Source organism: Raphanus sativus, chromosome 4, assembly GCF_000801105.2.
Source record: "Raphanus sativus cultivar WK10039 chromosome 4, ASM80110v3, whole genome shotgun sequence".
Lineage (NCBI taxonomy): Eukaryota > Viridiplantae > Streptophyta > Magnoliopsida > Brassicales > Brassicaceae > Raphanus > Raphanus sativus.
In genome coordinates this window covers 33031515-33139335 of record NC_079514.1, presented here as the reverse complement: position 1 = coordinate 33139335, position 107821 = coordinate 33031515, and the positions used below count along the sequence as shown (strand labels likewise).

The following is a 107821-nucleotide window of genomic DNA, read 5'->3' as shown; positions in this document are numbered from 1 at the left end:
GAACGTCCCTTTCAGCCATTTTGTTCTGAAATTTTTTCAATACTGCAGTTTAATAAAGGGCTGCTTACAGTGGCGGATCTAAAAAAATTATTAGATGGAGGCACAAATTTAAATTTTAAATACATAAATAATAAATAAATAATATATTAGGAGCGCAATTATTATAATCCCTAAATATAGAACAATAAATTTTATTCGAATAATATTATATTTATCATATATATATAATTTATTAATTTTAACTAATATTACTAGTCATAATAATACACTGTTAATAAAGTTAATTTTTAAATATGTAGAAAAGTAGTATATATAATACTGCATAATTCTTTTGTTATCATATCACATAGAACTAAATACTAAAATGTTAATTATAAATTGAATAGATTTTTTAGTTTTTTTTATTATTAATCAATGTTTATTTACTAGCAATTGAGAATGTGGACTTAATTAAAGACATTTGATCTAAACTTTGTTGGAAATAAAATCTGAAGATGAAAATATAATAGAAAAAAGTAATGAAAGATAGAAAAAAGGAAATAAGTATGTTAATAGAAAAAGAATAGGTAAAATGTTATAAACTAAAGAGAATGTGGAGAGTGATTTGTGAGAAAGTTGTGTGTATTTCTTATTAGCCAACACCACATTATATAGTGGTTTGTACAAGGGTTTATAAATGCTTTACAAGGAAGTAAATCTACACATTAATACTCTTGACTACATTGATGTCATACATGAAGACTTGGTCAAGGTGATGATAACGAGGTTGACTGAGTCTTCTAATCTCGGACCGGTTTGTAGATGAACCGATGTAGACCGGATGTAAACCTCCTTGCACTTCCTCTTGTACTTGTTGGACTTGTCTAGTACTTGGTTAAGTACTTGGTTATGGTCCATCCACACAATGGTTTATAACACTCCCCCTTGGATGCCATAACCATATGAGTTCATAATATGCTTAATGTTGCCTCATTAAAACCTTACTAGGAAAACCCATTGGGATAAAACCATAGTTAAGGAAAAAGAGTACAACACATATTACTCCCCCTGATTTGAACATCACTTGTTGAATAGATGTTCATGGATTCTTACTTGAACAATCTTGTATTGTTCGGACATATCATGTCTCTTAGAATCCTGATGGTACTTTAGAAAATGTACCACTTTGATATCGACCACTTTAGTATTTTAGATAAAATGTACTATTTTATACTCTGGTCGTTTGATTATGGTCCTTGACCAAATCACTCTTATATGCCTATCCATAATATTGGTCGGCTAGTACTTTAGATCCTTTATATAATATGGATCATCATTATATCAAGTATGAGCTACTTAGCTCTTTAGGACTTATGGACATGCCTTAGCTTTATGAGTATAATATTATTTGCCATAGGCAACTTTATACATAGGTCATGTCTGTTAGATCAATGATCCTTATATCCATAGTTTATCTATGATCGATCTAAGACATTTTGCAGTCTTAGTGTGCCGGCAATTCGTACACATATATATATATATATATATATATATATATGGACGATTGAACTGATCTAGACCGGACACGGTCATGACATAGAATTGATCTAATTGATCCTCAAATTTATGTCTAATGACATCCTTGATCTACAGCTTTATCATGGACCAAATCTTATAATATGGTCGGACCCGTTTGGTCGCATATGGACACATAATGCGGTCCTACACCTTTTGTTCAAAGATGAACTTTAATCTTATAGCTTATCTTTATGATAGCTTATTCATTCATACCACAACTTGGTTGGTTCATGCTGAGAATTTTGACCAACCATAAGTATTACCAAAATTTGGCTAATTTGTGGTGATGGTCTATAACCTTTCCAAGGTTTGATGAATAACCATTTAACCTTATCTTAGGCTGGTTAGTATAACACAAGGAATTTAAAATTCCTCTATGGACTGATTTGAATTGTTCTTATAGAACCTTTTTCATTTGCTTACATATAGCAATTTAATTCAGTCCATGGACAGCTTTAGGAAAATGCTGTTCATGAGAACTTCTTTTCTCATCTTATGATTCTGAGCTCAGTATATTTTGGTAAACCCTTTTAGGTACCAATAATATTATTATCATCCAGTGAGTCATATATAACATACTACATCTTTTGAATTTCTTCCAGACATTATATGTAGTGACATATGTAGTATTATCCACCACTTTGGATTATATAGACCTTCCTTGGTCTGTCTCACGATTTTATCCTTCTTTCAGGATTTATCTATTCACTGGGCATCATATGGCGTTTACATATTCATGGCCAATTCAATACGCCTTTAATTTGTCACTTTAGAAACCCCACGTTTCTTTCTTTATTCATTATTATGAGTACTCTTACGTGGGTTCATGATCCTCGATTCATTATTCATGTGCTACATATTCGCGCTTTTTTCTTATGAATGTATTGTGTCGACACATTTATATATATATGGTTTCCTTCCAGACATTAAATAATTCATTGAGATCTCATCATTATCAATGCCTTCAGTACCATGAGGCCCGGCATCCCGAACCCCAAGTGTTAATACTGACGGCATAGCCATTTCGGCCTTGTCTGGAAAGTCTATGACCTCGGTTTCTTTTTGCACCTTTCTTTAATTTCCGAGGTTCCTTTTGGAACATATATTCGGTCTTATATTAGACTCTGTAGCAACTTGGTTGTGTCTTTAAGACATCAAAACCGTGTGGTGCTAAGCTGGGATGACATAGTCATTCTTTCTCGGGTCAATGTGTCTGGCATTTTATTTTGCTATCATTGTAGCATATGGACGTCTATAAATCTTTTCTAGTCCAAGGATCTTTGCCAAGACAATGATGGTTGATACCATTCTTTACCAGCTTACTACTTCTCCTTTCAAATGTTGGATATTGGGATTCATAAACCCTATGTAATCCTTGTTCCTTGGCCTATGATTAAATCACCCATTTTGGCTCAAGGTTTCTTTTAAACTTATGGAGAAAGTATATTCATAATATATATCCAACATATATTCCCAATCCTCCTTATGAGATTCTAAGATCATATGATCTTTAGATGGCACATATATTTGTGGTGGATTCATTCATAATATCTTAATTCATAATATCTTAATATGATATATGTCTGGACTCATGACCCGTATTAGTCTGAGGTGGGAATATTTATTATCACTTATATGGCCTGATATAATATCAATGGCCTGATGCAAGTTAATCTTTTATAACTCATGATGTCCCCAAGCATATGGACTTTTAGATTTTGAACCTTATAGGTAATGGTCATATCCTCATAAATTCAACCAATATGTAATATGGTTGTGGACCATGTTTCACGGATTTCAGTATGGTCATGTATCATGGGATTTGTCCTCACTCCCCCTCATGAACATACTCTAATTCGTGGTGCTTGGGACAATAAATTCCCTTGTGCATAGATATAAATTGCATCTTATGGGATAGCTTTTGTGCCTTTTTTAAATCTTTGCATCATAATTCAGATGGCTAAGTATGGTAATGCCATCTAAGTGATAATTTTCGTGGGTCAATCAAACATGATTATGATTGCCCTGGCTATTTGCCTAATATCATATTGATCTCTAGATCAATAGAGAATGTAGTCTCGACCACTTAGTCGATTTTAATTTAGGTAATCTTATTCGTTTTTGCCCATTGTTGGAAACCATATTTTCTTCTTAATTCAATGGGTCTTATAGGGTGAATATAATGCCTTTTAGGCAATGCCTTGGTCGGACCATTTTTCTTTTCTTTCAAGGAATGTCCAGTTGAGTTCAAGAGTATATTATGCATCATAATAGAGCCTAGATGGCCGAGCATGTCGTGCCATATGTTAAAGGCTTCTCTGAACTCTTTGGAAAGTGATTTGGGGTATTAACCCACAATCATATTTATCTTGGCTCAAAGAAGGCCTATAGATATAGTAGGCATAGTCTCTAGGACTTTCCTTTGGCCTTGGGCATTTTCATAAATCATAAGGAATTCTTTATTTTCTTTGCCCATAGTTTCAATATATAGACCATTCATATGAATGTCTTTGAAACTTTGATAAATTCCACTTTGATTTATGGGGAATGTAATGCATCAGAGATTTTTCAGATGTGTGCCTTTAGGCATTATAAGGTTGGACTAGCCATGACCTTGAAAAATATCTTTTGTCTCTTAAATTAATGTGGCTTGGTCCACTATAGAGAACAAAGACAAAATAAAATGATGTCGAAATCTAATTGGCCTTTTTAAGGTAATATGAAGTCTCGTATTCAAGTTGATCATCATTCTTATGGTCGAAATTATTCGCACCATCTAGATGGACCCAATGGGCCATAGGGTTCTATCCCTTTATGCTCTCCTGGTAGAGTTCAATAAGGTGTTTGGGAGTTCTACATTGGTTGGCCCAATGGTTGTTCAGCCTACACCGATGGCAAGCAAATTTTGTCGAGGCATGGGTTTTTAAAATCAGACTTATACCCACGGCTAGGTTGATAACCTTGGCCTCGGCCTCGACTATGGAGTGACTGTGGGTGATATCCACGCACACCCTTGCCAACTTCCATGGCCTTTTACATGGCCATGGTTTGACTCTTTCATATGGCTCTTTGGCCGTATATGCCTTAGGAAATGCCTTAAAATCCAGGAGGCCTCATCTCACTATTCCTCATGAGTAACTTATTGTTTTACTTAGCAAGCAACAAACAAGAGATTAAATTTGCATATGTGGAGGAACCCTTTTCTCGGTATTATTGCTGAAGCAAAACATTGCTTGTGGAATGTAGAGAATTTCTTCTCTAACATGTCAGCATATGTGATAGTCTCTCCACACAGTTTCAACTTTGAGACTATCATGAATAGAGCCGAGTTATACTCATCCACAGACTTATAGTCTTGAGTCTTTAGGTCCCTCAAATCATATAGGGCCTTTGGTAATAGCACCGTATTATGGTGATCATTTCTGAATTTAAGTTTTATCCAAAGGTCGAGAGGATTCTCAATAGTGAGATATTGATCATTGAGACTTTCAGTAAGGTGATGGCTTATGATTAAGAAAATCGCCTTGTATCTATCTCAAAAGTGAGAAATTTAGATATAGTCACCAAGATTTAGATTTCAAGATGATTTTCAACATCTGAATTAACATTGCTTTCAAGCATCAAGAATTTATGCAAGCAATAGAAGCCTTAATTTATATGATATAATTTATATGATTTAATAAGGCTTCCCCCAAATCATATAATATATTTGCTTTAAGCATTTCTAGTATGACAATGATCAATTGATCACTGCATCTAGTGATCCTTTTAATTATAATTCATATTTGGATTGATTATATATATGTATATAATTTCATATAGGGTTTCCAAGCCCTTTAGAATTTTGAATAAGGATCAATCATAATTTTAAATGAGATCAAGCAATATGGATGAAAATCAATCACAATGGTCGAATGATAAATGCATGGCTCAAGAACTAATCGGATGTTCTGTCCTAAGCATTGGACCAAAAATAATATAAATGTGATTCTTAATGCATGAGGATATTTGGTTTTCAAAAATCATAAAATAATAACCGATTCCTTCCCCCCTTTACCGGGTAAACCAAGACAAGAAAATTTATAATTTTCAGCAAATGTCTAAACCAAATTCAATTAGATTTTCTATCAATTGGTTTCAAAGCTGGTTATATTTTAATAAAGACAAGCATGCTTAGTTCTTAATAAAACTATATGACAGGAAGATGCATGGAAATGATCAGTTCATGATATGTGAATGATCTAACAATTTACTTATCCATGTTTGATCGGTTTAAACAGGTTTATAATTTCAATCAAAGCAAACATGCTAAGTTTAAATAAAAACCGATTTGGTCTAATTATATGCAAGCAGTGTGAATCATTTAGATGCAAGTAATATGAACCAATTTTAATTTATATGAACTATTATCAGGATTGTCAATGATATGCAAACAAAAATTCAGTCTTAGCAATATGACAATTATGTATGGTCAGATTTTAAACAATATGAAAATTGCATTCAAAGTTGGTTCAAGATGATTCAAGATGATTCAAATTTTTTACTAAACTGATGCTATCAAGTATGCAACAAGATTACTATAATTTGATCATCAATTTCAAGCATGGTAAAAGATCAAGGTTAACTATCAACTTATGTGATCAATATTCAATATGATATGAAATCTATTCAAGGTTGGTTCAATTATTTAGCTATCAACCTATATGATCAAATGATTTCATGCATATTTATTCTATCTTATGACATATCAATTTAAAATCAAGACTATATGTTATAAAACTTTTATAAACATTTTCAGTCAAAGATATGCAATTAATAAAATCAAGCAAGCATTTATAAAATCGATTTTCAGTTTATAAAATCTGATTTTGCATTTAGAAAAGTTTTAAAACTCTTGACAGATACAAAAAATTATTGGTCAAGGATATGCAATGAATGATTTTAATTTCGATTTTATAGATGTGTTGACTGAATTTGGGAGATCTGGCCGAAAGTGGCACATAAAAGGATTCATGGATTTTTGTTTTGGCCAGATTATACATTCATGTTTATCACATCTGGTAAATTGGCCAAAGCATCCATAGGTTTAAGCTATCTCAAATAGTTTATGGTTCATAAGTTTTTATAAACAAGATTCATATAGATCTTTAGGTATTTTAATCTATTTTTGAGATACTTAAAACCTTTAGAGAATTATAACTTTTATGGATTCAACGTAATTCAGAATCAAGTTTCTTATGGATCAATGGATCATAGAAACAAGATTAATATTATGGATTCATATAGATCCTTAGATTTCTTTTCAAATATAATGGTGCTCTTAGATTTTATGGATAGATTAGTTTACCCTTTTACACCACAAGAATCTGAATGGACCACCATGAGAGAGAGCTAATCCACAGATGAGCTGGTTGAGAGAGAGGTGGAGGAGCTGGCCGGAAAAACCATGAGTCGGCGACGTGGATAGTGTATGCGATTGACGACGCGTCAGAGATCGGATCGACAAGCCGTCTTCGGCAACGGATTCCTCTCGTCTTGGGCTTCAGTTGGATAGGTGGATCGTCGTCTGACTCCACAGGGTTTGAGAGATACGGCGGTTTAAAGTTACGCCTGAATTTAAGATTTTCTGGCCGGAAAAGATGGCCGGAAAAGAGAGCTCAGGTGGAGAGCACTATCGTGCTGATAACGTGTTATAAACTAAAGAGAATGTGGAGAGTGATTTGTGAGAAAGTTGTGTGTATTTCTCATTAGCCAACACCACATTATATAGTGGTTTGTACAAGGGTTTACAAATGCTTTACAAGGAAGTAAATCTACACATTAATACTCTTGACTACATTGATGTCATACATGAAGACTTGGTCAAGGTGATGATAACGAGGTTGACTGAGTCTTCTAATCTCGGACCGGTTTGTAGATGAACCGATGTAGACCGGATGTAAACCTCCTTGCACTTCCTCTTGTACTTGTTGGACTTGTCTAGTACTTGGTTAAGTACTTGGTTATGGTCCATCCACACAATGGTTTATAACATAAAAGGATAAAAACAAAACGTGTTATTGCCAAATAGAACATTAAGGGTGCATAAAAAATATCATGTTGTGAGTGCTCGAACTCTTAACGTCGGAAAGAAATGGGGCACTTATACCAACTGAGCTACAAAAGTTTAGCTTCAATACTTGTACTCAATAACTTTTAAAAAGTAGTTGGGGGCACGTGCTCCCGTAGTCAGTACTGTAGATCCGTCCCTGGCTGCTTAGTAAGTTCTGTGGCTTTTATTTTTTATCTTTATAGAATAATACATGTAGATTTGTTGCTGTAACTTTAGTTGGTATCTATCCTATTAATTCTTCAACATGTCAAATTGATAAATGTTGTATCCAATTATTTTTATAATTGTATTAAAATCATATTCACAACTCTAACTATGTCAATATATATTGTATAACTGTTTTTTAGTTCCAAAACAATCGGATCTTTTTGTGTAACTGCATTTAAACCACGGCCAATATTTTTATTTGAAACCTAACATATCTTTCCCACACGTCAATATTGTGTATGTGAATCTTCTGTATAACTTAAATTCCTATTCTAAAGGGATACATATTTTTTTAATTTGAATAAACAGAAACATCAATTGGTTACCTTCTTCTAGCATGGATGTAAAGGATATACTGTCAGAATACTTTTTATGCCAAATCCATATACATGTATATAAATTATTATTATTTATTTATACATAATCTTATAAACCAACATTATACCTACAGGCCAAGATCTACAAAAGACAAATATAATTAAAAAATGGTATACAAATATATGATTACAAAGAACTTATGCATAATCAAATTTTAAATAGATTAGATTATTTTATAAAATAAATTTTGATTAAGATTTATACACAAATATGATTACAACGAAAAAACAAATATAAAAAATATATTTGAAAAAGTTAGAAAAAGAATATGCCACCCTTTGAAAATTTATAGTTATAATTTTTACTAAGCACAAGTGTATAATTATGTAATTTGACATATTTAATATAAAATAAATTAATATCAAACAGAAATATGATTACAAAAAATACAAATATAAAAATTAAAATTTTCAAATCTATTCTATTAATTCTTCAACATGTCCAATTGATAAATGTTGTGTCCAATTATTTTTATAATTGTATTAAAATCATATTCACAACTCTAACTATGTCAATATATATTGTATAACTGTTCTTTAGTTCCAAAACAATCGGACCTTTTTGTGTAACTGCATTTAAACCACGGCCAATATTTTTATTTGAAACCTAACATATCTTTCCCACACGTCAATATTGTGTACGTGAATCTTCTGTATAACTTAAATTCCTATTCTAAAGGGATACATATTTTTTTAATTTGAATAAACAGAAACATCAATTGGTTACCTTCTTCTAGCATGGATGTAAAGGATATACTATCAGAATACTTTTTATGCCAAATCCATATACATGTATATAAATTATTATTATTTATTTATACATAATCTTATAAACCAACATTATACCTACAGGTCAAGATCTACAAAAGACAAATATAATTAAAAAATGGTATACAAATATATGATTACAAAGAACTTATGCATAATCAACTTTTAAATAGATTAGATTATTTTATAAAATAAATTTTGATTAAGATTTATACACAAATATGATTACAACGAAAAAACAAATATAAAAAATATATTTGAAAAAAAGTTAGAAAAAGAATATGCCACCCTTTGAAAATTTATAGTTATAATTTTTACTAAGCACAAGTGTATAATTATGTAATTTGACATATTTAATATAAAAAAATTAATATCAAACAGAAATATGATTACAAAAAATACAAATACAAAAATTAAAATTTTCAAAATAATTAAAACAAAAAATATACCAATCCTTTAAAAAGCTTAGTGATATTCATTTGATTCAATATACAGCATATGTATATATATGCTTTATGTATATGATATAATGTGTACATAGCTTAAGTATTTTGAAATAGTTTTATTATAAAATAATTTTACAATGAAGCAGTTTTTATCTATTCTTTAAAACAACACCATAATCTATTGATATAGGTGTGATCCAGCTATTTTAATACAATTATAAAAATCTCTTATTAATTATTTAAGAAAAAATATTATACAAAGAAAAACAAAGATATAACTAAACACATATAAGTATAAAAATTAATTTTTTAAGAAAATATAGAACAAAAAATGTACCCGCCCTTTTGAGGGCGGGTCAGTATCTAGTGACTTCTTAAAACACTATCTTTTACTGTAGAAATAAAACTCTCTAGAATTTTTTTAAATTTTTTCAGAAATAATTTTTTCAGAAATATTTTTTCAGTAATCTTAAAAAAAAAGTATGATTGGTTAATATATATGATTCTAAATTAAATTTTGATTTTCTAAAACATTTACGGCCCCAACCAATCATCTACTTAATAGTATTGTCAATTTTCATCTAATATAAAAAATGACCAAGTTTAAGTTTAAGTACAAAGTTTGACGCGTGTCTTTTGCTTTTTCCGGCTTTTGGTCTCCGATTCGGTGGAAAGGAGACACGTGTCTCGAACGGTGACCGGTTTGAACACGTGGGCTGGTATGCGAAGGGATCAGACACGTGGCTGGGTGTGCACCGTTTGGTCTGTGGGTTTGGACGTGGTCCATTTCGTTTGCCCTATTGTTGGGTTTTGTTTTGTCGTTTGGGCCTTCGGACTGGTTTGTATCGTTTGGGTTTGTCCCAGTTTTGGGTCTGTCCTTTTTTTTAATAAAACTTTTAGATGAAAAAAAAATACAAAGTTTGACAAAAAAAGAAAAAAAAAAGAAAGTAATGTGTAAAACTTGAATACCCGTTGAAGGAAACAGCTTACACGGCTTCACATCAGCTTAAAAGATTGTCCTCTCTCGAAAGGTATGCACGTGTCAGTTCTTGCAAGTGGTCCTAAGGAATAGTTCGAGTAAAGCAGTTGGTGGAGCCTACCTCTTTTTTTTGGGTAGATATTCAAAGTCAAAGAAATCGGCCTTTTAATTGAAAAAACATTTGCACTAAAAGAAACTTTATTGCTGGCTGAAAAAAACCTTTTGGTCTAAATGCTCACAAGAGAGAAATAAAATGTGATTGAACTAAATATTTTTCTAAAGTTTTGCTATTTAAGTTAAGTTGAATAAAAGTTAATGAAATTAAATATTCTCATATGCTTTGACTATATAACTTGAAAAGGGTGAAAAATGAATTTAGCTAATTTCATTAAAAATACAACTATGAACAAGTTTTAAAGGAAAATATTTCTCTATTTTTCTGTAGAAGAATTTGAGATATAAATTAGAATTAAAAAAAATTGTCCACTAAGTATATCATGTGTGTCTTCACATATGCACACTACTTAGAGGACATTTCTAATAATATATTATATTTTTCATTTATACGTTAAATATAAGACAAAAATCATTTTAATAATGTATTATATGTTGCACCAAATATAAAGGAATAAACAATATTATCCAAATATATAATAATACTTTTTTATTCTATTTTTAGAATGAGATTTTCTATTTATAAAATGATTCTCACTTTATATATTTTTATATGTCTTCGCTTATTATCAAAATAAAATTATATAGTATAACTTTACACATTTAAATAGTATACTTAGTATATATTTGTTTAAATTATATACTGTAATAAATTTTTAATTTTAAAACAATTATTTATTTTATAATTAGTGTAATTGTGGTATAAGATAAATTGATAAACTTCTAGTATTTTTAAAGTTAAATATTGTATAATAAACTAATAAAAAAATAGTGAAGAAATATATTTGAAATATTCTCTTTTTAAAGTGAAAAACTACTAGAGTTGGTTTTAGACTTCATCCATTTAGAAAATAAAATAGGTTAAATAATATATAATATCACGACATTTCTGTAATAGAAATTTCAAAATGCTATATTATATTTGACGGTGGTTTAACAAAAAAAAAAGAAGGTGGTCTATATCAAGAGAAAAATGTGACTCTTTTTATATTACTATCAAACTCTTATAAATTTAGAAACAATGTTAAATTTTAAAATAATAGAATAGTAGTTCTAAGATTTATATTATAACCAACCATTATTCTACTAAACAAATTAGGAGCCTGAAGCTAATTTTATCATCGTTTTTATTCTTTATCAAACACATATCAGCAGGATGACCAACACAAAACAAACGATACATGTTAAAGTTATTTATAAAAGGAACGATACAAAATTACAAATGAAGATAGTGTAGTTATAAATACAGAAACCCAGACATGTAAATTGTGATATTTTCTGAAGTTAGAGGTAATTAGTTCTTTAGAACTTGTTTTTTTTTAAAACTAACTTGTTTTAATCCTACTTTGAGTTTATTGAGATAAGTTTATACTGCAGTTACAATTCTAGCATATATGCTATGGAACGATACACATATTAAGATATGGAGTAATACAAATATTTTTTTTTGGAAAAAAAAAGATTGTTGAACTTTTTTTTTTTTGCCATCTAAATATTATTAAAGAAAACCATAATACAAAAGGCCCATAAACCGGCCCAAACAAAGAATCCCAACCGGGTAAACCAAGCCCACTAAACCAATAATCTCCAAAACCCAAAAGTAAAAACCGAGACCCATCTTCTCCACCGATCACTGCACCAGCACATCTTCCACGTGTGGGGACTGCAGGAGCATAGAGACGCGTGGCAGAGAAAGAAGCTTCGTCATCTCGAAGGTCGGAGATCATCGCCAGAGCCGTTAACGGACACTTCGCCGGAATCGCGATTCACCAACTCCTTGCCAGGATGAAAGTCGACGCTGTTAAAATCGAAACAGAACCACCGGAACTTCCGGTTCAAATCACCACGACCACCGAAATCCACCCCTAACGACAAATATTAGGGGTATAGGATTCGGAGTCAAACATCATCGGCCCGAGCCTAAGATTAGCTTCAATCGAAGAGATCAAAACCTACTCCTATCCCAGCTGCCACCACAGTAAGGGCACCCCCTTTTCACACAGCTCGAAACACTTTCCCGAGAAGCAGAAGCCGGCGACCACCACCGAATAAGGTACGGCACGGCCCCAGAGTCAAAACGCCGGCCATCCATCAAGTGGGAGATGCGATGCCGGAGACGAAAAAAGAGCCGACGAGGAGAGACCGATAAACGCCCCGTCCTCCCGGAGCCGAAGAGGAACGAAAGAGAAAGGGATCCGAGAGACCCTCTCCCGCCGATAACCACATGCATTAAAAGAAATAAAAACGGAGAACCGGATCGACGGTGGCTAAGAGAGCCAATCCGCCGGCCGAAAGCACACGCAAGACGGTGGTTTTGTCTAGTGATGGAACATAGCGATTTTTAGAGAGAGAAATAGATTTTTCCGACTCCAACCTTAAAAAAAAAAGATTGTTGAACTTATCAAAAGAAGAAAGAATTGTTGGCAAACTAAATAGAAAACAAAAGAAAAGGATGAAAGCAGAGTGGACGCTTTAGTTCCGGTGAGGTTTGTCTTTAAACAGCAACGTCTCGTGCTTGCTAATGCTAGTTGCTGTCACAGTTAACAGTGTCCGCTTCCCACACGCCACGCCAAGATCGTTCTTTTCTAGCCGTCGATTAGTTTTGAGTTTTGACTTGTAGAGAAGAAATTAATAAAATGACTACTATGCATCGGAAACTATGAAAAATTGGTATACTGGATCATTCTCTCTTTTAAGCGCATGCATATATTTTATCTTCAACTATATACTATTTCCATGTGCATATACAGAGATCTAAGCACAAAGAGAGACAGAGAGTTGTAAAATTATTTCATACTATTCTATATTTTTAAAATAGAATGTACAAAAAGAATATTGTCTAATATTTTTAAAGTAGAATGTACAAAAAGAATATTGTCTAATTTGAAAGTTATTTTTTTTTTTAATTTGAAAGTTATATTGATCTATATTTTATATAAAAATGTGATATAGTATGGATCTATTAATATTTAAAGTATACACTTGAATTGTGAAGAGAGTCGGCTCCGAGAGACGGCTGTTTTCCTTTATTTATTTTTAGGATCTTATCTTAAATCAATTTAATTTCAGACTTATTTTGAGTTTTAAATACATTCAATTTTCCCGTTAAAAACAAATTACTATATTCTAAAGAAAGTTTTTAGAATTAATAAAATACTGTATAGACCTGTATCCAAGGTATTAAGTATCAGATCAAATTACTTTCTTATACTTTTAACATGATTTTGAAATTATTTTTACTCCGGGCGAACTATAAAACATGACTAAATATATTTTGTAAATTTGTATTGTGAAGAGAGTCATAACTTAAAATTTTGATAAATTTATACTATTTCAAAAAGTTTATGGTGAAAATTTTTCTTTTAAACTGATCAGTCACCAATAGTCACACATAATTTACAAATTCTGACGATAGTGAATTTCACTTCTTAAAAATGTGTAAGTGCTAGATGATGCAAAAAATTGCATGAAAATTGCTAAAACATAGAAAAATAATACCTAAAAATAAAAAACAGTTATATCTTTCTGAATTCTACAACATATACGACGATTTAAGAGATGAAATAGAGAAACAAGACAACCAATAGAATTTCAGAATGTGAAAATATTTAAAATATTTATTTATTTGTTCAATGAAAATAGAGAGAATTGGTTTAAAAATCAAAAATAATGATGAAATTAAAAAAAACACCTATAATATGACAAGTTTGTGTCTATGGAAAAATGCATCGTGGTATGAGATTTAGGACAAAAGTTTAGTGTATGTGGGGTGCAATTTCTCATGAAAATATATATAACTTAATTTGTTATATCAATAATATTTTTTTATTAAAAAAACTCATGTGATGCAGTTTAGTAGAATATGAAATTAAGAAAAATAGAATGGAAACTATAAAATGAAAATTCACCCATATAATTTCAGCTCATGTGAATATGGGCCTTGTTAGTTGAGCGGTTGAGCCCAATAAAGAAACCATACCGATAAACCTCACCGTCCCTCTATAAATACATCTCAAGGCAAGAGCTGATTTATTATTCATCGCTTTGGCTCCCCGCGTCAAAATTTAAATTTTTTTTTTTGTTTCCTCGCCCACGCCGGAATCGAAGGTCTCGATCGTTCTCTCAGGTTTGCTTCTTCTTCGACTACGGATCTCGACGCTTACGATGACTTCTTCGTGCTTTCAATTCCTGTGTTTTCCGCTGCTTCTCGTCGTCCTATCCGCATTGATTACCCACGAAGCTAGGGTTTCGCTGATGTGTAGCTCTCTTCGTGTGTATAGTTAGGGTTTTGCTTGGATCGATAATCTACGGCGTTTCAGGAATTAGATTAGGGTTAGGGCTTAGGAATGACGATTAGATTTATTAGGTTTTGTTTATGATATCTGTGGACTTGGTGCACTACGATACTTGGAATGTGAGCATCATGAATGAACCTGGGAGTATCAGAGGGGATTGGAGTTTTTTTTTATTCTCAGTCTTGGTACTCCTTGGGAAGCGTGTTACTCTTCTGAGTGGATCATCATGGATGAAGCAAGATCGTCTCTATGTGGGTACAGTCTGCTAAAGTCAGTGTTTTTCTCAATGTGTTTTTTATAGTATGAGTTACTACAAGGCTCCAAGGAGATACTCTAAGGAAAGGAACTTTGGAGTGGAAAGACAACAAGGGTTTGCTTCTGATATAGTTCCGAGAAGACCTTATGACAATAGGATGAACATTAAGGGTCCAAATAAGTGGTCCAGGAATCTAGTTTGGACGGCATCAGATGGCAACATGCCAAGGAAGAATGATTGCACCTATGCCTTGTCGTCATACCAGCAGAGGAAGGATGCTGCTTATGGGCAAAGAAGCTCATATGCTTCATACGTTAAAGGTTGGGGGTCTAGTGATAAAGGCAGTCCCAAGTCTAAGGACTGTGTGTGTAAGTTTTGGAAAGCTGGAAACTGCAAGAAGGGTGATCATTGCTCTTTCTTGCACTCTTGGACTAGCCTCCCCGGGATGGTCATGGTAGCTGCTCTTGAAGGACACAAGAAGGTTTGTTTCCTTTTTTAAAATATCTCTTTGTTACTCTTCACTATTGGCTATAACCGATTGTTTGTCTATAGGGTCTGAAAGGGATTGCACTTCCTCAGGGTTCAGATAAACTCTTTTCAGCCAGTAGCGATGGTACATTGCGAATATGGGACTGTCACACTGGCCAGTGTGTTCATACAATCCACCTCCAGGCGGAAGCTGGGTCGTTAATGAGTGAAGGCCCATGGGTTTTCCTTGGCTTGCCGAATGCTGTGAAGGTTAGTTTAAGGAATCTCTTAACTCGTATACGTTTTTGTAATTGTGCTCTTGAGTGTTGTCTTTGGCACTGGTCTCATAGGTTTTGTTTATATACAATTATGCAGGCTTTTAACGTTCAAACCAGCAAAGATTTGCATCTTAACGGAGTGGTTGGTCAGGTCCGTGCTATGACTGTTGGCAATGGAATGCTTTTTGCTGGGACAAGCGTAAGTACTTTAGTTTTCTCTTTTGCTTTCCACTTGTGTTAGTTATCTGCTTCATTTGTTGGTTCTAAAGTAAGTTGCTTTTGTGCAGTCTGGTAGTATATCCGTCTGGAAAGCTACTGACACCGAGTCTGATCCTTTCACATATCTCACATCTCTGGAGGGACACCATAGCGGTGAAGTCACTTGCTTTATTGTTGGAGGTCAGCGGCTATACTCTGGTTCTGTAGATAAAACAATAAAGGTGTGGGATCTCAATACACTGGAATGTACAATGACACTGAGGCAACATACCGACACGGTCACCTCCCTCCTATGTTGGGATCAATATCTCATATCGTCTTGTTTGGATGGGACCATCAACGTCTGGGCTTGTTCTGAAAATGGAAGCTTGAAAGTTACTAATACACGGAGACAAGGACAAGTAAGTTTTGTATACCACACATTATCTCCACTCTCCTCATAACAAACTAACCACATTAAGTTTTAACAACAAAAAAAGTGTTTCTTATTGTTTTCTATCTTTGTGGTTTGAAACAGAGTGTGCATACTCTTTGTGGGATGAGTGATGCAGAGGGCAAACCGATCATGTTCTGCTCTTACCAAAACGGAACTGTCAGCATATGTGATCTACCATCGTAAGTGGAGCTTAGTCTTGTGTCTCTCTAGCAATATTGTTACTAAAACTTGCTTTGACCTTAATCATTGTTATTCATTCGTTCTGTTTTTTGGGGGCTATGCAAAAGTTTTGAAGAGAGAGGAAAGATGTTCTCTACAAACACGGTCGGCACAATCACAATTGGTCCTGAAGGTTTGTTATTCACTGGAGACAAGAGTGGAAAGCTCTGTGTTTGGAGTTTAGCTGGCACCAAAATTTAGCCATTTTACAATTATTGGTTGATTTAATATGTACATACTTTGATATGATTTGAGAGATTGTCCTTATGTAATGACTCGGATACTAAATATCCATGCATTAAAGTAAATATCATGTGCTTTCAGGCTTTGTTTCTGTGTCACACACGTTACGGTATTACTTACAACTTCGTCTTCACAACACCACAAAAATTCTAAAACTCACTCAACTTAATCTGTGGTGTCTTAACAATTTTTAAAGAATTTAACATTTCAATAACTCAGGATTAAATGTTGTTTACGGGTATATGAAGTATTCTCTAAGTAACAATTAATTGATATTGGTTTTTCCAATACAAAGAAGAAATGTTATATTATGTATGGCGGTGCAATGACAAAAAGGTTGTTAGAAACTACTAGATTGGTGTGATTTTGTAATACATACAAAACAATTCTGTTTAGCTTCGCCCTTAAGATTTTTCTTTTCAAGGCTATTTTATCCTATAGAACACTGAACACATATATGTATTTATAGAACGCATAATAATGTTACGAGTGTATAATTCCAGTTATTCATTTGATTGATTTTAGTAAAGCCATCTTTGTTACAATGCTTGTTCTAAAATTTTCGTGGTCTAATACGAAATTAAAAAAAAAAACCTTTAAATAAGACATAAAAATTTAATCAGTAAAAACCTTAAGGTAAAAACAAAAATTACAATATCATTGACACTAGTAAAATTTTATGAGTTCTTAAAAATATTTTTTTCTTGCATTTTTTCTTTGCGAAATCATCCATCAAACTTTCATAACCAAGATTTTTGATCATATTTTTCTCAATCGACAACATAACCAAACTATTTAGAGACTAGTCCTTTAGCCGAGTGATAGCAGCATCAATATCAATATCTTCAACCTGCAAAGTCTTGTTTACAATATTAATGGCAGCCAAAATCTCATATTTCTTTTGTATTTTGTTTTTGTAACAGCTAGGAGGCGTGAAAGAATTGTTTTGGGATAGAATAATTTAATCTAGGAGATAATTAATGTTTTCTTAATTATTTTCTCTTAAAATTATTCTCATATTAACTTATCTAAAAAGGTATATATGGTTACAAACTGTGTTACTCTGTAGAAATAGATTTTACAAAGTCCCACCACCTCATTAAACTTTACAACAAATGACAATGTAAAATGGATTAGGCCTAAATTTTATTAATAAATCAGAGGCCCCATTCATTTGTTTCATACGGATGTGTTCAAAGCAGGCACTGCTTTGTTGTGAGGAGAGGAAAAACGATGCTGCAACATTAAGTAACTGAAGCAATCGAACCTTCATTTAAGAAAATATTACCAAAAATAATCGTTAGGCTTCAAAGTAGTCATGATTCTTTTTCATTCCTCAGCAATCTATCTTATTAAAACAGAAATATTATGTTGGACCTAACATTTATTTTGTAAGTTTTTAAATTAAATACACCTTTATACTTTATAGTTAAACATACATTAAGTCACTAATGTTCCTTTCTTTATACTACTATCCATGTTTCCAAACAATATACTTATTTCTTTATACTACTATCAATGTTTCCAAACAATATATTTTTATACTACTATCAATGTTTCCAAATAATACAATAATTAATCTTAGTTATTTTATATCTATCATTTTCTCTTTAAAATTTTGTAGAAACGTCATAATTTCATAAATTGCAAAATAGTGAACTTTAAAATTTCGATTATAAGATTACAAATTATGAAACTATTACAATTTAAATCCAATTAGATTACATATCGGTCATCCATCAGTTCAATCGGTTAGTCTCGGGTTTTAGTGATTTTTTAATATGAATATTTTAAAAATATAAATTGAATTGTCAGATCTCCGGATTAACCGGTATAATCACAATCAGGTTGAATTTAAAAATACTGATTTAAATGCAAAAATATTTTAAATACACACTCTTTAAAAATAACCAAAATATTTGTTAAATTATTAGTGAAATTTTTCATCGTAAAATATCCCGCGCTTATCAAAATCTAGTTACATATTATTATTTTATGTGATGTTTACCAACGAGTGTTATTTAAATATAGAAACTACATTTTCTTAGAGAAGATTATACACATATGATTTTGATGATTATTTAAGGATAAAAGTTTCCTTGCACCTCAAGGCTCTGTAAATTTGTATTCTATTGGCGCCACACGCCACTAAACGTATTCAGAAATCCATCTTAGTAAACTCAATATACTTGACAAGTTGACATCAAAAGAATATTAGGCTAATTATATATTTCAACTCAAAATAATTCGAAATTACCCAAAACATCAAACATGACTGAGATTTACATATGCATATAAGAAAACATGCCATCTTTATTCAATTATATATATATATATATATATATATATATACATATATACAAACCACTATGACCAATTATATATACTCAAAATTTGAGACATTTTGCAATTCCTTATATAATTTTGCCAACACTAGATCAAAAAGTTGTAAGAGATTTAAGACAGATATTTGCATCTTATATGTTACCATATAAAAAGTATTGCATTTCCTCTTTTCTATACTTCAATTTGAACTATTTATAAATCATATAAAACTTTAATTCATGTTATTACAGAAAGGTGATTAAATATAATAATGGTTTACATTTTTGATCATTTAAATACGACCGTGCTTATATTCACATAATCATGCATTAAATGATAATATACATATTTTACCAAAAAAAAAAATATAGATTATACAAGTGTAACCATACTTCTATGCACTGTTCACCTAGTAAATTTGATTTTCCAGAATTAATACAAATTACTTGATGTCTAATTTATATACTTTATATTTAACTTCATGACACACAATCTGAAAATTAGCCTTCTCAATATTTTTACAAGACTTGCAGATGCAAATCAAATAAAATAATTAATATAATACGGATAATATATCAGTAATATTTCCTTTTATTTTTTAAGAATATGCTGACAGTTAAATGATGATAACATCATTAGTATTTGTTAAGTGTCTGAATTATATGTTGATCACAAATCATAAATAAATTTGATGTGCTTTCTGTTAGTGTTAGGTTTAGCTTATTGATCTATCCTGACTCCATACGGTGGCTATAGCTATCGTTTGTCCCCCCTTTTTCTAATTCATTTTGTTAGGTTTTTCCTTGATGATAAACTCAGTTTATGAAAGCTCAGAATGGTACATTCTTAATTCAAGTAATTAAGATAAATCTTTATGCGAAATCAATATGCAGCATATCATGCATTCGAGTTTAACAGTAGTCACCATCTGACTGGAGGATTTTGTCATTGGTGGATTATATGACGGCCAAAGAACCGTATCAGGTATTGTTGTGGTTGATTGCGTAACATACATGTATAAATTGTAAATTTTAATTTGTTGTTGCTGTTGTCAAATAAAGGATGTAGATTATTCTGTCGTGAGTATAGATTTAATCTTAATAGAATTTTGAAGATTGGATAGAAAAATTTAGTAGTTGGCATAATCTTATAAACTTAAAATATAAGTGCTGCATAAATTTTGCTTTTTACAGTACAACAGAAAAAAATAAGTCTTTAGCAATCTGTATAGAGAAAAAACTTGGAACTGCAAAAAAATAAATAATAATAAACTCATTACAATTCCTTCCATACCAGTTTCTTATATTTTTTGGACATAATTTGTAATACAGTATCATATTTCATCTTAAGTTTTACTGATCCAAAGTTACAACTGCAGGTTAAACAAAGAGCACTTTGGAGGACCAAACAATCATGGCATGTAAGTATTTAAAAGTCTTATAAGCCTTGCATCTATTTAGAAAGTAATAGCATCTCTCTTTCTGTCTCTCTGCTAATTTCAAGAGACAAGCAATACATCATTATGGATTCTATTAACAACTCTACAATTAAACCTAACCTCACCAGGTCTACCAGATTGCAAATCACCCAGTTTCACCATCCCTTCTGCAAAAGCCCTGAAGAACTCCCCTTGATCCTCACTAAACCTTTTCACATACTCTCTTGTCTCTCTACTCGTGTACAGAGTCTGATCAGAATTAAGGAACCCTCTCCCTGAGACCAAGTCTTTGAAGTACTGGTTATCAAAAACATGTGGTGTTGCGTCTAGATCTCCGGTCACGTTCTCGTCTCCACCCAAAGGACAAAGCTTGTTAAGCTTCTTCTTGTAAACCGGTTCGAGAACTGGATCCGGTTTACCAGAACCGGATTGGTTATAAAGCCTAAACATGATAGAAAAACACCGACCTTGACCAATCGAGTGTGACCCAGATAAAGCAACCATGTCTTTGACGGAAAGATCGAATCTTTTGAAGAGATCAATCAAGAACGTTGCGTTTGCTCTTGGACTCGGCATTATATCGTCAGAATCTTTTTGACTCGCGGTTAAACTGTCTTTCCTCCCTAGCTTCACTTCCCAGTCCGGTCCTCCTGTCTGGTTTTCCCACAAGCACCAAAATTACAAAACCGAAAAAAATCACTAAAGCGGGAGATTATTGAGTGAGAGAGTTTTACAAGAGCAACGGCGTCACGAGAAGCCATGATAACGATGTCGGCACAAGAAACAGTAGCTGGACAAGCTTTCTCCAGAGCTTCTTTAATGTCGTCCACAACTTCGAAAGATCTCAGTGAATTGATGTTGGAAAGTGATAGTTTCTCACCAAGCATGTTCGGTGTGTCGTCGAGCAACACAGATGCGTCACATCCCTTAGAGAGTCTCACATACACAAAAAGTAATCAGAAAAAATAAAAAATTAAGAAGAGAGAAATAATTAATGGTTCATTGTAGTTTACATTAACGAAACAGTCGTGAAACTGGAGACGCATAACGGAAGCGACGCTTCTTGCTTCTCTGAACATGGCTTTCTTCATTTCTCTTCTTACTATGGATTCAGCTTCAGGGCATGTTTCGCTGTAGAATCTTGGTCGGAGAATTTCTCCGGTGACCACCGTCAAGAGAAGCAGGTAGAGGATGAGATGGAGGTTACGAAGAGACATATCTTTTTTTAAAAAAAATTTAAAATGTTTTTCTTTGTGTTTGGTTTTTAGTGATGGAAGATAGAAGAGACTCTGTTGGTTTATATAAAGGCTGCAAAGGATTATTGATTTTTGGAATGAAATGATTTAGAATGATTTTTTTTTTGCATTAATCTCAAAATATTTTTACCATTTGACATGTAAGGGTATATTAATTCCACCAATTCTGAAAAGAATAGATAAAATGAAAAGAAAATTATTTTATAACAAATTTGGTTATGAATGAAATGAAAGAAATCTATTTCGTTTTTGATGTATTTCATTTCTATCGTTTTATTTATTTTAATTCTACCAATTCCTTATTGTTTTACTAGTTTTCGAGAATAATTTCTAATTTTAGAATGCTTTTCTACAATTTTTTTTTTTGCAAATGTGGTGGTGAGCTTCAAAAATATCATTTTTCTATCTGATTTTAATGAAATAATTCATAACTAATAGTATTTGGTCACAAAGGTTAGCTGGTAACTAACAGTATTTGGTCACAATGTATGGTAGTTAGAATTAGTGTAGTATATTATTTTCATATATTTAAGAAATTGATGTTTTAGGTCTTTTGTATTTTTCAAATTGATGATTTTACGTTAGTTAATGTATTCTATATTAACATTAAAATATAAGTAACATAATTTATTTAAAATAAATAAAAATAAAATTTAATTGAAAAACTTTTTATTGAGTAGTGTAAAACTTAAAACAACAACCTTTTAATATTGGAAAGTATGTGGTAGTAAAATCTAAAAAAAAAGTTAAATGGCTAAAAAATAATTTGTTGTCCTCCTGAATTAGTTTTAAAATAGTTAAGAAACATAGGAAAACATTTTCTATTTTAGATTACAAAATTAAAAATAATACGAAGTAAATAGAATCTAAAAAGAGTAATTTTCCATTTGTAATTTAAATAGAGAAAATTTCAATTGTTTGTCCATTTCTAGAGGAATTGAGACAAAATAACTATCTTATATATTTCTACTCATTTGTTTGTTTTCTACAAATACTAGGACTAAGTTTTTTTCTATCCCCTTTTTGCTAAAAAAGCAAAACTATTGAGGTGCAGAATTGTTTTTACAGGTTTTCTAACGTATAATCTTTGATTTTGAACAAATACACCTCTTTTTTACAACAAAAACTAAATTACTTAAAACGGTTTAGCCATCTAAATCAGGAGAATATATCAAATATCTATCAAAACTGATGGAAAACTGTATGTGCATTGCACGTCAAAATTTCCGTCTTTGAAGAACAATGAACTCCATATATTAATTTTCTGAATGCATTACTATTTGAATTGATTAATCAATAAACTTCTTATGTAACGTTGGCCAGTTTTCAAAAAAAAAAAAAACTTCTTATGTAACGTATAGATGAAATAAAATGCTATAGTTAATACTATTCAGACCGACATTAAGCAAAAAAATTATAATTATATATGTAAGCTATAGCATCCAACAGTAATCCTGGTCAGTGTTCATTGATACAAATAGTGTAAATACATTTTATTGATAAGCTTTTACAGGTCATGAGGAAGTAAAGTTGTTTCAACTTTAAACGCCACTTTTGACTTTGTAGATGGGAATATATGCGTTGAAGACTCACAGTTACGTACTTATATGCGTTGAAGACTCACAGTTACGTACTCACAGTTGGGTTGGTAAAATTACTCAATCATAAAGTACATATATGCGTTGAAGACTTGAAGCACATCTAACATGCTAAAGGCAACATCCATTATAGTCAGTGGCGGACCTAGGATTGGTTTTTAGGGGTGTTATTATTGGGTTTGGCCCAACTTAAAACTAAAATAAAGAGATAAAAACAGCAAATATAGGAGTTGAACCTGAATTACTTGATTAAAAGGGTGTCAGGAGAGGAATAATCAGACCAACTGAACTATGTATCTTTCGGTTACTTGGTGCAAACATGGTAGAATATATTTTTAACCTGTGTCATGTGACACCCCTTTGACCAATGTAGGTCCGCTTCTGATTATAGTCATGATATATATGTTAAAAACCCTCCTATATTACGATAATACACTTCCACAACTATCAAATCAAACTATAAATCTTGGTCATGAATAGACTACACAAAAGACGATAATATTGCAGCCACAACAAAAAAAAAACAAGAGAAAATTTTCGAGAAGAGAAAAACACAAATCAAAGTAAGAAAATATAAGTTAAAAAATCAATTCTAATAATGTTTTTGTCACAATAAATAAAATAATAACAATTGGAGAGGTAAGAGGTGAGTGATTGGGTGTCCTAAGATAAGATGATTGTTGTGACAAAAGGAGGCAAAAATTTGAGCCATTGGTTCGTATTTGCTGCAACCGAACAAATTGCCGTTTTTTTCTTCTTAAACTATTTTATTTACCAGAAACCTTCAAAAGTGACTTAGACCATCTGCAACGGGAGTCCATCAAAAATCCTTAGCGTCAGAATCTAGGCAAATAAAATTAAAATAATATTATTTAAACTAAATAACCTAAGGATCAATCCATAAATAAGGAATTTAAGGATTTGATCCTTAGGACAGCTGGCAGCTTGAGAGCCCTTCTCTCTTCTTTCTCTTTTGCCCTCTCGTCACTCTTACAGGATCGTGTTCTTGTTCATGTAAAGCTTCAGACTTTTGTTTTTGTTGTTGTGTGTTCCCTCCGATCGAAGCTAGGTGGAGATAGAGATGGCCGGAGCTAATGATGATGATGATCGTAACAACCAATCGACGGATTCCGCCGCACATGTCGCTGGAAAACGCGGGAACAAGGAGGAGGATTATTCTACTCTTGTTGAAATCTCGTGCTCGATTTGCCTCGAGTTGGTGATCGACGATGATTCCAGATCCATGGCTAAGCTCCAATGTGGTCACCAATTCCATTTGGGTACTTCCGACCAATCAAACTTTCCTTTTTGTTTGATCCTGTTTCTGGTTTATATTTGGATTCCCCGGATCCAATTCAATTTTGATCTTAGTAGACCATTTATTCAAAGCGTAATTTTTTTTGATGAATCAATAATATGACTTAAAAGGCTTGTCCCCCCTTTTTTGTATTTTCTAATGGTAGATTTGAAGTACAATGGACGTAAGATTCCTTATGAACACTACTACTAGCATATGACTTATATTTAGCTAAAGCTTAAATCGCACTTGTATGAGGATGAAGTTACAATCTCTAACAAATGTGGCTACAATCTTTGTGGTGTATTCTGTTGCTAACATATATATATACGTATGGCTTTTACACCTTCAGCTGCCTTTTGTTTTCAGATTCCTTATTCTGTTTTGCTACTGACAGAGAATGCTCATCCTTTTTGCTCCTATTCTTTGTTGTATGTTGCAGGGAACTGGAACCTTCAGCCACTACATGTAAGTTAGTTTCTCATCCACACCCATTTCTTTTTAGTTACCGGTTAGCTCCGTGTTGCTCTCAGTAATATCTTCCCCAACTTTTGCAGGCAGTTTAAAAATGTTTTTCTTTTGGATTTGGGCAATGTAGGTCTAGTCCAAGAACCTCACCAGCAGCTAACACTCAACAAGGAAGCAGCAGCAGCGCCCAAATGCGTGAACACCTTTAGCAGCAGCAGCATCATGTTTATAGTAACCAGAGGCAACATCATCATTTTAATGGTCCCAATCTCGCATCACCTCTGGTCTCTGTGGTTGATCTTACGTTAATTGGCATTTGTGAAGGTAACGCTAGGGATAAAAGATGTTGTTTTTAAGGCAGAGATGTTGTTCTTAGCAGATGCTCTTGAGCTCGAAATTCTCCAAGTTATGTTTTTCTAAGGATTTGTAATTAGAGTCCACCATTGGATGGACTTTTATCCTATGAGTTATTAACTATTCAAAAAAAAAGTATAATACTTTAATAATAGCTAAGGATTCCCACATGAGGTCCACCAATGTGGATGCTCTTAGAGCACTAATATCGCACGTATTTAGACAGGTTCTTATTCTAATTCTGATTTAAAAGAAAATCAAAAAGAGAAAAAAATAGAAGAGGCGTCACTAATTTGAGGCAAGGAAGAGACGGTAATTAGTGACACGTGTAGGCAAAGTGAGAGGAGAGAAGAGGAAGAGCGTGGTTTGGTTTCGGGGTCTGGTTCTCTTCTCTCGCTTTCTCCGAAACCTCTTCCTCTTCTATTTTCTTTCAAAGGTGATTCTCTCTCTCTCTCTCTCTCTCTCTCTCTCTCCGTGGTTCCTCGACGAAACGGCGGTACTCCCTGTCTCCATGGCTCGTCGACGACACAGAATCATGTCTCTCCGTGGCTCGTCGATGAAGCGAAGAGTCTCTCTCTTTGTGGCTCCTCGATGGACCGACGATGAACCTCTCTATCTTCGTGCCTCCTCGACTTCATCGCTGATTGGATTATCTCCCTCTCTGTGGGTCTCCTCGACGGCGAAGGACCGTTCTCTCTCTGTCGAGATACTTGAATCGGAAGGTAAATCTATTGTTGTTTCTTCAATCATGCATGTTTTAGATTAGACTTGTTCTTGTTCTGATTTGAAGTTTTATTTGTTTGTAGGTTCGATTCGGTCTGGCGGTGGCTCTCGTCAACGGCGTCGGAGCTCTCTGTCAATGGCTCTCCGCGCTCAGGTAAAGCTTCTGTTGCATCTTCTTCAATCATACATTTGGCTTTGATCAGTTGTGATATCTGTGTTGCAAGCTTATCAATTTTGATAATATTTTCTGTCTGTTCATTCTGTTGGCTTTAGGTGTAAAATATATTGATTCATTTTCGTTTTGTTTATTGCAAATTTATCAATTTAGATTTGGCTTCTTTCTGGTGATTAATATTTTTTTGTGTTTCTGTCTTTGTGTTGTGAGATGAAGGGATCAACTCGCGTTTGATATGTTCAGTGGAAAGAGAGAGCTGAGGAAGATTCATCAATACAGGTTCTTTATTAATCCTGTTCTGTCTCTGTGTGCAAATTTAAATGTCACAGTAGAGTAATTATAAATGAAGTCAATTGAATTGAATTAGAACTGATGTGGTTAGCTTTTGTGATGAATTGAAAGTAGAGTAATTAAAGATGTAGTTGTGGAAGGTAGGGTAATTAAACGATTATGGTTGTCAATGGTAATAAATAGAACTGATGGTTAGATAGTAGATCAAACGTGAAATTTGTCTAAAAGCATTGTTTGTTGTTAGATATATGTCAAGTCTTAATGCATTCAAGTGTGTTAAAGCATTGTTTGTTGTTTGTTTGGTTGAGTGTGTTGAATGCTGCTTGTCTTTCTTTTTGGCTTATTTATGGATACTGTCTTTCACTTCAATCTCCAACATGTGAATGCCTCTGTCTCCTCCTTCTCCTCTGTCGCCTCCTTCTCCTCTGTCTCCTCCTTCTCCTCTGTCTCCCCCTTCTCCTCCTTCTCCTCCTTCTCCTCTGTCTCCCCCTTCTCCTCCTTCTCCTCCTTCTCCTCTGTCTCCTCTGTCTCCTATCTCTCTTCTATCTCCTATCTCTTTCACTTCGGTAATGGATTTCAATCCATTTCATGACTCTGCCAACTTTGTTGAACTACTTAATAGTCAACAAAATGTTGTCTTTGGCAGTCAAAGTGAAGGAAGTGTTTCACTCTCTGCATCGCAAGCTCCTCTCGTAGCCAGTCAAGAAGCACCAGCAGAGCGTAAGGGACGAAGGACGTGGACGACAACAGATGATATAGTGTTGATCAGCTCGTGGTTGAACACGAGCAAAGATCCACTTGTTGGGAATGAGCAAAAATGCACGGCTTTCTGGCAGAGAATTGCAGATTACTTCTCGGCGTCTCCTAAGGTTGCTGGTGGGAAAAAAATCACAAAAACTCAGTGCAAGCAACGTTGGCACAAGATGAATGATAAGGTTAACAAGTTTTGTGGGGCTTATGAAGCAGCAACAAGAAACAGAACCAGTGGTATGAACGAGGATGATGTGCTCAAAATGGCCCACGATATCTTCTTGAACAACCATCAAAAGAAGTTCACCTTTGAGCATGCGTGGAAGGAGCTTCGCGATGACCAGAAGTGGTGTCTACTCTCAGTAAATGGAAGCAGCTCGAAAAGGAGGAAATTCGACAATGGTTCACATTCAGAAAGCTCTCACGCAGCTACAAATGAAACAAATGCTTCTGTAGATGCTGAAGGAACACCTCGTCCTCCTGGTGTTAAGGCAGCAAAAGCACAGAAGTGGAAGAAGGTGGGTGAGGAAAAAGAGGTCGCTGGCTTCAACAATATGTGGAGCATCAAGAAGGAGGATTTGGCAATGAAGACAGAGATCACGAAGATGAGGCTACTTGAGAGTCTTGTTAATAAACAAGTACCACTTGATGAATACGAAGAAGTTCTCAAGAAAAAACTCATAAAAGAGTTGATGTAATTCTCGGTCATGTTGTTTCTGTTTATGGTTTATGTTTCTGTTTCTGTTTCATGTGATTTCTGTTATTTCTGTTTCTGTTTCATGTTGTTTCTGTTTATGGTTTCTGTTTCTGTTTCATTTGTGTTGTTCTTTCTAATGAAATGATTTCTGTTCATGTTAATGGTTCTTGTTCATGACTTGTTGGTTGCTGTGATTTATGTTAAATTTGTGAATCATTTGATCTCTGTGTCTTGTTCTTTTCAGTGTCGACAGGAGCTAAGAAGTGGAGTGCAAGAAGTGGAGTGCAAGAAGCACAGAAGTGAAGTGTCGTGAAGTGTAGTCTTGTAGTGAGTCTTGTAGTGTAGTGAGATGTCTTGTAGTGAGTCTTGTTGTTTAGTGTCACATGAGATGTTAGCTTGTGAGTCTTGTTTTGTTGTTTAGTGTCACATGAGATGTTAGCTTGTGAGTCTTGTTTTGTAGTTTAGTGTCATGCACAAACTCATCTTCTGTACTTATAAATGAATCTTTTCTATTTATAAGATCAACAACAACAACAAACTCATCTTCTCTCTATATCCAACGCAACATTACAAACTCATCTTCTGTTTTTCAAAAACCACAACCATCTTTATCTTCTCTTCTAAAAATTCTTTAATCACCATATATGGCTTCTTCTTCTCAAAATAATTTAGATAATGCATTTGATGATGCATTTGATGATGCATTTGATGCTGCATTTGATAAACGTTTTGATCAAGTCATGGAGAATCTAACCATTCGTAATGATCAAGAAGCAAGAAGAAATGCAAGAAAAAAACGAGCTTACATCGAAAGACATCGTGAAGAAGGGCATATTCTTTTATGGAATGATTATTTCAGTGAAACTCCAACGTTTCCCGAAAATATGTTCCGCCGACGTTTTAGAATGAACAGGCCATTGTTCATGCGCATTGTTGATCGACTCTCCACCGAGGTTGAATATTTTCGGGAAAAGCGCGATGCCCTCGGAAGGATTAGTCTCTCTCCCCTTCAAAAATGTACTGCAGCCATTCGTGTCTTGGCATATGGTTCTGCGGCTGATACGGTCGACGAATACCTCCGGCTCGCTGAATCAACAACTCGGTTATGTGTGGAAAAATTTGCGGAAGGAATTATATCTTTGTTCGGCGATCAATACCTAAGAAGACCAACACCGGCTGATCTTCAACGTCTACTCGATGCTGGAGAGTATCGTGGATTTCCCGAGATGATAGGAAGCATCGACTGTATGCATTGGCGGTGGAAGAATTGTCCCTTTGCTTGGAAAGGGCAATACTCTCGTGGTTCGGCTAAACCAACAATCGTTTTAGAGGCGGTTGCTTCATTTGATCTCTGGATATGGCATGCGTTTTTTGGAGCTCCAGGTACTTTAAATGATATCAATGTTCTTGAACGTTCGCCTGTTTTTTATGACATAATACATGGTCAAACTCCGAATGTCACTTTCTTTGTCAATGGAAGCGAGTATCATATGCCTTACTATCTTACCGATGGTATTTATCCGAAATGGGCAACTTTTATCCAATCTATTCCTTTACCACAAGGACCGAAAGCAGTTTTATTTGCTCAACGTCAAGAAGGCACTCGGAAAGATATCGAGCGTGCTTTTGGAGTCTTGCAAGCTCGGTTTGCTATTGTTAAAAATCCAGTGCTGTTTTGGGATAAAGACAAAATTTGGAATATTATGATGGCATGTATCATACTCCATAATATGATAGTAGAAGATGAACGAAGTGGATACACTCTAGAAAATAATGCAGAGTTCACGCAAGGCGAAGACAACAGAACTTCACATGTCGATCACACATTTTATACAGGTGCCCCTAAAAGTTTCGCAAACCAGATGGATGTTGAGACAAGTATTCGTGATACACAAATGCATCAACATCTGAAAAACAATTTGGTTGAACATATATGGAGTAAATTTGGATGAGATGAAGACGACAACTGATCCCGGATGTTTTTTTCAAATTATTCTCCTATATTTTACTAATCTTTGTTTTCATGTTTTAATTTAATAATGTATGTTTAAAATGTTGTCTTGTCTTTTATTATGTTTTATGTAACAAAAATAAATTTTATTTTAAAAATAATTATTTTCAAATTTTTTTAAGAACCTTAAAATAAGAGACTTGCAATGGAGGTGGAAAAAATCTTAAGGTTCTTAATCAACTCTTTTACCACAATTAACTCATTAAATACAATAAAAGACAAATTAAAAGACCCATTAGGGTATTTGGGATAATGGTGGTCTTAGACCAAGAAGAAAAAAACCATTCAAAAGTGACTGACACTAAAGGCAAGTCTTCGTCATCATGACTTTGCGTTCGTGGGTTCTGAACTTCGAATACGCTGCCGTTTTGAGATATAATGCTGTCCCTATCTTTAGTTGTGACTTAGGGACAAACAGGCATAATTAATACATATGACTCGGAGGTATCTAGTTTCCTGAAAAAAACTATAGAATTCGAAATCAGAAAGTGGAACGCACATGAAGGCCATTAAATTTGAAACTATTACCTATCCAATATATACGGACCATATCAATTAGTAAACAATTACTAACTATTGAGTATTATCACCACAAGAAAATATATTTTTTATTTCCCTTTTTTATATGAATGTTAAGATTTATATTCTGAGTTTACAAAGTTGTGAAAACAACTTATTACAAGAAAGCATAAAAATACAACTAATGCCTCGATTAATACAACTACAACTGATGATAAAACAATAGTAGTATGCAGTTGAAGCAAATATGCTATAAAAGATGTATGTTTGTTCTCATTAAAGTTTTTAATAAAGTGATTGCTAAAACAGTAACAATATACAATTTTAAAATTATCATAAAATTAGTATGTAATATATTTATTTTAAATAAGTTATCTTAATTTACAATATATATTAATTATATATTTTTGCTGTTAAAAGTAATGAATCTTATTTAATTATATAAATTAAAATTTAAATGTGAAATGTTAGTGTTTAAAAAATGTAAACTTTATTTAAAAATATAAAATTAGTTTTGGATATAAAAACAATTTTGATGTTATTAAATAAAATAAATTAATTATATATAATTTATATATAAATTATCATTGTTTATTTATTGGTAGAGTAGTAAATGATTCATATATAGTATTATTATAAAAATTAATATATGTTATATAATTTATTTATTTTTAAATAATATAGATATGGTTATTTTATAATATATCATATGAATATAAATATATATTATTTTATGTTTTATTATTAAATATAATGAATGAATATGTATAATAATTATATTATATTTTAAATGTGAAATATTGTTCTTTTAAAAAACTTAAAAATATCTAATCACAACTTATTTTTTAAAATATATTTTTTTATTATAAACATAATTTTATATTATTAAAAATTGATTATATATAATTATTTTTAAATTTTTATATATTTTAACTACAAATGTTCTACCAAAAGCTCCATATGAGAGCATTGAGCAAAAAAACATTAATATCTTGTCAATATTTTTCTAAATGATTCTGTATTAAATATTGATTGGATAATATTGGACATAATACTTATACTAATGCTATGCCAATCAAACCCTAAGAAAAAGGAAATGGAATTATACAAGTAGAGCTGTAGCGATGAACATAAGCCTTCAGAGAGCGGTGGAAAGGAAAGAAGCGATCTCTCATAAAGCGGTCCACTGTTGCAATGATCACAGCTTTCGAAGATTCAGAAGATGGTATTAGTCTGAAGATACGATTGTTTCTCTCTCGCCAAATGTTGTAGACTAAAGTTTTTAACAGCAGTTTAATTACTGAGGAAACACTAGAACAAGAAACATCAGTTTAATTACTGAAGGATATTTATGTCTGACGGCTCACTACATAGATGGAGATTGGAGGCTGAAGTCAAGGATTCTCGACTTCTGTGCGTTTCTTCCTCCTCATACGGGTGGTGCCATAGCGATGAAGATAATGGAGTTGCTGAGAGAGTGGGGGCTGGAGAAGAGAGTCTTCATAATCACTGTAGATAATGCTTCATCAAATGATAACATGCAGTCCATTCTTAAGAGACAGCTACGAAGAGAACTGGTTTGTAATGGAGAGTTCTTCCACGTGAGGTGTGTCGCTCACATCTTGAACTTGATAGTTCAAGGTGGACGGAGTGTGATTGATGGAGTGTTGGAGAAGGTAAGAGATAGTGTAAAGTTTGTCAAAGTGACAGAATCTGGGGAGAAACTCTTTCAAAGTTGTGTGGATATGGTGGTTATTGATCCTAAAGATAAAGATAAATGATTGGTTATGGATGTAACAACAAGATGGAACTCCACTCATCTTATGCTAGAGAGTGCCATCATAACAGGGAAGCTTTCCGTTATCTTGCTGAAGTTGAGGCAGCGTATCAGTTTTATCCAAGTGAATTGGAGTGGGATAGGGCATAGTTTATTTGTGAATTCTTGGCTCCATTCGCAGAAATGACCAATCTGATATCTGGTTCTTCTTATCCAACATCGAACCTCTACTTTATGCAAATTTGGAAGATTGAATGTTCGCTGAGAGCAAATGAGTTCAGTGGAGATGAAGTAATTTGTGAGATGGTGGCTTCAATGAAGCTCAAGTTCGATAAGTATCGGGAGGAGTATTCTGATATCTTGGCCATTCCTGATGTGCTTGATCCAATACTGAAGTTTGCATGTCTGGAATATTGCTTCATAACTTTAGATACAGCCACAAGTAAGACAAAAATGGATCATATTAGGAAGAAGATGAAGAAGTTGTTTGAATGTTTACAAGAAGAACACAAAGAAAAACGTGGCTGGAACTTCAAGATCAAACTCTTCAGAATATACCACTTTACCAGGATATGATGTAAGCTCTTTACTTATTTTTCTTGTTTCATTGCATTAAAGTCTGAATGTTGTTGTGTTCATTAAAGTCTGATCATTAAAATCTGAATGTTGCAGAGGTTTTATGCTTTCTTCTCACAAAATGCTGGTGGCAGTAGAAAATTAGCCTTGGATAAATACTTAGAAGAACCGATTTTAGACATGATAACCTTCAAAAATCTGAATTTTCTCTCTTATTGAAGAGACAATGCTAATCGGTTTAAAGAGCTCTCACCAATGTCATGTGACGTCTTGAACAAGTCGAATTAACATTCAAATTAAGTAATATCTTATCAAGCTCTTTTTTGTAATCAGTACAAAATATATGTTACAAGTTTTAAAGAATGTTGATGAAGTTCCAAGTAAATGGAGTAATTCAATTATTTGACATGTGCCTAATGTACTAATATATTGTCTAAACAAAAACCCTAAGGCCCATTAACAAAGCCCTGAGAAAATAAGAAAACGAAGAAAGAAAGAAACCACACTTTACTCACTTAAGTACCTCCGCATTAGATTTTCGCAGATATTTTTTCAAATCCGCCGGCGGAAATCCATATTTTTTTTTTCCTCCGACGAGATCCGCGAGAATGGGAAGAGGAAGACAGAGAGGTCGTTCTCAGAGAAAACATTTCAAAGAGAGCAGAGAGAATGTCTGGAAACGCCCCAAATCCGATGCTCCCGACAACAACGCCGTCGCTGACGACAAACCCACCTGGGAGCCTTTCTTGACCGATAACCCTAACTTCGAGGAGTACTACAAGGTAAAACACACTCGTGTGGTTCTGTTTTCGAATCGAGACAGTTTTAATGTCTTATTGAGCTATCGAGGGTTTGTGTTAGGAACAAGGGATAGTGAAAGCAGAAGAGTGGGATCTGTTTATGGAGATTCTTCGTAAGCCTTTGCCTGCTGCCTTTAGGGTTAACTCCAAGTAAAGCTTTGTTCTTTAGTAAAACCGTAAAATAAAGTTATTAACTTTGCGACTTGCTTTGGCTCAAAGTTAGTTCCTTTTTTGCTTCTTTGCGATTTGTAGTAGCCAGTTTTGCGATGAGATTATATCAATATTGGAGAATGACTTTGTGAAATCTCTCCAGGCTGAGGTAAAACTACACTGTTTTTGTTAATTATCTTGCTGTGTTAGAATGGAGAAACTATTTTGAATCTTACATTGTCTTTTTTATTTTATTTATAGGCCATAGAAGGTGGTGAGTTGGAGGCTATTAAGCCCTTGCCTTGGTATCCTAAGAATCTCGCTTGGCATTCTAATTTTTCTCGCAAGGAGATTAGGAAAAATAAGATACTCGAGAGGTACCTTTTTAGTTCACTAAAGATTTTTTTTTTTTTCATTATGGTTAAAGAGATTGTGTGTTTACTTACACATGATGTGGTTATCAGGTTTCATGAATTTCTGAAACTAGAAAATGAAGTTGGAAACATGACTAGACAGGAAGCTGTTAGCATGGTATGATAGTTTACTACCTTCTTCCCGCCATTTGTTAGTTATTAACATTTATAAAACCGTTGTTGAATTTCATCATGCAGGTGCCTCCTCTTTTCCTCGACGTACATCCAGATCATTTTGTGCTTGATAGTGAGTGAATTTTCATTTGATACTGTTTTTGAGACCTGACTGTCTTCAACAGCTTCTCTAAGAAGCATCCGTCTATGTCATTGACCATATGAGTACATCCACTTTTCAGGAAAAGATAGTTGTCAATGGTTACTAATCATTTGTCTTCATGTGTTCTGAACAGTGTGTGCTGCACCGGGTTCGAAAACGTTTCAGCTGCTTGAGATTATTCATGGAGCATCGGAACCAGGAACTCTACCTAATGGAATGGTTTGTGTTGCTATTTAATGTTTTTAATTTACAAACTTAATTATAAGGAGATGGATCACTGATTGTTTTCCCCTGAAAAATCAGGTGGTGGCTAACGATGTTGATTTCCAAAGATCTAACCTTCTTATTCACCAAACAAAGAGAATGTGCACAGCCAACTTGATAGTGACTAATCACGAAGGGCAACAGTTCCCCGGGTGCCGCTTGAAAGGCCCAAGTGATGATATACCCATTAATCAGCTTTCGTTTGACCGTGTTCTATGTGATGTTCCGTGCAGTGGTGATGGTACACTGCGCAAGGCTCCAGACATCTGGCGTAAATGGTGTTTTTACCTTTACCTTTTCTCTTATTCATCTTTTGCTGAGGCATTTGCTGTTAGGATTCTAATTTCTCTTGGTTTCTGCACAGGAATTCTGGAATGGGCAATGGACTCCATAGCCTACAGGTTATCCTTGCTATGAGGGGTAGGCTTTTCTTCTATGTTCCAACTTTTTTTTTTCATGAAATAAGCTCGTAGAATTATCCACCTGTCTTGAACATGCACGGTTGCTCTCTTGTCCAGGTTTATCGCTGTTGAAAGTTGGTGGGAAAATGATATACTCAACCTGCTCAATGAACCCAGTTGAGGATGAAGCTGTTGTCGCTGAGGTAACATCATCTTCACCTTTCATTATGTATCTGCTATCACTGTAGCTGAGTAAAAACTCTTGCTTGAGTTCAGATTCTAAGGAGGTGTGGAGACTCTGTTGAACTTGTAGATGTTTCTGATAAGCTTCCTGAACTCATACGAAGGCCAGGTCTTAAGACATGGAAGGTCAGTTTCTAATACAGTTCGACCTGTTGTGAAAACCCTCTTCAATAAAAAACCTAATGAGACTAATCATGTACTATGCCTCGTCAGGTGCGTGATAAAGGTGGGTGGTTTACTTCTTACAAAGACGTTCCCCAAAACCGAAGAGGTGGAGTTGTTGTGAGCATGTTTCCTTCTGGGGAAAACCTCAAGGATTCAACCGAAACAACTCAGGAGAATGAGAATGGTGGTGTTAACGGCAGTGACGATGGATGCAAAGAAACGGATAATTCTGTGGTGGATGCTATTCCTGATGAACCAGTTGTTGAAGTCTCTGATCTTCCTCTTGAACGTTGCATGAGGATAGTGCCTCATGATCAGAACACCGGAGCCTTCTTCATCGCTGTCCTCCACAAAGTTTCACCACTGCCAGGTGATGTTTTCCTTTCGTTTTGAAGAACATGTTTCTTGAATGGTAGATAATTGCCTATGGTTCTGTAGTTCTTATCGGTCTTTTTTTCTCACAGATTTTCAGGAGAAACCAAATCCAAGAAAACACTCATCTAAGAAAAATGCTGACTCGACAGAAAAGTCACCGGCTGAAGAAGCTGTTGTCATTGCTGATGCTGAACCAGTAGAGAGTCCAGTGGAAAAAGTTACAGAAGCAGATGCAAACGATGAGAAAGATGATAGCTTGGAGCCTGAGAAGCAAAACACAGAGGGAGAAACCATCACTGAAGAGAAGAAAGGAGGCAATACGAATCAGGCGGCAGGCAAGAGAAAAGTACCAATGCAAGGGAAGTGGAAAGGCTTCGACCCTGTTGTTTTCCTGAAAGACGAGACGTTAATCGATAGCATCAAGGAGTTTTACGGTATCAAAGATGAATCATTCCCATTGTATGGTCGTCTCGTGACGAGAAACACCGACACAAGCAGCGTGAAGAGGATTTACTATGTTTCAAAATCTGTCAAGGAAGTTCTTCAGCTGAATTTTGCAGTCGGACAGCAGCTTAAGATTGCTTCCGTTGGCCTCAAGATGTTTGTAAGTTACAATATTTTATATTTATTCTCTCATTACTTGAGACTGGTTGTAACCAATTGAATCGCAGGAGAGACAATCTGCAAAAGAAGGTTCAAGCAAGCCGTGCTCATTCCGTATATCATCGGAAGGACTACCTGTGATCCTTCCGTACATCACTAAACAAGTTCTCTACACTCCAATGGCAGACTTCAAACATCTTCTGGAGCACAAATCGATCAGGTTTCCGGATTTTGTCAATCCACAGTTGAGTCAGAAAGCAACTGACCTTGTCCTGGGATGCTGCGTTGTGATTCTCAGCGATGGTGCGTACTGTTTTGGTTAGTGTTATAGATGCTTAGGGTTGTGTGTTTTCTTACAGTTTTTGCTTGTATCTCAGGTGAAGAAGCGGTGAAAGTAGATGCAAAGACAATAGCGATCAGTTGCTGGAGAGGGAATAATAGTTTGGCTGTTATGATCACTCCTGCGGATTGCCAGGAGCTGCTAGAGAGACTTGCTGAGAAAACACCTAAAACAGAGGATGGTTCTGTTAATGGAAGCAATGGCGATTCAGGAGCTATGGAGACAGCTTAGGGCTCTTCTTTCATGACCATAACTTTAAAATTCTACTTCTGTGTTGTGCTTTTTTGATTATTCACTTAATTACCCTCCACATTTCTTTTCATACAAGCATCATGGGCATGGTAACTTTGGAGAATTTTGGACGGATGGATATTGGATAGACACAGAAGAAATCTTTTGTTCGAACCGTTTTGGAGTTCAGATCGCATTGCTTAGTCAAATGAGTGTTTTTATACATACAAAAATATACCATCACTAACTAACACACCTATTTCAAGAACTAATTGTTTGTAATGATATGTGTTTTCTTGCGAGTTACTACACCACATGGTGCTATTAGTGGGGATCTCCTGTGCAGGATCAGGAATAACAATCATGAGATTCTTATTTGAAAGAGTTCTCTACATTGATAGAGCTTAAAGATGGCGTCTCTAGGCCTCTTCTTTCTCTGCAAACGAACTCTTTGGCGTCCTCCACGGGAATTGATATCAGATGTTCTAAATCAGACTTGTACCGATGAGGATGATGACAATGTTCTTCTCAGCGTGTGCTCGTAGTTCTTTTAGCCGTCAAAGAATCTGGTGAAAGGATTTGTCATGTCGTTGATCAACAATGCTACAACAGTAACTTAGTGCAAAAAAAGATGACCAAATAGTTCTTATAAAGACGCTCTAACCAGCTGAGCCAATAGGCCGTTCTCTTTTTTCTAAACAATTAACTTATTTTCGTTTCTCATAAACTAGCCAAAAGAAAATTAAAGTTCTTTGTTGTTTAAAACTAGTATTCGGCCTGGTGTAAATAGGCCCATTTAATCAGCGGACAGAAAGCCTTATTATTAAACTTCTACAGCCTACATGCAGGTTCCGAATCCGAACCTATTTCTCTGATTCTCTTTGTTTGCTGTACGACATTGAAAGCGAGTTTAAAATTTTTAAAAAAAACGATGGCCTATACAGGGATCGAACCTGTGACCTTCGCGTTATTAGCACGACGCTCTAACCAACTGAGCTAATAGGCCACTTTGGTTGATAAATAATTAGCGTTTCTCAAAAAGAAAAAAAGAACTATTTGGTAACAAGTAAATCAGTTAATTGCAACTCGAATTATATTTCTGGGCGTAGAATCCCCATTCTTAGGTGAGGGCGAACGAGGTTTAGAGTTTGGGGACTAGTTTCGCTATCAGATTCGGTCTGTTGTGGATGCTTTTTCTTGTTCCATTTTAAGTTTTTTTTTTTCTGGGTGATGGATTAGTGTTAATGTGTTCTTTGTATGAACTGAAGAAAAAGCAATTCAATGGAGTGTGTTGTTCAAGGAATCATTGAGACACAGGTCCGTTTCCTTTTTAACATTATATCAACTGTTCGAATGTCCATACGAGAAAAAAAGGAACCATTTAGATTTGTAAAGTTTTAACCTTTATTCATTCATATGGCTAGTACTTTGATTTTGATGATGTTTCTTGGTCATTATTGATCAGCATGTTGAAGCTCTTGAGATCCTTCTTCAAGGTCTTTGTGGTGTTCAACGCGAACGCTTGAGAGTTCATGAGCTAACTTTAAAAAGCGTCCCAAATCTTGGTACATTCCTCTGACAAATTAAATACCAAATTAATCAAATATGATATGATTATGAAACTTCTTCACCTTTTTTCAGGAGTTGTATCTTCAGAAGTTAGGCTTTTATGTGACCTTGACCAACAACCAGAGCCCACATGGTACTCACACCTCCTTCTTCTTAGTTCTATACGTTCTTAATAATAATCAAAGAAAATCTTTTATTTTAGGACGGTTAAACATGTTGGAGGTGCGATGAGAGGTGCAGGAGCTGATCAGATCTCTGTTATGGTAAGAACCATGATCGAGAGTAAAGTCAGCAAGAACGCTCTGCGTATGTTCTACTCCCTCGGTTACAAACTAGACCACGAGCTTCTCAAAGTTGGCTTCGCTTTCCACTTCCAACGGGCCGCGCAGATAAGCGTCTCCGTGTCTTCGGTGAACAAGATGCCTAAGATTCATGCCATAGATGAGGCTGTTCCCGTAACGCCTGGGATGCAGATTGTTGTTGTTACGGCTCCAGCGACACCTGAGAACTACGGTGAAGTCGCAGCTGCTGTTTCATCTTTCTGTGAATTTCTCGCTCCGTAAGATTGTGTTTTTTTTTATTGTTACACTCATTCATGATGATAGATATAAGTCTTTGTGTTTGATCTGATCCATCTCTCTTTTGTTTTGTTTTGTTTCAGGCTTGTGCACTTGTCGAAACCCTTCATCTCTACGGGAGTTGTGCCGACCGCTGCTGCGGCTGCTGCATCTCTTATGTCGGATGGAGGTGGTACTACATTGTGAGAAGTTTTCTTTGTGTTCTCTCATGTTTTAGATCTTTTTGGTTTCACATCACACAATGGGCTAGTGAGTGATACTGAGGTCGAGAGTTGGAACCTCTCTCACCCCATTTCTACTATTTTAGCCTTTGTATTTTTGAAAGAAGAGACAGTGGAGCTTTGGAATTGGTCAAATTATTCTTTATGCATTAGTCACACTTATAATTAAAAGAGGAGCCTACTAAAAGCCCTAAGAGAATCAGTGCAGTGACAAGCTCGCATATCTTTCTTTTTTTTTTGCAGCGCTGTTCCTTGCTAGTATTGGCATGTTGGTTGATACATATGCACTTCTTGTGGAACCGAGTTGAAATTCTGGTAGCAGCCGTGTTAATGATAAGTTAAATCTACAAAACCATAAAACAACCGGTGATAAGTTACCAATAAATTTTGTCATGTACTAAGAATTGTACTCTACAAAGAAATCCTCCAAGAGCCCCTCCATACAGCAAATAAGGAAAGAAAGAAAACAAATACGAAATTTTAGTTTCGGATTGGAGTTGGATTGGAGTTGGAAAAGGGAACAGTTTTATATTATTAATCTTGACCTCTAGTTTTGTTTCAAGAATTGAGACTGTTTGCGTATATTTTTATAACACAGCTGTTTGCTTGTTTAAACATTTCGCATCATAACTAGTTTGTGGCCAATGTTTTTATGAAATGATATTATTTTTAATCTTAAAACCCCACACAGTAAAGATGTAATGTCTGTGAATTTTGAGAAAAGAAAAAAAAGTATAATTTAATATGGAATTTAAAGTATTTCTGTGAAATGTGAATGTGTTAAATTGTAAGTTTTTTTCTTTTTCTTCCAAAAACTCAATGTAGATCCAAATTTTTTGAATGGTTACGTTAGCTTTAAAAGAAAAAAAAAGGAAGAAGCTATAATCATTCCCAATCAATGTAGATCCAAAATTAGTGTGCAAATGTTAACTTTTATAGATATCCTTACAATAGTTTATAATTGACCTTAGAATATATAGATCTAAATTGGAACAAGGCCAATGTAATACAACAAAGAGAAATATGGTGTTCAGAATGCGGCAAAGAATTAAAGTTCGCAATTGGATGTTGTTCTCATTATGTAATTTGCTGTTTTTCATTATTATTATGTATTTATGAAAATATTTGTTATCTAATTAATAAATTTAAGTTGAAAAAAAAATATGTATTATCTCTCTAGATCTCCTTCTCAAAAGTAATTGTTCACTTTTTCTAAAAGAAACGACGATAGAAGTTGAAACGCACAAATTGTGCGTTTCAGCTTCTATCCTCGGAGGAGATGAACTTTTCGCGATAGTTCAGACAGAGAAGTCTAGCTCCTCTTCGAGGAAATGGATGCCTTATACCATCAACAATTCTTTCGGGGTTCCATTAAGGATTCATGGAAGGTTTATTTATCTATCACGAACTTTTCTTTGCCGACGGTTATGATTAGACAGATCAGCAAAAACCAAATCTAAGAAACTGCTGTTCAGCAAGAACCGAATCGAAGAAACTGTTGTTCTAGAAAACAGGAAAGAGAACACACCTTCCACCACTAATTGCAAAGTGGCAACAGTGATCCCGATTACTTTTCTAGAACGACAGTTTCTTCGATTTGGTTCTTTCACATCTGTCCAATCATAAGAGTTCGTGATAGATAAACATACCTTCCATGAACAGTGGCCCCATGTCCAAAGAGATCCTCCTATACGTTGAATGGAACTCAAACACACCACCACAATCATAACCGGGATGTGGCGGTCGTTCACTACAGGTTGGTTCCACATGTAGCTGCGGTCGCTGCTGTTGCCTGCCACGTGGTGAAGGAGGAAGAAGTCGGCGATGAGGATCATGCAGTGGAGGAAGTAGCTGAAGGAGGCGACTTTGAAGGTGAAACTGAATCCGATGATGAGTCCGACAAGTCTGTTGATAGTCGACTACAACCCATAAGAACATGTAAAACCAGCGTTAACTGATTCATGTTTTGTAATTGTAGTTGAGTAATCATTGTTTTGTAGTTGTAATTGAAGTATGTCACTGGCGCTCAGTTCATGAAGCGGAGGCTCTGTGAGAATCTTCTTGAGCACGAACTCTCAGTTACATGCTGATGTGGTGGATGTTAGACTGAGTGGGACAACGGCTATTACGGTTTTGGCTGAGAGGAGAGATGGTGATATGTCGACTCTGTTTAGAGCCGAAGAGCTTGAAAGGGCGAAGCTTTGTGCAGTCAAAGATTCCTTAAGTGCAGTTGCAATGAGGGAAGTGGTCTGTGTGGTTTTAACAAAAGAAAAGTTTGAGACAGCGGTTGGCCCTTTAACCAATCTTGCAGATGACACTCACAAGTATGAATACTACTTCATTTTTATTCATGACCCTTGGTGTTTAAGTATGTCTGCCTTTGAAGATATACACAAGGTTAAAACCTGTCTTTTAACATCTCTCTTACATTTCTAAGACTTTGCGGTCTGAAACTTATTTTCTACTTATGGAATCTGTAGAACGGCATTCTCTTCTGAGGTTCATCTCCTGATTTGCTGATGTTGGATCAATCTTGGTACCTACTGGTCTGTGTTTTTTTTTCCGGTTACATTAGCTCCATGACTTTTCTCTTTCGGTTTCATTGTACACATTGTTAACCTGATGATAATTATGATCTCTCTCTATCGTAGATTGTAGGCTTCAGATTCGCCAAGAAACTGTCTAAGGAGAGAACATTTACAATCTGTGGAAATGCAGACTACTTAGCCCCTGAAATTGTACAAGGCAAAGGCCATTGTCTTGCAGCTGACTGGTAACGAGTTTCGTTTTCTATGCGTTCTTGTTATGTCTTCTGTTTTTTTTTTTTTTTGGTTTCTGTGTGTAACATTTGAACCTTGGATCGAGAAGGTGGGCACTTGGAGTTTTGATCTACTGTATGCTACAAGGCGAAATGCCATTTGGGCCATGGAGACAGAACGAGCTAGACACGTTTCAGAAGATTGCTAAAGGCCAACTAACTTTCCCTCCAGATTTAGGTTCAGAAGCTAAAGATCTCATCACCCAAAGGTCTCTCTCACTTTTCATATCCGTTGAAAGTTACACCAGTTTTTACCCCTCTTGTTTCACTGTTTTACCCGCCTCTTGAACCTCTCTGTAGTTGGAGCAACATATCTGGTGAGAGACATGATGTAGTGCCCAAGAATCTAGTGAATGGTGATGATGGTATGGAGGATGAGGATGAGGACAGTGAAAGCCATGAGGAAAACGAAGATGGAGCTTCCTCCGTTCCAAATATTCAGGTAATGTTCACATAGTCCTCTCATAAGTTGAGAGGGTCATCATGGTTAATACTTTTGTCTCAGATTTTACAGGTTCGTAGGGTTGCTCACCATGGATGTGTTAACCGCATACGTGCAATACCTCAAAATCCTCATATATGTGTCTCCTGGGCAGATTCTGGTTATGTACTACATGTATTGTATAATGTCTTTAATATGTTTTTGCCGGTTTGATGTACATGTTTATATGTGTCTCTTATAAAACTGATTTCTGGGCAGTTGTGGAACATGACCTCTCATCTAAATGCTTTAGCTGACTCAGAAACACAAGGCAAAGATGGAACTTCACCTGCAAATTGGCTCATTCGTTGTTTTTCCTCGGCTAGCTAGTTGCATGTTGGCTTCAGGGAGTGATGACGGGTCATTCTATATCCATGATCTTAGGCTTGTCAGGTTACTTTGAAGGGATCTTAACAAGATTCTGTTGATTCTTCGCTTCGTCATTGGGAAAAAATTTCTCCTCCAAGTAGATAGAGAAACATAACAACACTAGTGTACTTTGTTGTTTTTTGGTTCTCGTTGGTACATTCTTTGCCTTTCTTACTTACCACATTGATACTGTTTGACTCTAATCAACGAACAGTTGAGAAAAAAAAAACAGCTTGAATGTGAGCTCTTAACGAACTCGGGGTTGTATTTTTTGCCTTTAAAAAGATTTAGGAATTAAGAGTTATCATCAATAAATACAGGGGCTTATATGTAAAAGAGAGAGAATATGTGATTAGGTATACATCGCTTAAACCGTTGAGAAAATTGAATTCCGTAGCTGAACTCATCATCTTCTCCACATAAGTTTAGAGGAATCTTACTAGAATCAACCTCTTACACGAATATAACCACTACACAGACTTGTAACTTATGTGGAATGAGCATAAAGCCAAATGGTGCACAAACCTCAGGAAAACACAAGGCAAATACAAGTGAAATGCTTTGTAATGAACACGGTCATTGAAAGGAGGTGAACTTAAAAAAATTCTTAACATAATGGCCTATACAGGGATCGAACCTGTGACCTTCGCGTTATTAGCACGACGCTCTAACCAACTGAGCTAATAGGCCAGGCTGTTTGAATTACTTTGGTAATTCTCATAGTTAACCGGATTCCATCTCTTTATTTCCTGAAAATCTTGTCAAAGAATCTCTCTTTAGTTAACTTTATCTCTTTATTTTCGGTTATGCATACTTTTTTCTTGCTTCAGTTGAAAGTTTATTACTATTTTTTTGTTTTGGTGATAGATTAGTGTTATTAATGTGCAGAAGGTTTTGTGTGAACTGAAGAGAAAACAATTCAATGTTCGAGAGTTCGAACATCTCTCACCCCATTTCTACTATTTTAGCCTTTGTATTTTGAAAGAAGAGACAGTGGAGCTTTCGAATTGGTCAAATTATTCTTATGCATTAGTCACACTTATAATTAAAAGAGGAGCCTACTAAAAGTAAGGTTTGTTCAAATTATTCAAATTATTCTTATGCATTGGTCAAATTATTCTTATGCCTTTGTATAATTAAAAGTAAGGTTTGTTCAAAAAAAAAAATTAAAAGAGGAGCCTACTAAAAGCCACCAAGAGAATTGCTCTACAGTACAGTTATACAGGAAGGGTCCGTTCAACCATTTTATATACAAAAGATTATCTCACATTTATCAGAGGAGAACATACAAAGCTGTCACTTTGAGATTTCAAAGATCTACATAGTATCAGATCTATGGAGGCAACAGTGCAGCAAGTTATTCCAATCTTCAATGGTGAATCATATGGTTTTTGGAAAATCAAGATGATAATACCATTTTAATATGTTAAGTTGTGGGAACTTGGGAGCCTATTTTGAAAGAGATGCTTAGGAAGCTTACGAACTGGTTAGATAAATAATAAACACTTAATACATTGCCACATTGGTCACTAAATAGTCAAAACAGAAGAGCGGTAGTAAAGCCTTAAGAGATGTCAGATGTGCGAAGATCAAAGACATGGCCAGTGCCACTACAGGAGGAGCAAGTGATGGCCTGTTGCTTCACACCAAGAGGAGGATTTTTCACTGATATGTACACTTGACCTTGCCCGCCGCAAGTGGTGCATTTGGCCATTAGAGTCTTTAGAGAATACCAATCGTAACGAGTCCTCTTGATGGGTGTTATTACTTCATCCTCACAAATATCGTCATCAGCTTTCTTTTCTTGTAACAGGACCTGCATCAACCAACCAACCAAAAAAAAAAGCTTTGCTCAACAGAAAAGAACAAAAAAAAAACATCTATAGAACAAAAAGGAGAAGAAGTTTCATTTTTGTGACCTCATATGCATGTGTTATATCTATGAATTTAGCTGCTGCATCAGGATCATCCCTGTAAAGCTTAAGGTTAAATACTTGAGAGTGTGGTTGAATCATCATAAGATGATGAAAGGCTTATTTGGTGCCACTTACTTGTTCACATCTGGATGGTACGTCATAGCCAGTCTCCGGTAAGCTTTTACACAACAAGAGCAGGAGCAAATCAGAGTAGTCATACCCAAACAAAGAGAGGATTTCAGATAACATGGGAGGGAGGGGTTTGATAAAGGATGTCAAACTATTACCTCTTTTAAGCTCAGAAAAGGTTGAATATTTTGAAACTCCAAGAAGGATATAGTAAGACTAGAAATCATACAAAAATTAGTGATGTATACACATTCTCAGTAAAAAAAAAAAGAGGGGAAAGATAAAAATATATAGGAACACTCACTTCTTTACTGGATATCCCATCTAGGAAATCAAATACATTGGCCCTTAAAGGTCCGTTCATATTTCTGCCGGAGATTAACGTCAAGGGCAAGGTACCATGTGAGAACAACATCTTCGACCTTGAAGCTCCCAAACAATTTATTTGGCTCCTCCTCATGGAACTGGCAAAAAGAATGAAACTTTGATTAGGATCAGTAGCCACTTTTTTGATCAAGAACTTAAGGAAGGCAAGTAGAGATAGAGAGAGAGAGAGAGCCTATACTTTTGCTCGATTCTGCTGGGATGATAAGCTCTCACTACTGCAAATTGACTACTTCTAAATTGGGTTACAACCATTTTAGTTCAATGCAAATACCACTCCCTGCAACACAGTTAGGTTTAGCTTACAGCCTAAAGTATCTGTCTTTCTTACTCTATCAATGCACAAACAGAGCATGAATCAAAAACTAACCCCTTTACTTTAATTAAATACAGGAAGAAAAAGAAAACAATCTTTCACATGAAATATACAGAGAAAGAAATAAACAGAGCATTTGGATCGTCAAAAAAAAAAGCAAACTTGGTGGAATTAACACATACTTCAAACCAAGTTAGAAGAGAAAATAAGCAGTGCATATCAGATCACATAAAGGCTAAACCTTTCCATGGAAAACCCTAGTTCCATTGACAAGAGTCCAACCACAGAATTTAAAGAGACTAGTTGAGGAAGGTGAATCGTACCTTAAATTAGGCCTGGGCATTTTAGTCTAGTCCCGAAGACCCGATCGGAACTGACCCGAAAATACCTGAATCGAAGCCGATTCGAACGTTTAGAAGTATCTGTTGGATCTAAAAATTTCTTATCCGAATAGACCCGGACCCGAAAAGAACCGACCCGAATAGATCCAACCCGACAAGAACCGATTCATATCCGACTTAAAAATATGAATATCCAAAACTATATTTTGTTATGTTCTATTTTCTATATTTTATTTTATGATTTAGTTGAAATATATTTTTGTTAATAATTTTTGTTATTATTTTTGTAACATTTTCAAGTAATATGAATTTTTAAATGTAAAATTCAGTTTTTTTCTTTTAATTTTTAGTAATTTTATTTTAAGTTATTTTATAAGATTTTAGATATACACGATATATTTTGACTAAATTTGATAAAAGTTATGTATTTTTGTATGTCTTAGATGAATCTGACCAGGATCCGATATGGACCCGGAAATTATGGATATTTTAAGTTTTTTAATTATAGACCTCTATTGACCCGAACCCGAGAAGAACCGACCCGGACCCTGACCAAAAATTTAGAAGTGCATGTTAGGTCAAAATATTTAAGACCCGAAAAAAACCGACTCGAACCCGCCTGAAGACCCGAACGCTCAGGCCTACCTTAAATCTCTACAGACATTTATTAGAATATAATATTGTTATGATAGAAGTAAACAACAAGGGGTGGTGGCGCAGTTGGTTAGCGCGTCGGTCTCATAGCTACAGAGTGATCCGGAGGTCGAGAGTTCGAGCCTCTCTCACCCCAATTATTCGTTTTTCACACTCCTGATGTCTAGAAAGATTATATGCATTTATCAGCCAATCAGTACAAAAATTTCAAATACTCCCAAACAGTAAAGTTCTGATTAAAAAGAAAAACTCTAAAAGATCTTCAATGATAGAAGTAAACAACAAGGGGTGGTGGCGCAGTTGGTTAGCGCGTCGGTCTCATAGCTACAGAGTCATCCGGAGGTCGAGAGTTCGAGCCTCTCTCACCCCAATTATTCGTTTTTCACACTCCTGATGTCTAGAAAGATTATATGCTACAGAGCTACAGAGTGATGTCTAGAAACAACAAGGGGTGGTGGCGCAGTTGGTTAGCGCGTCGGTCTCATAGCTACAGAGTGATCCGGAGGTCGAGAGTTCGAGCCTCTCTCACCCCAATTATTCGTTTTTCACACTCCTGATGTCTAGAAAGATTATATGCATTTATCAGCCAATCAGTACAAAAATTTCAAATACTCCCAAACAGTAAAGCTCTGATTAAAAAAGAAAAACTCTAAAAGATCTTCAATGATAGAAGTAAACAACAAGGGGTGGTGGCGCAGTTGGTTAGCGCGTCGGTCTCATAGCTACAGAGTTATCCGGAGGTCGAGAGTTCGAGCCTCTCTCACCCCAATTATTTTTGTTTTTCACACTCCTGATGTCTAGAAAGATTATATGCATTTATCAGCCAATCAGTACAAAAATTTCAAATACTCCCAAACAGTAAATCTCTGATTAAAAAAGAAAAACTCTAAAAGATGTTCAATTTCCACCTTCACCACAACAGCAATGATCATTTTTCATCATCCCTTTACTTCCTCTTTGCAAGAGTCATTCCAATTATCATAAAAGCTTTTACAGAGCAAGAAAGAACAATAATGTGTAAATTCATATTCATATATCAGATTCACATTTCCAAATGTCAAAACTTTCTTCTTTTCTAATCATTCATTCATTCATCTACTGCTGCTGCTATTAGCAGTCTTGTTCTTGCTCATATCAGCAAGCTCCTCAACAAGCTTCTTCTCCTCTTTGCTCAACCTCTTTGGTATCTCCACTTGCACTCTCACCAGCTGATCCCCTCTCATGTTGCTCTTGTTCAACACCGGAACTCCCTTTTTCCCCATCACCAGCGTCGTCCCTGGTTGCGTCCCCGCCGGTACTTTCAAATCCACCGTCCCATCCACCGTGGGAACCTTCAGTGTCGTCCCCAAGATAGCGTCTATATACGATATCTTGCAACTGTAGAGAATATTGATATCCTCCCGTTTCAGTACCGGGTCCGGTATGACCTCTATGACAACGAAAAGATCGCCTGCTGACCCGCCTTTCTTCCCTGCATTGCCTTCTCCTCTCACTCTCAACCGGCTACCGGAATCAACCCGGCTGGTACTTTGAGACTTATCCGTTTCGTCTTCCTCACGCGTCCGTCCCCAGAGCAAGTACCGCACGGCGTGGAGATCTCTCCTGTGCCGTTGCAGGACGAGCAAGTCATGACTTGTTGGAACACACCGAGAGGAGTTCTTGCTGACGAAACCACTTGGCCTTGACCGCCGCAGGTCGTGCATTTGGTCGGTTTGGTTCCTGGTTTTGCGCCTGAGCCTTCGCAGGTCCCGCAGCTCTCGAGCCGGGTTATCTCAATCTCCTTCTCCATCCCGAACACTGCTTCTTTGAAGTTCAGGATCAGGGTGTAGTACTCGTCTTGACCATCCACTGCTCTGGTTCTTGAGCCTCTGCCCATCCCACCACCACCACCTCCCATCCCACCCATGCCTTCGAATAATGACTCGAATAGATCGAAGGGATTGCTAAAGTCCTATGAAAACCAAACCAACAAGTAATCAGAGAACTGGCTTGAAGAGTCCTAATAGAATGTGTTTTGAGAAACGTACCCCCATGCCTCCCATTCCACCAGCGCCTTTAACTCCGGCCTCACCGAACCTATCGTAAAGAGATTTCTTTTCATCATCTGATAAGACCTGCGGATCACAATATCTTGTTCTTTAGTCAACAGCAACTTCAAAAGGCTAAATAAAAAAGTAAGTATCTCCAGAAGTTTGCATTTTAATAATAGGGAGAAGAGAAAAGTTGTGTGTTTTAGTTCACCTCATACGCATTACTTATTTCTTTGAATTTCTCTTCTGCACCAGGTTCCCTGCAAGCACACGATAAACTTGTAAACAAGAGGATGACAATTTTCTAACTTACAAGTATCAGTCTTGAATGAAACTCAGCGGTTTGTGTTTAGCTAATGCCTATGAGTTATTATGCTTGCTGGTTTTCCCCAATCCAGCATATTTTACATTTGGCTACAGTTCTTATGTTGTACTTGAGGGTCGAACCTATCCTTTCGTTATCAAGATATACAGCAGATCCGAGAGTAGTACACTTACTTGTTCACATCCGGATGGTAACTCCTAGCAAGCTTCCGATAAGCTGAAACAAGAGCAAGGAGGAGTGGACATATGTCATAACAAAGCAAAGAAAAGAATCCAGACCACAGATGTTATCATATGCAAACCATATATATATATATATATATATATACAAGGGATTCTCTAACAGTCAAGAGGAAAGGATGCATACCGCTTTTAATCTCAGATTTAGTTGCGTTTTTCGAAACTCCGAGAACCGAATAGTAATCCTAGAATTGCACACAATCAACCCATCAACAATGGAGATCATAAAACTGATAAAAGTAAGTGATCTAAGAAAATGAGATATAAGAGTTATCCGTATAGGGTAGAAAATAGGAACACATACTGCATCAGCTCTAACGGTGAAGCGAGAACCTCTCCGAGGTTGCATATTTCTAGACTTTCCGGCCATAGACAAGAAGGGCAAGGAGCCACGTGAGAAGATACTCGACCTTGAAGCTCCCAAACAGTTTATTTGTCTCCTCATTGAACTGCCAAAAGGTAACCGAAAACAAAACAGTGTTATTTTCTGTCTCATTGCCCAAGGAAGGAACACTTTAAGACTTAATCCACTTTGAACAAGAATAAAAAATCAATACTTTTGTTGGCGGGTGGTTGATGATTGGAGACTGGTGGTGGTAGGATGATAAGCTCTGACAGCAAAATGAGGACGAATACTCCATTGAGCAACACATGTACTCCCAAATTGTATCAAAGCCATTTCTTTTTGAGCTCAAATCAATACAACTCTTCCTGCAACCACAACTAAGCAACATTCAGACACTATAAATGCATAAACAAACCACGTTTCATAATGCCAAACCAATCCTAAGAAGCAAATGAATAACAAACAATGAGCTTCAAAACCAGAAGGTATATAATAAGGATATTTCGATTTCGCAGGACTTAATCAGAAAGGGCAAAATCATTTATAAAGCTGGGCGTGAAATTGATTCCAATAGGAAACAAATCGGGCACAAAGCGAAGGAAAGTGTGTAAAAACCTTCGATGGTTTCAATCGGATAGAATTGAGGAAAAAGCGAACAAACAGATTTATCTACCCGTAATTGGAGGAGGTGAATCGTACCCTTAATCAAATGGTGGACGAGAAAAGGAAGAGGTGTGCGAAAGAGAGAGAGATAAGAAAAGTGATGAGTAGACGAAGAAGAAAGAAAGAAGGAAACGAATGACAAGAGTTCGCTAGAAGACCGTAGTCCGTAAGCCCCCACCCCCTCTTTTATTTTTTTCTTTTTTCTTTTATTTTTTTTATTCACAACTTTTATTATGAAGAAAAGATAAACAAATCAAGAAAATAAAAGTATTAGGTGAGACGGGGAAAATGACTAACATATAAGAATATTTGCAAGGGCATGAGTATATAAATGGAATCATACATAATAATACATTTTACATGCATGATTGAAAATTAAAATTAAAAGGGGTCCATAAGTTTTCCCGATTCCATATACATTAGAACTTCTATAAATTAATAATGTTGAGACTTTAAAATTTTATTAATTTACAGAGATATTAATTTACAAAGAGTTTTCTTTTCAAGAACTTTTCTATTTTTGAAATTTTTTATTTATAAAATAAAAATATATTTGATTTTATTTATATATAAAATGATAAAATTTTAGAAATTTGACTTTCATATTATTTTATTATATTGCTTGTTTTATATTTATGTTCCATATAACTTATAAATGAGTTTTTGATATAAGTTTACTAAACATTATCAAAATATTATGAAATATTAAAAAAAATAGAAGTATTTTCATTGTGAATATAAAACCAACAATATAATTTTTAGTTTGTGTTTATATGAAAGGTTATATAGATATATTATTAATTTATTATTTTAACAAGACCATATATTTACTTAGGATTTTCTAAAAAAAACGAAGGAAAACCATAGGTTTTAATTAGAAATTCTAAGCAAGTATTTTGAAATCCATTTTCATAGTACACATTCCTTGTATATTTGGAGAAAATTCAACTTATGAACGAGACAAATATATCAATTAGTCTACTAAAATAAACGATTTTCATAATTAAAGTACATGTACATTATAAATTTAACTAAGCCAAAAATTCACCAAAGAAAAAAGAAAAAAAAACGAAGGAAAACCATAGGTTTTAACTAAAAATTCTGAACAAGTTTTTGAAATTTCTCTTCATAGTACAAATTCCTTGTATATTACAAGATTAAAATCGAAGATGAACAAAAAATGAAATTAAGCAGGAACAACAATAACAGAATATGAACTAAAATTAAATTAAGCAGTAAAAATAATAACTAAATTTTTACTTTAAAAGAGACCAAAGTTTATAAATATCTTTGGTTCAAAGAGACGACCAAATCCTCGTTTTTCATGAGGCCTTTATTCATAAAACAAATAAACAAAAACAAATTTAACAGCATTCAAACAAGAACATCCATTTTTGAAGTTATTAAACCAAACTCGAAAACATTAAAAGATGCACTGTAAACCCAGGTAGTGAAATCTTGAATAGATCACATCTTCAAGAATTGTGCACAATAAACTTGACATTCTATGAATTTCGTTGCAACATTTCAAATTTGGCAGATGTAAACGTCTTTCGACTTTTGGCCAAATCAAACGGCATGTATAGCTCAACTCTTTGCAAATGCTTACCTCTGGATCGAAGTAGATACTTCAAAACTATAAGCACAATTATATATATATATATATATATATATATATATATATATATATATATAGGTAAATGATGGCAAAAAGAAAAAAAGTATTTGGAGAAAATTCAAATTATGAACAAAACGAAAATATCAATTAATCTACTAAAATAAACAATTTTCATAATAAAAGCACCTGTACATTATAAATTTAACTAAGCCAAAAATGCACTAAAAGCAAAAAAAAAATGAAGGAAAACCATTGGTTTTAACTAGAAATTCTAAACAAGTTTTTTGAAATGCATCTTCATAGTACACATTCCTTGCTAATAAGATTAAATCGAAGATGAACAAAAAAATGAAATTAAGCAGGAACAACAATAACGGAATATGACCAAAAATTAAATTAAGCAGTAAAAATAATAACTAATTTTTTACCTTAAAAGAGATCAAAGTTTATAAATATTTTTGGTTCAAAAAGATGACCAAGTCCTCGTTTTTTCTGAGGCTCTTATTCATAAAAAAAATAAACTGAAACAAACTTAAAGGCATTCAAACAAGAAACTCCATTCTTGAAGTTATTAAACCAAACTCAAAATATTAAAGATGCATTATAAACCCGGGTAGTGAAGTCTTGCAAAACAGTGCTTCCGACTCATGAGATTTTCGGGAACGAGAGAGAGAGAGACAGAGCACCGAAAGAGAGGAATAACTCGGTGATCAGGGTTTTTTTCCCTACTCATTAGAGCACGACCCAATACACTGCTACCACTTGTCTTCTAAGAGCACCCCCATTGAAGTATCAAGTGGAGGGTTCACACATTTCCCAAAGAAAAAAAATAATATAAAAATTCATTTGCTATGAACCTGTATCAGAAAAGTTCTTCGCTATGAACCTGAATCACTACTGTTTCGCGGGCTCCACGCCGCGTGGCGGCCCGCAAATGGTTGAACTATTATTTTTTATTTTTTAAAAAGTCAAAACGAAAAAAAAAATTAAAATAATAAAAAAAAATCATTGGAATTCGGGAATTGAGGGATTGCTGATGGGCATGCTCTAAGGCACATATCTTCTAGTCCCAAATTAGAAGATGTTTCTTGTTTTAATTGCCATTTTTCTTTTTCTTTTAGTCACAATCTATCTTATTAAAACAGAAACATTATAACTTCTTCTAGGTGGATTTTTAAATTGGACATCACATTATTATTCTTAGTCTAACCTTTCATTTAAATATTTTCTTAAAGAGTTCAATATCAACTATCTATCATTTAACTCCACTATAAAATCTATGTCTATGCATCTATTAAACAAAATATATGTTCTTTTCGTTAGAGTATACTCACATTATCATATTTATATTATATCATAGTAAAAATATAATAATCCCTCTCCTTTATTATAGTCAAATGAATACAATAAATGTCTCCAATATAAATATAACACGAGTCTAAGTTCTTAAAAATAAAAATATAAATAGATAGAAACAAAAATAAATATTACACATGTTATTAAAAATATAAATATTACACGAGTAGGTTGACAAAAAAATACAAATATTACGCTAATCCTTTTTTGTCATCAATTTATACAAACTTAAACTGAGTAGGTTGACAAAAAGATACAAATAGTACATGAATCCTTTTTTTTACACGAATCCTTAGCGAGTCATTATACAATTTTGACTATTTTGGTCTGGTTATTTCCTAAACAATTGATTCAATTAACCAAATAACTTAAGAACACGTTTCCTCCCATCATTAAACTATAATTATCTTAAACACAAAACCCCTTTTAATTAAAAAAACAATTATTTGGAATCAAATACTGATGAATCTTAAAATTTTAAATAGCTTGATACGGAACTTTTGAAACTCAATAATAAAGATATCAGAATATATTTTCTTAGATGTTCAAATAATCGAGGTTTGCTTTGAATATACACTAACTTACTTCAATAACAGAAACATCAATTTATACTTAAAAAACGATTATTGGAAAACCTCTTCACCAAGTTGAGTCTGCTATGTCTAAAAGCTCGGTTATAGCCCTGGGCAAAAAAACCGGATCCAAAAAACCGAACCGAAACCGAACCAAAATACCCGAAACCGAAACCGGACCGAAATCCTAAAATACCCGAACGGTTTCTATATTTTTATATCCGAAAAACCGTAACCGAATCGAAACCGAACCGATAACCGAATGGATATCCGAATATCCGAAAAATTAAGTTTAAGCTTTCTGTTATTAGGTAAAGTGCCATCAATACCACTCGAACCTGAATTGGATAGGAAGGGTGAGAACAAAGTAAAATGCTATCAATACCATTCGAACCTGAATTGGATAGGAAAGGTGAGAACATTGTTACCACGTGACCACATTATCTTTTATATACTCTCTTATATTATAAATATATATGTGTTATTTTTATATTAAAATAGAGTAAATATTTATAAAATTATAAAATTGACATCTTAGAAACTCGAACTTTGTTTGGATTGACATTTATGCAAGTATATAACCAGTAGACCACTTAGATTAACATGTTAACTAAAATATTTTATCTATATATATTTGATTCACATATTAAACGAATATCCGAAACCGACCCGAAACCGAAGCAGAACCGAACCGAAACCGAACCGAAATCTCATAAGAACCGATTGGGTATAGTAATGATATATCCGATATATCCGAAACCGAATGGTTTTTATCCGAAACCGAACCGAACATCCGAATGCCCAGGGCTACTCGGTTACAATCAAATATTCACAATCAAATTGTCAGATTTGAAAAATCATGAATATGGAAAACCCTATTCTCCAAGTTTATTCTACTATACATAAAATCTCGATGTCAAGAGATTTTGTATTTATTATATCTGACTTAATAGGTTAGAAAATATTCATTTTCTCCCACTAAAATATGTGTACAAGTACTTGTCTTCGTATTCATCATTGGACATTCACAAAACTTTTAGAAAAAAATCCCAAAAAACACAATGTCAAAACTAAATCGTATTGGTTGATATTATATTAGTGTTTTCACTATACAGTTACAGTATAACATCTTTAGATTAATAATATATAAATTAATATCTCTATAAATTAGTATAATTTCATAGTCTCAAATTGAGTTTTTGGTTCAATTAGTATTTCGATGAATTAATAATCTCTATAAATTAATAAAAAATATAGTTTTGGTATAGTCCCAACATTATTAATTTATAGAGGTTTCACTGTATATCTCTAATACACCAATGAAAAATTATTAATAGAAAAAACAGTTTTAACATTGTTCTTAAACAATATGTTTTAGATAAACTCAAAATTATATAAAACCACATTAAGTATAAATTTCAAATTGTATCAACTATTATAGAATATATGTTATATGTTAAAAATAAAAAATAAAATCAGCGCGGTCGCGCTGATCATTAGTTTGTCTTAAGAACCCACCTAAGATATAGGGTTAATCGTGCTCTAATGATAGCGGGCCTCCCAGTTTGAGTCATCGATCTGAATAATATTTTTGGATGGTTCCTTTTTGTCAACTCTGTTAAATTCTTGGGAAAAAGAAAACGGAGAACAATAGTACTACACGATGACTTATGGCATTGTGGGCCTAATTGTCTTAGGGCATCTCCAACCCAACTCCATTTTTAACTCTAAAATGGAGTAAAAGTGATTATGGAGTAACATATGCTCCAACCCAACTTCATATCTCACTCCATTTTGAAGTTTACTCCATAAATGGAGTAATCTATTTTTTGTTTGTTCATGACTCCATTATGGAGTGAAAAATGGAGTAGGGTTGGAGCAATTTTACTCCATATTCACTTTTACTCCATTTTGGAGAAAAAAATGGAGTTTTACATTGGAGATGCTCTTAGTACGTTGGTTGTCTGGAGAGCTATGTCACGAGACTATGTCACGAGGTTCGACATAGTACATGTGTGATAAAAGCGAGACTCCAAATGGGCCCGGCCCATACGAAAGAAGTACGAAATACAAAATATATTTTGGAGTGGAGAAATAATTGCCAGCTAAGAGCATCATTATCCCAGAGATCCATTAAAGGTCTCTTAATTGATTTTTAATAGTATTTAAGGAATAAAGTTGTTTAAGAGACTTAGTTAAAAACCTTGAGATTTTTATGTCTCCATTGCAAGTCTCTTATTTTAGAGTTCAAACTCATTTCAATTCTTTCAAGACCATTCACTTTCAATTTCATCTAACTCACTGCTATCTAACTTATTTCTATCTAACCAGATTCACAATCAATTCACAGTTCAAAGTTATCTAACCTAAAATAGCCATTGTCTCTTCATCCGTCCACGCCGGAAGGAGCGCGAGCGCGATGAATGTGACTTGGTGAAGATTGTTGTTGAGGATACGAGGATGTTCTGTGCAAAGAGTTTGAGTTAGCTGATGATGAATGTGGCTGTGAGACCAGCTAGGTTCATGTGCTTGTTCTTCAAGCGTGTGCTGGTCCAACCAGCTTGTGAAGTCATTATCTTGTGTCCAATCTATAGCAGAAGAACCTGGAGATAAACACTAATGTTAGACATGTAATTGCAATGTAATACGGACAGTACACATAAGAACGATTAGTAAACCGAGTTAGAGATTAAACTCACTTTCCCAAAAAAGACCGAAAAAAATAAGCTAACCTTAGCAAAAGTTGTGGCAAGATCATCCATTTCAGACAATGATCCCAAACCTGCACCCTGAGACCACAAGTAAGAGATGTATTTAACACTTTTTCTCATCCATAAAAAGGCAGTTAAACTCTCGTACATATCAAAAGAAGTCGATCCAAAAATTACCTCTCTTTTATCAAACAAGTGATCACCATGGTCGGCATGTTCGAGAACAGAAGCGGCATCATCATCAAGACCTCCCAATTCAACTTCTTCAAGACTTTGACCAGAGAATTCATATTGAGATGAGTCAAAGAGTGTACTGTTATTATTACCTGCACAAGACAACAAGAGATCCGTTTTCATTAGACACATGAGCTAAGTAGAACTAAAGCTCTGTAATAAAAAAACAGAGCATATTAAGCATAAAATCTTCTGTTTTTGTTTATTTATCGGAAAGTAGGGGAAGCATCTCTTCCTGAAGAAGAAGAAGAAGAAGAAAGAGGTTAAAGAAGAGAGAGCAAAGGATGAGTGTTTTATATTTGTTCTGTGCGTAAGAGCATCAGAGCATCAACAATCTTCCAGTTCCTAATTCTCAAAAGCTCTAAACTTTAAGCTAATTGATAGAGCGATTAAACAAAAAATTGAAACTTTCAGATGAGAAACCCATACCTGACCTACTAGAGGCGACGACAGAGACACAGATACAGACACAGAGTAGAGAAGGAGAGACAGATTAAACTATCCACGGCGAGGAGAGCAAGAGAGAGACGAGGAGTCCATTCATCATCGAGGAGAGAAGAAAGAGGCGGAGTAGAATTCACCAGAAAGAGAAAGAGAGGCGACGAAAAGGGGACACGTGTTTCGTAAATACGTCTCTTGTTGCCCTTAATTAAGAGCATCATTAACCCTAGCACTTTTAATGGGTGCTTAATCATTTTTTAGTAATAAATGGATGTTAAGCATTTAATCTAAGAAACCTCTAAATTGTTATCCTCCAATGCAAGTATCTTATTTAGGAGTTCTTAAGAAAAAATTAAACATTGAGACACAACATTTCAATCACACAACCAACACATCTTCTTACTAGCATCATTACAAGAAAAAAAAAGAGACAGAGTGAAGAGAGAAGTAATGTACTTGAGCGAGTTGGGACTGGGTGAGCTTCTTCTCCCCTCGGGCTTGCATGATTGCTTTCTTCAACTCAGTAGGCACACGTTTCGTTCATCTGATTTAAAATAAAGCCACACACATCAACCCAACCGTTTCTATATATTTCAGTTTCGGATAGAGAGAAGCAAACTATCAACGTTAATAATCCAGAACAAGAACTAAAGACAAGTGAAATTTTACAGAAAATCTATGCAGTATCTCTACCAATAATAACTTAATGAGAGGGACAAATATTGAACAACCATCATGATCTTTTATTCAAGAAGATGAAAGAAGAACATACATGTTGCTCCCTCGTTATCTCAAATTTATCAGCGCATAGTTCTGCACAGCTTCCCATCCCACAGTAGTTATATACATCACATAGTCCATCCTTTAGCATTCCATTGTTATATACCTTGCTTTAGCCAGATATTTAGGTGTATTAGACATGCTTTCCATGCCACCCGCCACGACTACATCTATGATCCCCAACTGAATAATCTGAGCAGCAATCATTAACGCTGAAAGCACCTAGAGAGATATTGTCTCCCTCATTAAGAGATTTAAAATACCAAAACAAAAACAGAGCCTAAAGTCCTCACCTTTCATGCCTGAAGCACAAACCTTGTTAACAGTGGTACAGATAACAGAGTTAGAGATCCCTGCACCTAGAACAGTAAAAGCAAAAACCAAAGTCAATTACATAAGCTTTGTTCTAATGATTTTTTTTTAAAATCAAACCTACAATAGCTTCAAACCACTGCTGCTTTTGACGCTGCATAGACGGTTCATGGAAGATGTGAGGAGTATGATCCGACCACCAACCTCCTTGTTTGAGCCTATTCGCACAGAAACGCCCCTTTCGTGTTGACACTACACATTCCATAAGAAACAAAGATCAAACAGAGAGTGATTAAGAACATAAAAGTAGCAGCCGATGAAAGAATAAACCTTTGATTTATGTCTAAGCTTATGAATCAAAATCAAAACATCAGAAACAGCAAAAAAAAAAGCAGGTTCGTAAATCAAACAAACTACCGTTCGACTAGGGAGTAGGAAGAAGAAAGGAAAGCTCACCGGCGACGGTGACGCAGCCGTGTCTCTTGTATCGCCGAAGAAGATTCGACTCGACGGGAAGCAGGGACGGGAAGTAGGGAGAGGACGCGTGTTCCTAAGCAACGGAGCTTGTGTTGCTTAATTAAGCTACGGAGCTTCAAATTAAAGGTAATTTTCTTTTTTTTTTAATTACAAAAAAACCTAAGCACCCCATTAAGCAATCGCGTTAATGATGCTCTTAAGAGACGTATATTCTCTTAATGCATAATTTTCTTTTTCTTTTAAATCTAAAAACATTAAAAACCTACCTAAGAAACGAGCGATAATGGTGCTCTAACTAGAGTATTGAGTGATGCAATCATGACTAAACATCGATCTGATTTTTTATTTTGTTTGTTACATAAACATCGATGTGAATAGAAACCAAAATAAGGAGACACTCAAATGCGAGGTAATACCTACTTATTAATTACCAAAATAAAACCAATAATTTAAAAATATATATAGAAAAGGAAAAAGCAAGAGGAAACACACTTCAAGTGTTTCCAAAAAGGACCAAAACCGAAAAAAGTTTGGTTAATGATATGACCAAACTTTAGATTATACACTTACATAAATATAATTATTCATAGAATACATATATATCGTCGCCATACATCACTGTCGCCTCAGTTTACCGCCGGGTACATTTCCTCCGACAGCCTCAATTCTCCGACCATAACCAAAGGCTTCGCAAGAAACATATCATGGCTCGATTCCATCAACTCGACACGTGTCTCACCTCCAGCTATTTTCCACTTAAACCCTTGCAGAAGCCTAGCGAGCATCATGACAGTTATGGCCGTACCTAACGCAGGGGCAGCACATCCTCTTTTTCCGGTACTAAACGAGATAAACCGGAGATCATTCTCGGTTAAAGTCACTTCCAAACATTCGTTAAGATGTCTCTCCGGTTTAAAACTTAGTGGATCAGACCAAACCTTAGGGTTACGACCAAGACCGTAACGGCTAAGTAAAACTTGACTTCCTTTAGGGATATGGTAACCGGCGACGGTTGTGTCGGAGAGTGCCACGTGTGGGAGGTTAAACGCGGCGACGGGATGAAGACGGAAAGCTTCACGGATAATAGCTTTGAGATAGTTAAGTTTTGGTATGTCGGATTCTTGGACGAGTCTTTTTTTTCCGACGACTCTTTCGATCTCTTCCATTGCTTTCTGGAGGATCTCCGGTTTGTTTATCATCTCCGCCATGGCCCATTCCACAGCGTTTGATGGATTGTCCGGCGCCGCCATCACAAGTTCCTATAAAATAATATTTAGAAATGATTAATTAACTTGTTTTTGGATTACCATTCTATGCATGGACTGGCGAGTCGCAATGAGTATTAACTTAATGTAGATGTTTTGGCGTTATACACCTTTTTCGTTAGTTTGAGCAACAAGATAAATTAATTAATTATTTTGGTTATTTATAGAACAAAATATTTTTTTCACAACTTTCTCACCATCACTGCAACCTAAAGTTGTTATAAAATGAGCTAACAACAAATTTAATTCATCCATTTAATTCCAGAAATATAAAATTTCAAGGATAGTGTTTTGGTTTTATGGTTTATTTTCTTTAAATGTTCCCCAAATGCCAAATAATTTTTTTAAAAATTTTAGTTATTTTATCATAGAAAGTATATCTTTTTGAAAAAACGTCACTCATCAAGTTTCTGCGACTTCAACACAAACGAAAAAGAAAACGCTAAAAACAATCATCAGTCTTCCATTTAACAGTAGATCTATAAAGTATTATATAATTAGTTTACAACACAATTGAAAAAAATATATGTATATAATATGCATGCAACTAGTTACCTTAATGGTTGGTTTGATTTCATCAGCGGTAAGCAAAGGCTGGCCATCTGCGTCCCTGATAGAGATGAAAATGTCTAGAAAATCTTCAATCTGAGTTCTCTTTCCTTCTCTCCACATTTTAATCCTCTCATCAATAATAGGATCATGATATTTATCCATAGTCGCACTAGCTTCTCTCATGATCTTCTCATGTCCGTTTAGATCCAGTCCCGTAAGCATGGGTAGATAATCCGAAACACAAAACGCAAACGTAAACCCTAACCCCTCAAACATAGCCTCCATATGCTCAATATCTTCCATGGTTGGTCCACCATCGGGTTTGGTTTTCTCCGAGAACGTCCTCGTTCCGAACATAAGCCTCTTAATAGCATTTCCACAGTAATGCCTTGTAACAAAGCGGAGATCGACCGGTTCAGAGTTTTTAACCATGTTGTAAAGCCAAGCGGTTAGATGATCGGTTTCTTCAGCTCTATTATCATGTAGCCATCGGTGCCTTGCCGGACAAACAATCTCCGTCATGATCACTTTCCTCATCTTCTTGAATTGTTCGCCGAACGGTGTGATCACGCAGGTTTTGTAGCCGTTTGAGAGTATCTTTTGAGCGTAGGTGAGTGGTCTTGATGCAAAGAGTGCGTCTTGTTGCTTGAAAATCTCGCGTGCTATCTTAGGACACGTGACAGGAATGACGTGAGTGTTTCCTAGACGCACACAAGCTATCTCCGTGTTAAGCTCTTTCATGAGGCTATGAAGCCACCGGAAAACCGGACGGTTTTTAAGCATTGCTGGAAGCATTCCTACGATTGGAAAGCCGCTGGGACCCGGCGGGAGAGGGTGCAACTTCTTGTTATGTGAAGATGACTTTATTTTCTTGAATATCATCAAGAGAGAAATGACTACAAGAGCTTGAAGTGTTGTGAGGAAATACATGTTGCTAAACGGAGATGTTTGGGGACCAGACTTGGTCGTGAGATCCGAAGAGTTTGATGCTATAGTATTCATTGTAAGGATAGAAGAAAAGTGTTGTAATTGTGCTGATTGTTTTTCCATGGACCTTTCTTTCACCTTGTTATTTATAATGTCTCATCAACTTAACTAGGTACATGTGAAATGACGATAACACCCCTTATGTGGCGGGGAGGAAGCAGTCTGGAAGGCATTGGAGTTGGACTGACTTGGTCTATCTAGTGATGAATGTCACCATATTGAGCTTTGTAGGGCTAATAATATTAATAATAAATTCATACTTTTTAATCATTTTGTTGGTCACCTGCCAAATATCCTCGTGTTATATATGCATTAAAACAATCCCGCAAAACAGTATTTTCTACGGATAGATGGTTTTCTTTTGAAACATTGTTTTTCCTTTGTTTTTTTTTTGCTAAAATTTGGATTGTTTTTCCTTTGTTACAATGAAAGCAAAGTGTAGTTTCTTACATGATTGATTTTTAATATGTAAAACTTTTGGGTCTTATGCCTTTGGTTCTTGCGGACGGCCATGCTAATCTCCTCAATTTTGTTCGAATTGTTTCCTTATTGTACTAACCACATCAAGATACGTTATAGTGAGTATATATCATTTTTGGTAGGTCGATTGATATATACTGGCTCTGTCACATTCAATATCAACATCATATATATATATACAGTATGTCTTTTTGGGGAACGAGAGTACCTCTCCTTCAAAAAATACTTTAGTAAATATAGAAAAATGTTATATGTAAACCGATTAATTTTTGTTTACGGTGTGGACTCTTAGAATGAATAGATAAGATGAAACAACTTAAAATATAGTCAATACATATAGTTAAGATGTGTGAATTCAAAATATATGTAACATATGTGGAATCTATATTGGTCGAATGATCTTATATCCGGAGGAATATATTTAGACAGGTCAAAATATACTTATTTAGAAAATATTGGTACGCTGCACCTGCCAAATTGCCTCGTGGAATTGATGTTGGTCGTTGGAGAATGAAGTTACTAAACCATGCATGTCAATGTCAATTATGGTAGTGGGAGCCTCTACACATGCATTGCTAGTTACGACGTCGTTTGGGGGGGTCCATTCACTAAAATGTTGGGACAAAAATAAACGGGTTACTATAAAACTAGAATCTGAACATCAGGTTCACGTGGGGGGAGGGGTAGATCGAGTTTGAGTCACATTTTTTTTTTTTTTTTTTTTTTTTTTTTTTTTTTTTTTTTTTTTTTTACCTTTCTTCTTAATTACTAAATTCTTAGTTTACATACTGCATATTCATGTGATTATTACTCTATTAACAAAATAATGTGAGCCAGTTAGTGAGTTGAAAAGGTAAAAGTCGAGAAATTATGTTTTCTAAAGTTAGCTGATAATTAGTGTATTAGTTTATATATTTTCTATATCTTAAACTTTCTCTCAATGTTAAAGAGAAAAAAAAACATAAAAAGCTTTTTCTGAAAGCTAAAACAAAAAAACCGTTATCATACTTGTAACTTTTTTAGCAAAAAAAAGACTTATCATACTTGTAACTCAAGGTTTATGCAGTAGATTACATTACTGGATCTTGAGCCGAGACACGCACCCAAGGAATTCCAAAGATCAAATGAAATTTGTAGAAAATGTTAGCCATTCCTTTGTTTTTAGATATTAACTAGATTTTAAAAAACGGATATATATATTTTTTTTTTTGAAAACTTCAATTTTCATATTTGAGTTTTTGTAACTATATTTATGCATAATATTATTTTAATTTAATACAGTAGTTCTTAAATAAATGAAATAGATATTTAGACATAATATTTATCAATATGTCATATTCTTATTTTAATATAATAGATATTTCTATTTTAATATAATAGATATTTAGTTTTTGTATCTACAGAGATGTGTGTGAATAATTAATTTTGAATTTTTTTAATATTTTATTAATATCATATATATTCCTCTATATATTAAATAAGAAATCATTTTAATGATTTCTGCCGACGTGTCGTTCATAGGTAAAGTTTCAAGAATTGTTATAATTTTACTGGTCGATGGGTTTTAATTTTTACTTATTTAAATTAGATCTAAAATTTTAGGGTAAGTCTAAAGTCATTTAACATCACTTACCATATAATCTAAGAATATTACAAATAACAATTTATGGCAACTAATTTTCGAAATTATAGAAAAGATTAATATTTGTATATAAGATAATTATAATAGTTTTATACTTTATTTGATGAATTGTATTCGAATATAATTATATAATAACTATTTTAAATATTACAAAATCCAAACATGTTTTATTAATATGATTTTTAAATTACTTATTGTTGTTTACAGAATAAATTTATCAGAATTTTAAAATAATTTATAAAATGGTATAAATTATTTATAAAAATATATATCCTAGTATATATTGATTGAGAAGTCACATAAGTGATTTTTCTTACGTGTCGATCACAAATGAACTCTTAAAATTGTTATAATTTGATTGATCGATGAATATTAATTTCATTTACTCTAACTATATCTAAAAGGAAAGTTATAATTCAATTACCAATTAATATCACTTTTCAAATAATCTACATAATATTAGAAATAATTATTTATGGTAACTAATTGTTTTTTTATGAAGTTTGAAATTTATTGATCATTGTAAAAAGAAGGTAACTCATTTTATTAAAAACTGAATTAATATAAACAATTATAGTAAAAATATTTTAAATACAAAATATCAACAGATATTTAAAATATTAATATTCATCTTTTCAAAAAAATATTCTTTAAAAATATTTAACAGTAAACACATATTCAATTTTGATTATGAAAAAATATCTTAATTTGACAAATTATATTAAATATATCGTTACAAAACATTCAAATCCGCAAAATTGTGGGCATCCACCTAGTATATATATACAGAGAAAGACAATGCATCTAGGAGCCTTCCATATCATTTATATATTTCTTCACATTTATCTGTAGATATGGTTGAGGTGGACCTAACGTCTAACAAAAAATTGGAGATCAATGATAATTAACTAAAAACTATCCTCTGGACATTTTAATGATTTCTTAATTAACGTGTTAATCCATTATAATTTTGATGCAATCTTGTATTCAAGATTGCGTAAAAACACATGAAAATTAATATTATGGCAATAGTTTATGATTTTTTTTGCTAAATTGCTACTATACATTAGACTTGTCAAATATCATCTATCTTATTAAAACAGAAACATTACAACTTTCTCTAGGTGGATTTTTAAGTTAAACATCACATCTATCTTATTAAAACAGAAACATTCGGTTGGACCTAACATTTATTTTGTAAGTTTTTAAATTAAATACATCTTTATACTTTATAGTTAAACCTACATTAAATCACTAATGTTCCTTTCTTTATACTACTATCCATGTTTCCAAACAATATACTTATTTCTTTATACTACTATCAATGTTTCCAAACAATATATTTTTTATACTACTATCTATGTTTCCAAACAATACAATAATTAATCTTAGTTATTTTATATATATCATTTTCTTTTTAAAATTTTGTAGAAACGTTATAATTTCATAAATTGCAAAATATTGAACTTTAAAATTTGGATTATATGATTACAAATTATGAAACTATTACAATTTAAATCCAATTAGATTACATATCGGTATCCATCAGTTCAATCGGTTAATCTCGGGTTTTAGTGATTTTTTTTTAATATGAATATTTTAAAAACCTAAATTGAATTGTCAGATCTCCGGATTAACCGGTATAATCACAATCGGGTTGAATTTAAAAACACTGATTTAAATGCAAAAAAAATTTTAAATACATACTCTTTAAAAATTACCAAAATATTTGTTAAGTTATTAGTGAATTTTTTCATCGTAAAATATTCCGCGCTTCCAAAGCGCGGATCAAAATCTAGTGCCTAATTAATTTTAAAGGACTAGACAGCCGTCGATACAGAAATTAATCGGTCTATAGATTATTAACCAAATTAATCTGTCTAGATAATTAACCAACTAGATAGATAGCTAGCTGCAACAACAATGTTGTGATCTGATCTTATAACCACGACGGGCATTACTGTTACATCGCCAAAGTAAAACTTAAATCAGCTATATATCCCTCATCACACATCTGAACATTTCTCGCTATCATGTTGGCTCCCAAATTTTGCAATTCAACATTACAACTGTCAAATGCACAGTAAGGCAAAGGAATGTAAGCGATTGGTTAGCTCTAACGAGTCCATTCAACTGGTTTATTTATTGATTACACAATCGCCGCATAGTTTGAGATAGTGAAGGCTTCTCTCGTGATTTAAAAATATAAATTGATGATACAAACTTAATATGTTTATTTTTATTTTATAATCGTTTGTAAGATCAAAGTTCTTGGGCATAAATATAAACTCATATTGTTTTTGTGTGTTTTCTTTCATGAATGTGTTTAGCCTTTTCAGCAGAATAATAAGATTGGTTGTATGCAATTAAAAACATCGTGGTGACAGGCCACATAAGCAAAACGAAGTTTAAAACCAAACAAAATTGATTTAATAGTTAGTTAATTAACTTTTGACCAAAAAAGTTAGTTAATTAAACTTATGGGAATTAAATAATATGGCTGTTACTTTTTGTCTTTATACCTACCAATCTACTAAGGCTAAAAGATACAGCACGTGATCGCTAGTAAATTTTCTGAACTGCAAAAAAGGTTTCCTAACTGTAAAAAAATCAGTTTACATTTCTTCCTTTTTTGTTCTTCATAAGTAGATTTATCCCAAATAAACCTTTCATATATATAAAAGTATAAAAGAGATTAGAGAAGATTGAAGTCTGCATCATGCTCACCTCGCCGGCCTCAGCCAATATTACTCTGGCAGTGTTACTTGATACGGTTATGGACAAGACCGACGAGAATGATGTATTATTTCCATTAGATGGACCAATGACAAAGTTAGAATGAAAAGGCTTAAAGGATGTACTTGTGGAATATAATACATTTTGTGTACACAAACATTTGGAGAATATCAAGTCCAAGTTTACATAAAACATCGATTTGCATTTCAGCCTAAGAAGACAATATTTATCATTTGGGCTTTCAACCCGACCCAATCGGAACTCGCCTCGACGATCAACTATAAAAGTCTCGGCTACTCGACCAAGCACCCGAGAAGTCGACTTTGGTCAACAAAAACCTTGAAGCTTTTTGTTCTTTTGTTTCACTGTAACTATAATATTTGAAAACGAGTTTTACAAAGCAAAAGCTTAACCTAGATAAACCTCCCCAGGCTCTCGCTGCCATTTTATTTTGAGCAAAACCATTCACTTGATTTAGCAAAACCAACTTAACTAGCTCCACACTACAATTCCTTTTGTAGGCACCAAAATTACAAGATGGCAATTTGGTATGTAAAGCAAATAAACTTACAGAAGTATAAATTAAAATTACAACAATATAATACCATAGTTTGAAAAGAAATGGACTGAAGTAGAGTCGAGATTGAAATCTCTTTCCTTAACTTTTTAAACGTCCGTAGTGTGCCGGTTCGATACGCTTAAGGATCCCAGGATACAACTGCCTATATCTCTAACCTCACAACACTTGAGAACCAGAGCCTGTCGAACCTATATCTATGTTATACTCTCCACACAAAAACAAAATATAAGAAGGAGAAAGTGGTTTTGCTGTTTTGGATGTGTATCTAGAATGAGAAGAGTATGGCTCCTTATATAGCCTCACAAAATAACGTGTTATTACACACAACACTAAATAGAGATGACGTTTCTGATTCTTTCATTATGAGTTATGACTAATTGATTTCATATGTTACAAAAGTAAATACAGAAAATCAACTTTGACATTGGTCAAATATCTAGTCAAAAAATAATCTTATCAGGAAACGTGAGAATAATTAATTCTCTCACACAAGAGATAATATGCTTCAATTATTTATGTAAATAAGTAGCAAATAAATATGGGCTAAACAAGATTAGTCTTATTTGCATAATAACAAAACTTGATCCAACCCAAGTATCTCTTTTTTATAAGACACAAGTGTCTACAAAGTTTTTCTATAACTTTGTTACACTTTCTCCATTTTAAACACCAGAGATTTTTTACCTCATAGTTCTAATATGATATTTACATATAATCTATTTTAGACGTTCATTTCTCATTCAAAACGAACTTCGTTTTTTACATATGACTACTATATTATAGTGCTCATAACAAAGAATCCAACGATTCCACAATCCGGTCACTCCGACAATCAAGTTGCTCGGAAAAAACTACCGGAATATTGGCCATATCCATTTATCCAAAAAACAGTTCCAACACCTTTTGAGTCGTCTGACCCATAACATGCTCTTAACGTCTTAAATCAGATTTCTATGCGTTACCAACACATTTTCGCCAACGTTTATACAGAAAACAAATCACGATTTAACATTTGAGATCGAATAGTCGGTTTTGCAAGACCTAGCAACTGAAATCACCATCACTGTTGATAATACGACTATTTCTATTATCTGAATTTAGGGAATAGTTTTTTTTTTCAAAACGTATAGCAGTTAACTCAAAATTGCATTTGGGTTAAAAGAGAAATATAACTTTGCTTGCGGCGTTGCAGGCAAGACGATTTATACTAAGGCGTGATTTCATATTTTATCAAAGGCTTCGACTTGTGTGGCAATGCTTCCTCGGCCTAGCCGACTTTTCTCAGCTAGTTGACCTTCTGTTTAGTACTACTAGGGGCGGAGCTCCGCGCAAGCGCGGGGATGTTAGCAAAACTGTAGTTTGTGGGATTTCAAATGGTCCATGGTGGTGGTGTGTAAAGTTAGAATAGAGATGTAAAGGTTGGAAAAGTGTTTGGAGTTGCTTGAGAAGAAGAGGTTTTTTTTTTTATTATGCTTAGTGGAGTTTTCGAAAATGTGTAATTTTCGTACCGCAAAATTATTGTTGCAAAATAAAACGTAGTTCGTATTTGGAAACAGAGGCCACAGCTGTAAGAGTTAATTCGATTCAGCTGTTTGGCCAGCTCATTAGCGTGCAGGAGGAGCTTACTGAGAGCGGTCTTGCTGAGTCTGTCTTGTATGAAGAGCAGGAGGAGCTTACTGAGAGCGGTCTTGCTGAGTCTGTCTTGTATGAAGAAGAGGATCGAAGCAAAGAAAGAGTCCAGTGACACAATGAAGTTGTGAATGAGACACATTTATAAGTAACTAATACAGCTACTGGGGTCTTTTATATGGAACAAAGCTTTGGTTGTAGAAAATAAGAAAATAATTAAAAATTTTGGATACTCCATCAGAGAAATATAAAGAAATTTTGTTGTTGCACAATAAAACGTAGTATTAGCATTACGTGAACCCTTTTTAACTATTAAACCTGAGAAACAGTCATACTCTGATGAAGTACATTGGAGTATTGCAAATTTAAAAAAACATGAAATAGAGAAAATAATTAAAAGTCTTGAAGAAGTAATGCAAAGGAACAGAGAAATATTAAAGAAACGGAAGCAGGGTTCGGGTTCACGTCGTTTTCATCTGAAATTACTCATTTGAGCTTGTGCTAGAACCTCAGTCCGCTTCTTTTGTTGATGTGTAAGTGACAGCGGAGGAAGATGATGATTCCCCGTATTCCACTTCAACATTTCTGTGTGCATTGATGGTGAAGAACTGGATAATGGTGTCTAAGTTAGTTTTTAATCACGAGCATGAAAAAATGTGAAAGGTTTTCAAACTTATATAGACCATGTGAACTCATGCCTGAACTGGAACCGGTGTTCTTTGCTTTCTTGCTTCCTTTCTTAGTGGTGATTCCATGTTCCAAGTAGTACAGTACTTCGGTCCTGGACCGAAACTTACACCATGTGATTGGTTCGAGATAGTACTACAAAAGCCAGAATAAAAGATATAATGTCAAAAAAAAAAAAAAAAAAAAAAAAAAAAAAAAAAAAAAGATATAATGTCATAACTCTTAACAAAAAAAAAATCAATATCTGCACATGCCATATCTCGAACCATTAAAAATGCAATATTAAAACATTATCGTCCTAGTCACGCAAACAACAACAATAACATTACCTTCCATGAGATCATCTTCGTCGAGACCATCAGGAACATTGTAGCTCCTACCAAGCGTTTCTTGAATCTCAGAACTCACATCCATCAAATCCATCAGCTCATATTGCAAATTCTATTATATAAAGATAAAGATTGAAAACTTATAAAGAGATAAAAACACCAAGATGTTGAAGGAAGAAACACTTAAAAAATGTACATCGATATCTTGAATCTGAACGGTTTTCATCATCCCTTTCAGCTCCTTGTTAGCAGACTTTAGCGCCGTCATCTGCAGATTAAAGTAACTTCTGTTTTTATATTCAATTTTTTTTTTCACAATAGCGCTTAGAAACAAAGAGATATATTCATACAGTTTGTTGCGCGTCTTTGAGGCCTTCATCAGCGAAAGAGACTTGATCGAGATTGAATGTTTGATTATAGAGCATGTCACGTTGTCCTTCGTACCTGTGATAAGAGAAGTAATGTTAAATTGATCAACTGATTAGTGCATCTAGCCACCTCAAAGCTTGAAACTTTCACGATGGAACCGCTTCTTAAACCTGGACGGTAGTGACCGGAGCGAGCATGAGGAATAAATCCATGGATCACAGAGTTCTGAGAACAAAAAAAAAGATCAAATCAAATGATTAGGCTTTCTAAAAAATGGGATCGTAAATAAATGGTACCATACCTGCGCATCAAGGAAAATCAAGGTGATTCCCATAAATTCACCTTGCTTCTTAATGTTTCTGGAGTCCCAAAAACGCAGGAGGCGGCCCACGACGAACTGACCGGATCTACCGAGGCGGAGATCGTCGAATGATGTTGGCGCAACAATCTCGGCAGCGGCGGAACGCATGTTTGGGACAGCGGCAGAAGACATCTTTCGGAGATTCTCTGGTAGCTAAAGCGACAAATTTGATAGAGAGTGACTGTGAGCGATCGTCACAGCCTCATCCATCTACTATTTATAGAATACGAAATCAACAGAGAAAAAAAAGTTTCAGAGTTTTGTGTAATTAACACAACATTTATTCTCGAATTTAAGAACACATTAAAGCTTGAGAAAGGCGAAGGGATGAACAGGTTCATCTAGGAAGACAAAGAGAACACACAGACGGCCACTTGAACGAACTTAAGCAAACACATTGTTTTCCTTGGATCCCAACAAATATAGAGGCTCAGACCCAACAGAACAAATGAGCCCAGCCCGAGATGCTGCTGTGATGTTAATAAAACCAAACCGACCACAATCAAACAAATCAATCATCCTACCAACTTAACCGGAAATCGCGCGGGTCCCACAGCCATAAAAATAATCTGACGTGGCTGCTCTTAGAAGAGAGAAAAATAATCTGACGTCGCTGCAAATACAAAATCAAAAATCAACTCGACAGGTTCAATCATCAGTCGATTCAAAATCAATTGAAACACCCAAAAAAAAATTTGAATATCAGATCCAAACCAATCTTTCAACTACAACAGAAAGAGCTTGCATGTAGATTATAGAAAAATAAAAATTAGAGGGGGAGAGATGAGAGCTACCTTGATCCAGAGTTGATAACATTGGCATGACCGGGTAAATATAGATTCTATGTCGTATTTCTTCTTCTACTCAGCAAAATTAGAAGGGAAGAGATCTATTATATAGTGATTGCACTAAATGATAAAGCTTTTATGAGTCACAATTTTAACGTTACAGACTTACAGAGGAGAAGCTAAGAGGTGAAAACGGCTGCGTTTCTTCGAGGAGAAGGAGGAAGATGAAGTCGATCAGTCGTCGTCAATGAAAGTGATAGGGTTGACCAAAAAATCTGGGCCAAAGATTGGGGCCTGTACGAAAACTATTTTAAAGTTGGTGATGTAATCGAACTAATTTTTACGTGTGAGTAGATGACATGGCACAATATTTTACTGTGATTGGCCTGAATTAATTTGCTGACATGAACACATTCTCCTTTGATTATATTAGCCTTTTAGTATAGTACTAGGATATGACCCGCGCTTTGCGCGGGGTGAAAGAAATAATGAATAGTTTTACGTAGATAATATTAATTTGTTAATTATTAATCTACATATATAGTATGCATGTGTAAAATATGATAAAAGTGAGAAAATGATAACACGAATATATGCATTAGAGGATACAAATAACAAACATCATGTCTTATGTTGAAAAGTTGAGGATCGACATATTGGAAAAAAATAAGATTATAGTATGGATTTGTATTTGTTTCAAAATAAAAGAATCTATCTAAATTTTGGAATGGGTCTTTCACTTAAAACTTATAAGACATAATTATTTTCATAATATAAGTGCAGAATAATATTAAAAAACATAAATAAGACAATAAAACTCGATAATAATAAAACAGGAAAAGAGCGAAAAACAATTAAAAAAACATTAAAACATCAGAATCGCCGCTTAGTAAAATTAAAATCCATTGTCTGCAATCATATAAAGAGGAAAAACAAAGTTTAGTAGCATAAATATTTACATATTTAATTAAGAAACTAAGTGAATTAAATATAATACCTCTTCCTGAAAGCATAGATTTCTCCGTGACTTCCATATTGCCATCTTCATTGTGAAGATTTTAAGGTCGTAATTATGGAAACATTTTGAACATATGTTACGTTTTAAAATCGATGCATTAAGAATGTTTCAGTTACGTTTTCATTTATATAGTTTTTGTTAAAAAAATTTGAAAAATTGTTTTTGTTTCCAAAAAAATGTTACGTTTTTACTTTGCTTCGTGATGGGCATTTAAGATGTTTGTTAAAATATATGCATTATAAAATATGCATTATTAACATATATTTCTTAATATTATTTCAATTATATGTTGGTCTCCTTCCTAAAACATCCATAATGTGTGTGTTTTTGTTTTGACTTTTTTCGTTTGATCTTTTAAAAAAAACATATATAGTATGCATGTGTAAAATATGATAAAAGTGAGAAAAGATAACACGAATATATGCATTAGAGGATACAAATAACAAACATCATGTCTTATGTTGAAAAGTTGAGGATCGACATATTGGAATAAAATAAGATTATAGTATGGGTTTGTATCTGTTTCAAAATAAAAGAATCTATGTAAATTTTGGAATGTGTCTTTCACTTAAAACTTATAAGACATAATTATTTTCATAATATAAGTGTTTAATAATATTAAAAAAAAATAAGACAATAAAACTCAATAATAATAAAACAGCAAAAGAGCGCAAAACAATTAAAAAAACATTAAAAACATCAGAATCGCCGCTTAGTAAAATTAAAATCCATTGTCTGCAATCCTATAAAGAGGAAAAACAAAGTTTAGTAGCATAAATAATTTTTTTTTGAATTGAGTAGCATAAATATTTACTTATTTAATTAAGAAACTAAGTGAATTAAATATAATACCTCTTCCTCAAAGCATAGATTTTCCCGTGACTTCTATATTGCCATTTTCATTGTGAAGACTTTAAAGTCGTAGTTATGGAAACATTTTGAACATAGGTTACGTTTTAAAATCGACTCATCAAAAATGTTTCAGTTACGTTTTCATTTATATAATTTTTGTTAAAAAATTTTGAAAAATTGTTTTTGTTTCCAAAAAAATGTTACGTTTTTACTTTGCTTCGTGATGGGCGTTTAAGATGTTTGTTAAAATATATGCATTATAAAATATGCATTACTAACATAGCTTTCTCAATATTATTTCAATTATATGTTGGTCTCATTCCTAAAACATTCATAATGTGTGTGTTTTTGTTTTGACTTTTTCGTTTGATCTTTTATAAAAAACATATATAGTATGCATGTGTAAAATATGATAAAAGTGAGAAAAAGATAACACGAATATATGCATTAGAGGATACAAATAACAAACATCATGTCTTATGTTGAAAAGTTGAGGATCGACATATTAGAATAAAATAAGATTATAGTATGAGTTTGTATTTGTTTCAAAATAAAGAATCTATCTAAATTTTGGAATGGGTCTTTCACTTAAATCTTATAAGACATAATTATTTTCATAATATAAGTGCTGAATAATATTAAAAAAAATAAGACAATAAAACTCGATAATAATAAAACAGCAAAAGAGCGAAAAACAATTAAAAACATTAAAACATCAGAATCGCCGCTTAGTAAAATTAAAATCTATTGTCTGCAATCCTATAAAGAGGAAAAACAAAGTTGAGTAGCATAAATATTTACATATTTAATTAAGAAACTAAGTGAATTAAATATAATACCTCTTCCTGAAAGCATAGATTTCTCTGTGACTTCCATATTGCCAATTTCATTGTGAAGATTTTAAGGTCGTAATTATGGAAACATTTTGAACATATGTTACGTTTTAAAATCGATGCATCAAGAATGTTTCAGCTACGTTTTCATTTATATAGTTTTTGTTAAAAAAACTTGAAAAAAATGTTTTTGTTTCCAAAAAAATGTTATGTTTTTACTTTGCTTCGTGATGGACGTTTAAGATGTTTGTAAAATATATGCATTATAAAATATGCATTATTAACATAGCTTTCTTAATATTATTTCAATTATATGTTGGTCTCCTTCCTAAAACATCCATAATGTGTGTGTTTTTGTTTTGATTTTTTTCGTTTGATATTTTTTAAAAAAACATAAATAATACAATAGAAATATAATTGTTTATCCGGCTGAATTGTTTGGTTTTTTCAGAAATCCGTATTGTTTTTAAAAAGAAATCTACAGTTACGTACATTCCAAAGTTGTAGTTAAATCTTCTGACCGACATGAAATCCGTGAGGCAATTGGCCGTTATTTATATCAATGATATGATATTAACTATAATTAAAATGTAATGAAAGATCATGCTGTAAATATGTGACATACCAATGGCAAATGATGTAATTAGTCTAGTAAATTAAGGATTAATCAATATTAAGGCTGAGGAAAAATGTGAGGATGACACCTATGCAAAATGGCAACATGGTAATAATTTTACTCTTTTAAGGTTGTTCTTATTATTTGCTCCTCTATTAATAATAAGGGGATGATTATTGACTTTAATTGATTGGATTGCTCTTGTTGTTGCACTAGGTTTATTTTTGTTCCGCTACTTGTCTTTTATATAACGTCTGTCACAAAAATAATTTGGTATAAAATTTAACATTTACACAAAACAAAACTTTACTTGCGATAAATAAAGCCATCTCAATTGTTGGATATATGAATATTTATTTTCCCATAAATATAGAAAATGACATCGGAAGACTCTAAAAACTAGGCGTAGAATTTATTATCCGAGATTCAGATTTGATCCGAATCCGGATAATAAAATGTTGGATCCGTCCAAACCGAATCTGAATCCAGATATCTTGATTTTTTCATCATGATATCTGGATCTGTAATTTTTATTGTTAATTATTTCAAAAATAGAAATATATATATAAAAAACTAATTTTGTTTATTATATTTTTATTTCTATACTAATATATATATTTTTTTGTAACAGTAAACATAGATATAACTAAAGAATATTATATATACTTTTATTTTTAAATTATTGTTAATATTTTGTATTTTTAATATTATTTTTATTTATTTTAACGATCCAAGTCTGGATCTGTATCCGTCATATATTATAATTTAAAAAAATATCCAATACCAGATATTTGAAGATCCCAGATCTGAATAAAAATAGTAAAAACATAGATTTACCATAAAGATCCGGATGCAGATACTTTAAAATATCTTGGATATCTGATATATGTCCCAACCCTACTAAAAACTTGATTTTTTTATTTTAAATCCTGCAAGCGATATATACTCATCGAGTATATTTTTTCAAAAAGAACTGGGAACTCGATTTAGTTTAGAAATAATTAATCACAAATTAGTATTCAACGTATCAAGCACCGGATTTTAGTAATATATAATGGCACAGTTCTTAACGCCTAATGCATACATACGTCATGCATGATATGTCGTACGTAATAATTCGTAACATGTAATATGGCGTAAGATATTACGTGTTGGATACATACGTCATGCACGGTGCTTATTCTCGTGAGTTCAATTGACAATAATACAACACTTTTTGTTCTTTGGTTTGAAAGATGGAACATGAAAACGAGACTTTTCCCCTTTTGTGCTCTTAGAGAGAGAAATAAACGTGAATGATTCGGAAGTTACGGTTTGCACATTTACTCAAATACGTACGTTCGAGGAAGTTTAATTACACACATTGTTAGAGCAACATTACTGGATAGGTTCTTAAAATGAGGTTCTGAGCATCAAAATATCATTATTTACTAATGCAAGTTGGTCTAGTGGTCTTGAGAAAGTCAAAGGTTCCAATACAGACTCGGGTTCGATTCGCGCTGGACACGGAATTGACTTAGGCCTCTTAAGGGTACAAACGCAGTCTGGTTCCGGGTTTGGAGGATTAGTCGGTTGGCCATGGCCGCCGAATCATCTCCATATTAATCAAATAAAAAATCATTATTTTAATACATTGTAAATTAATAATGAAATTTTAATTAATAATGAAATTTTAATTAAAATTTTACATAATTAGACTTATTGAATGATTCCAAATGGAAGAAATGTGTTTCTATGAGTTTCTTGAAAGCTTTGATTTTAAAATTTATCGTTACCAATTAGTGAAGATGGTTTCAGAATAAGAAAAATATTAGTTTTTACAAGTTACTTAGAAGATATCAAGATACTGAAAAATAGTTTCAATCACTCAGAGTTCATTATTATACTCCGGATGTAGAATACAAAAGCGGATAATCATACACGTGGTGTCAGACACAATCTTCGTATGTCGTTCATATGGATATAGAGTTACCATTTTGGTTTACAAAGTCTTAAGAATTTATTGATGTTAAAAAAAAAAGAACTTATGTTTACCTTCTTTCCTAATTTTGTATTTTTCTCTTTTCTAAAATCAGTTGATAATACATTAGAACTCACCGTTGGAGAAACTCTTAGTTTCGTTTTGATTTTCTTTACCTCTTTTTGGTTGGACCAAAGCCTAAATTAATGAATTATTACTTGAAAAGATTATTCCTTACTTCCAATATATGGTTTAAATTTATAGATAACTTATTAATAATAATAATTAACTAATTAAACTGATAATGTTAAGTAATGAATAAAATTGTATGTGTTTTGCCTTTTAGGAAATGGGTCAAGTTCAAATCGGTTCGAAATTTTTGGGTTGGCTTAGTTAAAATTCATCTTAGCTTTGATAAAAAGTTGCAATAACTTTTTGATAATTAAACTTTACTTTGTACAAAGCAAGTATATTTATATGTATTTTGTAGATATTTAGTTGATTTAATAATTTATAGTAAACTTCAGCTTAGAACAGGGTTTATCAAGCTTAATTCTGCACAGTTATATTTGTATACATTTAGAGTGTAACTGGTAAACTTAAAAGAGTAAAATAGAGTAAATAAAATGGTGTAAACGAGAGGAAAACTAAAACTAAAAGGGTGGAAAAAGGAGAGAGACTAAAATTCAGAGTAAACTTGTATCACTCTTGTAGAATCTTGAGTAAAAGTTAGTATGCATTTTCTGTTAATATACAGTAATGAGAGTCGATAATGAAAATTGATATGAGAATCAGCTCTGTATTCAGAAGTGGAAGTGCTGAGATTGGCGATGGAGAACATGCTTCAATATTCAACATGCCAGAACTTCGGAACAGACTGCAAAGATTTGATCGCAATGATCAAGGAACCTCAGACTTGGCCAAGTTTTGCTACGGAATTGGAGAGGATAGAGACACTGCTCATATACTTCCCGGACTTCAAGATTTCTTATGTTCCAAGAGCGCATAATCAGATTTCAGATTTTTTAGCTAAGACAGTTAGATCATTCCATAGGAAGTTACATTTTGTTGGTTGTTCTATTACGGCCTGGTTATCCAAACCACCTCAAGCTTGAGTAATAGAATAGCCGTTTGCCGTAAAAAAAAATGAAAATTGATATTCCACTTGATTGGCAATCTGACAGCGAAATATGGAGTAATTTTTTTTCACTTTTATTTGTTGCGCTAGAGAGGTCATACAGTCAAAGCCTTGAAGCAATCATTTTTGATGAACTTCACTTTAATTAATTTGTATATCCAGTTCAGTTTCACAAATGCAACTGGAATGATATTTTTTTGAAACAAAATCATTTTGAATAGATTATTTTATAGGATTTCATAAAGTAGTTACCAGTTATCATGAAAACTTTTAAACAAAATTCTGCATATTCTATTTCTGGAATAAAACAAAAAGATAAATCTTTTGTAAAATTTTATTTTATTTATTCATTATCCTAAATTCTGGTGAACTAATTAAATGTGTGAAATTCTCTATTCCACTAATTAATAATTTCAGTTTTAATGTTTTGGTTGGATAAATTTTGATTTGGTTATTTCTGACCCGTAGTTTTATCATTTATCTAAGAAAAATGTAAACCATATAAACAGAATTAAGCTTTTAGGTTTATTTGAATTTATTCAGTTTAACAAAATTGAATATAAATACTTACATTACAATCATTTCACTCTTTATTAAACACAAAAAGAGCTAGTACAAAATAAAATCAAGAACACGGCTAAACAAAAAGTTCACAAGAAGATGTCTCAAGAACTTAAGCAGCTTGAGGTGAACAATGATATGTAAGATAGATTGTTCATTCAGTTTCCCAACCGAATCTCGAATGTCACAAGTAAGAGATGGTTTAACCTCTACGCCATCGAAAAGCCTATCATCATCATTTTGATGATCTTCTTCTTCGTCCTTTTCAACATCGTCTGCAAGCAAATGGGACGGAACTACTGATTCTTGAAACTCCCATTCCTCAATACTAAGTCCCCATTCTTGATAATCCGCTCCTGCCATCGCTAGAGCCTCCATGGAAACCATCATTAACTAAAGTTAATTCGAAGACAGTGATTGTAAAATGTGGTTCAATTTGTTAGAACTTTCTTGGAATCTTTTGACCTCTTCTTGTTTGATGAGTACGTGCGGCTAATGACGTTATATATATATAGGCATGTACGGATGAGATATTTTTCTTGTTTCCCTGTAATCAATATCAAAAGATCACGAGACATGTTTACAAATCAAACAGTTGAATTGAATTGAAAATCAAAAATGTCAAATACTTTGAGCGAAGCAATATGAACACAAAACAAGAACAACATTCTCGTGATTCTTTCTAAAAGTAGAAGAAGACCATTTTGCAGACTTCACTATAGAAGGATCTAATATATATGTATAATACATATATTTGTATTTTTCTAGTTTAGGAACTGTTTTAGTATATATATGATAAATCAATATAATCTTAATTAATCTTATTCTTATGAAAATGGATACGATCTTTTCTATTATTATTCTCTCATCTCATAATAGAAACTAAAATGAATACTACTACTTTCTGGATTGGGTCGTCGACACATTAAGGTTCGTCCTCGCCATCGTGTACTCTACCATTGTCACGTGAGGCCCTGATATATGTCCGTCACGGTGACAAGGGGATTATTTTAATCCATAATAAAACAAAAAAGTTTCATGTCATAGAAAAATGCAGAAAATTGCAGTCTTGTCATAAGTAATGTAAAATCAACCCTAAACCTATTTTATATAGCATGTTCCTAACAATTTACACTAAACAACCATAAATTAATATTATTGTGACTATGATAATTAATTAATTTCCAGAGTGCTTGATCTTAAAAATATTTTTTTTAAAATTTATATATTTAAAATATTGTTTGAAAAAAAGAATATTTGATTTTATGATATTACATATTGATTAAATTTTATAGATCTAGATTTTGTCTCTTTTATTATATATGATGTATTGAGAATATATATCCTAGAATATAAATGTGTTTCCGATGTATTTCAATAAAATACAAAATATTAGAAAAAATTATAGATATTTTTTTTGAAAGAAAAAACAAACAATACAATGCTTTGTTTATGATTACATAAATTTTATACAAGTTTTACATATAGTAATTATTATTTTATGATTTTAATGGAATCATATATTTACTTGTGAGATTTCTAAATGTTTTAATCTTATTATTATCTTAATTATATTATATTTTCATTGAGATAATTTAAGATTATTTTTTTTACTTTAAATCAATTGAATGATTTCTTTTAACTAAGAGTTCTTTTCGAAAATTTTGGGAAAGATTTGTGTATATTACCATAGAAAGAGAAACTTTTTGAAAATAATATATTGTACAAATACATAATACTCAATAACAATCTCTCGAAATCAAATCAAAATATCTTATAGAAATTTAGAGAATATTTGTTAAATTTATAAAACTTTTAAAATCTGTTAACTTTTAAAATCACTAAACTTTTTCCAAATTATGGTTTCAATAACCCTACCTTTATATTTTTCATTAACATCAGAAAAACCTTTTTGACTTTCATGGTCATGAATTCAAATTGATTATGATAATCAATGGCATAGCGTTTTTTGTTGTTATTGCTCTGGAGAAGCATATATAACACATGTCTCCATACTGTAAAATAAAATAAAAACGAACAATACACAAAGAGAAGAAACAATTTTTCCACTCAGAATAATTATGTTAGTATTAATATTCTTTTTTTATCTGAAAGTACAATACAAAAATACTTTTGATATACCATGTCTTTTTTTAGTGATAGAAGACAAAAACATATACAGTTGTATTTTCTGAGCACAATCACACTACGAGGGTTTTAAAAAATTGAAGAAAGAAATTAACTATATCGACTCTGCAATTCTTTTTAATTCGTTTGTTTCTGTATTGTAATTTTTAATTTATATTCTTGTTATTTTTATAATAAATGGGTTGTACTCACTGTAGTAAAATAAAGTTCTTAAATGGCAGTACTGCGGAAATGAAGTTCGTTGGTTGTGCTTAGGGTTGTTTGCATTTTACATTTTATGCACAGATTTCCAGGACTAGATGAATGCCGAAACATAGTCCAGTGTTCTCAACTAATCATTATGATATGAACTTTTCTCTGGTGTACACTTCTGTAAACAGTTGATTGAGTACTGCACAAATATTGGAAGTGTAGCTAATAAGAATCTCCTGATCTATTCTACAAAAAAAAAAAAGAGAATCTCCTGATCTGCTTGTTAGACTTATTTTCTCAGGCGATTATGATATTTATGATTCTTTTTACATTTTTGGTGTAGTATAAAAAGTTCTCGGATAAAAAAAAAAAAAAAAAAAAACTCCTCTTTTCTCTCTTTTGAAGACTCAAATCTAGATCTGAAAATTTCAGGCGGTCGGCGGCGGTTGTTCTTTTTCCCGCCGGCCTCCATTCCCATATAAATGCTCTCCTCCAACACTATATTCTCGATTCGATATGCATATGATTCTGAGGCGTCGGGTTCTCTCCGAAAGGTTGGATCTTGGATTCCATTGGAATCATGGCGAGTTTAGGTGAGTTGGTGTGTGGAGGGAGTCGGCCTGAACTTAAACGACGGAACAGTTGCATATGGGGTCTCTTGGTAGCGGTTTCTCCCTTCCTTCTCCGAGATCCGGACGGTCCCTGTCGCGGTGGACCTTATCGATAGCTCCTCGGTCCTGGTGGTTCGTCGAGTCCAAAGACCAGAGGTTTCTGCTAGAGGGCGGCGGAGACGAGGTCTAGGGTTTCGCAAGCTATCCATTGGGGCTAGGGAGCTTGTCTTCCGGATGCTGGGAGTGTCTCTACTGCCGGCGGATCTAGCAAGGGGATGGCGGTTCCTCTACCTAGGTAAGTCTGTTGGAAGCAGAGGTCTCTTGGCCGGTCTGAATCTGGGGTGGAGCGTGACTAGATTAGGGTTTCGAGGAGGCGAGGCGTCAACGAGAGGAGCAGAGGTTTGAGTTTTGAGGCTAGGTCTTCGGATCCGGTATTGTGGCCGCGGGGTTCCTTCGAGAGCGGTTTCGCCTTAGAAGCATCAAAGGCGGTGGATCTGTGGGTTGGTTTCGGACATACCAGCCCCGGTGAGGCTTCCGGCGAGGTCTGATTCGGTCGGGCCGTTCATGTCCGTTGAAGAAGGAGGTCTAGTACCTCCGGAACCTTCTTTCCCACCCTATTCTTCTCCTCTGTAAATCTGTAGCTTAATTGCATTGTTGTACTGTTGCTTGCTTCTTCTTCTTCCTTTAGATAGTCGCTGTTTTCTACCGGAGCTCCGGATGTAACTTTTCCGATTTACCTTTTTGAGGTTATTAATATATTAACTTTTATTAAAAAAAAAAAATAAAAAAAAAATAAAAATAAAAAGTTCTTGGTTTCATATTATTCTTATTATGCAGTTTACAAGAAGTGCAGAAAAGGCCTAAGATCAAGAAACCACCACACATCTTAGTTACACAATAATATAGGGAAAATCTAATAAAAAACCTTAAAGATGGCAGCCAGTTACACTTTAAATCCTGAAAGTATTTTACAAGCACTTTAAACACTCAAGTTGGTAAATTTAGCATATTAAACCTCCAATCTGGCTTATTTGTACATCAAGTCAAAAACGTAACCGGTACTGTTCAAAATTGATGACGTGTCGGTTTTAAAAAAAAATGTTTTAATAATAAATAAATAGAAAAATACAGAAAATATAAAAAATTCATAAAAATTCATAAAAATTCATAAAAAAATTCATAAAAAATCAAAAATAATCATACAAAATTACAAAAAAATCACAACATTAATTATTTTATTTTATTTATAAAATAAATAAAAAATATAAAATAATGAAAACTTGAAAAATCATAAAAATCCCCCAAAAAAAATCATAAACATAAATATAAATTCAAGAATCATGTATTTTCTACAAAAATCATAAAAAAAAATTTCTACAAAAAATTGAGAAAAAGTGTATTTTGTGTTTATGGTCATGTATTTTCTGAATCATAAAAAACCATGATCTTCAAATGATTCTCTTGAACCAAATCAAAGTAGACAAATTAAAGGGTCCAAATCTTTTAGAAGCTATTCAAAAGCAAACACTTGGACTTTAATTTGTTCGTGTAGTGCTTTGGTGATGAGAATCAATTCTGGTTAACTTAAACCACGTGGTTATGTCAATTGAGAAGTCAAGATTGAAGAGGATGGTTAATCTGGTTCAGCAAGGTGGTTAACTCATGGTTTACGGTTTAGAATATCGACTTAGTATGTGTAATCGAGGGTCTGAACTCGTAAAACTCATGTCATTTAATTTGTGTGCTTTGATTTGGTTTAGGAGAATCATTTAAAGATAATGATTTTATTTCTGATCAGAAAATTCCCGACCCATAAACATCAAAATATAGTTTATTCTTGAATTTATATTTTTCAATTTATATTTATTTTATTTAAATTTAATTTTTGATTTTATTTTGATTTTTATGATTTTTGTGCATTTTTATGATTTCTTTCAAGTTTTTACTATTTTTTATATTTTTATTTTATATTTATTTATTAATAAAATAAAATAATTATTTTGTGATTTTTTGTAATTGATTCTACTGATTCTCGTAGATTATAATAAAATAAAAATCATTATCTTGAATTTATATTTATTTTATTTAAATGTAATGTTTTATTTTATTTTGATTTTTATGATTTTTATTTATTTTTTGGGATTTTTGTGATTTTTTCAAGTTTCTATTATTATTATATTTTTATTTTTTATTTATTTTATTAATAAAATAAAATAATTGTTGTTGTGATTTTTTGTAATTTTTTATGATTTTTTTGAATTTTTATGATTTTTTATGAATTTTTTATATTTTCTGTATTTTTCTATTTATTTATTATTAAAATATTTTTTTTTAAAAAAACACCAACACGTCATCAATTTTGACCAGTATCGGTTACGTTTTTGACTTGATGTACAAGTAAGCCAGATTAGAAGTTTAATATGCTAAATTTGTAACTTGAGTGTTTAAAGTGATTGTGAAATACTCAAAGAGTTTAAAGTGTAAGTGGCTGCCACTTTGAGGGTCTTCCCACTAAAACTGAAACTCAGCAACACCAACGGAAGAATATGTAGACACCGAGTAGTCGAGTACCCTCTCTCTGCGAATATGGTTCATGTCGGAAACTGTCTCAACCATGGTCACTATGTTAGCCTTGTGAAACCCCATTTAATCATATTGGCTCTTCATTGACGATGAGAACGTTAAAATGACTGAAGAATCTCCTGTTCAAACATTCTTTGGGTCATCACGGGAGTACACAAGCAGTTGCATATTATTCTACAAGAGCCTTGGAACAAGGTAGAGGCTTTCTAGTCTTCCGACAACATATAGTCTTGGAAAAGCTGTCTTGTACAGTGTGATGACAAAGGAAGGATACACTATTTGGTTATAAGTTGATATAGTTCATATCGTCAAATATATAAATTAATCATGAATGCAGTTACAGAACAAGATAAAAGCGTGTGATTACATAAGAATTTACAAGTCTAATGAGTCCATAACTATAAGAATATCTCACATAGTAGGCTTGAGAATGGTTTCAAGTGTTCCACAAAGTTGAGGGCATAGGCATCATCAAAGTGTCATCATCTCCCAACAATGCCTCAATATCTATCAGATCATCATCAAAACAAGCTGCTTCTTCTGAATTTGCAAGAGCCTTTTCAACCTAAACAAAAGATTTTAAGTTTCATTACACAAAGAATTAAGCACAAAACATAAAACACCAATGATGATGACATCAGTTTATTTACTATCATTACCTTGCTTTCTTGGATGTCGTTGACCACATTTAGTAATCTGCGGTACTGATCTCTAGCTTCAGGATACTGAGCCATTGACTTAACTCTTGCAAGAGCCTTTTCAAGCCTTTCCTCTGTTTGCTTTCTACCTTGTTTGAAAAAATCATCATCTTCTTCTTTCTCTGTTCCATCTTGCATTTTAGTAACAAGTGCGTCTGACTTAAACCCACGCAGACCAGCTCCTTTCCTTCTCCAACGCAATATCACCTTCTCTAGTATCCCCACTGACCAAATAATCTTCCTGTAGTTTTTTCTAACCTGATAACCTCTCACATGAGCCTGCACGTTGCCAGTTTTAAACCGTTAAGCAGTTCATTATCACAACTAAAACGTATGAAGATCATTGGTTTGGTTTATCTACCTGTATCTTGATGATTCTTTGACGAGTAATCAAGTAATCTTTTCTTCCCTTGTAACCACGGAACTTGTTCTGAATCCGGATGGCAGCAGCTTGCACGGAGTCATCACTATGCGCCCTTCCTTGTTTGTGTGTTTTCGGAGCAAGCATTGAAAGAGCACGCTCTTCCGACATTCCCAGCTTCCTGTCTCCCAACTCTTTCATCTGCTTCTTCTGGAATGACTGAGCCCTGAAAACCTGATGAATCCGAGCCGCTGCTTGGCTAGCGTTACGTACAGCCGTGAGAGAGTCTGTTAATGCCGAGCTGGACGGGCTAGGAGCTGTCTCAACCGCTGCGTTTTTCTCGTTTAGACTGAGCAAAGAAACATGTGCTCTCAAGGCATACTCTGAGAGATAACCAGCGATTCCTTTATAGCCATTAGCGTAGGCTAGATCAGAAGGTGTGCTTCCTGATGGGAAATCCGGATTCGGGTCAGTCAAAGTTCCAGGTGAAGCACCGAGAGCTATGAGAGAACCAATTATCAGCTCCCTGAAACATGCAAATAGAGTTTGTTTCAGATACCAAATCAATCAAAACAAAAGAGATAATGAAACTAGTGAACTCTTTCTGTTGACTTACCTGCCAAAGAAAGCTGCCCAGTGAAGTGCAGTCCAACCATTTACATCGCGAAAATCAACGCTTACACCAGCGACTATCGTCGGTTCTAATGCCCAGTTGTAACCAAGAGCAGCAGCAAAGTGTAATATACCTTGACCACCTTCGTCCAACACGTTAGGACCTTTTCCACCTTCTGCTATCTTCTGTAAAAGCCATGAGTGCAAGCTTTCTTTAAGAGCTTCCTGCAAAAGGTTGTTCTTCATATTCTCTTGGGAGATTTCATTCATTAGCATCTGATCCAACCCGTCATCGTTCTCGAAAAGCAGCAAGCTAATCTTCTCGCTCACTTGGGACAAATCACTATCGTTCCCGGAAAGAGAAGTGTTGGGGCAATCAGATTTTGAGCATAACAGTTTCACAAACCTTGCCTCGAGACTTTCAATAGAATTGCAAGCAGTGGAATCATCTGTTTCTCTATCAAAGACTTGAGACTCCAAAACCTTGTACTCGAATTCACGCACTTCACTGCATGCTAATCTGTTGGAACATGTTACATAAAAGGGAACTCTTCCAGCCTCATGCATTGGAGCAACACACTCGAGTATACCATTAGCTATAATATCTGCTGGAACTTCTGTTTGCCCAAACATGCAAGACCACTCTCTAGTCTCAGCCGTCTTTAAGAACTTTCCACTAACAAGAACCTATAAATTTGTGAAAAAAAGAAAAATAAGTTTTTGATTCCCCCAAAAAGAATAAATAGATAGTGTTGTTACCTTCACTTCACAACCCACATAAGTCCAGTTTGGAGCAAAGTCGATAATGCTAAAGAGCTGTTCCTTTGATAAGGAAGGACTCATAACATATCCATCCAAGTCCCTCCTCGAGTTGTGCACATTAGAGACGTCCTCACTCTCAACTTCTTCCCAGTAGGCTGTGGAACTCGAATGAGTAAAAGACTCGTTTGTGTCAGCGATTACACCAACATCTCCAAGTTCTCCAAGCTCTTTGCTCATCCAGCGATTGAAACTGTCCATTTTTTTCAAGCCTTCTTCACCCAATGCACCGTCTAACAGATGCTGTTTCATCGTAGATAGATATGGAGCTTTTTCACTTGAAGCTAAATTGCTTAGCGCATTTGGCTCTATATCTACAGCTGATACAGCAACAACAAAATTGAATGTTAGCTTTTAAAAACATATATATTTCCAACTTTTTATTGAAACAAGCTGAGTGAAGTGTAAACCTTGTCCTTGGAACCACATTGAATGATCAGATGTAAGTCCTGAATTTAACTCTTGAGTCTGTAGACATTTGAAAATATAATATCATTCAGGTGGCCAATGATCAATCAAAAACAAGGAGTTCAGATACTACTTTGTGTACCTGGCTTTTGACCATGGACTCCTGTAGACTGGCGAAATCTTGCATAGTAAAAGAGTAGCTTTGGAGCATTTGATCCAGCACTTCATGCTCCCTGTGAGGCTGCATAGGTAAACCTTCACCTCCTCCAGAACCACAATTTCCCAGTATCTCTTCCCAGGTTTGGGAATCAATGGATTTTTTGGTTTTTATGCTATTTGTTACAACAGGGCCGTTGATAGTTCTGCTTTTTTCTACCATAGTGGAAGAGGGGATTGTGCGAAGGTCTTTCTGATAGCTATCCCTGGCTGCTTACAAAAAAAAAAGAAGAAAAAAACTCAAAAACCATATGCCATTTTGTAAAGTATCAAATAGTAATTACCAGTAGGAGCTTACGCGTCAAAAACATCTGATAGTAAGGATCAAAACTAGTAGCTGGAGGCTGCTGAAGTGCTTGATGTGAGTACAGTATGGAGCTCCCCTGCTGATTGTATGCTGTAGAATGAAAGTATGAATTACGTTATGCATAAGATAGGATACTACTAAAGTAAATCATCCTCCACGTGACATTATGTATGAGAGAAGAATCACCTGATTCTGCATCTTCAAGTTCTGGGGTGTGAACACCATTGACACTTGCTGAGTCAGTAGCTTGTGAATGATTGCTGTGATCATATTGATTAATGCTGCCGGAAGCATAACCATTACGTTCACTGGTGTAGACTTCCCCAGTTTCTTGAGAAGATGGAGCAGAATCTTCAGTCCTTTGCATCCGGTTATAAGAAGTAGAAACTCTACTACCCTGATTTCATTTACAAAAGTGTCAGCATCCTCAAATGAAAATAACAGAGAAGAGAAGTGAGCTAATAACAGGAAGAAGTCAAACCTTAACTTCGAGATAATGGACAAAAACTATATGGGAAAGCTCTCTGCATCAGGTAACCAACAAAAAAAAAACAATAATAAGAGACTTAGTAAAAGAGTGAGGGAATCAAAAATAATGATTAAGTTCCTAAACAAATGTTTATATTGTTATAATAAGCTTACTCCTGAAGCATCCAATAACTGCGTCTTTGAAAATTTTCATTGTCCTGTCCATGCGCATAGTAACAATGAAGAACATCAACGCTTCCCGCCTGCAGGGGATATTCATGAGCAAGAGAAATCACTAATAGGCACCTTACCAGCATATTGATGATATTAATATATCAAAATCGTATCGGATAAAAACATCACAAATAAAGGAATATGATTTGATTTAATACCTTCAACCTCTCATGAGCTTCTTTCACTGTCTTTCCATCTCTTTTCTTCCTCCAGTTGTGACCGTCTTTCCTGAAGTATCTGAGCACCTTTCGATCAAACAGAAAAACAGATCCACCTGAAAAATTAAGACAGGGGACTCAGCATGAACATCATCATTCTTAAAAACTTTAACAAAAATGGGGTAGTAGACGAGCAAGAGGGATGAATCTTACTGGCCGGTGTAGTAGGTGGCTCGGTAGAAATTTGAAATTTTTGGTAATTCTGTAAGATTTCACAGATTTCAGGAGGACGAAGCCATCGATTACGTGCTTCTGAGAGTATTTGGCCAACATCTGTGGAGGAGGAAAAAAAACACACACAAAATAAGTATAATCTATCATAAAGGCTTTGAGTTTAGACACTTTTATCTGTAGAGCTTTAAGGCACTGGCACTCTATAGTACAGTGCATTTAGTTGGTAGCTGCAAATTTAGTGTAGCTAAAAAAAAGTCAACTTCCTATCAGAAAGCAGCTAACTCACCCTATGATTACAGGGCAAAATAGTGAATCTTTTAGCTTATACAAACCACATAAACAATAACTAAACTTACTTAAATGATGATTAAGACTAAACCAAGAATTAGATTAGATTTGTATTTAAACTTAAACAAGTATTACAAGCAGACCAGGTAAGTGAGCAGACCCAACTGAGCAGAAAAAAAAAAAAAAAACTTTACAAAACGAATATTCAGATAAAATATACTTTCAAGAAGAAACCATCAGACCAATCAATACTCCTCATGGATTAAAAAAAAAAAAATTGATACTTAGACAGAAATCTCCAAGTTTCATATAAGTTGTACACCAAATAGATCGAAAAATATTAAAGATTTAACTTTAAATATATATATATATATATATATATATATATATATATATATATATATATATATATTTGACCCAGAAAAAAATACCCAAAAAAAAATTAAAAATACAACTCTGAATAGTTCACCTAATTCGCTATTAGGGCTAAAACGTCTTGCTTCCGCCATGGATTCCTTTTTTACGATCTCAGTGTCTCAAAGCAGACATCAACTCACTCGCAACAAACAAATAAAAACAGTAAAGGTGAAAGCTTTCTTCTTCTTCTTTCTTCGAGAAACAGAGTAATCTTTTTTTCTTTGGTCAGCCAAAACAGAGTAATCAAAAGAGGTGGAAACGAGAATAGAAAGGATCAAAGTGAAGATGAGAAATCGACGAAGGAAGCATCTGAGTACTGAGAGAGAGAGAGAGAGAGAGAGAGATGGCCGCCGAAATTGAATTTCTAGTCAATTTCCTCTGACGCAGCTTCCGCGACTCTGCCTTTTTTTTATTCATTCATTATAATTAATCTTTCTGTATTAAATTATAAATCGGGTTGTTCACGTGTTCACACTATATCCTGCTTTTATAATTCCTTTGTAATAAAGCTGCTTGATCAACTTTAATAATATGTTTTATAAAATGAAAAATATTAATTCGGTGTACTATTTTCACGGACTCTGATTACAGTGATTCTCTTAAACATACTAAATAAAGTTACCTAAATATTTTTGTAGAAAATTCCATACTAATCTGGGTGCAACGGCAACCTATACATTTTCAATCCAGTTTGGCAATGCTCTTTGACGTATTTTAAGCCCATTAAAATTTTCTAGGCGTAGTAGTTAAGTTGGCCTATAAACTTAAGTAACTTAAGCCCATAAGAGCACACATCAATAGTCTTTTCACCCAAAATATTATTAAAAAACAAAAAATAAGAGTGTAGGAAAAATGGAGGAATCTTTGAACATATTTTGAGAAACCCTTTTTAGAGGATAACTGTTTTTTTTTGGGTTTTGGGTTTTGTTTTTGAAAATCTATTTTGTTAACCAATCAACATTTTAAAGAAAATGGATAACATTGTAAGGTTAGGTGGTGTTCAAAAAAAAAAAAGGATAACATTGTAAGGTTTCACTTCTTAGAGGTGGTGTCGATCAATCAAGGTCAGATCAATCAACAAACAATCGAGGTCAGATCAATCGAAGCTCTGAAGAGAAGTCTCAGCCCCAACCACTTGTTTGAACAGCATTACCTTTGTTATGAGTCTTCTTGACTTGTCCTTTAACAAAAAGAACAAATAGACTCCATGGCCCAATGGATAAGGCGCTGGTCTACGAAACCAGAGATTCTGGGTTCGATCCCCAATGGAGTCGTTTACATTTTTTTGTAATCATGCCCGAGTCGTTTACATTTTCTTGTAATCATGCCCGAAATATGAAGTACAAAAGGCGTACGTTTTATATTATAAAATGAGACCATAGTCGAGACACCACACGAACACAAACCACTTTGGTCACAGCATCTTTAGGAAAACTAGAACCCTACGAAACCTAAAACTTGGAACTCATTTTTAGATCAACGAAATGCTGCTCTCACCACCCGGAGGCCTCCTGGCGCCACCATAGTAATCCCTATACTCAGACTTGCCGTCTGAAAATATATTGTTTCCCCTCATCTCCCGCGATTTAGCCGAGCTGTGCATCTTCTCCGAATAGCCAGGAGGGACCTTATCGGATTTGAAGATACCGTTGCTCGTGAGTTGCTGAAACTTGGGGTTGTTGTGTCCCTTCCCTGATGACTTCACAACATGTTCTTCACCGTTACGGCTTTGCCCCTGTTAAAAAAAAAAGAGATGCAATTGTCAAACAAATGTAAAAAAAAAAAAGAAATAACGAACTTAGTTCTTTACATTGGAGGCTTTAGCAGATTCCTCCATGTTGTTGTTTCCTTTAACTTGTTGTTTTATTGCAGGAGGAGAAGGAGATGCAAAGATGGTTGCTTTGCTCTGCTTCTTTTTGCTCTTGGAGTCAGCCTGTGTTTGTACAGACCTGCCCAACTCCTTAAGCTTAGCAGAAGAGGTTGTAGGTTTCTTAGGAGTCGTCACAGCAGCGTTGTCTTCGCCGCCGCTGAAAGATATCTGACTATCCTGCAAAAAAAAAAGTAAACCAACCATTTCTGAATGAATGAATCCACCATGGGAAGAGTATAAATAAGAAGTTACCTGATCATGATGGTAATGGATTCTTGAAGTGTGGCTTGGATAAGCGTTGTTAGTAACGTTACCATTATCAGAGAAGATATCACTACCAGTCATTTCCTTTAGCTTGTGACCACAACAGTTCTTCCTGTATGATACACTGAGAAAGGTACTCGCAAACATCAATTCATATATATCAGACGAAAACCCTAAATCACATTTCGTTTTAAGTAAAATTGATTCTTCCTAATTTTTCAGTAAAATTGAAAAAGATGAAATAGTGAAATCGGAAAGAGAGATGGAAATGGTTTACTTCTTGTTAAGCGATTCGGCTTCCTTGTTGGTGGTTCTACCACCACCGCCAAGGACGTCGCCGATGTCATCAGACGGCTGCGAGAGAAAAAAAATTAGAAATTGATAACTGAATCAGACGACGAAGGAGGATGATGTATCGGAGGAGGACGGACCTGGTTGGAGGGGTTAGCGGAGGAGGAGTGGTGGATCTGGGACCAAGAGAGGAGATCGGCGGTGGAGTGATGGGGATCGCTTGATCGCTCCATTAACCTCTCTTTTGATTTGATTTCGTCTTTTTTTTTTTCGTAACTGTAAATAGTGCTTGTGAGAAGGCTTTTTTTTATCTATTTTTTTTTCAACAGCTTTCTTTTTCTAATTTTAGTGAAGACTGTTTTTTGTTTTTAGACTTTATAAAATTTAAATTAAGAATTGACAACCCAGCGGTTTGGTTTGTTTATATCGACAAATTCGATTTATTTTGGTTTGTTTAAGAATTATTAAACCGGTTTGGTTGATCAGATACATCACTAGTTGTTTGGGACCATATAACTCTTATAAACTTAAATAGAGAAACTATAAATTTTTCCTCTCCCTTCTCTCTAGAAACCTCCGCTTGATCTTGCCGACTTATCGGCTCCGGTTGTTTCTTAGCGCCGGAGCCGATCCGTCTTTTTCTTTTGTTTTCTTTTCCTTCTCTCCCGGATTGATCTTTCTAGTTTGAAGTGAGTTGGATACTTGTATCCTTCAGATTTGATTCTATCTAAGAACCTTGCATGTGGCTTTGATTGAATTGCATGTCGATTTTGAGCTTTATTTGGCTCATACCAGGTCTCGATCTTCAACTTTCTCAGTCTCTTGAGCTTGGTTGTTCTTGGTTTTGAGTTGTTTCACTCCTTGTCATTAACCTCAAGATCCGATCGAGATCTTCTCATGCGTTTGGCTTCAATGGGCGTTTCTATTCTTCTGCACCATCATTTTCTGGTTGATGACTTATGAACAAGACGTGTTCTGTCTCCTGGAGTTTGAAGCTTGGTCTATCAATTGCATGTGCTATTTACCAAAGGAGGAATCGCAAACCAGAGATTTATCCAAGAATGGCTACCTCGCTTTGCTGTTCAAGAAGCTCTGTTAATCATCATGTTTTATTGTTCACTTTTGGTGAATGTTTATTTTGATCTGTATACTTACTTCTTCTAGTTTGCTTAGGTGTTGTTCTTGTGGTTTCCCTTGTCTGGGCTTTAGTTTCTGGAAAACCTTAGGTTTGTCCAGCTTTCTTTCCAGAGTCACTGATGTGTGCTGCTGGCTTTGCATCTCACCAATGTATCTCCTTGTTCTCCTTTATGTTTGAATGAATGCAGTGTTTAAAAAAAAAACTCAAATAGAGAAATAAGAAGTTGGACTTTGGATATATAAATCATTTATATTTATATTTTATTATCTTTACCCACGAGTTAAAAATATAGTAACAAGAAATAGTTCATCTTCTGTGGCCTGTTGGATTACATTTTAGTAGTTTGCTGGTATGAATGATCCTAATTTTTACTGTTAAAAAGCTCTATTTGACGGATCTAAGCGTGTCGTCATGCTATCTGTATGCAAACCAGAAACAGCGTAACTAGGGGGATGTGAATACAATCAGAACAATGACAAACTATGGTGTATTTGTATCATACATTTCATATACATCTCTGTTCGAAGGACTATACACACTACGATTTGGGTTGACGACTATAATACGGTATGTGATATCCCCTTCTTATTAATCAAGAAACATTTTTAAAAAGTAACATTTGGTTTGTAAGTTATTTACGGGTGTGCCATGCTGACGTGTCGGCACCATATTCATTCTCAGCCCATTTGTATATTTACCCTCAGCTCACTAGAATATTTACATACGTCTGCCATTGTGATATAATATACTCTCATCGTCAAACATTAATATACTTCATCGAATTATTTAGCATTCAATTTCCGATTCATCCGTTTATAGCAACGTTAATATAATTGCGTGTATGACTTAAATGTTTGAATTTATTGTGTTTTGTTTCATGTGTTTATATATGGGAAACTCGGCTGGTGGACTTTAACTTGGTGTCAAATTTGGTGAGTACTATGATTGGCAAATATATGATCATTCCATGATATAATATACTCTCATCGTCAAACATTAATATACTTCATCGAATTATTTAGCATTCAATTTCCGATTCATCCGTTTATAGCAACGTTAATATAATTACGTGTATGACTTAAATGTTTGAATTTATTGTGTTTTGTTTCATGTGTTTATATATGGGAAACTCGGCTGGTGGACTTTAACTTTGTGTCAAATTTGGTAAGTACTATGATTGGCAAATATATGATCATTCCATAATGATTAGGCAATTTATGATCCTTCCATAATGCCTAAGATTATAAATCTATATATAATGATATTGGTCATTCCGAACATTATGAATATTTGAGAGCAAATGGAAGTGGCATTATACTATTTTTTCATTACATGTTGTTTTTTTACATTTTGTTAATTATATTGTTTGAACATGGTTATTGTAAGACAATTAAGTAATTAAGTAACAATTATATTGTTAGATATACAGTCTCTTACATCAGTATTATTTTGTCTTCCATATATATTTCGTAGAAAATATGATTATGCATATATGGCAAAAACTGATATATAGGAAGATCATTAATATATTGATTCGATGTATAATTATTAACCGCATGCTTATCATCATCCAACCCTTACCAAAAACAGAATCCATATACTTAATAGGGGGATTAATGAAAACCGTCATACTTTATGGGCAAGACATTCATTTTATAGTTTTGGTAAGATTGCTTAAAGCATAAAACTCAATTGAGGCTAATATATTAATGCGTAATTGACAAATCAATCATAATAATAGTTTTTAAAAATCTATACTCGGTTTACTATTGGAAATAAAAAAAGATTAGAATATGTTCATACTTTTAGTATTACACCATAATATTAATACATATATCAACATATATACTTTTAATATGAAAAATACTTTAAAAGTCATTTTTATGTATTTTACATACATCACCATAAAATACTTTATAATATGAAAATCATTTATGTATTTTAAATTTAGGCTTGGTTTGTTTGTAATGATGATTTTGATTTGACAATTCGAGATTGTCTCAAAAAAAAAATTAGTTTGTATGTTATGTAGGATTGTAATGATTATTACTCATTTTATAGAATATCTAATATGGCTAATATGTATTTTAAATTTAGGCTTTCTATGTATGTAATGATGATTTTGATGTGACAAATTTGAAATTGTATCTAAATAAATAAATTACTTACTTAGCAAATTGTATTTAGTTTCCATAATCAGGATTTTGATTTGACATATATTTGACTAGTAAAAATAAATAAATTTGTATTTAGCAAATACAATTTACTTCCTTTGTTAGCTAGGATTGTAGTGATTATTACTCAATTTGAAGAAAATCCTTGGAATAAATTAAACATAGTAATAGTTTTTAAAAGGCTACATATTATACAAAATTAATATGTTCGAGTCAAATTCATTTATGTATTTAAAATTTAGGGTTTCTATGTTTGTAATGATGATTAGTAATTTCGAGTAAAATTCATTTATCTATTTTAAATTTAGGCTTTGTATGTTTGTAATGTTGTTTTTTGATTTGACAAATTAGAAATCAAATCTAAAAATATAATTGGCAAATATACGAAATTGTATTTAGTTTCCATAATATTTGCTACATCCTTGCAAAAATAAGTAAATCAACCGTATCACCTCAGCTATATATACTCGAGTCAATTCATTCTTCTCCAAACATCATCTCTCCATTTTCTTCTTGAGTAAGCTTTTTCATCTATCTCTTCTCTCTCTCATTTTTTCATATTTCTCTTTCCAAACTCATCTAACATATATCGTACCGTTTGGAGATGAGATTTACATGTTTACGTAAATCTCGATATTGTCTTAGCTAGGTTAAAATTTGTTTGTTGTCTTATATAATCATAGTTTAGAAATATAGATATTGTCTTAACTAGGTTAAAATTCGTTTGTTGCATAGTTTATGTTGGGGTTTTCTTATTAGTAAAGTTTGGCTTTCAATATATCAACATGGCAACGATATTTTATCACTACAATCTTATAGTTTAAAATGAGATTGATCTATCTTAGTTTAGTTTGGGATCTGTTTTGCTACTAAAACCATTTATAACTAAATTTAAACCATTTTAAATGGTTTTTCATGTTTTGCATAATTTTAACCTTTATTTAATTTTATTTGTAAATACATGCAAAATCAAGACATGTCAAGTTCCAAAGATCTGAAGATGAAGGAGGCCGTGGTTGATGACTCGGGATCAACATGGCATGATGGTTACAAACAAGCCCAAAGGGAAACGAGGTTTCATTACCGTGCCGTCCTTCAACTATTCAAAGATCGCTATGAAGCTGTTAAGGCTAGACATGTGGAGGAGGTTGCGGTTGAAAGACTCCAAGCCAAGGTCAAACGAGGCTTTTATTTTTTGAAACCATTTAAATCCATGTGGAAGATTAAAGTCAAGATCATCCGTTTATGGAACCAGTATTCAGCTGCGGGTGGTGAAACCATTGAGCTGGTTTTCGTCGATGCATGGGTAAGTTCCGGTATATTTGATTGTTTTACTTACTTTTGAGATGGTTATTTTGATTTATAAGAGGGTTATATTTTCATAAAATTTCATTTCTTTCCACTTCTTTTTAGGGAGACAAAATATATGGAACCGTCAAGAAAGATGAAGTGGGACAATTCAGAGATGTGCTAAAGCAGGGTAAAACCAAACTTCTCATCAACTTCACTGTGACTAATTGCTCCGGTCCTTATCGCACAACCAAACATATGTACAAGATTGTTTTCCTTCCTACTACCTGTGTCCGTATCTGTGAGGTCTTGCCTAATAGCTTAACTGGGTTGGTTCCGGTTAACTAGCGTGACGTTTTGAATGGTACCCTCAATGAAGATTTCTTGGTTGGTACGTAATTTATACAACAAACTATATACCTATGTTATAATATGTGAATCTCCAAACCTTTTTTTTAGTAAAATATTTGATCTTAATGCAGATGTGATTGGACAAATTGTTGAGTCTCTCATATTGAGGTTGTTTCAGTGAACGGCAAGGACACCCAAAAAATGCTTTGGAACTACAAAATCACGAGTATACAGGATTCAAGTATTTTCTATTTTTTTCGGTAGCATGTATCTCTAATTGTAGAGGACTAATATTTATCGTATTTACTACTCTATCATCTAGGGACGACCGTCTACCCTTAGTTTTGTGGGGGAAGTTTGCGGAGGATATCCGTGAAGCTGTCCAACTGCGTTCTGTGAACAAAATCGTCTGTGTTGTGAGGTTTGGAAAAATCAAACAGTGGAAAGGTAAACCTACACTTACCTAAGTGATTATACACAACTTGGTTTTCATAGTTAAAAAAGTGTAGGTGACACAATGTTTGTTGATTGTTGTAGGAGTGTGAAGCATCTCCAATGCATACAACGTCTCAGACGTTTCGCCACGTATGGATGAGCTGGAAGCCTTTTTTCATCTGTAAGTTTTATATCCGATTTGATTATATATAGAATTCTAATTTACAAGATTTGATTGTGGTTTTTTAAAAAGTTTGAGAACACTAAGCATTTTTTGTAATTAATGCAGGCTACCGAAAGGTGATTTGAAATTAACTATGGTTGATTCTAAACCTAGCCTTTCATTGTCGAATGAAGTGTCTGAGAAGGATGACTTTTTTATTCACACACCTAGGAAAAAAAATAGCAGAATTATTTGAATCGAAACAGGTTATGATTCATTAATGAAATAATACCTTTGTCACAATAAACGATACTTTATTCTTGCTTTGTGTTTGAAAACTATGAAACTTAGTTTCTGAATTTTTTATACCATTATGTGGAGTTCCAGATAACTTATTTATTTACTCTTAAAACTTTGTGTACTTGCAACGTACAAATTCTTTAAGACACTTCCTTTGCAAGTTCTACTTTCTTATTGGTTTTCTTTGTCGGTATATAAGAAGGCGATAGGGATGGATTGAAATCCGTTTGGTTGGATTGTAGTCGGTTTGATTTAACTCTCTATTTCGTTTCTCTCTAACTTATCCTTAAAGATACTGGTTTAATCTCATGCTCTCGTTATTTATTGCGTGTCAAGCAATATAGTGTAGGATTTATAGCAAAGTTACTGTAATCGGAAGGAAAATCCTTTGATATTAAAAGCTAAATTCTAAAAATCTCATCATGTTCCTTTTTATTGGCAGTGATCTCGCAAATAATTCTATATTTTACCAAAAAATCTCATTCAAATATTACATTTATAAATTAGCAATCTTTGGAGAGATTATTAGCCATAAATTGTATAAAACGAATTACTTTAAATAACGTTTCTTCCATATACTCTTGAGATATCGATTATGTATATATATAAGTACCTTACTCAGACTATGCAGAACCATCTTACAATCGATGAGGTCTGTTCACACTTTTCTGGTTGACTTGAATCGAGAGATACATGATCCTCACGTTTGTGTTAGCGTGATAACCAAATGGGTCACAATTACCGACACCATGCTCAAGAAAACAGCCATAGTGTTCGTCGATCAGCACGTAATATATGTTATATATCATTCTTTATATGTCTTACTATTTCTAATCTATATTCACATTTCCATTTTTTTAGTAAAATTGCTATATTTGATTATATTTAGGTTTTTTTTCTGAATAAGGGATCCACTATAGAAGCAACTTTATACGAAGAGCTGGAAAATTTATACCATGTCACCATGAATGAAGGTGATTGGTTTGAAATAAGAAACTTCGAACTAACGCATGCTTCGGGTTTGATACGTTTGACCAAGAATCGATACCACATTGTAATGTCGACTTCTGCTAAGATCGTACAAATTCAACCAAAAACACCGAGCAGCTACTTTTGTTTTTCAAAGTTTCTTGACATCGCCCGTGGTCTGGCCCATCCAATGTACTCTATAGGTATAAGTATCTAATTAGGTTCTTTAGTCTTAGTTGAATATATTCTGATATTATGGAATTATCAGCTATGTATTAATATTTCGTTCTAAGTTTTTAATATCTTAGATCTTTATGGAACTTTGGTTGGAGTTGGGGAGCTCCAGCATTATCAGGATGAAATTTATGGGGAGATACGATATAAAATAAATTTCTCATTGATCAACCTCGGGTAAGTCTGCTTGTGTAAACATAAATACATATTTCCTCTTAATTTCACTAATGCATCATTAGGGGTTCGCAATATTTCCTTTTTGATCGTCGCTTTTAGGTTTGACGAAATCAGGTGTGCTGTCTATGGAGACATGGCTATTGAGTTTTACCGTTTATGAACTCAACAAGTAGTTCTGTTGTTCTATGTGCTTTGAGTTTTTGGCGTATTGAAAGGGAGGAAGGTAACTTGCAAGAATTTTTTTCAAGGTTTTGTTTCTTTATTCTATTCACTTTTAGTTTCAGTTAATAATAAAGTGATTCTTTTTATAGGTAGATTCAAGAATGTAACAAATATCGAAAGCATGTCGAAAATACTGATTGAGCCTGACATTCCTGAAATCACAGCACTCCGAAAGAGGTATTAACATACCCATTGTGAATCAATCGGTATTTTTTTTGTTTAAGAAACATATATCACGAATAGGTTAACCTATTTTAAATACGTCATTTTATTTGATTTTCTCAAGATTCCGCCGCCCCCATTTTGAAGTCTTCTTAAATGATTTCTGGAAAAATCCATTTCTTTTTTATCCAGTAATACTTTCGGAATGCTTTACATATATTTCATATTTAATGTACTTTTTATATGGTTTCCGCAATTTTTTTTTATATTTTCGGGGGATATTTATGAGTGGTTTTTATATTATGAAATTTTTTAACGGTACATGATGATTAATTTAAGATTTATGTCTAATAGATAGGATGTTCTATGGTCGTTAGGTGATAATGGTTCTTCATTTTAATGTTTACCATTTATACTCAGGATTTAACTATTGTTATCTCCTTAATTTCACACGCCAATATAAATGTCGTATACCAACATCATATTTATTCAATGTTAAAATGAACAATTTGTACTAATTCGGTAAATTAATTATTTATAATTCATAACTGTAAAAAAACCGTTACAAAACTCTCACCCCGCGCAAGGCGCGGATCTTATCCTAGTAGATAGATATTTAGAAACGAGGTGGTTTGCCCGCACATGCGGGCATAATTTTCTTTCAAATATTTATTGATGTATATTTATTAATTCAAAAAATCATTATAATAAGTTATTATTTATGTTTTCAAAAAATCTAAATTAAACATCAAACTTTTATACAGTGAAACTTGTATAAATTAATAATGTTGGGACTACACCAAAACTATATTTTTTTATTAATTTATAGAGAATATTAATTTATCGAAATACTAATTGAACCAAAAACTCAGTATGAGACTATAAAATTATATTAATTTATAGATTATTAACTTAAAGAGGTTATACTGTATATGATCAAATATTTTGATAAAAATATATATTTATTATTGTATTAGAATTTTTAAAACACTCACATACTTGAAATATTTTAGAAAATATATTTATACAAATGTTTTTCATTGATTAATATTTAATTGTAAATTGGTGTATATCTTAATTTTTAACTTCTATTATTAAAAGATAAATTTTCAAATAACAATACAATATATAAGAATTATCTTTTTATTTCTGACAATATTAATTTATAATCTATTATAACATATTAATAATAATATTATTAAAGTAAAATTCGTTTTTTAAGTTTTAAAATTGAAAACAATATTTCCAGATACAACACTATATACATAAGAATTATTGTTGTACAATAAAAAAAAAATATATATATATATAAGAATTATTATTTTTATTTTTACAATATTAATTTATAATGTAATATAACATTTAAATATATTATTATTAACTTTAAATTCGTTTTTAACTTTTAAATTAAAAATATTATTTTCAGATGACAACATAATATATATAAGAATTATCTTTATATTTTTGAAAATATTAATTTATAATCTAATATAACATATAAATAATAATATTACTAACTTGAAATTCGTTTTTAACTTTTAAATTAAAAAATATTATTTTCAGATAACAACATAATATATATAAGAATTATCTTTATATTTTTGAAAATATTAATTTATAATCTAATATAACATATAAATAATAATATTATAAACTTAAAATTCTTTTTATCATATAATAAATTATATATAAAATTATTAAGGGTAACAAAGACATTATTTTCAGATAACAACATAATATATATAAGAATTAACTTTATATTTTTGAAAATATTAATTTATAATCTATTATAACATATTAATAATAATATTATATATTAACTTAAAATTCGTTTTTAACCTTTAAACTAAAAAATATTATTTTCAGATAACAACATAATATATATAAGCATTATCTTTATATTTTTGAAAATATTAATTTATAATCCAATATAACATATAAATAATAATATTATTAACTTAAAATTCGTTTTTAATTATATAATAAATTTTATATAAAATCACTAAGGGTAACAAAGACATTAACCGCTCTAACTTTTAACGTGGGAGCTCCGTTGCGAAAATTTACTTCGCAAATAATAGTATAGATAGATAATTATTATATGTGTATATATATACTATTAATTATAAAAAATAACAAATAAGAAAGAAAGATGTAGATAAACACATGTAATAATTAACTTTTCTTTTTCCAAAACGGTTTTTAATTTATTTTGAGATAATTTCTATAATCTATACTATTATATAATTATTCATGAAAGATATCAAAACTTTAATTAGTTTAGCTAAAATTAAAAACCTTTATTAAATTATGACTCAGCCTAAAATCATGGATAACATGACAAATAGGCAAAATTACTTTTTAAATAATAGTATAGATATTTCAAATATTTTATTAATTATTTAAAATAATTATATTTATTGTTTTAGGGTTTCGTGGTTTTTTTATATATAATAGCTATTTAGACTTGAGTTTGTATTTAGTTTATGATTGATTAATAAAAATTGAGAGTTCTCTCTTTGTTCCTTATTTTTATAAAATTACTTAAGGTTACTTAAATTTCTATTTATTTATCTTCCCTTTTCTTATAACTAAGAATTAATATTAATATTTTTTAAAAAAATTATCAAATTGTTTATTATGTTTAAAAGCTAAATCTACATATTATGCTATCAGTATGAATTTTAAAGAATTAAATAAGTGTATTTCAAATACATATATGCACATAATAAGTATATAATAATATATTTTCATTGTAAAATTGGTAAATACAAACAAAGTTAGACATTGCACATATGGAGCAATCTTTTATATCATTTTAATAGAAAGACAAACATAAATTATGATAAATATATTCATATCCGTGTTGTAGTAGTTAATAAGCATCGAAAAATCTATATTTACATTTTTAATGTTATGATTAATAAACAGTTTAAATACATTTATAAACATATTTATAGATTGACATATATAAACAAAGAGATATCTAAATATTAGTTATTTATAAGAAATTCTTGGGTTCACCCCTAGAGTGAACATGTAGGTTCACCCAACAATAGGATTTCGTTATTTCATATTCAGTATCTTTAAAAAAAAGAAACAAAATATTGTCAATTTATATTATATTTTTAAATTAAAAAATAAAAATAAAAAATAATATTAATTGCAAACAAAAACACATTTAAAAAAAAATATTTTTAATACCGTTAGCCAAATACTAAATCATAAACCCTAAATCCTAAACCCTAAACTCTTGGATAAACCCTAAACTCTTGTAAATCTCAAACACTTGGATAAATTCTAAATTCTAGGGTCAGGATTTATCCATGGGTTTAGGGTTTACCCAAAGGTTTAGGATTTACCCAAGGGTTTAGGGTTTAGTATTTAGGATTTAGGGTTTAGTATTTAGGGTTTAAGGTTTAGTGTTTTGCTGACTATGTTAGAAATATATATTTTTTTTAAAACCAACGATTTAGAATTTATCCAAGGGTTTGGGGTTTATGATTTAGGGTTTAGAGTTTAGTGTTTTGTTGGCGGTATTTAAAATATAATTTTTTTTTTGCGACTACAGTTATTTTATATTTATTTTCTATTTGAAAACATAATAAAACTTGATAATATTTTGTTTCCTTTTTTAAAAGATATTGAATATGAAATAACGAAATCTTATTGGTTAGGTTCACCCTCACCCTAGGGGTGAACCCAAGTATTTCTCGTTATTTAAAGGATATAACTTCTGGTTAATGAAGGATGGTAGTGAAACTCACATCTCTCATCATTCAATTTTGTCGGTATTTTCTTTTTTTAAGTAGGTTGGTAAACAATATAATAAAAAGGAAAACTAAACATGAAATTTTAATTTTTCAAATTATTAAATAGAAAAAAGAAATCAAAATAGAAAATGTTAATAATAGCATCATACATAATTTTTTAGTTTGTAATTAGCCAATGTAATAATTAACAATATGAATCTTACTTCTAACATAATGTCATCTATTTTTTTGAGTGTTCATATTCAGCATAAGTATGGAAGGTTTTGATGAAGGAAGTGTTGAGAAATCAGTACACTGCGAGTTAGGGAGACCTGATCAGGCTTATCACAGATTCCACACAGAGCAAGCTAAAGCTCTTCACTATAAGATATGTGTTCCTTCCGGTCAACAATTCATACTATTTGGAGAGAAAGAAATAGAAGAAGGCATGAGGAATCTCCCTTACCGGTTAAACTTTTAATCAAGATGATTGATAAGAATTTGAGGAACAAGTTTACCATCATGGAGAAGAAAGGAGATGTCGCTTTTGAAGAGGGAATGACATATTGGTTTGACACAAGATAGAACTATCAAGAGGAAGATGGAGTTTAGGAAATAATGTAGGAAAAGATATATTCTTTTTCATTGATCATTCTTTATAGGTTACACTTGATGTGAAAAGGGATTTTAAATTAAAACATAACTCAAGCTTAATGAATACTAACTTCTCTGTTCCATGGACTATCGTTTTCTTAAAAGGGAAATTTATACTTGATTAAATTTCATTATTACTATTGAGTACATAGAAAAAGAGGGGGACAACAACACTAAAAGGAAACTTATATATACAGTCTTGCTAAGCCATCTACTCAATCGAAGATATACTCAGAGACTATTGTAAGAAAATCATTCCAAGAAAATTCGCTGAAGATATCTTAAAAACCCGTCAAGTAACAGAGATCCCCAGCCGTCCGAGTCTACTATCGAAAACCCAATCTTCTCAAGAACATCCTCGTTAAAACTTGGCTTGACGTCACCTACTAGCTTGCGGTTACACTTGTCTTCAAGTTTCTCGGTGAACCACCCATACTTTGTGTCCAACGTTCTTGAAGTATCCGCTAGCGTGAAGAAATTTCCCTTGTACATGACTTGCCACGTCATCCGCACGTCTTCTTCACCGGCAGTAATAGCTGCGTTGCTTACGTCGACTTCGATACGGAACTTGTCGTTAGGACCAAACACGAGATCTTTACCCGTTTCGTAAACCGATGATTTCTTTGTTTTAGTGGAAACGTGGACGATGAAGCTGAGATCAGAGAGTAGTAACTTGACGGATTCCGCCACTTGATCTTTGCGGCGGCGTTTCGCGTCCGTCTCAACGGCGGAGACAAGGTGTTTGTACGAGATAGTTTCGGTGTTTTGTAATACGACCTCGTAGGGAGAGGAGCGCTGTGAAGACCTTGAGGTTAAGAGAGCCTTCCATAGATTGTCAGAGGAGAAACACTCTAACCACGTGGTTGAGACGCAAGAGGCGATGGCGAGAGTCTCAGGCTCCATGTAAGGACCAAGAACGCATAGCGCCTCCCAAGAAGGTGGATGTGGCTCGGTATGTTCATGTTCGTCGTCTTCTTTAGGCACAACCATAGGTGCGGCTTTCTTTTGAGTGATCTCATCGTCGCGTTTGCGTTTCAGGGGGTTCTGTTTCACCGCGGAGGGAGAGGACAAAACAGGTGCAAGTGCAACAACGACGGAGGTAAAGGGAGACATGTCGAAGTTATCTGATTTTTCTAACACTTTTTTTAGTTTGGACTGGTTCTATACTTCTATGTTATTGATGATCACTATTTATAGGCAAATGGCAACCTTTTTATGAATAAACCTAAAGTAATGGCAACTTTTTTATGGATAAACCTATAGTAAAATTGGAAATTTTAATGATTTGTTAAAAGATAATTGAAATATTATATTCTGTTACAAAACAATATATTCATGATTTAATTAGATACGATTTGGATTGCTTAGAACGTTCTTTGTATATGGATTCGTATCTCTCCAAAGTTTATATATTTTCAAAAGAGTGAACGATATTTGGCTACTTAACTTCTTTATCTTTTCTTTCTAATTTGTAACTCTCCTCTCAGTAATTTGAGAGCCAACAGTTTGTTATGTTGCCTATTTTCTTTTCATGTTTTTGAATTATATATAGACTGAGCACGCCCCCAAGATTAAAATAGAAAAAAAAAAAGTGAATAATAGGAGAGTCAGGTATGGGATGCGTAAGCCACATACATATCTACTAATAATAGGAATCTCAAACAATATTGAAAAGTTATTTGTTTTTATAAGATTTTTTTTTTGCTAAAAGTTGTGTCTTTTCATTATATATTAAGATGTGTCCTTTTATTATTTGTTTTAAGAATTGTATATTAGTTAGTATTTAAATTTAAAAGATATGACTATTTAAATGAAAAGTTGTGACTATTCATATATATATATCATTTCAAAACAAATACCTTTAAATTCAAAAGATGTGATTATTTAAATTGAAAAATTACGACTATTCATATAATTATCATTTCAAAATAACCACTTTTAAATTAAAAAGATGTGCCTATTCATATATATGGAAAGTTGCATCTCTTCATTTTATACAAATATTTATGTATTTTCGTTTTTATTATGCTTATATCTATTTATTAATATTTCATAAATATTTGTAATTGTTTTATATCTAAAAATTAGTGTATTAATATGAACTTTGGAATCTCTTAAGTTTTATACATGAAATTTGCATCTCATAATTTTTTTACATGAAAAAAACCCAAACAATGTTGAAAAGTTGTGCATTTTTATAAGAATTTTATTTCTTGTTAAAAGTTATGTCTTTTTGTTATATATTAAGATGTATCTTTTTATTAATTGTTTAAAGAGTTGTGTAATGGTTAGTATTTATTGAAAATATGTAACTATTTAAATGAAAAGTTGTAACTATTCATATATATATATATATATCTCATTTCAAAATAACTACCTTTAAATTGAAAAGATGTGACTATTTAAATTGAAAAATTGCGAGTATTCATATAATTATCATTTCAAATAACCACCTTTAAATTAAAAGAAGTGACTATTATATATATGGAAGGTTGCATCTCTTCATTTTTATACAAATATTTATGTATTTTTGTTTTTATTATGCTTATATTTATTTATTAATATTTCATAAATATTTGTGGTTGTTTTGTAAATAAAAATTAGTTTATTAATATGAAAATTGAATCTCTTAAGAGTTGTGTATTAGTTGTATCTAAAATATTGAAAATCCGTTTATACATGAAAGTTGCATCTAAAAAAAAACAAAACAATGTTGAAAATTTGTATATTTTTGTAGGAATTTTATTTCTTGTTAAAAGTTATGTCTTTTCATTATATATTAAGATGTGTCTTTTTATTGTTTGTTTCATTCTTTGTCATCTATTATATATTTGTTTCAAGAGTTGTGTATTAGTTAGTATTTAAATTTTTATACAAATATGTCTGTTTCTATTTTTGCATATTACACATATATAATGGTTTTGTAATACTAACTAAATTAAATTGGGTTATGAGGCGTTCGTAAACGACATAATAAACGATATATTTTGATTTAAGAATATTTTAATGTTTAAAAAGAGATTTTTTATTATAAATTGATATAATTTAAAATTTTAGAGTAACTTGCCTAAATTAATAAAATATGTAGATTTTTTATTTATTCTAAAGTTATATAATTTAAAAATTTAGAGTAACTTACCCAAATTAATAAAAGATGTATAATTTTATTGGTATTGATGTATTTGTATTTTAGTTGTAATTTAAAACTACAAAATATACATTTCTAATATTATCTATAGATAAATATAAATACATATGTTCTATGTTTTGACATAAAATTTATTGAAAATAAAATTTATATTTTACATACATTTGAATTATAAAGTGATATATTTATTTATAAAAAATGAGTTTCCACGCGATATCGCGTGGATTCATTACCTAGTATATATAATTCCAACTATGAGAATTTACCTCTTACGTGAAATAAACAAGGTATCTATTGCGTCCAACAAAACAAGAACTACGCTGATGATACATAGTTAGTCTCTGCAAAATAACAACCTACAGATACCCCTAGTACATGAATCCATCATTGTACTCTCAATCTCTACCACCGGGAGACAAGTACAAACGTCTTTTTACTCTGCAATCTCCGAAAATAGATGATAAGTACAAATAGTTTTGTACCTCGCAATCTTTAGAATTAGGCGACCATCACAAACCTCTATCTACCTTGCAATCTCATACAACCAGATTTACATATATAACAACTTAACATTTAAAAGGGAAGACGACCTATTTCCCCACCATAACTATGACATAGTAATGAATGTACACAAAGTTTCGACCTCATCCTAATTGCAC

At 33.2% G+C, this 107821-nt stretch overlaps 16 protein-coding genes and 7 non-coding genes across 50 annotated transcripts; 12 read left to right on the top strand and 11 right to left on the bottom strand.

Moving 5' to 3' along the window:
- The first annotated feature begins 14668 nt into the window (after nt 1-14668).
- On the top strand, nt 14669-17023 carry LOC108850770 (zinc finger CCCH domain-containing protein 59-like). Its single transcript, XM_057006783.1, has 6 exons — nt 14669-15652; nt 15724-15909; nt 16015-16116; nt 16205-16537; nt 16654-16751; nt 16860-17023. The coding sequence occupies exons 1-6, from the start codon at nt 15218-15220 to the stop codon at nt 16990-16992; spliced, it is 1287 nt and encodes a 428-aa protein (XP_056862763.1). The 5' UTR covers nt 14669-15217; the 3' UTR covers nt 16993-17023.
- A 3536-nt stretch (nt 17024-20559) lies between these two features.
- Nucleotides 20560-22074, bottom strand: LOC108849600 (peroxidase 17). Its single transcript, XM_018623170.2, has 3 exons — nt 21811-22074; nt 21532-21723; nt 20560-21451 (listed from the first exon to the last, which is right to left on the bottom strand). The coding sequence occupies exons 1-3, from the start codon at nt 22012-22014 to the stop codon at nt 20858-20860; spliced, it is 990 nt and encodes a 329-aa protein (XP_018478672.1). The 5' UTR covers nt 22015-22074; the 3' UTR covers nt 20560-20857.
- Nucleotides 22075-24627: 2553 nt separating this feature from the next.
- Nucleotides 24628-25816, top strand: LOC130511485 (E3 ubiquitin-protein ligase RFI2-like). Its single transcript, XM_057008526.1, has 3 exons — nt 24628-24931; nt 25391-25416; nt 25547-25816. Exons 1-3 carry the CDS (start codon nt 24733-24735, stop codon nt 25550-25552), a joined length of 231 nt encoding a protein of 76 aa, XP_056864506.1. The 5' UTR covers nt 24628-24732; the 3' UTR covers nt 25553-25816.
- A 401-nt stretch (nt 25817-26217) lies between these two features.
- LOC108853658 (glutathione S-transferase T3-like) lies at nt 26218-28870 on the top strand. The gene is made up of 3 exons (XM_057007697.1): nt 26218-26492; nt 26577-26647; nt 26885-28870. Exon 3 carries the CDS (start codon nt 27343-27345, stop codon nt 28405-28407), a length of 1065 nt encoding a protein of 354 aa, XP_056863677.1. The 5' UTR covers nt 26218-26492; nt 26577-26647; nt 26885-27342; the 3' UTR covers nt 28408-28870.
- Nucleotides 28871-29050: 180 nt separating this feature from the next.
- On the top strand, nt 29051-30358 carry LOC130511311 (uncharacterized). Its single transcript, XM_057008234.1, has one exon. The coding sequence runs from the start codon at nt 29051-29053 to the stop codon at nt 30356-30358; it is 1308 nt and encodes a 435-aa protein (XP_056864214.1).
- A 3454-nt stretch (nt 30359-33812) lies between these two features.
- LOC108855463 (uncharacterized) lies at nt 33813-37740 on the top strand. Its single transcript, XM_018629298.2, has 15 exons — nt 33813-34071; nt 34151-34239; nt 34342-34408; nt 34501-34616; nt 34704-34770; nt 34851-34899; nt 35063-35148; nt 35233-35471; nt 35558-35613; nt 35712-35797; nt 35871-35963; nt 36051-36372; nt 36467-36981; nt 37049-37283; nt 37358-37740. Exons 1-15 carry the CDS (start codon nt 33898-33900, stop codon nt 37549-37551), a joined length of 2388 nt encoding a protein of 795 aa, XP_018484800.2. The 5' UTR covers nt 33813-33897; the 3' UTR covers nt 37552-37740.
- Nucleotides 37741-38483: 743 nt separating this feature from the next.
- Nucleotides 38484-38557, bottom strand: TRNAI-AAU (transfer RNA isoleucine (anticodon AAU)). The gene has a single exon. It is a non-coding gene; the product is annotated as a tRNA-Ile (tRNA).
- Nucleotides 38558-38613: 56 nt separating this feature from the next.
- On the top strand, nt 38614-40068 carry LOC108849694 (mediator of RNA polymerase II transcription subunit 18). 2 transcript variants are annotated; one of them, XM_018623283.1, is made up of 6 exons: nt 38614-38727; nt 38820-38868; nt 39017-39116; nt 39193-39253; nt 39323-39679; nt 39782-40068. In XM_018623283.1, exons 2-6 carry the CDS (start codon nt 38833-38835, stop codon nt 39882-39884), a joined length of 657 nt encoding a protein of 218 aa, XP_018478785.1. In that variant the 5' UTR covers nt 38614-38727; nt 38820-38832; the 3' UTR covers nt 39885-40068. The 2 variants fall into 2 exon arrangements, with proteins under 2 accessions (XP_018478785.1, XP_056865468.1); XM_057009488.1 differs by having other exon boundaries at nt 38641-38728; nt 38803-38868.
- A 1201-nt stretch (nt 40069-41269) lies between these two features.
- On the top strand, nt 41270-43906 carry LOC108852913 (protein phosphatase 2C and cyclic nucleotide-binding/kinase domain-containing protein-like). 7 transcript variants are annotated; one of them, XM_057008755.1, is made up of 8 exons: nt 41270-41857; nt 41932-42316; nt 42400-42465; nt 42571-42692; nt 42788-42946; nt 43038-43179; nt 43252-43344; nt 43438-43906. In XM_057008755.1, exons 3-8 carry the CDS (start codon nt 42439-42441, stop codon nt 43546-43548), a joined length of 654 nt encoding a protein of 217 aa, XP_056864735.1. In that variant the 5' UTR covers nt 41270-41857; nt 41932-42316; nt 42400-42438; the 3' UTR covers nt 43549-43906. The 7 variants fall into 7 exon arrangements, with proteins under 7 accessions (XP_056864735.1, XP_056864733.1, XP_056864732.1 ...); XM_057008753.1 differs by having other exon boundaries at nt 41273-41857; nt 43252-43353; XM_057008752.1 differs by having other exon boundaries at nt 41278-41857; nt 43243-43344.
- Nucleotides 43907-44203: 297 nt separating this feature from the next.
- TRNAI-AAU (transfer RNA isoleucine (anticodon AAU)) lies at nt 44204-44277 on the bottom strand. The gene has a single exon. It is a non-coding gene; the product is annotated as a tRNA-Ile (tRNA).
- A 777-nt stretch (nt 44278-45054) lies between these two features.
- On the bottom strand, nt 45055-46747 carry LOC108851948 (chaperone protein dnaJ A6, chloroplastic). Of its 4 annotated transcripts, none has more exons than XM_018625426.2 (7): nt 46656-46745; nt 46198-46296; nt 45937-46096; nt 45791-45848; nt 45639-45681; nt 45507-45558; nt 45055-45403 (listed from the first exon to the last, which is right to left on the bottom strand). In XM_018625426.2, exons 2-7 carry the CDS (start codon nt 46269-46271, stop codon nt 45152-45154), a joined length of 639 nt encoding a protein of 212 aa, XP_018480928.1. In that variant the 5' UTR covers nt 46272-46296; nt 46656-46745; the 3' UTR covers nt 45055-45151. The 4 variants fall into 4 exon arrangements, with proteins under 4 accessions (XP_018480928.1, XP_018480929.1, XP_018480930.1 ...); XM_018625427.2 differs by lacking the exon at nt 46656-46745 and adding an exon at nt 46515-46635; XM_018625428.2 differs by lacking the exon at nt 46656-46745 and adding an exon at nt 46574-46634.
- A 631-nt stretch (nt 46748-47378) lies between these two features.
- TRNAM-CAU (transfer RNA methionine (anticodon CAU)) lies at nt 47379-47463 on the top strand. Its single transcript is given in 2 exon segments — nt 47379-47416; nt 47428-47463. It is a non-coding gene; the product is annotated as a tRNA-Met (tRNA).
- Nucleotides 47464-47612: 149 nt separating this feature from the next.
- Nucleotides 47613-47697, top strand: TRNAM-CAU (transfer RNA methionine (anticodon CAU)). The gene is given in 2 exon segments: nt 47613-47650; nt 47662-47697. It is a non-coding gene; the product is annotated as a tRNA-Met (tRNA).
- Nucleotides 47698-47775: 78 nt separating this feature from the next.
- TRNAM-CAU (transfer RNA methionine (anticodon CAU)) lies at nt 47776-47860 on the top strand. The gene is given in 2 exon segments: nt 47776-47813; nt 47825-47860. It is a non-coding gene; the product is annotated as a tRNA-Met (tRNA).
- Nucleotides 47861-48010: 150 nt separating this feature from the next.
- TRNAM-CAU (transfer RNA methionine (anticodon CAU)) lies at nt 48011-48095 on the top strand. The gene is given in 2 exon segments: nt 48011-48048; nt 48060-48095. It is a non-coding gene; the product is annotated as a tRNA-Met (tRNA).
- Nucleotides 48096-48255: 160 nt separating this feature from the next.
- On the bottom strand, nt 48256-51117 carry LOC108848279 (chaperone protein dnaJ A6, chloroplastic). Its single transcript, XM_018621599.2, is given in 9 exon segments — nt 48256-48843; nt 48846-49278; nt 49355-49441; nt 49569-49617; nt 49856-49898; nt 50049-50106; nt 50226-50370; nt 50479-50632; nt 50967-51117. Coding segments are annotated over 8 exon segments (1362 nt in total). The 5' UTR covers nt 50601-50632; nt 50967-51117; the 3' UTR covers nt 48256-48418.
- A 5725-nt stretch (nt 51118-56842) lies between these two features.
- On the bottom strand, nt 56843-62309 carry LOC108854183 (tryptophan N-monooxygenase 2). Of its 17 annotated transcripts, none has more exons than XM_057009650.1 (10): nt 61252-62309; nt 59372-60690; nt 59079-59206; nt 58936-59001; nt 58635-58864; nt 58319-58406; nt 57851-58094; nt 57365-57513; nt 57209-57265; nt 56843-57079 (listed from the first exon to the last, which is right to left on the bottom strand). In XM_057009650.1, the coding sequence occupies exons 1-2, from the start codon at nt 62296-62298 to the stop codon at nt 60058-60060; spliced, it is 1680 nt and encodes a 559-aa protein (XP_056865630.1). In that variant the 5' UTR covers nt 62299-62309; the 3' UTR covers nt 56843-57079; nt 57209-57265; nt 57365-57513; nt 57851-58094; nt 58319-58406; nt 58635-58864; nt 58936-59001; nt 59079-59206; nt 59372-60057. The 17 variants fall into 17 exon arrangements, with proteins under 17 accessions (XP_056865630.1, XP_056865629.1, XP_056865633.1 ...); XM_057009649.1 differs by having other exon boundaries at nt 59075-59206; nt 59411-60690; XM_057009653.1 differs by having other exon boundaries at nt 58635-58854; nt 59075-59206; nt 59411-60690.
- Nucleotides 62310-69592: 7283 nt separating this feature from the next.
- Nucleotides 69593-71180, bottom strand: LOC130511310 (vacuolar protein sorting-associated protein 60.1-like). Its single transcript, XM_057008233.1, has 6 exons — nt 71030-71180; nt 70858-70912; nt 70669-70762; nt 70515-70586; nt 70319-70430; nt 69593-70124 (listed from the first exon to the last, which is right to left on the bottom strand). The coding sequence occupies exons 1-6, from the start codon at nt 71178-71180 to the stop codon at nt 70096-70098; spliced, it is 513 nt and encodes a 170-aa protein (XP_056864213.1). The 3' UTR covers nt 69593-70095.
- A 7682-nt stretch (nt 71181-78862) lies between these two features.
- On the bottom strand, nt 78863-79392 carry LOC108850765 (uncharacterized). The gene has a single exon (XM_018624242.2). It carries the CDS (start codon nt 79202-79204, stop codon nt 78863-78865), a length of 342 nt encoding a protein of 113 aa, XP_018479744.2. The 5' UTR covers nt 79205-79392.
- Nucleotides 79393-84653: 5261 nt separating this feature from the next.
- LOC108854550 (calmodulin-binding transcription activator 3) lies at nt 84654-89969 on the bottom strand. Its single transcript, XM_018628140.2, has 14 exons — nt 89621-89969; nt 88843-88962; nt 88630-88745; nt 88412-88500; nt 88251-88293; nt 87956-88166; nt 87761-87859; nt 87389-87672; nt 87249-87306; nt 86779-87158; nt 86024-86706; nt 85408-85933; nt 85008-85325; nt 84654-84913 (listed from the first exon to the last, which is right to left on the bottom strand). Exons 1-14 carry the CDS (start codon nt 89658-89660, stop codon nt 84785-84787), a joined length of 3096 nt encoding a protein of 1031 aa, XP_018483642.2. The 5' UTR covers nt 89661-89969; the 3' UTR covers nt 84654-84784.
- An 800-nt stretch (nt 89970-90769) lies between these two features.
- On the top strand, nt 90770-90842 carry TRNAR-ACG (transfer RNA arginine (anticodon ACG)). The gene has a single exon. It is a non-coding gene; the product is annotated as a tRNA-Arg (tRNA).
- A 62-nt stretch (nt 90843-90904) lies between these two features.
- On the bottom strand, nt 90905-92314 carry LOC108849350 (uncharacterized). Of its 2 annotated transcripts, XM_018622896.2 has the most exons (5): nt 92134-92306; nt 91980-92056; nt 91691-91826; nt 91379-91615; nt 90905-91303 (listed from the first exon to the last, which is right to left on the bottom strand). In XM_018622896.2, exons 1-5 carry the CDS (start codon nt 92224-92226, stop codon nt 91040-91042), a joined length of 807 nt encoding a protein of 268 aa, XP_018478398.2. In that variant the 5' UTR covers nt 92227-92306; the 3' UTR covers nt 90905-91039. The 2 variants fall into 2 exon arrangements, with proteins under 2 accessions (XP_018478398.2, XP_056863324.1); XM_057007344.1 differs by having other exon boundaries at nt 91379-91826; nt 92134-92314.
- Nucleotides 92315-104187: 11873 nt separating this feature from the next.
- On the bottom strand, nt 104188-105291 carry LOC108853628 (probable F-box protein At5g04010). The gene has a single exon (XM_018627040.2). The coding sequence runs from the start codon at nt 105125-105127 to the stop codon at nt 104267-104269; it is 861 nt and encodes a 286-aa protein (XP_018482542.2). The 5' UTR covers nt 105128-105291; the 3' UTR covers nt 104188-104266.
- Between the last annotated feature and the right edge of the window lie 2530 nt (nt 105292-107821).

Bases quoted from the DNA above. Each gene is read 5' to 3' on its own strand.
- LOC108850770 (XM_057006783.1), top strand. From the start codon at position 15,218: ATGAGTTACTACAAGGCTCCAAGGAGATACTCTAAGGAAAGGAACTTT. The intron at 16,538-16,653 runs GTAAGTTTTGTA...GGTTTGAAACAG, and splicing joins ATACACGGAGACAAGGACAA to AGTGTGCATACTCTTTGTGG. The intron at 16,752-16,859 runs GTAAGTGGAGCT...GCTATGCAAAAG, and splicing joins AGCATATGTGATCTACCATC to TTTTGAAGAGAGAGGAAAGA.
- LOC108849600 (XM_018623170.2), bottom strand. From the start codon at position 22,014: ATGTCTCTTCGTAACCTCCATCTCATCCTCTACCTGCTTCTCTTGACG. The intron at 21,724-21,810 runs GTAAACTACAAT...AGACTCTCTAAG, and splicing joins TTCACGACTGTTTCGTTAAT to GGATGTGACGCATCTGTGTT. The intron at 21,452-21,531 runs GTAAAACTCTCT...TGGGAAAACCAG, and splicing joins CTCGTGACGCCGTTGCTCTT to ACAGGAGGACCGGACTGGGA.
- LOC130511485 (XM_057008526.1), top strand. From the start codon at position 24,733: ATGGCCGGAGCTAATGATGATGATGATCGTAACAACCAATCGACGGAT. The intron at 24,932-25,390 runs GTACTTCCGACC...TGTATGTTGCAG, and splicing joins TGGTCACCAATTCCATTTGG to GGAACTGGAACCTTCAGCCA.
- LOC108853658 (XM_057007697.1), top strand. From the start codon at position 27,343: ATGCCTCTGTCTCCTCCTTCTCCTCTGTCGCCTCCTTCTCCTCTGTCT.
- LOC130511311 (XM_057008234.1), top strand. From the start codon at position 29,051: ATGGCTTCTTCTTCTCAAAATAATTTAGATAATGCATTTGATGATGCA.
- LOC108855463 (XM_018629298.2), top strand. From the start codon at position 33,898: ATGGGAAGAGGAAGACAGAGAGGTCGTTCTCAGAGAAAACATTTCAAA. The intron at 34,617-34,703 runs GTACCTTTTTAG...TGTGGTTATCAG, and splicing joins AAAAATAAGATACTCGAGAG to GTTTCATGAATTTCTGAAAC. The intron at 35,798-35,870 runs GTAACATCATCT...GCTTGAGTTCAG, and splicing joins ATGAAGCTGTTGTCGCTGAG to ATTCTAAGGAGGTGTGGAGA.
- LOC108849694 (XM_018623283.1), top strand. From the start codon at position 38,833: ATGGAGTGTGTTGTTCAAGGAATCATTGAGACACAG. The intron at 38,869-39,016 runs GTCCGTTTCCTT...ATTATTGATCAG, and splicing joins AAGGAATCATTGAGACACAG to CATGTTGAAGCTCTTGAGAT. The intron at 39,680-39,781 runs GTAAGATTGTGT...GTTTTGTTTCAG, and splicing joins TTCTGTGAATTTCTCGCTCC to GCTTGTGCACTTGTCGAAAC.
- LOC108852913 (XM_057008750.1), top strand. From the start codon at position 42,439: ATGTTGGATCAATCTTGGTACCTACTG. The intron at 43,180-43,242 runs GTAATGTTCACA...CTTTTGTCTCAG, and splicing joins CCTCCGTTCCAAATATTCAG to ATTTTACAGGTTCGTAGGGT. The intron at 43,354-43,437 runs GTATTGTATAAT...ATTTCTGGGCAG, and splicing joins ATTCTGGTTATGTACTACAT to TTGTGGAACATGACCTCTCA.
- LOC108851948 (XM_018625426.2), bottom strand. From the start codon at position 46,271: ATGGTTGTAACCCAATTTAGAAGTAGTCAATTTGCAGTAGTGAGAGCT. The intron at 45,849-45,936 runs GTGAGTGTTCCT...TATGATTTCTAG, and splicing joins ATGGGATATCCAGTAAAGAA to TCTTACTATATCCTTCTTGG. The intron at 45,404-45,506 runs GTCACAAAAATG...TGGTTGATGCAG, and splicing joins ATATAACACATGCATATGAG to GTCCTGTTACAAGAAAAGAA.
- LOC108854183 (XM_057009650.1), bottom strand. From the start codon at position 62,298: ATGGAAAAACAATCAGCACAATTACAACACTTTTCTTCTATCCTTACA. The intron at 60,691-61,251 runs GTAACTAGTTGC...ATTATTTTATAG, and splicing joins AAATCAAACCAACCATTAAG to GAACTTGTGATGGCGGCGCC.
- LOC130511310 (XM_057008233.1), bottom strand. From the start codon at position 71,180: ATGTCTTCTGCCGCTGTCCCAAACATGCGTTCCGCCGCTGCCGAGATT. The intron at 70,763-70,857 runs GTTTAAGAAGCG...CTCTTATCACAG, and splicing joins CTCCGGTCACTACCGTCCAG to GTACGAAGGACAACGTGACA. The intron at 70,587-70,668 runs GTATGAATATAT...TTTAATCTGCAG, and splicing joins TCAAAGACGCGCAACAAACT to ATGACGGCGCTAAAGTCTGC.
- LOC108850765 (XM_018624242.2), bottom strand. From the start codon at position 79,204: ATGATGGTTTCCATGGAGGCTCTAGCGATGGCAGGAGCGGATTATCAA.
- LOC108854550 (XM_018628140.2), bottom strand. From the start codon at position 89,660: ATGGCGGAAGCAAGACGTTTTAGCCCTAATAGCGAATTAG. The intron at 87,307-87,388 runs GTACACAAAGTA...AAATGTCTACAG, and splicing joins AGTCCATGGTCAAAAGCCAG to ACTCAAGAGTTAAATTCAGG. The intron at 85,934-86,023 runs GTAAGTCAACAG...TGCATGTTTCAG, and splicing joins TGGGCAGCTTTCTTTGGCAG to GGAGCTGATAATTGGTTCTC.
- LOC108849350 (XM_057007344.1), bottom strand. From the start codon at position 92,226: ATGGAGCGATCAAGCGATCCCCATCACTCCACCGCCGATCTCCTCTCT. The intron at 91,827-91,979 runs GTAAACCATTTC...TACCTTTCTCAG, and splicing joins GCCGAATCGCTTAACAAGAA to TGTATCATACAGGAAGAACT. The intron at 91,304-91,378 runs GTAAAGAACTAA...TTTTTTTAACAG, and splicing joins AATCTGCTAAAGCCTCCAAT to GGGCAAAGCCGTAACGGTGA.
- LOC108853628 (XM_018627040.2), bottom strand. From the start codon at position 105,127: ATGTCTCCCTTTACCTCCGTCGTTGTTGCACTTGCACCTGTTTTGTCC.